At 36.9% G+C, this 144,179-nt stretch overlaps 7 protein-coding genes and 2 long non-coding RNA genes across 9 annotated transcripts; 4 read left to right on the forward strand and 5 right to left on the reverse strand.

Moving 5' to 3' along the window:
• Positions 1 to 19,449: 19,449 nt before the first annotated feature.
• LOC110792131 (polygalacturonase inhibitor-like) lies at positions 19,450 to 20,751 on the reverse strand. Its single transcript, XM_021996942.2, has one exon. The coding sequence runs from the start codon at positions 20,674 to 20,676 to the stop codon at positions 19,660 to 19,662; it is 1,017 nt and encodes a 338-aa protein (XP_021852634.1). The 5' UTR covers positions 20,677 to 20,751; the 3' UTR covers positions 19,450 to 19,659.
• A 22,189-nt stretch (positions 20,752 to 42,940) lies between these two features.
• LOC110792135 (uncharacterized) lies at positions 42,941 to 44,514 on the forward strand. Its single transcript, XR_002534305.2, has 2 exons — positions 42,941 to 43,160; positions 44,267 to 44,514. It is a non-coding gene; the product is annotated as an uncharacterized lncRNA (long non-coding RNA).
• A 3,279-nt stretch (positions 44,515 to 47,793) lies between these two features.
• Positions 47,794 to 50,054, reverse strand: LOC110792134 (polygalacturonase inhibitor 1). The gene is made up of 2 exons (XM_021996945.2): positions 49,352 to 50,054; positions 47,794 to 48,292 (listed from the first exon to the last, which is right to left on the reverse strand). The coding sequence occupies exons 1-2, from the start codon at positions 49,888 to 49,890 to the stop codon at positions 47,815 to 47,817; spliced, it is 1,017 nt and encodes a 338-aa protein (XP_021852637.1). The 5' UTR covers positions 49,891 to 50,054; the 3' UTR covers positions 47,794 to 47,814.
• Positions 50,055 to 53,193: 3,139 nt separating this feature from the next.
• Positions 53,194 to 83,402, forward strand: LOC110792810 (protein FAR1-RELATED SEQUENCE 5-like). Its single transcript, XM_056839034.1, has 7 exons — positions 53,194 to 53,401; positions 53,502 to 53,554; positions 53,663 to 53,702; positions 70,339 to 71,177; positions 71,370 to 71,571; positions 82,267 to 82,955; positions 83,037 to 83,402. The coding sequence occupies exons 1-7, from the start codon at positions 53,194 to 53,196 to the stop codon at positions 83,400 to 83,402; spliced, it is 2,397 nt and encodes a 798-aa protein (XP_056695012.1).
• Positions 83,403 to 85,663: 2,261 nt separating this feature from the next.
• Positions 85,664 to 89,203, reverse strand: LOC130470295 (uncharacterized). Its single transcript, XM_056840164.1, has 3 exons — positions 88,752 to 89,203; positions 88,046 to 88,294; positions 85,664 to 86,586 (listed from the first exon to the last, which is right to left on the reverse strand). Exons 1-3 carry the CDS (start codon positions 89,190 to 89,192, stop codon positions 86,104 to 86,106), a joined length of 1,173 nt encoding a protein of 390 aa, XP_056696142.1. The 5' UTR covers positions 89,193 to 89,203; the 3' UTR covers positions 85,664 to 86,103.
• Positions 89,204 to 89,427: 224 nt separating this feature from the next.
• Positions 89,428 to 94,894, reverse strand: LOC130470296 (uncharacterized). The gene is made up of 7 exons (XM_056840165.1): positions 94,386 to 94,894; positions 94,270 to 94,304; positions 94,134 to 94,181; positions 93,747 to 93,827; positions 90,565 to 90,681; positions 90,149 to 90,264; positions 89,428 to 89,632 (listed from the first exon to the last, which is right to left on the reverse strand). The coding sequence occupies exons 1-7, from the start codon at positions 94,401 to 94,403 to the stop codon at positions 89,565 to 89,567; spliced, it is 483 nt and encodes a 160-aa protein (XP_056696143.1). The 5' UTR covers positions 94,404 to 94,894; the 3' UTR covers positions 89,428 to 89,564.
• On the forward strand, positions 94,758 to 97,023 carry LOC110792817 (polygalacturonase inhibitor 1). Its single transcript, XM_021997638.2, has 2 exons — positions 94,758 to 95,307; positions 96,363 to 97,023. The coding sequence occupies exons 1-2, from the start codon at positions 94,775 to 94,777 to the stop codon at positions 96,817 to 96,819; spliced, it is 990 nt and encodes a 329-aa protein (XP_021853330.1). The 5' UTR covers positions 94,758 to 94,774; the 3' UTR covers positions 96,820 to 97,023.
• A 6,559-nt stretch (positions 97,024 to 103,582) lies between these two features.
• On the reverse strand, positions 103,583 to 104,626 carry LOC110792818 (uncharacterized). Its single transcript, XR_002534514.2, has 2 exons — positions 104,013 to 104,626; positions 103,583 to 103,746 (listed from the first exon to the last, which is right to left on the reverse strand). It is a non-coding gene; the product is annotated as an uncharacterized lncRNA (long non-coding RNA).
• Positions 104,627 to 128,401: 23,775 nt separating this feature from the next.
• On the forward strand, positions 128,402 to 129,512 carry LOC110792816 (polygalacturonase inhibitor-like). The gene has a single exon (XM_021997637.2). It carries the CDS (start codon positions 128,441 to 128,443, stop codon positions 129,437 to 129,439), a length of 999 nt encoding a protein of 332 aa, XP_021853329.1. The 5' UTR covers positions 128,402 to 128,440; the 3' UTR covers positions 129,440 to 129,512.
• The last annotated feature ends 14,667 nt before the right edge of the window (positions 129,513 to 144,179 follow it).

Here is a 144,179-nt window from a genome sequence, read left to right on the forward strand (position 1 = left end):
GTAAATTGGCCTCGTTCCGCTTGGGCGGTGGACTTATCTATACGCAATACCTTACCAATTTTGGAGCCAATTTTATGGAGGAAATTCACGTCGAAATACTCAACTGCGAGGTGTGGGATACGAACCCAAGTGGTGAGTACTTTAATAGGGCTCTCATCAGGGATAAAGTTCGGGATCCATTTACGAATTGTGAGGTAATTGTCATCGATCATCCAAGGCCCTTGGGTGAGGACGTAGTTGTAATCCCCCACATTCGTGAATCTGGCAACAAAGAACTTGCATCCTATATCTGCTAAGGCTAATTCGCCTTTGAGGTTCCATTTTTTCTTAAGTTTTCTCATCAATCCCATGTATCCTACATTGCCACTAAACATCTTTATGATCAGGGAGTTTCTCCAAGGTTGTCGCATACGTTTCTTCTCCTCCTTAGTTAGCAAAATCGCTAGACAATGTTCATCATTTAGAATTTCTGCTGGTGGTTCTTCATCATCAGAGATGCAGTCATCTTCTAGTTCTGCTTCCAGTTGGAGTTGTTCATATGAAGGGGTGGGGCAGCCTTGAACCTGTTAGGTTATGATACATATGACAATTCATAAATCATGCGGAAAAACCATTTAGCCAGGAATACATATTATTTACACATAATCATATAGCATAGTTTAGATGCATACTCTTTGTTGCGTGCCTTCCCTAGCTGCGCCTGAACCGAACAAGAACAAGTCTTTAGGACTCCAAGTGTCGTCCCTCCGTAGATAGTCCACAGCACGTCCGGATCCGCCTTAAGATTGACCAACTAGAATCGCCCTTAAGGTACTAATGATTTTCGGCACTTTTAGGCAAGATATGTGACTGAATTTTTCTCTCAAAAACTCACTTTGAATACTTGAAAACTTCTTATAAATTGTGAACCCAGGCCACATATTTATAGGGGTATGGAAAGAGAATTGGAATCCTATTAGGATACGAATTAATTAAATTAGAATCCTAATGAAACTCTTATTTAATTAATTTATCAAATAGGATTAGGAATTTAATCATTAAACGAATCCTGTACGTTTTAGGTTTCGTATGTGAACACAAACACACACGCACGCACAGCAGCCCACGAGGGGCCCCATGCGCGCGCGCGCACAGCCCTAGCAACGCAGCCCACGACTGCCGCAGCCTTGGGCGCGCGCTGGGCCTGCCTTGCGGTGGGCCTGGCGCAGCCTTGGGCTGGCGTGTTGTGGCGCGCGTTTCCCTTGCTGGACGTGGGCCTGGCTTCGTGCTGGGCCTTCGTCTAGCAAGCTCGTCCGATGCTAATTCGTACGACGCGCTTCCGATTAATTTTCCGATTCCGGAATTCATTTCCGATACGAACAATATTTAACATTTCCGATTCCGGAATTAATTTCCGTTTCGAACAAATATTTAATATTTACGTTTCCGGAATTATTTTCCGATTCCGATAATATTTCCGATTCAGACAATATTTCCGTTTCCGGCAATATTTTCGATTCCGGCAATATTTCTATTTCCAATAATATTTCCCGATATGTACCATGTTTCCGTTTCCGGCAACATCTACGACTTGGATAATATTTATATTTCCGATACGTTCAAATTTCCGTTTCCGGCAATATCATCGTTTCCGGAGTATTCATTTCTTGCCTGTGACGATCTCAGCTCCCACTGAAACCAAGATCCGTCGATTCCGAATATCCATAGATGGAATATTTAATGCCATTAAATACTTGATCCGTTTACGTACTATTTGTGTGACCCTACGGGTTCAGTCAAGAGTAAGCTGTGGATTAATATCATTAATTCCACTTGAACTGAAGCGGCCTCTAGCTAGGCATTCAGCTCACTTGATCTCACTGAATTATTAACTTGTTAATTAATACTGAACCGCATTTATTAGACTTAACATTGAATGCATACTTGGACCAAGGGCATTATTTCCTTCAGTCTCCCACTTGTCCTTAGGGACAAGTGTGCATTTCCTAATTCCTTTGTCGCTCGATGCTTGCTCTTGAACATAAGGTAAGAGTTGTCATCCTTATTATGTCCAGAGGTGTTCCTCGGTTTCAGAGTTCAACTGATCAAATAAACAGATAATCATAGCCTATGATTCATCCGAGCACGGCCATGCATTTCACAGTTTCTAGCTCTCCGAGTGGCCTTGTACAACTTTTAAGCATCTCATCCCGATTTATGGGAGGACAATCCCAATCTTGCGATCTTGAGATTAGACTTCGTTTGATAGGTGATTACCTGAGCGTTGCCCCTATAGCCTCCTTTTACGGTGCGACGGTTGGTCAACGTCAAAGCAACCAGTTCTCAAACAAGTAATCTCAAATCACTCAGGTATTGAGGATTTAGTGTCTAATAATTTTAATCAAATTTACTTATGACAGATTTTCATCTCTTACAGTAAAGTTTCATAGGTCTTTGTCCGATACTAGTCTTCCCAAAGTAAGTATCTATGCAAATGATTATGACATTGCCATGTCCACATAGTTCAAGAAACAGAACTACTAGTCATCTTGCATTCTAGTCGTCTAACATTTTCTATGCGTCCAATTTTATAGAAAACTCCGACTAGGGACCATTTTCAACCTTTGACATTCAAGTTCACTTGATAGACATTTCTTAGTCACAGGACTGGTCTTGACAGTCTATCTTGAATATATCGTCAAATTGAAGGGACTCATCATTTAATAAACCACAAATTAAATGGAAAAATGAATTCCTTTCATTTATTGTGAATGATTAACCAATAATGTTTTACAAAGATTTAAACTCTAAAACTTTAAAACATTAAACAGAGACATCAAAGCCATTCTCCAATATGCTTGATTCCCATTGCTGCAGTGTGCGAGTTGTGCTTCGCCTGCGGCAGAGGTTTAGTCAATGGATCTGATATGTTGTCATCAGTTCCAATTTTGCTTATCTCGACTTCTTTTCTTTCAACGAACTCTCGTAGAAGGTGAAATCTACGAAGTACATGCTTGACTCTCTGGTGGTGTCTAGGCTCCTTTGCCTGTGCAATAGCTCCGTTATTATCACAATACAGGGCTATTGGTCCTTTAATGGAGGGGACTACACCAAGTTCACCTATGAACTTCCTTAGCCATATAGCTTCCTTTGCTGCTTCATGTGCAGCAATGTACTCCGCTTCAGTTGTAGAATCCGCAATGGTGCTTTGCTTAGCACTTTTCCAGCTTACTGCTCCTCCGTTGAGGCAGAAGACAAACCCAGACTGTGATCTGAAATCATCTTTGTCGGTTTGGAAACTTGCGTCCGTATAGCCTTTAACAATTAATTCATCATCTCCACCATAGACCAGGAAATCATCTTTGTGCCTTTTCAGGTACTTCATAATATTCTTGGCAGCAGTCCAATGCGCCTCTCCTGGGTCTGACTGGTATCTGCTCGTAGCACTGAGTGCGTACGCAACATCCGGGCGTGTACATATCATAGCATACATTATTGAACCAATCAATGATGCATATGGAATCCCATTCATTCGTCTACGCTCATCAAGTGTTTTTGGGCACTGAGTCTTGCTTAGAGTCATTCCATGAGACATGGGTAGGTAGCCTCGCTTGGAGTCCGCCATCTTGAACCTATCAAGCACCTTATTGATATAAGTGCTTTGACTAAGTCCAATCATCTTTTTAGATCTATCTCTGTAAATCTTGATGCCCAATATGTACTGTGCTTCTCCTAGATCTTTCATCGAAAAACATTTCCCAAGCCAAATCTTGACAGAGTTCAACATAGGAATGTCATTTCCGATAAGTAATATGTCGTCGACATATAATACTAGGAAAGCAATTTTGCTCCCACTGACCTTCTTGTATACACAAGATTCGTCTGCGTTCTTGATGAAACCAAAGTCACTGACTACTTCATCAAAACGTATATTCCAGCTCCTGGATGCCTGCTTCAATCCGTAGATTGACTTCTTTAGCTTTCATACCTTTTTAGCATTCTTTGGATCCTCAAAACCTTCAGGCTGTGTCATAAACACAGTTTCTGTTAAAATGCCGTTTAAGAAAGCAGTTTTGACATCCATCTGCCATATTTCGTAATCGTAATATGCAGCGATTGCTAACATTATCCGAATAGACTTTAGCATTGCAACTGGTGAAAAGGTTTCATCGTAATCCACACCGTGGACTTGCCTGTAACCTTTTGCAACCAATCTAGCTTTGAAAACTTCAAGTTTCCCATCCTTGTCCTTTTTCAGTTTGAAAACCCATTTGCTTCCAATGGCTTGGTAGCCATCTGGCAAATCGACCAAATCCCATACTTGGTTTTCAGACATGGAGTCTAATTCAGATTGCATGGCTTCTTGCCATTGCTTGGAGCTAGGGCTCGTCATAGCTTGTTTGTAAGTCGCAGGTTCATCACTTTCAAGTAATAGAACGTCATAGCTCTCGTTCGTCAAAATACCTAAGTACCTTTCTGGTTGAGATCTATATCTTTGCGATCTACGCGGGGTAACATTTCTAGTTTGACCATGATTCTCACCAGATTCTTCTAAAGATCTCTGAGTTTCATCCTGAATGTCATCTTGAGCATTCTCTAGAGTTTGTTGTTCGACTCGAATTTCTTCGAGGTCTACTTTTCTCCCACTTGTCATTTTGGAAATGTGATCTCTCTCCAAAAAGACACCATCTCGAGCAACAAACACCTTGTTCTCAGATGTATCGTAGAAGTAATACCCCTTTGTTTCCTTTGGATAGCCCACAAGGATACATTTGTCAGATTTTGGATGAAGTTTGTCTGAAATTAATCGTTTGACGTATACTTCACATCCCCAAATCTTAAGAAAAGACACATTTGGAGGCTTTCCAAACCATAATTCGTATGGAGTCTTTTCGACAGCTTTAGACGGAGCTCTATTTATAGTGAGTGCAGCTGTATTTAGTGCATGTCCCCAAAATTCTAATGGAAGTTTGGCCTGACCCATCATTGACCTGACCATGTCTAGCAAGGTTATGTTCCTCCGTTCTGACACACCGTTCCATTGTGGTGTTCCAGGAGGAGTCAATTCTGATAAAATTCCACATTCTTTCAGATGGTCATCAAATTCATAGCTCAGATATTCACCGCCTCTATCAGACCGCAGTGCCTTAATCTTCTTGCCTAATTGATTCTCTACTTCACTCTGAAATTCCTTGAATTTGTCAAAGGATTCAGACTTATGCTTCATTAGGTAGACATAACCATATCTACTGAAGTCATCAGTGAAAGTGATAAAGTAGCTGAAACCACCTCTAGCATTTGTACTCATTGGTCCACATACATCTGTATGGATTAAACCCAATAGTTCATTTGCTCTTTCTCCAACTTTAGAGAAAGGTTGCTTTGTCATTTTGCCAAGTAAACATGATTCGCATTTACCATAATCCTCTAAGTCAAATGGTTCTAGAATTCCTTCCTTTTGAAGTCTTTCTAAGAGTTTCAAGTTTATATGGCCTAATCGACAATGCCACAGATAGGTGAGATCTGAATCATCCTTTTTGGCCTTTTTGGTATTTATGTTATATACTTGTTTGTCGTGATCTAATAAATAAAGTCCATTGACTAATCTAGCATATCCATAAAACATCTCTTTAAAATAAAACGAACAACTATTTTCTTTTATTAAAAAGGAAAATCCCTTAGCATCTAAGCAAGAAACTGAAATGATGTTTTTAGTAAGACTTGGAACATGGAAACATTCTTCCAGTTCCAAAACTAGCCCGGAGGGCAACGACAAATAGTAAGTTCCTACAGCTAATGCAGCAATCCGTGCTCCATTTCCCACTCGTAGGTCGACTTCACCCTTGCTTAACTTTCTACTTCTTCTTAGTTCCTGTGGATTGGAACATAAGTGTGAGCCACAACCTGTATCTAATACCCAAGAAGTTGAATTAGCAAGTATACAGTCTATAACGAAAATACCTGAAGATAGAACGACTGTTCCGTTCTTCTGATCTTCCTTTAGCTTCAACCAATCTCTCTTCCAATGCCCCTTCTTCTTGCAGTAGAAGCATTCGGATTCAGAAGTGGGTTGACTGACCTTCCTCTTTACAGATTTGGCGCCAGTTTGCTTAGTTGGGCTGGCCTTGTTGCCACCTTTCTTAGCATTCCTCTTCTTTCCAGATTTGTTGAACTTGCCCCCACGCACAATAAGCACATCCTGCTTATCACTTTTGAGCGTCTTTTCAGCGGTCTTCAGCATACCGTGAAGCTCAGTGAGCGTTTTGTCCAGACTATTCATACTGTAGTTCAGTTTGAACTGATCATACCCGCTATGAAGAGAATGGAGGATGGTGTCTATAGCCATTTCCTGAGAAAATTGCTGATCCAGCCGACTCATATTCTCAATGAGTCCAATCATTTTGAGAACATGTGGACTTACGGGCTCGCCTTTCTTAAGCTTGGTCTCAAGAATTTGCCTATGAGTCTCGAATCTTTCGACTCGAGCCAGATCTTGGAACATGTTCTTCAACTCACTGATGATTGTAAAAGCATCTGAGTTGATGAACGTTTTCTGCAGATCCGCACTCATGGTGGCGAGCATTAGACATTTCACATCCTTGTTGGCATCAATCCAACGATTGAGGGCTGCCTGAGTGACCCCGTCGCCTGCGGCTTCGGGCATCGCCTCTTCTAGGACATACTCCTTTTCTTCCTGCATAAGAACTATTTGCAAGTTCCTTTGCCAGTCAAGGAAGTTTTTCCCGTTCAACTTCTCCTTTTCGAGAATTGATCGAATGTTGAATGAATTGTTGTTTGCCATATTAAAAACTACAATTGAAAAGAATAAACAAATAAGTAACCATTCACAGTTTCTCTTAATAAACTCAAATTCTAGCATACATGCATAATTCAATGTTTATTAAGCATTTTATTCAAGTTATGTGTTCCGGCAGGTGTGAATAAAATGATTCCAAGATCCTAAAATCATTGAAGAACTAAGCACAGTTTGTCGACTTAATCCTAAAACATCTTAGGTAAGCAAAAGCCTTTTGCTAATAGTCTAGAAACTATTCTTGGTTGATAGGTACGTCTAAGAACTTATTAGGTAAACCTATCGATTTTGCCACGACATAAAAGGACTCCTTACTTATATCGTTGAGTTTCACCAAAACTAACATGTACTCACAATTATTTGTGTACCTTGCCCCTTTAGGACCAATAAGTAACACCTCGCTGAGCGAAAACTATTACTAGATTGATGTAAAGGATATCCAAGCAAGTGTACATTTTGGCATGGCACCTTATAACTCAATTTTTTAAGTTTGGAACTTAAGGCTCTTACTATGTTGGTTAGATTTTAAGTGAACTAAAATCCTTAATCATGCAACATAATCAAGCTTTTAATCTCATGCATTTTAAGACATATTTAAAAGCAATAAATAACTTAAAACATGCATAAGATAAATGTGATCTAGTATGGCCCGACTTCATCTTGAAGCTTTAACTTCAAAGTCCGTCTTGAAAATCTCCGTGGGAGGCACCATTTTCTTCAAATAGGATAAGCTATAATTAAAACTAATTACAACTATTTGATGGTACGCAGACCATATTTGAATTGAAAAACAACTTTGGTACTTTAGACCAATTACATTCAAATTAATGGTACGCAGACCATATTTTCTATCCTATTTGGGCCATACTAGTCACTTCATAACCTGCAAAACAGTACATATACAATATATACCATTCACCCATTCATTATCATGAATGGCCCACATAGCTGGTTAGTAAAACACATTATGCATCACGTAAACATTTGCAGCAATTAATCAAGGGCACCAATAATCTACCAATTATTCAGTCCTTATTAATTCTAATCAAGTTGTTTTAACCTTAAGGATTTGTAGACCTAATCAAGAGTTTATGACTAAAAAGGGCTCCCACTCAAACCAATAAATTCATATGCTTTACTAATTTTAAACATAAAATGTATTTCTAGTCTAACCGGAAACATACAAATTTAATTAAAATTTAAAGCTCATATAAATTTATAATTGACTCCAAAAGTTTAATTTAATTTAAGTCGTATTTAAATTAATTCATGATTTTAATTTTAGTAAAATAATTAGAATAAATAAAAATTTAATATAATTACAATATTCAAAATTAAAATCCATGAAAATAATTTAAATTATTAATTTTAAAATTAATTAAAATTACGTAAACTGAAAATTTCAAATTAAACATTCAAAACGATCTAATCGCAACGCAAACACCCTACGCATCGCACGCCCATGGGCCACACGCACACAGCCATCGCTGGCCATGTGCGCGCAGCCCATGCGCTGCGTCGCATAGCTGCTGCTTCTACCCTTCGCAAGCCCTCGCGCGAGCTGGTGCTCGCTGCGCGCGCGCCAGCGCTCGATGCACGCGAGCCATCGCTCACTGCGTTCGCTCGCTAGCGCTCGCTGCACGCGGGCCAGCGCTCGCTTCGTGCACTCGCCAGCGCATGCTGTGCGCGCTCGCTAGCGCTCGCTTGGTGCGAGCCAGCACTCGCTGCGCGCGGCATCGACGCTGGGCGCAGCACTCGTGGCACGCGAGCTTACGCTCGCTGCGCGCGCTTGCGCGAGGCAGTGCGCGTTGTGGCGCAGCTCGCTTGCTGCCCACACGCGACTGCCGTGCCTTGCCTTCGCCCATGCCCATTCGTCCATTGCTCATAGCCCACGACACAAGGCAGGGCTGCTGCCTTGTGCTCGTGCACCATGCCCTTGCTCATTGCATTCGTGCCGCATGGGCGACGAGCTCCCTTGCTCGTCGTCATATGCCCGCACTATACAACACCCCTTAAGGGTAACACGTAGCGTCCATTGCTTTGTGCGTGCAAGTTATATGAACGAATCGCATAAAATTTTAAAAAATTTATATTTAAAATTAATGACAAATTAATAAATTAATATTAATTTCAGTAAGATTGTTTTTTGAAACCCTTCTCTCTCTTCTGCGAATGGCGAAGAAGAAAGGGAATGGCAAAAACAGCAAAAACAGCAGGCATGGTACGTCGGTTCAGGAAAGTAACCACCAGCATGAAGGTGTTTCATCGCCATGCACACCGCAGGGGGATCAGCAGCCATCTACGGGGCCGATGAGTGCAATTTCAAAATTCCAACTTGATGATCAAGTCGGCTCTGGTGCCCTACTAACCCCGGTGGACTCGATGAAGGAGATTATACAGGGATCCGCGGCCAAATCTCCAGCCATGAATGTGGATTCAACGTCTAATAATGAGGTAATTTCAGAACCTACCTTGGATGCCGAGGCTAGCAATGTGATAGAGATAACTGATGATGATATTGCTGATGAATTGGATTATTGGTCCTTATCTGTTGTCATGTATGTTTATGGGGCTAACCCTAAAGTTGGGATGATTGATGGATATTGTCGAAGGATTTGGGGGAATCTCAACGTTGACAAAGTCATCCCAGTCAAGAGAAGTATGTTCATGGTGCGTTTTTTGAACAAAGAAACACTGGAAAAAGCTTTAAACATGCATTACCTTATGTTTGATGGTAAACCAGTTTTTTTGAAGCAATGGTATGATGGCATTGACTTTAATCCTATTGATTTTCAAAAGGCTCCTATATGGGTGCAACTACCAGGATTACCTCTCAAATATTGGGGATGTTTGGATAAACTGTTAACCTCATTAGGGCTTCCCATTAAGGCTGATCAAGCCACTACTAATAGAGAAAGGGTTGGGTACCCGAGGTACCTGGTGGAAATGGACATGACTAGTAAGTTTCCTAACACTTTGCAATTCAAAAATGAGAAGGGCATTTTGATGGTCCAACCAATCCAGTATGACTGGATACCAGTCAAATGTTCCAAGTGCCAGATGATAGGGTATGGAGAAGACAAGTGCAGGAAAGAGCAAGGCCAAAAGCCTGTACAAAAAGTATGGAGGCCTAAAGCTGCTGTGCAGCAGCCAGAGAATAAGGAGAAGAAGGATGTACAGGAAGATCAGCAGCAGATGCAGGGTTTTACAGTGCCAAAAAAAGGTGCTAAATCTGCAATTGTCCAGCATGGTAATAAAGTGCCTACATCAAATGTATTTGAATTAATCCAAGTTGAAGATGAAGTTGAGGGTCAGGAACCAGTTGAGATAGATGTTGGCAACATGGTATCTCATGGACAACATCCTCATATGGAATGTCATAGGTCTTAACAGACCTCAGAAGCAAAAGGAAGTGTTCAACTTCCTTTTGCAGCAGAAGGCAGGCCTAGTATGCTTGGTGGAAACAAAACTTAAGCCTGCAGTATTTGATAATTTGTATACCAATGTTTTTCAGGGTTGGTGCATTGTAACCAATTTTCAGAAGCATAAGGGGGGAAGGATTTTGATTGCTTGGCAAGACCAGGATTTTAAAGTCACTCCTCACAAGATTACTGATCAGTGCATCCATTGTTCTGTGTATCATCTGAATTATAAGCTGAGGTTCAGTTTCACTGCTGTTTATGCATTTAATGATAAGGCAGATAGGAAACCATTGTGGAATGATTTGAGTAGCTTTGCTCATGGCACTGATGCCTGGCTGGTTGCTGGGGATTTTAATAGCCCTTTGCACTATGATGACAGGGTGGGCAGAGATGTGGTATTTGCTGAACTCCAGGATTTCCAGGACACTGTGGCTGTTTGCAATCTTCTAGATCTTACATACACAGGGTCTAGGTACACTTGGAATAATAAGCAAAATGGGGAAAGTAGGGTTTTCAGTAAAATTGACAGATGCCTGGTAGATGCTCAGTGGGTGGATCAGTTTCCTAACTCCTATGCTCATTATCACCCTGAGGGCATGTTTGATCATTCACCTGCAACTATCCACTTTGACAACTTTATACAGCAGGGCAGGCACCCCTTCTTGTTCTTTGATATGTGGACTCTTCATCCTGATTTTCTAGGCATGGTGGAGGAAGGGTGGCAGGATGACAGTTATGGTGTGGCAATGTATAAAGTGGTTAAGAAGATGAAGAAGCTCAAATGCAAATTCAGAGAACTTAATAAAAAGCACTACAACCTGATTGAAGACCAATTCTTTGAAGCCAAAAGAAGACTTGAGGATTTGCAGCAGGATTTGCAGCATAACCCTAGAGATAGCCAGACTTCAGAATTGGAGAGGGATGCAGCCAGCCATTTTCAGAGTATCAAGAAGGCTTATACAAGCTTTTTAGCTCAGAAAGCAAAAGTGAAATGGCTAAAAGAGGGTGATGAAAACACCAAGTTCTTCCACAGGGCTTTAAAGGTCAGGAAATTTCAGAAAAGAGTATTGGCAGTCAAGGACATGGAAGGTAATATGGCTGATAATCCTGATAGTGTTCAAAAGGCCTTTGAAGAGTATTATTTGAAGTTACTGGGGTCTGCTGATAATGAGAGGGTTGAAGTGCAGCAATGCATCATTGATCTAGGGGCTGTGGTTAGTTCAGATCAAGCTACAGCTTTGACTCAGACCTTTACTGACAAGGAAATAACAGAGGCCTTATTCTCAATCCCTGGCTCTAAGGCACCAGGCCCTGATGGGTATAATAGTACCTTTTTCAAGGCTTCCTGGCATATAATAGGTGATGAGATATGTAGAGCTGTGAAGGATTTCTTTGCCACTGGTAGATTATTGAAGGAGCTGAATTGCACCAAACTAACTCTCATACCTAAAGTTTCTCATCCTTCTAGTGTTACAGAGTTCAGGCCAATAGCCTGCTGCAACATTCTATACAAGTGTATTACCAAGCTTATTTGCAAGAGGCTCAGGCTGGTGTTGCCCAGCATCATCTCACCTAATCAGTCTGGCTTCCTGGAAGGGAGGCAAATTGTTCACAATGTCAGTATCATTCAGGATTTGGTGAGTCTGTATGGCAGGAAATCATCACCTCCTAGCTGCATGCTGAAGATTGATATAAAAAAGGCTTATGATTCAGTAAATTGGGATTTCATGGTTGAAATGCTGCAAAAGTTACAGTTTCCTGACAAGTTCATTACATGGATCAAAGAATGCATCACCACTCCTTCATTCTCTTTGCAAACTAATGGTACTATGCATGGTTTTTTCAATGGAAAGAAAGGTTTGAGGCAAGGGGACCCCATGTCCCCATTGCTTTTTGTTATTTGTATGGAGTATCTGTCAAGGTTGTTGAAGTATGCTGGGAATCAGACTGGGTATCAATATCATTACAGATGCAAGAGTTTGAAGCTAAATCACTTGGTGTTTGCTGATGATCTAATATTGTTCTGCAAAGGTGAGCCCACTTCTGTCATGCTTAACCTCAGAGCTTTAGCTACTTTTGCAAAAACTTCTGGTTTACTTGCAAATTCAGGAAAGTCAGCCTTGTATGCTTGTAATATGGATATTGTTGTTAAAGAGGAAATTCTGAATATGTCTCAGTTTGCTGAGGAAGCTCTCCCTTTCAGATACTTAGGGGTAAAAATTAATTCTAGGAAGCTTACCAAATCAGACTGTGATTTTATGGTTGATAAAATTGTGGCTAGGTTGAGATCATGGGGCACTAGGACCTTATCATACTCTGGTAGGACCCTTCTTGTGAACTCTATGTTGCTGAATTTGCATTCTTATTGGGCCTCCATGTTCATTATTCCAAATGCAGTCATTGAACAGGTTATGTCAGTTTGTAGGAATTATCTTTGGGCAGGTCAAGCTCACTATACAAAGGCTCCACCTATTGCCTGGGACCTGGTGTGCAGACCAAAGAACGAGGGGGGGCTGGGCCTCAAGAACAGCAAAATCTGGAACTTGGCTATGCTTGGCAAATACACTTGGAGTATTGCAACTAAGGAAGACAACCTTTGGGTAAAGTGGATTAATCAAATCTATTTGAGAGGCAGGGACTGGAGGTCATATGTGCCTCCCCCCCATGCTAGTTGGTATTGGAAGCAACTATGCAAGGTGAAAGACATGCTCAGAGATGGATACAGCAATGGCCAGTGGAACTGCAATAGGAAGAAATACACAGCTGCAGGTGGCTATGCTTGGCTGAGAGGGGAAAAACAAAGAGTACACTGGGCTGAGTGGGTTTGGAATAGGTTTAACATACCTAAATTCAGATTTATTGCTTGGCTTGCAGCTTGGAAAAGGCTCCAGTCAAGGGATAGGCTAAAGAAGTTTGGTGTGGTGGATGATGACCAGTGCCAGCTCTGCAGTGGAGGAGTGGAAAGCAATAATCATTTATTTTTCAGATGCCCTTATGCTAGGACATGTCTGGAAATGCTGGCAAGTCAGTTTCAGCTTGCATTAGGAGCTGTAGATCTGCATAATGTGGTTAGGGAGCTTTGTAATCAGGGCAGGAACAGGTTCAGAGCTAAGGTGATTCAGAGTTGCTTGGTTGGGTTGATATATGGAATTTGGAAGCAAAGGAATGATGCAGTATGGAATAGAGTTGTACTGCACCCAAAGGCCTTGATGAAACATGTATTTAGAACCTGTTATCTTAGAATTGTTAATGTAATCCCTAAGAAATGTAGTAATAATGATAAAGCATGGTTGGATAGACACTTAGGGGGCAGTTTTGTTTAGTTTAGATATGCTGCAAATGATTTCTTCTTCCCTCCTTGAACCCTTCCTAGAAGGTGGCAAGTTGGGAAGATCATGATGCTTTTGCATATCTAATTAGGATGTGTTAGATAGTTTGTTTCTTTGTTGCCTTTTGGCTGTTTGTTGTGTCTACCTATTTGGGTATTAATATAATCTTTTATTACTTTCTCAAAAAAAAAAAAAAAATATTAATTTCATAATTTTAGGGCGAAAAATCGAAAATTTATTATTCAATTGATTTCCGATTAACATGGATTCAAGTCTAGGTCATAAAAATTTAAAATTTATCATAAATTTACAATTTTTATGGTGGTTTTTAATCATAGGTATCTAATTAAATTATAATTAATTATGAAAATCAAATTAATTCTAAATTATTCTATTTTTCAACAAATTAATCATAATTACAAATTAGATTGCATAATTAACAAGGTTAGGCATTCAAACTTGTTAAACATATACAGTAGGTCAATCAAAAATTCAAGATTTATCAACAAGAATCGCAAATATTTAATTTAACATCTTAAATTTACGAAATTTTGCATTCGAAAAACTAAAACCTTCGAAAAGTCATAGTTAGGCTTCGAATTTGAGAATTCTGGGTTCGGCAGAAAAACACTTTTTTTGTCAAAATTTTAGAATGCCTTTTACATGCGGAATTGACACAAAAATCACTCGATTTGGATGAGTAACGAAGAAACTGCCGACAAACTGCGTACGTATAATTAAATAAACGCAATTTGCAATTAATTAACAATTACGAAAATTAATCACCCCTTTTAATTCTTGCAAATTTGTAATATTTAACCATGTTCATGCAATTTAGATTATGAAAATAATAAGAGGCTCTGATACCACTGTTAGGTTATGATACATATGACAATTCATAAATCATGCGGAAAAACCATTTAGCCAGGAATACATATTATTTACACATAATCATATAGCATAGTTTAGATGCATACTCTTTGTTGCGTGCCTTCCCTAGCTGCGCCCGAACCGAACAAGAACAAGTCTTTAGGACTCCAAGTGTCGTCCCTCCGTAGATAGTCCACAGCACGTCCGGATCCGCCTTAAGATTGACCAACTAGAATCGCCCTTAAGGTACTAATGATTTTCGGCACTTTTAGGCAAGATATGTGACTGAATTTTTCTCTCAAAAACTCACTTTGAATACTTGAAAACTTCTTATAAATTGTGAACCCAGGCCACATATTTATAGGGGTATGGAAAGAGAATTGGAATCCTATTAGGATACGAATTAATTAAATTAGAATCCTAATGAAACTCTTATTTAATTAATTTATCAAATAGGATTAGGAATTTAATCATTAAACGAATCCTGTACGTTTTAGGTTTCGTATGTGAACACAAACACACACGCACGCACAGCAGCCCACGAGGGGCCCCATGTGCGCGCGCGCACAGCCCGAGCAACGCAGCCCACGACTGCCGCAGCCTTGGGCGCGCGCTGGGCCTGCCTTGCGGTGGGACTGGCGCAGCCTTGGGCTGGCGTGTTGTGGCGCGCGTTTCCCTTGCTGGGCGTGGGCCTGGCTTCGTGCTGGGGGCCTTCGTCTAGCAAGCTCGTCCGATGCTAATTCGTACGACGCGCTTCCGATTAATTTTCCGATTCCGGAATTCATTTCCGATATGAACAATATTTAACATTTCCGATTCCGGAATTAATTTCCGTTTCGAACAAATATTTAATATTTCCGTTTCCGGAATTATTTTTTGATTCCGATAATATTTCCGATTCAGACAATATTTCCGTTTCCGGCAATAATTCCGATTCCGGCAATATTTCTATTTCCAATAATATTTCCCGATATGTACCATGTTTCCGTTTCCGGCAACATCTACGACTTGGATAATATTTATATTTCCGATACGATCCATATTTCCGTTTCCGGCAATATCATCGTTTCCGGAGTATTCATTTCTTGCATGTGACGATCTCAGCTCCCACTGAAACCAAGATCCGTCGATTCCGAATATCCATAGATGGAGTATTTAATGCCATTAAATACTTGATCCGTTTACGTACTATTTGTGTGACCCTACGGGTTCAGTCAAGAGTAAGCTGTGGATTAATATCATTAATTCCACTTGAACTGAAGCGGCCTCTAGCTAGGCATTCAGCTCACTTGATCTCACTGAATTATTAACTTGTTAATTAATACTGAACCGCATTTATTAGACTTAACATTGAATGCATACTTGGACCAAGGGCATTATTTCCTTCAGAACCATGTCCTTAAAGGAGCGGGGTGGTGCCTGTTGAGCGTTGCTGGTTTCCATTCCTGCCGGAGAATTAGGGTTTTGGGGTACGACTATATCTTCTTCCATCGCACCCTCATCCCTAATTTCTTCTTGCTCTTGTCTATTGAAGATGATGTGAGTAATTTTTCGTTTTGGTTTCTTGTTCGATCGATGCAATTGATCATTTTCTTCCGTGGTGGAATTCTTCGCCAAGGGGGTTTTCTCTAAGGATTCCTTGTTAGAGAGCATTTTTTTTAGCTTAGTTCAAAAGCTTCAAGTTTGTCCAAACACAAATTCTTAAGGTTTCCCATTATTGCTTGTTAGTAATATTTTTATCGAATTCAAATCAACCATGTATGTACGGAGTATTTAGAGTATTTAGTTAGTTGCCACTTGCAGCCACAATTTATGGAATTTTTAGTCCACTAAAGAGTGCTATCTGCACAAAGTGTACTACCTGCATTTCATAATTAAGCATCTTTCATTATAGGATGACTACACCGCTGGTCACCAGCGGTTTTATCATCCATACCCACCCAAAAAAAAAATATATATATATATATTTGAAAAGATGGTTCACTCTTAAATAAATGTGTAAAAGTATTGTTAACTTGTTATATATTGTCAACAATAATATAAGCATTGTCATTGTTGTATATATACGGTCATTGTGTTGTATTAAAATACTGTCACAATTACCCAAAAAAAAAAGAAATGAAATGAAATAGAAAAAGTAAAGGGAGCACTTAAATAAATGGGTAAAAGTGTTGCATATTAAATGAATGGGTAAAAGTGTGCATACAAAGTGTTATATAAGGATTGTCACCGTTTGCATAAATATATTGTCATTGTTGTATTAATTACTGTCATTGTTGCCGATACTTTATACTTTGTTTGACTATTCAACGCCTTTAGTGAAAATACTATTTTACCTTTGGGTATGGAGCAAAAAACCACTGGTGACCAGTGGTGTAGAGTTGTAGACTGACTCCTTTCATTATTTAACTTTTCCGTTCCAATTTTTTTCATAATATATTTGTTACATATTTACAAGGATCTTTTACCAAACTGGCTACTTTTACAATTTTATTTACCAAATTTGCTACTTTATAATTTCATTTACTAAAATGACTATTTTAAATTATATTTTTCACTAGCTACTATTTTGACTTTGAAGGAAAACCAATCAACTGGTTTCAGTTTCTTTTTAGTGAACCGGTTTCAGTTATTAATTTATTAGTAAACCGGTTTGAGTTTTTATTTATTTATTTATGATGAACCGGTTTGGTTTGAGTTTTTTTTTTAATAGTGAACCAATGTGGTTTTTTTAGGGACTTAATTTTATATTTTGGGTTCTTTTTATTTTTTTAAAACCTAAGTAAACGTCATTGAAGTCTGGGGTTCATAAACGCTAACGTTTTCAGATTGAAGATTCAAAGAGGAAAATTGACCATCATTCATGCGCAAACATTATCTCGCGTATCACTTATAATTCAACTCAAGAACAAACTCTAAAGAACATCTGGCACCAACACCTGTGTGTGAGATATTTCTCACGCTCAGGTGTTGTGCGCGAATACATTGTTGCGCCAACTTGCTTTTCAGTGTCCCTGAAATTCTGATAATTTCTATTTTTAAGCAGTACTTATTTCTTATAAATAGAGGCTAAATCAGCCGAGTAAAAGGCACGATATTAATTCTCATACTATCCCCAAGCTACAAGCCTAACCCTAAGCTCTAAAGCCTAAGTTCAAGTACTCAAGACCGTCGGTATTCTTCGTAGTTCCGCCGTAATTAATTCTTGTTAAGCGGAACTCTACTGGTATAAACACTCAAATTAAGCATGGATCCTGCCCAAGAGTCTAGTCAAGTCGAGGAAATTTTGTTGAATTAAAGGAACTAAAGCCAAGTGGTTAGTTTCATGAGAACCGCAATATAGCCAAAACTATATTGTAAAGTGCCTTGATCTGATTTATTGCTTTAATCACCATTATAACTTTGTCAAACTTAATCTGATTATTTATCACGCCTAATAAGATATTCCTTGGACAATATGGATTATTGTTAGGTACCTTAAATTAATCTGTATTACCTTTAGCGATTGTTAGTTAATGTTTGTGCATTAAAAGCAATCCTGATTAGTAATGTAGTTTAACGCATGTCTCGTCTTCGTTACATTGAACTAGTAAGAACCGCTCCATGGGTTAATATGTGACACTCCCCGTATTAGTAAATTTCCCCCGAACCCTCAATCTCTACTCCGATGGATGTATGTTGAGAGATTCCCACACCACGAATCACAAGGGAACCTAAGGTCGTTGTGGTCAAATACCTTGAGCTTGGGTCGTCTCACAAGCTTGTACTCACGTATCACAACAACCGAGTTTTGTCGGTTTTGTAAAATCGAATGGCTACTCCATTAGCTGGTAAAAAGAGACAAGTCGCCCACAGTTAGTCCAATTTTACTTATGCTTTCCACACATCTCTGAGGGAAGAAGTAAGAAAAGGCCCTAAACCCGTCTTCACGACACTAAAGGCAATTTAGGGGCGACTCGCAAAGGTGTTTTTGTAGTAGTTAAACTATGAAAACTTAAACTGTTAAAAGCTCACTATTATATACTTCAAAACGTTATCATGTAAGATCTTGTTAGATTGGTCTCGGTATGTATTTTTAGAATATCAATTTTTTTTAATTATTTCACTTACAGAATCAACTATATTAGTGATCAAATATTGCGCGCATTGGAGTCCGTGCAAATAACTTTAAGGAAAGAAGGTAGTAGTAATTTATACTTTTATATATATATACTCCGTATTAAACATAACTATATTTTGAGATCGTTCTAAGAACGGGTGATTTGTAGTTGTTTAACCGTCTTTTAAAGTTGTAATTTTTTGAGGCATGTGATTTTATTGGAAATATATGATTTAAATAGAAATGAAATTTGAAGGTTGAAAAAATATATATAAAAATAAAATAAAATGGTGCATTAATATTAAGTATTAAATAAAGAGATGAAGTGAAAAAGATTGAATAAATATATGAATTAAATAGTAATTTGATGTTGAATAGAGAAATGAAGTAAAAGAGGCGTCGGAGTTGTAAACTATAGCAAACAACAGAAGGAACAATTGGAAAATTAAATTGACGAATGAAAGAATGGGATACCACATGTCATCTAAATATTTGTGGTTTTACTTTTTAGTTAAATACAACAAGGTATAGATATTGTTTTCCATACCTACATACTATCTCTGTTTCAAAATGATCTTTACACTTTCTGCTTTAATCTGTTTTATAATGTTTTTTATACTTAATTTATTCTATTTTTGGACATGAAAATTTACTACCTTATCCTTTTTGCGCTCAATATTTACAATTTTCACCCATTTTCTCTTATTTTATTAATTTTTTCTTACACTCACCCACCTTTTTACAATTGTCTCTTACTTTACCCATATTTTATTATATTGAACCAACTTTTTCACTTTTGTATTAATATTTGTGCAAATAGTAATCGTAAACATGTTTATCACACGAAAGTAGTACTACGTATTAGGCAATAAAATGGAAGATTAGATAGATTTTAGAGGAGGAAAAACGCAAAGTAGACCAAATCACAATCACCGATGAATACAATATTAATTAAAATTTTCATATAAATTATTAAGAAATACTTTGTAGGTGGTTTGATGGACCCTGAAGAAATGAAGCATCAAGTCCAAAACCATTAGAAAGTTATGCTACATTTAAAAATAAAATAAAAAGACGAGTAATATTCTTGGGCGCCCGTGTAATATTATCTGATGCTTAAAGTAGATTATGAAAGTTGCAAAAGAATTAAATGCAAGGGGGCATCGGAACACCACATAGGCAACGGTTGTGAATGTATGAAGATTGATCAAGCTTGACGAACCCCCCTCCGGTAGGAATTGGACCGCACAAATGGTTGTAACTTACGTTTAATGATTGCAATTGGGGTAACGTTGCCAAAGAGAGCGGAATGCTGCCATAGATATTGTTATGGTTCAAGTTAATAATATTCAACCCAAAACCAAACTCCACATTTGTCATATTGAACTCCAACAAGTTCCTTGCTAAATTAATTCTCGATATGTTATTGTTTCGAAACAAAAAGGACGCATCACCGGTTAGTTTGTTACGTGAGAAGTCGATTATATGTGCGCTTCCTAGCGTGGTTGGGATTGAACCGGACAAGTTGTTGTGTGATAAGTATATAGAAATGTTAGTTAATTTAAAAGACCCAAAACTGTCAGGGATTGAACCGGTGAGTTGGTTTCGGTCCAAATGTAGGGAGTAGAGATCGGGTAGGGTAGAAAGTGAAGGTGGGATAGAACCGGAAAACCTGTTAAAAGACAGGTCCAAGAAATGTAGTTTCTTTAATTGACTCAAAAACGAGGGAACCGGACCGGATAAGTTATTCCAGTCAAAGCGGAGGAATTTAAGATTTTGGAGTTTGACAATAGAATTAGGAATAGTACCAGTAATGTTAGGTTGTTTCCTAATGTGAAGTGTTTTAAGGTAAGGGAGGTCACCAAGGGCAGATGAGATCTCACCAGAAAGTTGACCATTAGAAAGGGAAAGCGTTGTAACACGGTTGGTGTGCCGGTCACATTTAACACCCTCCCAATCCTTACAACAATCAGCATCAGCATCAGCATCAGCATCATCCGATTTCCAATAAGTAGAAATATTGCCAAAGTAATGTTGGCTGAATTGCAAGAGGGCCGCCTTGTCGTCAGGGTTGCATAACTTAGAGGATAAACAAGGGGTGCTGAGTAAGGTGTAAAGGAAGATTGATAAGGAAACTTGAAGGCTGATTTTGCAGGTCCTCATTTTGTCTACTTTTTGATAACAAAATAAGGGAAGGAATAGGATAGATTAAATATATGTTGTATACTTTTTTATTTAATTAAGGTATCATTTTTCTTGTAATTTATAATCAACTAATTTAAGGGATTATGTTTCAAACAAGAAAAAAGAGACAACCAAAGCGCAAGAGTGTGATTAATTTCCTACAATTGTGGTAAGATTTTCTTTGTATGACTAAATCAGGCCGAATGTCATGGACTAGTATTATACTATTATATATGGTCGGACTATCTTTCAGTGACCAAATAAATAATTAAAAAATATTAAGATAAATAAGTGCTAACTAAGACTTAATTAACTTTTCCAGTATCAAATGGGTGGAAAATGAAATTAGGAGGACTAGCAGTACGTGGATTTCATTGTGAAGTTGGGGTTAAGTTTTCGCGGGTGACCCTAACTTAATCACGCACCTTAATTGATTTGTGTATTCCAGTTTGGATTCGGTTTACGTTTATCAAGTTCGAAAGCAGCTATTTAATACTGAGTATGAACTACAGAGTAATTGTTTTTTTTTATATGGAGAATAACAATGTCATTAATAATTAGCATACGACATCAATACGATAAAATATATATGCATACCACAGATTCGAAATTATTAATGTAGCTATTTTGATGTTAGTTTATTCATTTAGGTGTCGTGTGTATTACTAGTCTTGAAACCGAAACTTTGGGCCTAACTTTTTTGAGCTGATATTGTAAAGGGAATGCACGTATGACATTAGTTTTAAAAAAAAATCTATGTGGCTCAAAATATTGCCCATCACTAACATTGAAGGTAACTAATACACCGTACTCAGGCTCAGCCCAACTAATATGGAGGGCATGTGCTACTTATAAAAAAAGGACCCTATCAATTTTTAAATTTTTTTTCCCTATAAACTTTTAAGGCACAATAATGAAGAATTATGATAAAATAACTAGTATGTGTCCCGAGATAACTATATATAAAAGTATAATTAGAAGTAGTTATGTTAAGTTAATATGAAGCATAATACTACCTTCGTTTTATAATGTTCTTTACAGTTATTATTTGCGCAAATATTAAGAAATTTTTTTTGAAAATTGTGTAAAACGGTGGGTGGATGTAATAAAATATGGATAAAGCTAGTAAGGGATGTAGTGTAAAAAGGTGGGTGAGTGTAAGAAACAATGAATTAACTAATAGAAAGTAAGTGAAAAGTGATAAATGTTATGGTGTAAGAGGGATAAAATAGTAAAGTTTTATGTCCGAAAATAGAATAAAGATTACTGTAAAGAATATTATGAAACAGACTAAAACGAAAGTGTAAATATCATTTTCTAACGGAGGTAGTAACAACAATACACACAACTTCAAATATCATTTTTCAATCAATTTTACAACAAAGTTAAAATACCATAAAAAAGGAGAATACATAAGGGCGCAATAATCTATCCCAAAAGGTTTATGTTAAAATTCATGTGGAATATATTGCAAGTTCAACCTTCCCCTGATACCTTAGCCTTTCTATTAAATACAGTTATAAAGCATATGATTTACTTCTAGAATCAAGTGACATGCAACCTAATTCTTTAGTCAAAATATGATTCACAAAACATACATGATACATTTAGCATTTTTAGTATGTCCTCCACTTAAAGATAAAACTAAAAGTTAATCAAACTTGCAAATTATTTGATAAGAATAAGTAATTGCAAATGAAAAAGTATTTTGAACACCTCCATGCATATGCTGCATTTGGTAGTGATTCAATTTATTTTATTTCCTAGAAAATAATCAAATAGTGCTTGAAATTCACAAACATGCTGAACCTAGTACCTCCAATACCTTTTTCTCATATCTTATGATTTCTCGTCTCCTTCTTTAAGTAATTCAGGGGTTTGGGGAGCTTAATTGGTGTATACCACACCAAACTCTTTTAGCTTATTGATTTGGAAAAGAAATCCAAACCTTGTGGTTTGGTTTTTCAAAAATTTGAAACCAAACCAAACCTCGCGCAAACCGTATTAAATCATTTTATTTTTGTGGTTTCGTTTTCAAAAATTTGAAACCAAACCAAACCTCGCGCAAATCGTATTAAATCATTTTATGCATAAAATATTCTTGTATGTTATTTCGAAGAATTATATCCAATATACATCGACTCAAAAGTATTAGTATTGATTTATGTGATTTATTCTTTCGTTTTTTATTATCAGTCCCTTTTGGAATCTTGGCACTATTTACAATTGAAAAGAATCTTCTAATTTCTTTTCAATACATAATTCAAAATGTATTCATATGATATCTTGTTTTGTTAGTATCAACGTCTAGTTTAATAATATCAAATTTTATATTTCTTTAATATACGTATTTGGAGACATTTACGTTTAAATATTGAGTTGAAACAGACTAAAAAGTCAAAAGTGAACTAATATTTAAGAACGAATGGAGTATTAATTTTCTCAAGCATTTTTTTTTATTGTGTTTAGTTAAACATTTATGTTACAAACTACTTTAACAAAAAGAAACAATTGTTGACCAAAAACTAAACAACACCAAACCGTTTAAACGTGGTTTGGTTTGACGTGCATGTAATATAGTTTGATTTGGAAAAATGAAATACCGTATTTTACGGGTTGGTTTATGTTTCATCTCGTACTGCACCAAGCCCAAGTGTGTTCATCCCCTAAATAAAAACACCACTTTTTAATTACGTTTTTATGTTGTTGAATTGTTTTTGTAGAGTATATAAGTGATTCTAATTTCCTTAAATAATACTTCTCTTTAAAAGCTATGAATTTCACTATTCCATGTACTTCATATAAGATTCACTAAAATATTCTTGAACTTTTAACAATTGTCTTATTTTAAAAACATATATATTATTATTATCATTATTATAAGGCTTTTTATTAATTGATATTGGTTGCGATTATTTATTGTTTCCCTTTTAGTTTTCATTTGTTTGTCAATTTAGTAACTTTTCTTGTTTTTTTCTTTTTTTTTTATTTGTTTGTCAATTTAATTACTTTTTTTTTCCTTTTTTCTTTATTGTTTAGTCAATTATTCTCCTTGCCTTTTTCAATTGTTATCAAAATGGGAGAGTAGCTGAGAGAGAAGTATTGGGATTTTGGAGCCCTCACATTAACCACCACTCCGCTTTAATGATATAGATGAAGTAAATGTTATGCAAGAAGAAGAAGAAGTTGGTAGTAGTGTGATTTAGGTCCTAAGAAAAGAGAATAATCTAAAATAAAATATAAGAGATTGGAAATAAAAATAAAGGTAGGTGTTGGGATTAGAACCCATGATCTCCTTGTGTTCAAGGTTCAAAAGTAGTCAAAATCAACCGTCTAAGCTACTACTAAATTTATATATTAACTCTCAACAAAATGTACTTATACAACGTTAGGGGGGCCTTTTTTAAAAAAAATTAAAAAATCTTGGGGCCCTATTAAGTATATCACTTTGAACAAGTTAAGAGTCAGACCTGTCCATTCCATACTATATCGATAGTTCTACAAGAGAAAACATATCACTTTGATTAGACACGATAAGTTTCTCAACCGCTATTAATAATGAATAGCTAGTAAGGATGTGAAGATATTTGTATTAAAAGTTACATCAAATATGTTAAGATGACAACCCAAGTCTCATGTGTAAAGAATAAGGAAGAGTTGCATTCCATATAAATGTCCACCTAACTTCATTAGTATGAGACTATGGAGTTTTTGGGAAGGTATCCAAAAACAAATCCATTCGGACTAAGCCAAAATATAATGTCATGTGGCCCAACAAGTTGGACTTTCCAGGCCCAACAAGATCTTTGCAAAATGTGAAACATAATATCAATAAAAAGTAGAGGGAGTAGTCACTGTAATTAGAGAAGAAATCAAAATGATTAGGCATCAATTATGTTGACCCTTAGTTTTGGTTGATGACTTAACAAACTTCCTTATGGTGTTCGTTTATGTATAAGCAATTGGGCTAGAGTTCCCGAGGAGGAACAACCTTGGCTAAGAGAGTTTCGGAGCTAAATAAAGCGAAAACGTGGGAAGCTTGGTCAAATAAGCCTGTATTTTCTAAACCAATTTTCCTTAGCAATAGGCAGTAAAAAGCAAAGAAAGAAAATTTGTGAAAATAAAATACTTGGGTAAAATATAAGTTTTTTAAAATAGAATCGAAGATATATTTCCAAAACTTCACTCTTTATATTATTTTCTTACGACAAAAACGCAACTTTCTTTTTACAAAATCATTTCATTAGGAAAACAATTAAACAAGAATCTACCTTAGTTAGAAAATTTATTTATGAGAAAATCTATTTTATCTTATTATGGCCACATTCAGTTCCTGCAAGTTCCTTTCAGCACCTTGTTTCATAATCTTTCAAGCTACTATATACTTACATGAATTCTAGAAAACAAACTCTTATTTTTTGTATTTATGTTCCATGCTGCTCCGCGTGTTATTGGTTGTTCCACCTCTGGAACTTCTCGTTGTTGATTCCCACTCAGGAACTGCCCTTCAATTTCAGAGTTCCTCTAACTCGTCTGGAGGTTCCAGTTCCTCCGCAGGAACTCTGTAATTTTCAGCTTGTGTAGAGTTCATCCTTAGGAACTCCTCTGCAATTCCAGCTCTGGGTTTTATGCTTATTGCTATAAGTATCGCACAATCATCAACCTCCAGTAAGCTCTATTATTGATGATGTTAGCACAACCTTTCATTAATGATCCTTGCACACATATAACTTGAAAACTACGTTAGCTGATTACTTTAGTTTGTCATCATCAAAACCTAGCCCAATAATTTTTCCCTTTTTGATGGTGACAACCCAAGGCAATGTAATAACAAAAACTAACAAGAACTTAGAAGCAAGATAATTAGTTACTAGAGAATAAAACACATATAAATACTAATTATCTAATCAAATGCGACGGTTTAGAAAAACCTAATGCGACACCTCACATAGAACCGTTGCATTAGATAGAGCTAATGCAACGGTTTCCTCCATAACACACCTGAAAGTTGGGCTAAAGTAACGGTAGTGATAAACCGTCGCATTAGATTATCTAATGCAACGCCTTGCTAGGCTAATGTAACGGTAAAATAAAATATCTGTAGGCGCAAGACTTTTTACTTTTTTTCCCTCCCATTATTTCCCAAAATTTCAAACCCCATACTTTTAAGCCCAAAATTATTTTCCCCCAAATTTTCAAGCCCTAACTGCTCGAATTGTTACCCGAAAAAAAAATTGACAACAGAAATTAAAAACACAAGAGAGGAGAGAGACTGAGAGGAATTCATGATGTTCGCATCAATTCGAAAATCGCAAACACCAATTCGCAATTCGTAGTTCTAGGGTTTAGAGGGTTTGTCATTCGCAAGTGGAGGGATTAGAGGGTCTGCAATTCATAGTTCGAGGGTTTAGAGGTTCGCAACATCACCACGAAGAAGGTTTAGAGGTTCACAACACCACCACGAAGGAGGTTCGCAACACCACCACGAAGAAGGAAGAGGACGGAGAAGGTTTGCTATAATCCCGTAAAACAGATACATAAACTCTCACAAGGTTTGCTATTTCGATTAAATTTCTGGCCCAATTTCTTGAATTACGTTTAAGGTTTGCCTATTTAGGATTTTGATGATTTTCAATGATGGGTTTAACATGTCCTCTCTTTACAATTTCAATGGGTTTACTTTATTTCAAAGATGAATTTGATTTTCGCATGCCTTTGTGCTTAATTGTTCTCTGATTTTGTACATTGTTTTTCCTGAGCATTTTTTTTTTTTACTCAAATAGCTTAGTTATACTGGAAAACTACTACCCTTATAGGAAGAGTGATAAAACGTATTTTGAGATGGTTTTATGAGTTGCAGAATGGCTTTTGAAGTGTTTTGTGTTTGGTAGGAGTTGCCGTTAGTACGTGAGAGGGAGCTGTAGATGTGTTAGATATTTGCAAGTTTTTAATATATCAGAGTTGAAAACATATGCAGCTTCCGGCACGTAAGTGTTTCTTCTGCAAAATTCACTTCATAATTTTTGTGTACCCCTAAATACGTAATTTCTCTATCCCAGGGGTCGGAACTTTAGGTGGATTAGCTATTGGTGTGAAGTCTATTGGGTTGTATAATCTGGTTTTAGAACAATGAACTTTACAAATTAGTAAGTTGTTATTCTTATCTATATGTGAAGTAAAAAAATCATCAAAGAGTAAGTTTATGCACTTTTTCTTTTTGGTTTTACTAAATTTTGGTCTGCTTTCTTCAGATAATTTTGCAATTAGTATGAAGGATTATAGAGTAGTATTTTATGTGAAGGGTGAAAATTTATGGAGGGCTATAAATTAGTTTCCTAATTAACCTTTCACCTAGTACCTTTAATCCCCGCGATCTCTTACAGGGTCCTGTTTTTCCTCTTGCTTAAGGAATTTTTTTTGGCAATAATTAGTTTATGATGTTCAGAAAAGAGTTGTCACAAATAGTAATGGTTTATGATTGTATTTCCTAAAATGTCAATCTTCAATTGATTTGAGTGGTAGCCTGGTAGAGACTAGGGAGGTGATAAAAGAACATAACTAATTCCATCTTAGAGATTCATAAGTATTATCTGATTGAATGTCAATAAACTTGAGATAGTCTTGGTAATATGATGAGAGACTGTTGGTCAATCAGGCACTAGTTAACTACATCTTCTCCTGCAACTTTGACAAAAATGCCTATAACTATTCAAACTGATACAGCAAAATCGCAACACTATGAACTCCCTACTTCCTTTTTCAAGCTTGTTCTAGGAAAACATCTCAAGTACAAGTAAAAACATTGGTGTGTTCTTTTTTACAATGTAGCATGCTAATAGAACTACAAAAACGTGCATTGTTGAACTGCTGATTATCGGTAATTAACTTTTTTGTTATGCATTCATTTGTTCTGCCTCTTGGTTGCAGTTGCTGTTATTTTTCTCACAAGCTGCCAAATCTAGATGGTGCAGAGAAAAAAAATGTTAGATTCATATTGTGAGAGGTCAGGAATACAAGATGGTAATACCGCTCTTGATGTTGGATGTGGATGGGGGTCACTCTCCTTGTACATTGCACATAAATTCAGTTTCTTGTTGTCCGGTTTGACACTATTCCTCCCATAATATTTTTATTCGAAACCAATAACTATTATATTAAATGAGCACTTAAACATTCAGCCATATCTTACTTTGTTGAAGTCTGAAACAGATCAAAAGACTAGTGATTTTGAACAATCTCCTCTGCATAGGTACTCCGCATAGAATTTAGATAAAAGAACGCAGAACTAATAGGTAGACTACTAAAGATCATTTGTCTTGTAGAGGACTACTATACCTAAAAGTGAAACACGATAAGCAGCTAAATAGTGAAAGGTTGTAACCTAACTATAGACAACTTCTTTCTGTTAAATTCAGTTGGATGGTGGGTGCAGTTGGATGGCTTCTTGCTGTGGAAGTAGTATTCGTTTGCATACTTGTTGCTGCACCGGGTTTATGGTGTGCTGTTGAGTAATATAGAATTTGTTATGGTATTCTTTGGGGTCATTTTGATGTTGCAGGAACTTTTCTAATGTCAGAAGAAAGAAAAGAGTTTGCTGAATTGACTGATAGTAGTGGGCTTGTAGTTGCTAGAAACAGGGATTAATGATAGTGGTTTATACAAAAGAACCGCTAACATCGTTAGCGACTAAACATATAGAACCTGTGAGGGGGTCGAAAAAGCACGAGGCTAATGTGTGACCTCGTCCCTCGTGGGTGTGACGATTCTTTTTATTCAATCAAGTGTAATTGGATTTCCTGTGAGTTTACACCCAATTGACTAGTAATATAGGAGTCTCCATTCAGTTTTTAACGACAATGAGAAAAACTGACGAAACCCGGTTATCGTGACATAAAGGGAGTGCAATTATGTTTGACCACGACGGCCGTAGGTTCCCTTGTGATCCCTGGTGTGGGGATCTCTCAACATACACCCGCAAGGTAGAGATTAAGGGTTCGGGGGACTGTAACTACCGAGAGGAGTACTCGCTCGTCGATAACTCCAGAGGCAGGATATCCTTACTAGCTCAGCATAAATAATTGAAGGGACATGCGTTAACTATTAAACTAATCTGAGTTGATTTTAGCAATATGCAACATATAATACTAGATCGATTGCGATTATCTGATTTAAATAGCATTAAGGGACCTAGCATGATAATCCAATTTCCCAAAAATATTATATTTGTTAGGCGTGGTAGAACAATCAGATTTAGTTAGTTTAACAGTTCATAAAGAGGGCGAGGAAAGCAATTAAATCATAGAAAAGGGACACATTACGACGCACCCTTGAGAGGTGCGTCACGGTTCTCAGAAAGCCTACCACTTTGACTTTGCTATTTCTCCTTTTTATTTAACGAATCTCAAATTATGGGACAGGATACGTTCTGTTCGATTTATGGATCGATTGCGACAGAACGCGTGAACAATTTCGCAGCGTGAGGCTTAGGCTAGGGGTTGGAGTCAATACTCAGAATATGAATTGTGTGTTGTGATTTCATGTCGAACTTGGGCTATATTTATAGAAAAGAGTTTTTGGAAAGATAGAATTGCAGAGCTCTAATCCACAAAGAATTAGGAAAAAACACGTACCCAGGTAATTCCAGCGCCCAGGCCTGGGCGCCGAAGATTTCGGCGCCTAGAGCCAGGCGTTGAAAATAGGGTCTGGGCTGTTTTCTTAGTCAGATTCGGATTCCTGAAATCCGTAGTGTTTGAGACTTAATCGAGTCTTTTAGTGCGTATCAATTTCATGACGGAATGCGTCTGGGCCCGTTACGAACTCTAGGCTCGTTAGGATTTTAATTAATACGTAACTCTTATTTCCGAATCATATTAGGAATAGGATTCTCGCAGTTTTCTATCTCATTTAGGATTTATGTTGGAGTGCAACACCTAATTCTGACAGGTTTCTATCTTTTATGACTTGCCACTTTTAGAAGCTACCCTTTACGGCAGTTACTATTTTAGCAGGTTTCCATAAATAGCAGGTTTCTATAAATAGCAGGTTTCGGGTGAAACGAGAAGGGTGATTGAGATTCGTTATTTCATAGGAGATGCGTTGTCAAGTGGAGATTTATGTTTTCATCATCGAACCTTCCCTTTCTGGAATGGGGACAAAAGTAGGTGTCTACAGTTAGCCCCCACTTTGACTGAGTCTTGGAGTAAGACGATGGTCAAAGTATTAGACGGAGTGCGTCACAGTATTAGACGGAGTGCGTCACAAGCCATGGTGACCTATTTTTTTGCGAGGGTCTCACGAGCCCCCGAGTGATAACATTTGACTTAAGGGTCATCACTTTGAAGTGTCGACATATCCCTCAAGTGTCATTGGGATTTGTCAACTGATAGTATAGAAACTTCCTCACTTTGTCATTGGAAGGATCTAAAGGTGCGTAGAAACTCCCTCACTTTGTCATTGGGAGTAGCTACAGATGTTTTCGAAATCAAAGCTGTAAAGTGTAATTGGGCCTGGCCAAGCCCAATCACGAGGTAAAAATGTTTTTAAAGATTCTCATTTTTAGGGTTAGCTAAACGAGAAAACCCCCTTGCTTTTATGAGACGTAAAACGAAGGAAAATCCAGCACATTGTTCTTTTTTTGGAAAAAACGGAAAACCAATCTTTGAATTTTTTGTGGAAGAAGGAAAGCTACTCACATCGTTCTTTTTTTTTTGGAAAAACGGAAAACCAAAAACTACTCACATCGTTTTTGGGAAAAACGGAAAACCAAAAGCTACTCACATCGTTTTTGGGAAAAACGGAAAACCAAAAAGAGTTATCGCTGCAGCGACTAAGGACCTGCGCGGTTAGTGACGCAGACTCCGTCGGCTAAAGATGGCGAGCCTGTCCGCTAAGGGTGGACACCCCGTCCGATAGAAGTGGACGAATCTGTTTCGAAATTTGTTTGTGTTTATTTTTTTGAAAATAAGGACCTACGTGGTTTGTGCCATAGACCCCGCCGGCTGAAGATGGCGAGCCTATTTCATTTTGTTTTTGAAGATTCTATTTTTCGAAAACTGAGGACCTGCGCGGCTAGTGACGCAGACCCCACCCGCTGCGGGTGGGCGAGCCCTGTCCGCTGAGGGTGGACGCCCCTGAATTCGTTTTTCAATTTGGGACTCGCGTGGTTCGTGACGCGATCCTGCCCACTAAGATGGGCAAGTTTCCTATTTTTTTCATCGTGATTTCTTTTTTTTTGAGAATTTCTTTTATTCATTCTTGCAAGAGCGAATTCTTTCGAGGGATACTCGGATTTAGTTGTAACCTGAACGTGGGTTGACAACGGGTTTAGACGGACCTTTGTCTTGCGACCGTCTGCTTTCGTGGTTTTGAGCTAGTCTTTACGGCTCGATTTTTGCCACTACTTGGTCTTTGATCAGAGGACCATGCACAAGTGTCAATGACGACCTTTCTCTGAGGTCGAACCTGTTTTTTTTTTTTTGAGATATCCAAACATGAGATGGTGTATGGCGTAGTCCGGGAATGTGATTTTGATTGTGCTCTCCTTGTTGGAGTATATTTTTTCGCGAGCCCCCAAGCACTTGGGCTCGTTGGTCGTTTTTCGCGCCTTGTAATCATGTTTGGGGTCATGCTCGTATGCGCGAGCGACCTTTTATAGTAGTGTGCTATTTTAGCGAAGCCGTGGAGTGCGACTTCAGTTTTCAGGCGACATCCGGTTTTAGCTTGGCCCGGATTAATCCTTTGACAGACAAACATTTTTTATTTGGGAAACCAACGACTTAACGACACACATTTTTTGGTGTTTCGAAGAATGACCATGATATTTATTTTGATTTGAAAAGTGTACATAAGCATTTTCTGAGACAAGTCTAAGTTTCGACCAAGTTTTAATGTTTATTTTTGCTTATTTGGGAGCTAAAGGTGCTTTTGGGCTTGATCCTATTTGCAATAGGGCCTCGTGTTTAGCAACACGATTTTAAGTCCTTTCCTGTTCCGCGTTTTGTGAAATCTGGGCCTTGGGCTGCATTTCCGGCGCCCAAGGCTAGGCGTTAAAGCCATGGGCGCTGGAAGTCTTTTCCTGGTGATATTTGACTTTCGGATTTCCTAACACGTTTTCGAATGGGATCAGGATGTCACTGGGTGCGTTCAGCTATATATAGGGGCTATATACGTCCCTATTTTCCACCACTCTCAATTTCCTTCTCTCTTTTTTTGCCGTGTTTTAATTACTCATTGCTTTTGCCATGTCGATCCCTACTTTCTCACTCCAACAGACTGTTAGGCGTTGGCTACGGGCCCTTACTCCTACAGAAAAGGCTTTGTTAAAAGAATACCGCTTAGAGGCACTTTTAGGCTTACAACAAATTAACATTGATTATAACTTTCTGCATGCTGCCCTAAGCTTTTGGGACTCCGATCATCATGTTTTTGCCTTTCGAGGCAACAAAATATGTCCTTTGCCAGATGAATTTCCTGCGATCGTTGGTTATCCTACTAATGCTACTCCTGCTACCCCTGGCACTATTGAAGAGGGTAAAACAACCATAGGGGCTTTCCTAGGACTAGATGATAACATGTTTGCTGAAATTGTTATAGGTGACAAGGTTAACTTGGCAAAACTTGTAAAACATCACTTTAGGCCTAGTAAGAATATGACCGAACATAAATTGAATATTCGAGCCCTTGTATTTTGCTTGTTGAATCACTATTTGCTGTCGAATAACAATGGCGCGTTCGGTGACATAAGGTTGATCCCCTTGATTAGCCAGATGGAAAGTTGTTATTCTATTATGCCGTTGGTTGTTGCCGAGACTTTGCTGAGTGCGGATGAGCTGAAGAAGGATGCCAAATCTGAACATTTTAAGGGAAGCCCCCTATTACTGCAGGTAATCGATTTTCTTCTTTGCGCACGCATACGCCCCTTTTGCATATATTTCTTTTGCGTGGGGCTGAGTTTCAGCACCCAGGGCTGGGCGCTGGAGCTATCGGCGCCTGGTCCTGGGCGTTGAAACTGCGCCCCAGGGACCGTTTTTTTTCATTCTTTTGATTCGATCGTACCCTGTTTTTGCAGATTTGGCTTGCGGAACGGCTTAGGCTCTTAGAAACTCCTGCCGATCCTAAACATTATCGCCCTATAGCCTTGGGTAATCGAAAATATCTGCACCGAGGCCAGGACGAGGCCGAATGGGCCTTTTTTTTACTCATGGTATCTGTTATATTAAGTGGGTGGTACCATGGTGGGGTTTGACTACTATGACGGGGGTTCTGATGTATCGGTTTATGTTTCCTTGTTGGGGCTATCTCGGCCCATTTACATTTTCCCTTACCGAGTCATGCGTCAATATGGCTTAAGGCAAACTATCCCCTTTTTTGATACGGTACCACCTACAGTAGCGGCCCTTTCACAAGCACGGGTTCAAGCATGGGCTAAGTATTATGATGGTCTCCCGCGTTGGGCCGTGGCTACAAATGGTTTTGTGGGTCTTTCTGAAAACTACAAGTTGTGGATGAGTTCCGATGATAAGGCTGTGAGGACCGAGGCTCGAAATGGGGAGCCGGCTGAGCTTTTGATACCTCGCATTCGGGTTAGATATGAGGGCCGTGATTCTGCCAATCCTCGCACCCATAGTTTTAAGACTGTGAAAGCTCGCCCTGATCGAAAGCGAAAGGAAGTTCCTCCCTGTTCCAGTTCTAGGCCTAAGAAGATGCCTAACATGAAGGGGCCTGCTGTTGTTAAAAGAAGTGCAGGCTCTCGCGGAGATCGTCGCCGGAACAATGTATGGGTCAGGAAGGCTCAACCGCCTGTAGAAACAGTGACTAATCCAGTTGATATTAATAACCTTTCCCCTACCATTGTCTGTGCCCTTGAGGCTGAGCGGGCTATAACTGAGAATGTTTCTGAAGCCTTGGCATCTTTGGAGGTTAGTGTCCAGGAGCCGGTTCTTATGGAGATTGATATGGGGGCAGCGCAGAAGACTGTGGGGGTGGATCCTGCGAACATTGCCCTCTATAAGACTTTATTTGATGATCCGGAAGAACTAGAGTAGTGTAGTTCTTGCTAGGGTGTAGGTACCCTTTATTTATTTCAGTTGTGTTTGTTTTTATTCTTGGCACTTTGTTTTCCTTCTTATTATTTTTTCAATAAAGGCGTATTTTTATTTTTCATTTTCATTTATTTTTGTTTCTCCTCTTTTTTATGTTTTTATATGTCTTAACACTTTTTGCACAAAGAATATGTGTTTTTTTTATTGGACCGAATCCTCGGTAAGGATCGCCTACGTATCTTGTCAGAATCAGGTCGCGCGTAATTCTAGCTTAGAATAAGTTCTAGTATGCCGGATTTCGGTAGATATGCCCTGAGGTGGAAGCATATTACTTAATCGGTCAAATAAGTGAAGTATTATCATTATTTTCATCTGCCTTTTTTTTGCCATAAGTCGCGTAAAAATGAAATTCGACTAATTTGTATGGCTATATTTTTAGTAAGCCTATTTGGATACGTACTGTACCCCCCAAGTGTTCGTTATTTTTCTGTTGTGTGCGGATAAAATGACGAGCACTTCTGAAAAGAAAATTTTTGGCAGGCAGAGAGTTTCAACGCCCAGGCTGGGGCGTCAGAAATTTTGGCGCCTAGACCTGGGTGCTGAAAATGATTTCTGGCGGTCGTTTTTGACGCTTTGCTTCACATGTTCTTGCATTTATTTCTTTTTTGTGCCTTGATTTTTTTGCTCGTATTTAAAGTCAATTTTGAGGCTATTTTGGAGGCTTTTTTGACTGTTAGCGTGAAATGCATTTTTGTCCGGATTAATTTTTCTATTCGTGACTCGAAACAGTTTTTGAAAATGGAGTTAGGGTGCGGAAGTTATGAAGATCTTTGTGTAGGCTTTTGAGGTGGGTTGAGGTGCGTGTCGTTTTTGAAGGATATGGTGGGGTTATATTTTATTAATTCCCCTTTTAAGCAACATTTGCTTTCGTTTTGGATTTTGATTTCCTTTGACTTCTTTGGGTTGTATGGGTTGACTTTTATGGTTACACTGGTTGACTTTTATGTTTTGGGGATATGAATGGGATGGTGCGGTTTATTTTGTGGGTTTCGTGAATTGGATCCCATGGCACTATTTCAAAACCGAGTGGGCTTTGTTTGTTGGGCCTAGAGTGGGCCGCCTCTTTATTTTTGTATTTTGCAAGTACATTTGGTGCTTATTTATTGTTAGAATAAAAAATTTAGGAGAAATATTACGCCTTTATTGATTCGGAAAGTAAGGAAAACACACTGAAATAAAACTGACCTATATTCTAAGGGGCCTTAGGACCATCTAAAGTCTCTATTTTTTTTTTCTACCAATCTAAAGAACTACTAGGCGCTTTTTACTAATGGTGCTCTATGTGGCTCAAGCCTGGGGTTTAGTCTCATAAAACTTCGGTCCTTCACCGGTACTCATCTTGAATTCTATTCCTTTTGCATTGACCCACTGATATGTCTTCACCCATCCGTTCTCGATCTCTTCTAGTGTTGATGCAGGAGAGATTAACCGGGTTGGATCGAAACCTTCATCTTGTAAAGCCAGGGTAGTCATCACAGTCTCGTCCTCCATAGGCCTCGATTCGTTAAACAATGTCCATAGAGCCTGGTTGTCCAATATTTCAGCTGTTTTAGTCTTGGTGAGGTGGGGTGCCTCATCCAAGGTGTGGCAGTCATGGAAAATTTCAAATCCGGGTTTTAGCAAGCCATCCTGAACGAAGGGTTTAGGGAAATCGCAGCATGGGTGTTCTTCTCCTTCCCGAACGAACATCCCGTTAAGGGTTCTTTGATACGGGGGAAGGAGGGTGGTTTGTTTGGCTTTGTTAAGGCGTAGCCCAGACAGGCGGTCAGCAATATCTTCCTTCGTTGGTTCATAGCCTAAGCCAAAGGATGGAATGCGCATTCCTTCTTCCTTATGACCAATGGGGTTCCTGGGAAATAACCTTGAGCTAGCAGCATTCTAGGGATGACCCGGGATGCATGCGGGTCTAGGAATGCTGGATCATAGTCTTCAATGAACTGGATTGCTTCTTCCATTTGAAACCCATAAAGGTCGTCTACAGTTTCGGCCGTTCCAACCATAGTACAACTGATGTCGAGAGGAGGGGCGCGGATTTCTAGTATTACCCCGTTATGGTTAAGTTTAACCATTTGGTGCAGGGTAGAAGCCACACCTCCTAAGTCATGGAGCCAAGGTCGCCCCAATAGGAGGTTGAAAGTGTGCTTGATGTCGATTATTTGAAACTCCGTGGTGCGTGCCACAGTCCCGGTTTGTATGGTAAGGTTGATTTTTCCCAACATAGGCCTTCGAGAGTTATCATAGGCTCGTACCCCTTGTGTGGAGGTTTGGAAGTCATCGCTTCTTAGTCCCAAGCAATGGGCGGTTCGCAACGGGCAAACGTTAACCGCCGAACCGTTATCTACGAGCGCTAGGGGGATGTTTTGCCCTTTGCATCCAACTACTAGATAGAGGGCTTTGTTATGGGCACCCCCCTCTTTGGGTAAATCTTTGTCAGTGAAAACTATGGCCTTTTCTCCAGCATCTCTCGTGACGTGGTTAACCAATGAGTCAGGTGTGATATCTGTAGGCACTGAGATGAGGTCAAGTGAGCGAATAAGCTTTTCGCGATGTTCTTTTGAGGTACACATGAGATCCCAGATGGTAATTTCGGCCTTGGTTCTTTTCAATTGTTTCAGAAGAGGATTTTCAATGACTTCTGCGACGGTGGTGTGCCGTCCATTCTCAGGAGCTTGTCTGACTGGGATATCGTCCATAGAAGGTGGGCGAATGTCAGGTTGGTATATTCTTCCTGATCTGGTGAGGTTGTCGACTTCGGGTTCTTGAGTGGTGGTGTCGATGAGAGCATACCCGGGCCAAGTTTCAGTAAAGAGGTCCTGGCCCGACACTTGAGATAGGTAGATATCTTCAGCATCATCATCCCACACACCGCACACTTCTCTCTCGATTCGATCCATAGGGACCACAGCGAGTGGTGCACCTTGAGGTGTAATGTACACCGTAGGGTCGAAGTTCTCATTTTCTGGTTGGTCGAGAGAGATGTGACAAGAGCCGAGTGGGATCTTGTTGTTGTTGGGTTTTCCAACGTTAGGGAGAGGTATCACTTCATCCTCTATCATGTCCTAGATGGTATTCTTTAGGTTCCGGCAGTTTTCAGTGTCATGCCCATTTCCTTGATGGAATTTGCAGTAAGTACCTTCGACCCAATATTTGCTTTTGACAGGAGGGTCACGGGTGGGGCCTATAGGTCTCAACTTTCCTTGATTGGTTAATCTTTCAAAGGCTTGTACCAAGGTCGACCCGAGTGGGGCAAACTTTCGGTCTCGGACCCATCTTCCAGGGCTTCTTCGAGCGGGAGTCTCTTCTACAGCATGGACTTCTTGGGCTTGGGATGTGTTACCCCGATTATAGGTGTTGTTTTTATATGTGGGTTTGCTTTGTATGGTTTTGGCGAGGTCGTCCTCGATCTTTATTCCCACATCATAAACTCTTTTGAAAGTGTCAAGTCCCAGGTACCTAAGGTGTTGTCTGTAAGCCGGGTCCAGGTTGTCAATGAATTTTTGGACCAATTCTGTTTCGGGAGGCCTATTGATTAGCTGGGCCGCCTGGTCCCTCCATCTAGCAAAGTAGGTTGTGAAACCCTCATTTTTCTTTTGGAAGAGAACTTCCAGCTCGCGCATGGTGACTTGGAAATCCATGTTCGACGAGTATTGCTTGATGAAGACATTGACAAAGTCTTCCCAAGTGGGGAAGAGCTTAGGGTCCTGGTGATAGTACCATTTGAGCGGCACAGGTTCCAAGGACAAAGGAAAGGCAGGTAAATACATGGACTTGTCCACGCCTTTCAAGTTCATGGCATTCACAAAGCTCAGTAGATGATCACGGGGATTGTCCGTGGCCTTGAACTTTGGTAAGTCAGATGAACTGAACTTTTCTGGTAGTTTGCCAGGAAAAGGTTCAGAATCAAGGGAGAAGTATTTGCTCCCCATGGTTTGCTGTAGGACCATTTTTTCAATCCTCTTCTCGTTATCGAGGTCACTTTTGGCTTGTGCAGCCGCTAAAGCTTCATTTTCCATTTTCAATTGGCCCATAAGTTGGGTCATTTGGACCATCTGGTCTCGCAAATCTTCGATGGACATGTTTGAAGGTGCGAATCGAGGTTGGGGAAGCAGAGATCCTTGAAATGAGGGATGACAGACGGAGCTTGGAGTCACTAAACCTGATGTTGGCGATGTATCTTCGAGACGCACTAACCGTTGATTCCCTGATCGGCACCAAGTGGCAGGACCAGTCCTAGGCATAAGATAAGCTAAAGTTTAGGTTCCCAAAGTTTCAAGCATTACTTAGTCTAGACTTCGACTCTCTCTATTGGTTTTTTTTGGCTCTTTCTTTTACTGGTACACTTTTTGGTTTTTTTTTTTTTGTCATTCTTTGAATTTTCGAAACACTTGCCCGTGTGACATTCATAGTTATTAGCGTGTTCGGTTTTGGTGCCGAACATTGTCGTCGTAGGAGGCCTATCAACGACACAAAGAGTTATTTATTATTTGTTTTTTTTGTCGCCTCTAGAATCGAGTGCTTTTTCTTACGCCTTCGTAGCAATTCTTTTTTTTTTACGAACGTTTTTTGGTGCTACGTGTTTTTTCTTTTGCGCGGGCACCGAGGCTGATGCGCCTGACCAGAAGGCCAAGCAGCAACTTCAGCGCCCAGCGTCGGGCGTGAGAAGTTCCGGCGCCCAGCCAGGGGCGTTGAAAATGCGTCCCTGGCTGGTTGTCGTTTTCTGTTTGCGTCTACTTTTGTTTATGCGACTTCGATTTGTGTGCTTGCCTAATAACGTCCTTTACGCGTTGTGCAGCGTTCGTGGGATTCGTTACAGGCCATCCCGAGCGTCGCTTATTTTTGTGGCGATCATTCGGGTTTGCGGAACACGTATTTCGGTGTAACTCTTTGGGAAATTAGTCTATGAATGTTTGGGCAATTTTTAAGGTCGTTGGTTTTCTAGGATAGTTTGTCACATACAATCACATATTTCGCTACACATAACTAACATTCATCATGAGGCGATAATAACATGTCATGTAGTTTATGATAGGCTTCTATGGGTAGTTATTTGCGCCTGGTTTGGTACCGCTTCTATCGTAGATCCAACACATGCCCCGGTCGAGGTAGTGTCTTCAACAGACGAATTTCGCCCAAGAGGCCAACCCGCAAGTGCAAGCCAAGGGGGCATGCAGGCGAGAGGGACCTAGTGGGCGAGCGATTGGGTTTGGGACGGGTGTACTACTAGCGAAAGTGCCGAGTGGACAACATTCGAAGCGTATGCACCCCCCGATTGGCGATGGGTATCCTTAGTCCAAACTCCCCGAGGGAGCCAAGATTCATTATGCGGTTCTGCCCGTTCACATTAATATGTTGATTTTCAGGTCGTCCCAACTTGATGGGGAAATAAACGCGGGGTAGGATCGTTTCACCCTTCGGCTATTTTGATTACCTACAAGCACGAGTATTTCCTTCACTATCCCCAGTGGAGTCGCCACTGTGAGGGGGTCGAAAAAGCACGAGGCTAATGCGTGACCTCGTCCCTCGTGGGTGTGACGATTCTTTTTATTCAATAGTGTAATTGGATTTCCTGTGAGTTTACACCCAATTGACTAGTAATATAGGAGTCGCCATTCAGTTTTTAACGACAATGAGAAAAACTGACAAAACCCGGTTATCGTGACATAAAGGGAGTGCAATTATGTTTGACCACGACGGCCGTAGGTTCCCTTGTGATCCCTGGTGTGGGGATCTCTCAACATACACCCGCAAGGTAGAGATTGAGGGTTCGGGGGACTATAACTACCGAGAGGAGTACTCGCTCGTCGATAACTCCAGAGGCAGGATATCCTTACTAGCTCAGCATAAATAATTGAAGGGACATGCGTTAACTATTAAACTAATCTGAGTTGATTTTAGCAATATGCAACATATAATACTAGATCGATCGCGATTATCTGATTTAAATAGCATTAAGGTACCTAGCATGATAATCCAATTTCCCAAAAATATTATATTTGTTAGGCGTGGTAGAACAATCAGATTTAGTTAGTTTAACAGTTCATAAAAAGGGCGAGGAAAGCAATTAAATCATAGAAAAGGGACACATTACGACGCACCCTTGAGAGGTGCGTCACGGTTCTCAGAAAGCCTACCACTTTGACTTTGCTATTTCTCCTTTTTATTTAACGAATCTCAAATTATGGGACAGGATACGTTTTGTTCGATTTATGGATCGATTGCGACAGAACGCGTGAACAATTTCGCAGCGTGAGGCTTAGGCTAGGGGTTGGAGTCAATACTCAGAATATGAATTGTGTGTTGTGATTTCACGTCGTACTTGGGCTATATTTATAGAAAAGAGTTTTTGGAAAGATAGAATTGCAGAGCTCTAATCCACAAAGAATTAGGAAAAAACACGTACCCTGTTAATTCCAGCGCCCAGGCCTGGGCGCCGAAGATTTCGGCGCCCAGAGCCAGGCGTTGAAAATAGGGTCTGGGCTGTTTTCTTAGTCAGATTCGGATTCCTGAAATCCGTAGTGTTTGAGACTTAATCGAGTCTTTTAGTGCGTATCAATTTTATGACGGAATGCGTCTGGGCCCGTTACGAACTCTAGGCTCGTTAGGATTTTAATTAATACGTAACTCTTATTTCCGAATCATATTAGGAATAGGATTCTCGCAGTTTTCTATCTCATTTAGGATTTATGTTGGAGTGCAACACCTAATTCTGACAGGTTTCTATCTTTTATGACTTGCCACTTTTAGAAGCTACCCTTTACGGCAGTTACTATTTTTAGCAGGTTTCCATAAATAGCAGGTTTCTATAAATAGCAGGTTTCGGGTGAAACGAGAAGGGTGATTGAGATTCGTTATTTCATAGGAGATGCGTTAGTGGAGATTTATGTTTTCATCATCGAACCTTCCCTTTCGGGAATGGGGACAAAAGTAGGTGTCTACAGAACCGCTACTGATGTTGGTGACAAAATGAGCATATTTTTTCCATATTAATTAGATCTTGTCATAATGTATTTTGAATCAATTAGTTATGCGGTGTCCTGTAGTAATTCTGGTTGAATTGTTACTGTTCTTATTCGGTTTATGTTATCTTATGCTCTAGGTAGGTGCAATAAGCGAGGAACTTGGACCAAAAATGAAGGATCTCCTGAAAATGGGAAGATCGGGGGTTGTAGCATCTTTGAATGCTGCAAGTCAAAAGCTCCATGCTAATAAACATAAGGTACACACATCTAGGAATTATAAAATCTTATGTATGACGATCTTATTTGTAAGACCGGTTACTTACCATATAGTTATATATTGTGATCAAATAGTTGCACATTGTGATCAAATAGTTATGTTCAATAATTACAATCAATCAAATAGTTACAATTTGTCATTGTACTTGACAATTACTTATTCTCCAAGGATAAAGCCAACTGGAGCTGGACAAGTGGCTATAGAGTACATCTCATGGGCTCTCTAATTTTGCAATCACTATTCAAGTATCCAAGCGTATGTAACTTTCTTCTGTGTCTTTTACTCATACCATCATTTACGTATTTCATTCACTATGCATTGGTTTGCTCCAAGGTTTTCAGTGCCAGTATTGGCTATTAAGTATTTATCGCTCGCCGTTAATGGGCTATATATGGTGCAGTCTCTCACTCTCCCTAAAGTTAGTTCTTTCAACTGAAGCTACCCTGGTCTAGCAACACAATGTTTTAATTTTTAAGACCATCTTACACAAGTTTTGCTGATAATACTATGCTGCCCTGGGTTGATAGCTTGGATACAGAGGATTGGTGAGCTAGTGGGTGGTACAAATTCCTGTCTCACGGACTCAGCTGTGTTGGATAGCTGGGAAAAGAGGCTTGACGACATCTTTGATGAAAAAATTCAACGGCTAATGCAATGGCATTGCTGAAACCGTTGCAATAGCTAAGTCTGATGCAACGCTACATAAGCCAATGCGACTCTGTTGTAATTAGTAGGACAAATGCAATGGGTTCCATTTAGACCTGTCAAACGGGTCGGTCGGGTCGGGTTGTAAAAATTTACTTTCGGGTTCGGGTTGAATCGGGTCGGTCACTTTCGGGTTCGGGTTTACAAATGCTTGTTCAAGACCCAGAACTTTCGGGTTCGGGTCGACCCAACGGGTTGAGATATTTTCAAACCTCGCATTATATTTTCATTAATTTAGGTGAAAAATATACAAAATATTGGCACAAGTTAACAAATTTTCCTACGAAAGTTTATATTTTGTCAAATTCAATCATAAAATGGCGTATAATTCAAATTAAAATCATATTACACAGAACAATAGTAAAAACAACGTGTCTTTTATGCTTAAATTTTCTCATAATCTCATTTATTACTATAAATACAATGATTTTCAATCGGTCGGGTCTAAAACGGGTTCGGTCGGGTTTTGACCCATTCCTTTTCGGGTTGTTCGGGTTCGGATAAAATCGGGTTACGGGTCACAAAATCTTGTTCAGGACCCAGTATTTTCGGGTCGGGTTCGGGTCGGTTTTCGGGTCGGGTCGATTTTTGACAGCTCTAGTTCCATTACACCTAGGGATGGCAACGGGTAGGATCTGGACCGGATCCTCTAGGATCCAGATCCAGACCCGTTTTTTAGGCAAGGATCCAGATCCTACCCGGATCCGCTGGGTAATTAAATTGAGGATCCAGATCCAGATCCGACGGATCCTACGGATCCGGGTCCAAAACGGATCCAAAACGGATCCTAACTTATTTTTTCATCAAACGAAACTAATTTTCATTTTAACCTTAAAACATAGTTTAATAAAACTTCAATAACAAAGCTATTTTTCCATACAAGCATTTACTAAAATAAAATTTAACAAATCCAACATAAATAATACTAAAAGTTCAAAAACTTCAATAATACTACAAGTCTTAAGTCTTTACTTTTATATTTTTATATATTTTTTTTATAAAAACGGGTAAACGGATCTGGATCCGGGTAATGACTTAGGACCCGATCCAGATCCGTTTTTAAAACCAAGGATCCATATCCTACCCGGATCCGTCGGGTCCAAAAATTGAGGATCCAGATCCGTTGAAAACGGATCTGAATCCACGGATCCGGGTCGGGTCCATTACCCACTGCCATCCCTAATTACACCACCACATTAGAAACCACAGGTAAACTTATTTCCTTTTATTTTGTCATTTTCTTCCGTTCTTATATCCTACCTCCCTCCCTCTTTCACTCTGTAACTCAGGGTTCTGGGAAATCGACTTCGAAATTAGATAGAAGATTTCTCACTGTAATCATTGTCGAATTGCTAATTTTACAAAGATTCGTCACTGTAATCCTCATATTTTCCTCTATTTTTAGGTCCACTGAAACAGAAGGTATGGCTATTTCGTTCTTTTCTCACGATTTTGTTTCATCTTCCAATTGAACAATTGGCTTCACATTCTTTATATAATTGAATTTATAGCTAATCAATTGCAGATGTTTCCTTCTTTTTTGCAATCTAGGGTTCGGATCGGTTTTTTAAAGATCCTAATATTATTTTAATTACAAATTTATGCATTCTGCGTTTTTCCGAACTCACACGGCTGGTGTAAGAGATATGTTTTGGTTTCTTTGAGCTAGAGTGTTGTTGGAATTTACAAATTTAATTCATATCATATGGAATTAACTAATTTGTGATTGTTTGGTGTCTGGATTTGATTGGATTAGGACATTCTACTGTTTTGATTTTCGATTCTGAATTGATCTCAGGTTTAATCTCTTTTGGTTTATCTTTATCAGCAAGTTCTCACTTTTTCGATCAGCCTTGCCCAAGCTCCCCCTGAATATTTCTCTGTAAAGTTCCTTAGTTCCTTCTGCACTGCCAATTAAGTGACTGCTTGACCTATGAACAAATACAAGAAGTAAAAATAAGTGACCAACTTGCTGCTTTTTTCTCAAAATAAGTGATAGTAATAAATCCCCAAAAAAATTCGTCCTAATTAAGAGATATTCACATGCTTTGGTAATACAATCTGTGAGTTTTATGCCTACATTTTAGGTCTTGTTTCTTTCTCTTCTGAATATTTAGCCTTTGATAACATGATTACTCCTTTAGAGGATGACAATCTAAATTAATGTATAGCTCCTTCAAATATGTGCTTTCTGTATCTAAAAACTGCATTTCCAGGTTTGATATACTTGTAAAAATTCATTTTTTGAACAGATAACCTGAGAGGACATAGCTGCAAGAATCTGCTTGTCACAAGATCACATAAATTTTCTAGATAGTAAATTTATAAAGTTTTGACGTCTCTGCTTATGCTTTAAGGCTCCCACTACTGTAGTCTGTAGAGTAGATATTATGTTTGGTGATGGATTGAAGTTGTGGTCTTTTGCAGGCTATTTCTATTTCAGAGTGCATATTTAAGTTCACATTATTTATTGTGTTTTAGCTAGTGTACCATTTTAACTGGTGCCCATTCGTGATTTAAACTTGCAGGAGCATGGTGAGCTAAATGGAGGAGAAATGTAGATTAGCAAATGAGACGGTGGAGGCTCTTGTTTGTTTTGGGTCATTTTGTGATTTCTAGTAATATTGAATCTGTGTCTATGGATTTTAATTTTATGTATTTGTGTCATTAAAAACACTAAATTAATTAGTGAACAACTATTTGTAATGCATGTGTCCTATGGGCACTAATATTGTAATATTACTCTTTTAAGTCAATGAAAATCTTTTGTTATTGACATCCTTTCTAAAATTATAATTATAATTATTATTATGATCAACAAATGAACCTGTCGCATTAGGTGTCCAACATATTTTTTGACAATAAATTACTGTTGCATTAGGGAAAAAGGCGTTGCATTATTAATTAAGCCATTATAGATACCCGTCGCATTAGCTAAAACTTCCGTCGCATTAGCTAAATTACCCGTCGCATTAGCTAAAATACCCATCGCATTAGCTAAAGAACTAATGCGACACCCCATCTAAGGACCGTCGCATTAGATGTCCACCTAATGCAACGGTATTAATTTACCGTCGCATCAGGTCACTGATCGTTGCATTAGACCTAATGCAACGCCACCGGATGCAAGGGTCATTTGTCGTCGCATTAGGTCTAATGCAACGGATTTTCATGCCTATTGCAACGATTTTAGGCGTTGCATCTGATTAGAAATGTAGTAGTGTTATAAAAGTAGGAAATAAGTGTCTTCGCATTTTCTCTATATACCAACTGTTATTCGAATGGAACACTACAGGATGGAACACTACAGGAGGAGAGGGGTGAATTGTAATATAGAGCTTGCTAGCCACTTTTGCTGAAAAAAAGAGGATATTAAAGCAAGTAGAGAAACAATGCAAGAGATTTTACGCGTAAACTTTCTAGGCCCAACTAGAAAGAAAACCTCGATTCACTAGTGATTTCAACTCAAACTCTTTTCACCATAGAGAAACAACTTTGTTTCAATCCTATAAGAAACTCGGCCATTACTTGAGTTTCTCTACGAACTCAAGTTCCCAATAGCTGTTCCCTAAAACAACTACGCTCTCACTGATTTCCCTAGAAGTGTCTCTCAGCTATTTGGCTTCACTCAAAGTCTCTCTGCTTCTCTCTCATAGGCTTCACTCAAAGCTTACCCAAATATTACAGGAACTCACTCAAGTTCCTACCCCGTACACATCAAGAACTCACTCAAGTTCCTACTCCTCACTTGATACAAGAATTCACTCAAACCCTTTACCAATTCCTCGTTACAAGTGCTCACTCAAACCCTTTACCAATTTCTCATTACAAGTGCTCACTCAAACCCTTTACCAATTTCTCATTACAAGTGCTCACTCAAACCCTTGCCCAACTCTCAAAACAAACTCTTAACCATTGGTAACCCTCTAATATGTAGCACATAAAAGAACAATGAGGAACACGAAACTGGAATGAACTTGGAACAGAGGAACTGACTTAGTAACGTGGAAGGAAAAAATACATTTCTTTTATGCGTGATATTTTCCACCTAAACCAGACCTATTGGAATGACTACTAGAGTCAGATACTTTGGAATGAATGAGGATGCATCCTTTTATAGCATCAAGATCCAAACCACTTCCTCCACATTCTCATCAACTAACTGTCATGTTCCCTCAACTTGAGGAGGTGAACCCATAACTTAGGCCCTATTTAGTTCACCTTATTTCAGGACCTTATTACTTATTTCAGATTTAATCAGATCAGACCAGATCAGATCAGATCAGAAAAAATAAGTTCAGATCAGATCAGAAAAAATAAGTTCAGACCAGATCAGATCAGATCAAACCAGATCAAATCAGATCAGATCAGATCAGACCAGATCATATCAGATCAGACCAGATTAGATCAGACCAAATTATTATTATTATTATTATTATTATTATTTTATTATTATTATTATTGTTATTATTATTATTATTAATATTATTATTATTATTATTATTATTATTATTATTATTTATTATTATTATTTTTGGTATATGTTTATATCATTGTTATTATTTTTAATATTTTATTACTGTTATTGCTTTAATAAAAAATAGTGTTGTTGTCGGTGCAATTAAAATATATAATTTAAGGCATAAAAGAACAATTACAAAACATTCAAATTCATCATGTCCAAATTAAAACCATAGAAACGATATGATCAGGTCATGTCCATATCAGAACTGATTTTTATAGATCAGAACCATTATATATCTAGACCAGAACTGATAGGATAAGATAAAATCCAGATCATAACTGATCTGTACAGATCATGTCCAGCTCATGTTCAAATCTGCAATGATCTTGTCTACATCAGAACCGATCCTTGCAGAACCAATATGTTCAGATCAAAATCGATTTGTACAGATCATGTCCAGATCATAATCGATATGTCCAAATTATAACTGGTCTAGATATCGACTCTATACAGATTATGTTCAGATCAGAATTGATCTGTACAGATCATGTCCAGATCAGAACTGATCTGTACAGATCATGTCCAGATCATAACTGATATGTAGAGATCATGTCCAGCTCAGAACTGATCTGTACAGATCATGTCCAGATCAGAATTGATCTGTACAGATCATGTCCAGATCAGAACTGAATTGTACAGATCATGTCCAGATCAGAACTGGACTGTATAAATCATGTCCAGATCAGAACTGATCTGTACATATCATATACAGATCATGTCCAGATCAGAACTGATATGTACAAATCATGTCTAGATCAGAACCGATCTGTACAGATCATATCCAGATCAGAACTTTTATGTCTATATCATAACCGATCCATCTAGATCATGTATAGGTCTATCTAATATAAGGAATAGTTAAATCATGAGCAAAGTCAAATAAATAATAACAATATTGTAAATTTGTGTAACATTTATTTTACAGTTAAGTCGTTTAATATTAATAAATGTAGATTTACCTTAATTTTGAAGAATCAGATCAGATCAGATCAGATCAGAGCAGATCAGACCAGATCAGACCAGGTCAGACCAGACCAGATCAGATCAGATCAGACCAGATCAGATTAGAAAAAATAAGTTCAGATCAGAAAAAATAAGTTCAGATCAGATCAGACCAGATCAGATCAGACCAGACCAGATCAGATCAGATCAGATCAGGAGAAATAAGGTGAACTAAACAGGGCCTTAGTCAGTTGAGGAAAACGTGGGAAGCTTGGTCAAATAAGACGTATTGCCTAAACCAAATTTCCTTAAATAATAGGCAGTAAAAAGCAAAGAAAGAAAACTTGTAAAAAGAAAATAATTGGAGAAAAAGATAAGTTTTGTAAAACAGAATCCAAGATATATTTTCTAAAACTTGAAGAAGAAGATAAGTTTTGTAAAATAGAATCTAAGATATATTTTCCAAAACTTGAATAATACTTCGTATATAGTACGGATGTGAAGATATTTGTACTTAAACGTTACATCGGATATTTGCAAAATGTGAAACATAATATCAATTAAAAACAGAGGGAGTAGTCATTGTAATTAGTGAAGAAATCAAAATGATTACGCATCAATAATTTCCTTACAAGGCGGTAATGTAACGTCACATAGGCGCTTGTTATAGGTGAAATAATAAAGTTGGAACTGCAGCCGGCTGGCAGGGACGTGACCACAAAGGTTGTTGTAGCTCACATCGATGGAATCCAACGACAACTGGTCGAGTCCTTTAGGAAGGGATCCATATATTTCATTGTTAGCAATGTCAATAGACCTTAGTCCCAGGGGCAAGTCCACTTTGGTAAAATCGAACTTAAACTTGTTTTGTCTCAGTGAGATCCTTTGAATAGGTTTATCCTTCCCGAACAAAAATGAAGCATCCCCAGTGAGCTGGTTGTTGGACAAATCTATGTCTGTGAAATTCACCTCGCCCAACGACCTTGGGATAGTCCCAGATAATTTGTTGTTGAATAATGTGAGTGAATGAATGGTCTTACTCTTGAATGATCCAAAACTCTCTGGGATTGAACCACTTAGCGAGTTGCTACATGTAAATGTTGTTATGTACAAAATGTTAATTAGCAAAACGAAAACCTTATTTTAACACTTTTGATGGATCAACGTTGGTTAATTTTTGTTGGTATCATGGTATGTATTTGTTTTTTCATTCATTTGTACAAATGTTTTTTGTTACATAAACTGATAAACCCCACATTTGTAGTACTTTAATTATATCTCGTTTTTATTACTTGTTATACTTTTGTTCGTTTTTTTTTTTCTTTTCTTGCATATGCCCTATTTTATGCCCTGTTTACACTCTTCTTGGATTATGTTCCTATGACACCATATAGCTATCTATCGTTTAAGAGTGCAGTCGTTGGCTATGGGCCTAGCCTAGACCGTTTTTTGTGTGGAAAAAGTACAAGTCACAATACCACATGATAACTAACGCTAAATTTAGTAAAATTATGTTTAGACACGACCGTTACATGGGTAATGGCCGCATTTTATAAATTGCAGGTCTGACCTAACATGCTATAACGGTCTTGACGTGGGTTGGGTTCATTCAAGTAAACAACCCATGAACTCTACCCAAAAAAACCCATCTACGACACATCTCTTCGATCAAGAACAACCAACCTACCACCCCCGCGTCCTCACACTTTTACTATCAAGGTGTTATTATATCTGGAATTTTGTGTGGAAAGGAAGTAGCAACATATTGTTAAAGGAGTACAGTCCATTATAAAATTAGGCTTTTGCAAATACTTTTGGTAACAAATTCTCTTTGGTAGCATTATATTTTTGGTCAACTCTAATTAGATTAATTAAGTCAAAATTATTGATATAATGTTATATTAGAGAAAACTTAGATTACTAAGGCTATTTTAGAGAAAATGACAAAATATTTGTTACCAATGAGAATTTGCAAAAGTATAATGCTACTAAAGAAAATTTTCCTAAAAAAATATGTTGTAAGATAATACCTATTTTCGAATTATGAATGCTTGACTCAAATTTTGGAATTGACTTTACCATGTGCATCTAGTAGTTGTTTGCAAAAGTTCAAATTAAGTAGTTGTCGACTCGTTGGGCTACTAACCTGAACAATCCGAGCCTGGTAATGTTTGGAAGGAGCGACAAGGAGGAAGGGATACTGCCAGAGAAGTAATTCAAATGGAGACCAATGAGGTTGAGGCTCTTGAACTCGCTCCAGAAATCGGGGATAGTCCCGTTGAGGTTGTTGCAGCAGAGGTGAAGGATTTCAAGCTTGGTTAGCTTGCTCAAACTTAAGGGGATTGTTCCTGTCAAATTATCTTGAAAGTTGATTATTAGTTTCCTAAGCAAGGGAAGATCACCTAAGATCGGAGGGATTTGACCAGTAAGGTTGTTGACAGCGTTTGCCCCGATCTTGAACACAGTTACGCGACCCGGGTTAGCATCATTTTCGTCGCATTTGATGCCGGACCAGGAACAACAGTCGGTTTCAGGGATCCATGTCGAGAAACAAGAGGCGTTATGGAAGTGATTCTTCACTTGTAATAGGACGTTTTGATCATTTTGGTCACATATCGAAGCTGATTGTAAGACGAGAAAAACACAAACGCATAGAAATGAGATTCTTGATAGAATTAAATTCATGTTTTATCTAATTATTTTGATTTTGAAATTACCCAATTATAGAGCTTCTAGTGCTGATTCATTATTTGCAAGTGGAATTGGTTAAAGGAGGAAATTATAAAAAAAGGAACATGTTGTTGATAATCACATGTTTTGAAATAATACCTTTATGTTTGTTTGGGGGGCTTGGTTTGACTGATTAAACTAGACTAAAGAAACTACATAAATCCCTTAAAGATCCCATCTTATCATAACAATGTGTTAAGCAATGCCCCGAAATTTATAGTATCTGTTATTCTGGATTAGGGGTATATGTTTTGAGCCTATTTTCTGGGTTTGTACTCCTCAAGATCAATAAAACTTTCCTCCCCTATGTCCGTGGACGTATCTAAGACATTGTTAGTGAACCACGTTAAATCTCTGCATTCTTTATTAAATTATTTAATCTTTCTTTGCATCCGTTACAACAAAGTCATACTTCCTTCGCTAATTTCTTACAACCAAATAACACCTAAAAATTACAAATTCAGCTATACTGACGTCGAGGAAGTATTTTCGGAAATTTGATATGTGCTTGTAAATGCATATCATAGCAAAAGACAAAATAGGAAAAAAGACAAAAAAGAAATTGAATATACTCCGTACTTTTTTAAACAAAAATGGTATTTTTTTTAAAGAATAGTACTTTTTAACATGAATTGCACTTACTTTTTTATCTTTAGCTATTGTCTTTTAGCTGATATGTGATATCTGAAAAAACGACCTACTGACGTCTACCTAAAGTTACTACACTAATACTAGCTACTAGGTACTCAATTTAAAGAATTGAAAGCGGCGGCTTTAGGCATACTAAATTCAACCAAAACCGACTGACCATGTCAAATGTGAGTCGAGTAAATACAATTCGATTTTATGACTCGAACATGAGCTTTACCTAACCCAAACTCGCCACTAATATTAACCAAGGATTCTAGGGGAGGAGTGCGTATTTATTATATATATATATATATATATATGTATATATAGAGGAAGGCTCATGTGAGAACACCTCCTTTATGTGAGAACACTCTCCTATGTGAGAATAAATCTTGACATTTGGATCGTTTCTAATCTAACAGCCAAAAATCAAGGGATTACTAATGGCATTTTTGTAAATTTGTTCAAGATATACCCAGCCCATATCCTTCACTTTTCACGTTTATTTCGTTCTCTCTCTAACTTATGTTTTCTCAATCTCCATGTTTTCTCTCCTCTCTCTTTTCTTTTGCCGCCATTACTGGACCTTAATCAAGGTCAAATTCATCTACAATTTGCTTCAGAATTCAATTATATTCTCGAATACATTCATCAAATTGCTTATTCCAAGGTATTTTATCAATTTTCGTTCATTTTTGCAATTCTTGTTTGTGTATTTTGCTTGATAATTTTTCGATTTCTGACCTAGTTTTGGTTGTCGATTTTGATTTCATTATTATCGAATTGCAATTATCTAATTGTTGATTACCGAATTACTTATTCTTGATTTGTTGAATTTGTGACCTGCTTTTTTATTTTCAATTTCGCGAGTTGTTTTTGATTACTGGATTGTTGATTTCATAATTGATTTGTTTTGTTTTTGATATTCTGATTTGTTTTCTATTTTGATTTTTGATTTTTGTTTTGGATTTGTTTTTGTTATAGATTTTTGATTATCGAGGTTCATGAAAATTCGTTTTCTAAATTTATGTGTTCAAATTCGCATTTAATCATGTGTGTGTTTCATGCTTTTTGATTTACAGATCAGTACTCTTTCTCTGTGAGCAATGTCATCGGAAGTTCATCATAGTTCATCCTCATCATGGACGGAATCAAGTGATTTTTCTTATTAATGTGTCTGATGTTTAACGTTCTGAATAATCGCTTTAAATGTTCTGCATTTGTAACCCAATGTTCTATGTACACATTATACATGTTCTGGATTGTTTTATTTATTTATTTGTTATTTCTCGATTTTGTTGTGAATAATGAACAATATGCAAGTTGTAAATTGTTTTGATGTTCTGAATTATTGCATTACATCTTATGCATAATCGTTTAAAATGTTATGAGTAATATACTCATGTTTTTTAATAGTTGCTTCTAGTGTTCTGTATACTTGTCTCTATTTTCCTGTGATACTGTTTCTTCTGTTCTGAATTATTGCTTTACATGTTCTGCATTTTTAACCCAATGTTCTATGGAAACATTATATATGTTTTGAATTGTTTTTTGTTATTCTTTTCTAGATTTTGTTGTGAATAATGAACGATATGCAAGTTGTTCTAATTCAAATGTAGTTGTTACTCCTGAAGTAATTCCTATATTAAGTCCCGGAGGAACGAGAGAATGAATTTCGTGTTGAAATAACAAGAATTAGTGATTGTGTTGTAGAAATGAGCTAGCGAACACACAAACTCAATATGAGGCCATAGTTAATGGCGTACTCCCGACTGCATTTATTAGTCCTACCTATATTTCTATCTAGTTCGAAAAACCTAAATCTCAGCTTCGCAGTGGTCCTTCGTTACATTCCAATTGTAAGGTGTATACTTCTAACTTCCATGTCGAGATTGTGTGTGTGTCTGTGTGTGCGCCCGCGCGCGTGTGTGTGCGCGTGGTTGTGTGTGTGTGCATGCTATTGACTCTCCCATCTTTGAGCTAGTAATTTTTGGGTTTGGTTGTATGGGAAGACCTATATTAGTTGGTTTAGTAGCTAGACAACACCTCCTCCAGTCGTCATGCTTGGTTGAGGCCAACAAGGTCCAACAGAAGGTCTACTCATGAGTGCCCTTCGATGGTAGATTATAGTGGAAGCAACATATGAGATTTGAGTCCCCCTTCAATCTTACTTGGAGAGAAGCGTGTGTTTGATGGGGGTCTTATATAGACGTGTAGAGTTTCCCACCCTCAAGCTAGCTTTTGTGATTGCAATGCCCAAGATACCTATATTGTTCTCTATATAGAATTTACTGGATAATTGATGAAAATTTCTTGCAAATATTAGAGGTTAAAAATAGCATAACTTTTTTAGAACATAATGGCTTTTTTTAGAACACAAGGAACAATATTAGACCATAAGTAAAAAGGATTAGACTATTAGAGTTTTCTCTTTTTGACCTTAGGTGCTATTGATATCGTATATGAGGGAACTGTTCTTGGTGCTATTGATCTTGTAACGCATTTCTAAACTAGTACCTCCCTATTTTGGATTTTATATTCTACTTAGAAGAAGGATTAGTTTATTACATTGCTCATTGTGATAACTAAAATCATGCAGGTCCCTTGGTGGTAACCTATGCTGTAAACATGGGGCCTCGCTTGAGTCCACAACTATCACCAACAGATTTCAGAAACCTGGTTTTACAAGGTATAGCTCAGTATGATCATGAGGGTAGCTGCAGGAACGACAATGCGGCAACAACTAAAATAGCACCCGAACTGTCGGAACAGGTGGCAGAAGTTGGGAGAATGTTATCAGAGTTTAAGAATGTCGAGTTCTTAAGCAAGTTACAAGGTGAAAAAAGGGACTGAAATATTCTGGAAATACAAGCATGAATTAGATGACATAAAGACAGATCCAAACATAAACATATACCAGACTTGGTTTGGTTTAGATCCCGATTTCGAGTTAGGACTGCCAATTTGGAGCGGATATGGTGGAGGTAGGGTGAGTTCTTCATTCAGGAATTTGGTTATCTTGATGTTATTAAGCCCTACGCATGAGAATATTCAAGTTATGTTAATATTGGATGAAAATGAGATGAATTGTTTGCAGGTTGGTCCGAAGCTTCTTAAGTTTTCTTCCCTTGTTGCTGGTAGATCGTCCAATTGATGCTCGGTCGCAATCGAATGTATTAAATACAACTCTATTACGAGTGTTTATTTTGTTTATTAAGATTATTATAGATACAATTGAAAGTTATCATACAACTTTTGGGTTTGGGGGATCATCTATGTTTCATCTTGTGTCCGATCTTCCTTTAATCCTTACACATCACTCCTCATATTACTCCTATTCATATTTTCTGAAATAATCTTCTTCAAAAAAATAGCTACGTACACAAATTAGAACATGACGTATCATAAGTTAGAACATGATGTACATCTTTTCAGAACATGAAAGACATCATACAATATTTATTTTTCTAAAACGTTATAATCTCATGATCAAAAAACATAAGCGTATGTCCTAAAAATGAGTTAACTTTAGAAATTAAAAATAAGTGAGAGTAATATTTATTTATAATGCTTTAAAGTTCAGAACATATGCTACATTATGTAGAACAAATGTGCAACTTTTTAGAACATGGACTAAGAAGGACATTAAAATATTTTTGACTCATTAAGTAAGCTAGTGAGCCTTTGACTTTCAATTAACTACATGTTTGACTTTTTAAGCTCGATTAGCTGAATAAGCTAAAATTAATTTACTCGTGGTAGAAACATCGTAAACAAGTTGAATTAAGAAATAAAAAGTGAAAATACTCTTTATTTATATCTAAAGGTTATGTTTAACGTTTAGAACATATGTCACACTATTTAGAACAAAAGTTCAATTTCTCAGAACATGGGCGAAAGAATTTAAAATATTTTTAAAGTGAGAATATTCACGGCCAGAACTCATTAGTTATGTCAATAATAAACCTACGAAAAATATATTCGTCAAATAATTAAGCAAAGCTCGATTAACTACATGTTGGACTCGTTAAGCTCAAATCAGGTTTAAGAACAAATTACTCCTATGTGGTAGAAACATCATAACTTAGTTAAATTTAGAAATTAAAAAGTGAAATCATTCTATATTTACATCTCAACATTATAATTTAAAGTTTAGAACATACGTGACAATATTTAGAACAAAAGTTCAACTTTTTAGAACATGGACTAAGAATTACTTACCTTTGTTGTAAACAAACAACCATAAAAAGAATAATTTAATACACTTCTGAAATTTAATATCATAGAAAGAAAAAACTATAGTTTAGATGACAATAAAATCAATTATGCAAGACCTGTGCTTTCTTATCAGACTCCACCAATGAAGAATTATGTTGGTCATACATCTTGGCCATCTCATTCATGCTTCCCTGCCCCCTGGCTAGTTTCTCTACAAACAACTGCCTTCAGTTCAAGTGTTAGATATTATGTTCTAAAAACCAAGGCTAATGTTCTAAAAATTTATACATATGTTCTAAAGTAAGTAGAACAAATCCAAAACTAAATATAAGTGATTCAAAAGTAAAGAATCATCAAATAGAAGAAATAATTAATATCATAAACGGAATACAAAGAGTTGCCTATGTAGGATTCGAACCTACATCATTGTGCAATCGCACAAAGCTCTACCAGTTGAGCTAATAGGCATTGTCCCAAAACATCAAGCATTGACGACCGTTACTTGCAACAACACCACGCACAAAACTGCTAGCAGTAGCCAAACATAGCAGAACAGTTGCCCAATATATAGTCAATAAAAGGAATCATACCACCCCAGACTGACCCAAAACATTAAAATAAATAGCATGCACCAGCAGCTATACAACCACTTAAGAACAACACCAATCTATGCAACTATATTAGCCCATGATTTTGCACATGAAAACACAGCATAGCTAACATGACCTGGATTGTGATAGAAACAAGCTAAAAATCAGACCCAAAGCACATTCAGGAATATATTAGATACAAGAAGAGAACATTGGAACATACTTTTCTAGTTTTAGAACATATTGTTATGAATTTTAGAACATAAAATATCCATAAATAATAGCTTCTCTACATGTAGAGAACAATATAAAATTATGTTCTAAAAGGTGAAACTTAATGTTTTTAAAAGTGAGCCTTCATATTCTAAAGAATTGAGAAGATGAAATATTGCCTAATATTTGAAAGGATGTCAGCTAAGAGTGTTTTTTCGATAATTGGACTACAAATGGACTCCGACAATAGTGTTTTATCACTTTATAAACTAGTGATACATAGTAAAAAATAATGTTCTAAAAGGTGAAACTTAATGTTATAAAAAGAGAAGGTATATGTTCTAACAATTGAAATTATATGTTCTAACAAGTGAAGCTATATGTTCTATACATTATTCCTATATGTTCTAATCAGTTAACCTACATGTTCTAAGCAGTTAAGATATATGTTCTACAAAGCAGTGTACACATCAGTAAGAAAGGCAATGGACAAAAAAAGTTATCCTTCCACTCTACCCAAACATGAGCCACAACTAGTATTAACCATTGTCAATATCCAAAAGATTGACACTATGAGCCACTAAATATATTTGTTCTAAACCGTGAACTTTCATTTTCTTAATTTAACCTTCATGTTCTAAAGTCATTATGCAATATAATGTTAAGTGTAGTCCAGTCACTCCAGCTCAAACCTCCCCTACTCTAGTAAATGGTAAGTGTAGTCAAATAACATCTATATCTACCAATATTACTTATGTTCTAATCGTTAAACAATTTTGTTCTAAATAGTAAGCTTTCATGTTCTACATTCTTAACCTTCGTGTTCTAAAGTATTGAGAGTATAAAATTTTACCAAACATTGCGCATGATGTCCTTTATAAGTGATGGCAGGACAATTTTCTTCGTTGTTTTGTGTATTTATTCTCATTTCCTCTGTTTAAGACTTCAGAACATATAACTATTACTCTTAGAACATCATAAAATATCGAAAATTAGAAGAAGAAAAAAAGAGTAAAATTCTCAATTCTCAAATTAATTCAAAAATTCAGAAATTAAATTCTTATAAAAAATACTTATCCTAATACACTAAAAAGTAGAGAATAGCCAACTTATCAGCTAGTTAACAACATCATAATATAGCATAAGCCTTTTCCAATTTCCCTTATTAGGCTTAGAAGCATACTGTGAAAATCTATAAATCCCGACAAGTGTGGGCAGCTAACTATGAAAGTCCATACCATATACTTCGTATAAACCTTTAAAACATATGCAATAATGATAAGAACATCTGCAATAATAACTAGAACATATTCAATAATAATTAGAACATATGCTATTGTAATTAGAACATATACAATAATGATTAGAACATATGTAATGATACTTTAGTACATAAGCAAGATTAGGACTAGACCCTAAAACTTTAATATCTACCGAGTCTAGAACCAACCTATGGCATGAACCAACTGATTATGAATTTGTCCATTAATTTCCAGACTTGAACTACCTCGGCTTAGAGGTTAACTGGAAACCGCCCTAACCGGGCTTATCCCTGTCCCATGGCAACCTCTAAAATCAACATATTATGACAAGCATTTCCTAACATAGAGTAGTAAAAATATTCGGCCATAATATCTCTTGTTCTGAAAAAATGAGTTAGTTGTTCAAAGCTGGAAAGTTTTGTTCAAAGCTTATAAAAAACACTTTCAAAACAGAGAAACAGGCCAACAACTACATTTTCAATTCAACTATATGACACATTCCTAAACCGAGCTCTTGAAGCGCCTTCTAGTATACTGAATATTAGATGCAGGTCATGAAAGAACTTCTCTTATTCCATTTTACTCTATATGTGTCCCTGAGGTAATCAATGCACTGTTATAAATCAAAGTAGGAGTTATACAGAAACCTAAAGCTAAACTACACAACTACATCCCCAAGGGAGCCTTTTGTGTCTCCAAATTCAATGTAACAAATGGAGAGGAACAAAAGTGAAATCTCCGAACCAACAATTACACTCAAAGCTCACAATAAGATAAGTTACGAAGCCACTTGTTACTAAACTATTCAATGAATGTGTAAAATTATAGTTCAGAACACATGCACTTATTGTTCAGAACATATGCAAATATAGTTCAGAACATATGCAATTACAGTGAACATTAAAATTCAGAGCATATAACTACTAGTTTTAGAGCATCATAAGATATCGAAAAAATATCTTAAAATTCTCAAATTAATTCAGAAAATCAGAAATTAAATTCTTATCAAAATACTAAAAATTCATATCGTAACATCCACAATTACAACAACGATCAAATATAAGGAACATAAAAATTAGCAAAATCGCTAGAAACATCCACAAATTTGCAGAACAAATAATTACAAAAATAAATTTTGAAAAATTCCGAAAATAATTACAAAAACTTCGCTAAAATTAAAGCATTGAATACTTACTCTCATGGATCTTCTAGATATTTTGGTGGTTTTTTAGTATTTCTTTTTGGCTGAAAATCAAAATTTAACAAAGATAACTTCAATTAATGTATAAAAACAAAGAAAGTAGTTCGAATTAGGTTAAAATTTTGTGTATTCTGCTTACCTTTGTCATTCGTATTGTTTTTCTGCTCTAGTTAGGTTAAAATTAGGGAAAATTGTAGAAGGAGATAATTAGGTTAAAAATTAGGGAAAATTGTAGAAGGAGAGAAGAAATATAGAATTAGGGAAAATTGTAGAAGGAGAGAAGAAATATAGAACAATTGATGTCGAATTTACCTTACACCGACGACGAGGAGATTGATCGACTGTTGTTGGAGATTTGATGGCGGTTTTGTCGAGAGGAGAGAGAAATGTCGAGAGAGAAAATGGCGAGTCGCGAGTTGTGAGAGAGAGAAAGTGAAGAGGGAGGTTTTAGAGAGAGAAAGTGAGTGGGGATTAATGAAAGAAACGTGGTTTTAATTGGGAGGGTGGATAGTTTTCTCATCCTTTAATCCTAGCCATTAGATTGAATCTAATCCTACGGATTAGATTCATTCTTATATATAATAATATACTCACATAAGGACCTATTTTCACAGGATCTTATACTCACATAAGGACCTATAATAATATACTCACATAAGGACCCATATAATAATATACTCACATAAGGACCTTATATATAATAATATATGTATATATATATATGAAGGAAATAATGCCCTTGGTCCAAGTATGCATTCTATGTTAAGTCTAATAAATGCGGTTCAGTATTAATTAACAAGTTAATAATTCAGTGAGATCAAGTGAGCTGAATGCCTAGCTAGAGGCCGCTTCAGTTCAAGTGGAATTAATGATATTAATCCACAGCTTACTCTTGACTGAACCCGTAGGGTCACACAAATAGTACGTAAACGGATCAAGTATTTAATGGCATTAAATACTCCATCTATGAATATTCGGAACCGACGGATCTTGGTTTCAGTGGGAGCTAAGATCGTCACAGGCAAGAAATGAATACTCCGGAAACGATGATATTGCCGGAAACGGAAATATGGATCGTATCGGAAATATGAATATTATCCAAGTCGTAGATGTTGCCGGAAACGGAAACATGGTACGTATCGGAAAATATTATTGGAAATGGAAATATTACCAGAATTGGAAATATTGCCGGAAACGGAAATATTGTCAGAATCGGAAATATTACCGGAATCGGAAAATAATTCCGGAAACGGAAATATTAAATATTTGTTCGAAACGGAAATTAATTCCGGAATCGGAAATATTAAATATTGTTCGTATCGGAAATAGATTCCGGAAATGGAAATTTAATCGGTAGCGTATCGTACGAATTAGCATCGGACGAGGCCTGCCGGACGAAGGCCCAGCACGAAGCCAGGCCATCGCCCAGCAAGCACGCACGCCACAGCCCAGCGCGCACAAGGCCGCGCATGCGTGGGCCGTGCTGCACGGGCTGCTGCTCGCACGCGCATGGGCAGCCCTTGTGGCTGCCGTGTGTGTGTGAGTTTCAGCTCATGCGAGATTCCTGAATCTGCAAGAGTCAGTGTATGATTAAATGTCTATTCCTATTGGATAAATTGATTAAGTAGAATTCATGTAGAATTCTAATTCCAATTAATTCGCATCCTACTAGGATTACGATTCCTTTTCCATAACTCTATAAATAAAGGCCTAGGGCTCATAATTTATATACAAGTTTTCAAGTATTCAAAAAGTGAGTTTTTGAGAGAAAATCAAACACACATCTTGCTCAAAAGTGCCGAATTTTCTGAGTACCTTAAGGGCGATTCTGGTTGGTCAATCTTAAGGCGGATCCGGACGTGCTGTGGACTATCTACGGAGGGACGACACTTGGAGTCCTAAAAGACTTGTTCTTGTTCGGTTCGGGCGCAGCTAGGGAAGGCACGCAACAAAGAGTATGCATCTAATTATGCTATATGATTATGTGTAAATAATATGTTTCCTGGGTTAATGGTTGTTTCCGCATGATCTATGTAATGTCATATGTATCATAACCTAACAGTGGTATCACGAGCCCCTTATTATTTTCATAATCTAAATTGCATGAACATGGTTAAATATTACAAATTTGCAAGAATTAAAAGGGGTGATTAATTTCGTAATTGTTAATTAATTGCAAATTGCGTTTATTTAATTATATGTACGCAGTTTTTCGGCAGTTTCTTCATTACTCATCCGAATTGAGTGATTTTTGTGTCAATTCCGTATGTAAAAGGCATTCTAAAATTTTGACAAAAATAGTATTTTTCTGCCGAACCCAGAATTCTCAAATTCGAAGCCTAACTATGACTTTTCGAAGGTTTTAGTTTTTCGGATGCAAAATTTCGTAAATTTAAGATGTTAAATTAAATATTTGCGATTCCTGTTGATAAATCTTGAATTTTTGATTGACCTACTGCATATGTTTAACAAGTTTGAATGCCTAGTCTTGTTAATTATGCAATCTAATTTGTAATTATGATTAATTTGTTGAAAATTAGAATAATTTAGAATTAATTTGATTTTCATAATTAATTATAATTTAATTAGAAACCTATGATTAAAAACCACCATAAAAATTGTAAATTTACGATAAATTTTAAATTTTTATGACCTAGACTTGAATCCATATCAATCGGAAATCAATTGGATAATAAATTTTCGATTTTTTCGCCCTAAAATTATGAAATTAATATTATTTATTAATTTGTCATTAATTTTAAATATAAATTTTAAATTTTTATGCGATTCGTTCAAATAACTTGCACGCACGAAGCAATGGACGCTTCGTGTTACCCTTAAGGGGTGTTGTATAATGCGGGCATGCGACGACGAGCAAGGGAGCTCGTCGCCCGTGCGGCACGAATGCAATGAGCAAGGCCGTAGTGCACGAGCACAAGGCAGCAGCCCTGCCTTGTGTCGTGTGCCACGAGCAATGAACGGATGGGCATGGGCGAGGGGCGAGCCAAGGCAGTCGCGTGTGGGCAGCAAGCGAGCTGCGCCACAGCGCGCGCTGCCTCGCATAACAGCGCGCAGCCTCGTGCGCAGCGAGCGGAAGCTCGCGTGCCACGAGCGCTGCGCACAGCATTGCTCGCGCGCACCAGCGAGCGATGGCTCGCGCGCACCAGCGCGCGATCTCGCGCGCCAGCGAGCGATGGCTCGCGCGCACCAGCGAGCGATGCAGCGCCCCAGCGAGCGATGGCTCGCGCGCACCAGCGAGCGATCTCGCGCACCAGCGAGCGCGGTAACGCGCGCGCGCTGCGAGCGATAGCTCGCGTGCGGTGGGCGCTGTGCGGAGGCTTGCGTATGGGACAGCAGCAGCTATGCAACGAGCGCATGGGCTGCGCGCACATGGCCAGCAATGGCTGTGTGCGTACAGCCCATGGGCGTGCAACGCGTAGGGTGTTTGCGTTACGATTAGATCGTTTTGAATGTTTAATTTGAAAATTTCAGTTCACGTAATTTTAATTAATTTTAAAATTAATAATTTAAATTAATTTCTTGGATTTTAATTTTGAATATTATAATTATAATAAATGGAATTTATTCTAATTATTTTACTAAAATTAAAATCATGAATTAATTTAAATGCGACTGAAATTAAATTAAATTTTGGATTCAATTATAGATTCATATGAGCTTTAAATTTTAATTAAATTTGTATGTTTCCGGTTAGACTAGAAATACAATTTTATGTTTAAAATTAGTAAAGCATATGAATTTATTGGTTTGAGTGGGAGTGCTTTTAGTCATAAACTCTTGATTAGGTCTACAAATCCTTAAGGTTAAAACAACTCGATTAGAATTAATAAGGACTGAATAATTGGTAGATTATTGGTGCCCTTGATTAATTGCTGCAAATATTTACGTGATGCATAATGTGTTTAACTAACCAGCTATGTGGGCCATTCATGATAATGAATGGGTGAATGGTATATATTGTATATGTACTGTTTTGCAGGTTATGAAGTGACTAGTATGGCCCAAATAGGATAGAAAATATGGTCTGCGTACCATTAATTTGAATGTAATTGGTCTAAAGTACCAAAATTGTTTTTCAATTCAAATATGGTCTGCGTACCATCAAATAGTTGTAATTAGTTATAACTTATCCTATTTGAAGAAAATGGTGCCTCCCACGGAGATTTTCAAGACGGACTTTGAAGTCAAAGCTTCAAGATGAAGTCGGGCCATACTAGATCACAAATATCTTATGCATGTTTTAAGTTATTTATTGCTTTAAATATGTCTTAAAATGCATGAGATCAAAAGCTTGATTATGTTGCATGATTAAGGATTTTAGTTCACTTAAAATCTAACCAACATAGTAAGAGCCTTAAGTTCCAAACTTAAAAATTGAGTTAAAAGGTGCCATGCCAAAATATACACTTGCTTGGATATCCTTTACATCAATCTAGTAATAGTTTTCGCTCAGCGAGGTGTTACTTATTGGTCCTAAAGGGGCAAGGTACACAAATAATTGTGAGTACATGTTAGTTTTGGTGAAACTCAACGATATAAGTAAGGAGTCCTTTTATGTCGTGGCAAATTCGATAGGTTTACCTAATAAGTTCTTAGACGTACCTATCAACCAAGAATAGTTTCTAGACTATTAGCAAAAGGTTTTTGCTTACCTAAGATGTTCTAGGATTAAGTCGACAAACTGTGCTTAGTTCTTCAATGATTTTAGGATCTTGGAATCATTTTATTCACACCTGCCGGAACACATAACTTGAATAAAATGCTTAATAAACATTGAATTATGCATGTATGCTAGAATTTAAGTTTATTAAGAGAAACTGTGAATGGTTATTTATTTGTTTATTCTTTTCAATTGTAGTTTTTAATATGGCAAACAACAATTCATTCAACATTCGATCAATTCTCGAAAAGGAGAAGTTGAACGGGAAAAACTTCCTTGACTGGCAAAGGAACTTGCAAATAGTTCTTATGCAGGAAGAAAAGGAGTATGTCCTAGATGAGGCGATGCCCGAAGCTCCAGGCGACGGGATCACTCAGGCAGCCCTCAATCGTTGGATTGATGCCAACAAGGATGTGAAATGTCTAATGCTCGCCACTATGAGTGCGGATCTGCAGAAAACGTTCATCAACTCAGATGCTTTCACAATCATCAGTGAGTTAAAGAACATGTTCCAAGATCTGGCTCGAGTCGAAAGATTCGAGACTCATAGGCAAATTCTTGAGACCAAGCTTAAGAAAGGCGAGCCCGTAAGTCCACATGTTCTCAAAATGATTGGACTCATTGAGAATATGAGTCGGCTGGATCAGCAATTTTCTCAGGAAATGGCTATAGACACCATCCTCCATTCTCTTCATAGCGGGTATGATCAGTTCAAACTGAACTACAGTATGAATAGTCTGGACAAAACGCTCACTGAGCTTCACGGTATGCTGAAGACCGCTGAAAAGACGCTCAAAAGTGATAAGCAGGATGTGCTTATGGTGCGTGGGGGCAAGTTCAAGAAATCTGGAAAGAAGAGGAATGCTAAGAAAGGTGGCAACAAAGCCAGCCCAACTAAGCAAACTGGCGCCAAATCTGCAAAGAGGAAGGTCAGTCAACCCACTTCTGAATCCGAATGCTTCTACTGCAAGAAGAAGGGGCATTGGAAGAGAGATTGCTTGAAGCTAAAGGAAGATCAGAAGAACGGAACAGTCGTTCCATCTTCAGGTATTTTCGTTATAGACTGTATACTTGCTAATTCAACTTCTTGGGTATTAGATACAGGTTGTGGCTCACACTTATGTTCCAATCCACAGGGACTAAGAAGAAGTAGAAAGTTAAGCAAGGGTGAAGTCGACCTACGAGTGGGAAATGGAGCACGGATTGCTGCATTAGCTGTAGGAACATACTATTTGTCGTTGCCCTCCGGGCTAGTTTTGGAACTGGAAGAATGTTTCCATGTTCCAAGTCTTACTAAAAACATCATTTCAGTTTCTTGCTTAGATGCTAAGGGATTTTCCTTTATAATAAAAGACAATAGTTGTTCGTTTTATTTTAAAGAGATGTTTTATGGATCTGCTAGATTAGTCAATGGACTTTATTTATTAGATCACGACAAACAAGTATATAACATAAATACCAAAAAGGCCAAAAAGGATGATTCAGATCTCACCTATCTGTGGCATTGTCGATTAGGCCATATAAACTTGAAACGCTTAGAAAGACTTCAAAGGGAAGGAATTCTAGAACCATTTGACTTAGAGGATTATGGTAAATGCGAATCATGTTTACTTGGCAAAATGACAAAGCAACCTTTCTCTAAAGTTGGAGAAAGAGCAAATGAACTATTGGGTTTAATCCATACAGATGTATGTGGACCAATGAGTACAAATGCTAGAGGTGGTTTCAGCTACTTTATCACTTTCACTGATGACTTCAGTAGGTATGGTTATGTCTACCTAATGAAGCATAAGTCTGAATCCTTTGACAAATTCAAGGAATTTCAGAGTGAAGTAGAGAATCAATTAGGCAAGAAGATTAAGGCACTGCGGTCTGATAGAGGCGGTGAATATCTGAGCTATGAATTTGATGACCATCTGAAAGAATGTGGAATTCTATCAGAATTGACTCCTCCTGGAACACCACAATGGAACGGTGTGTCAGAACGGAGGAACAGAACCTTGCTAGACATGGTCAGGTCAATGATGGGTCAGGCCGAACTTCCATTAGAATTTTGGGGACATGCACTAAATACAGCTGCACTCACTATAAATAGAGCTCCGTCTAAAGCTGTCGAAAAGACTCCATACGAATTATGGTTTGGAAAACCTCCAAATGTGTCTTTTCTTAAGATTTGGGGATGTGAAGTTTACGTCAAACGATCAATTTCAGACAAACTTCATCCAAAATCTGACAAATGTATCCTTGTGGGCTATCCAAAGGAAACAAAGGGGTATTACTTCTACAATACATCTGAGAACAAAGTGTTTGTTGCTCGAGATGGTGTCTTTTTGGAGAAAGATCACATTTCCAAAATGACAAGTGGGAGAAAAGTAGACCTCGAAGAAATTCGAGTCGAACAACAAACTCTAGAGAATGCTCAAGATGACATTCAGGATGAAACTCAGAGATCTTTAGAAGAATCTGGTGAGAATCATGGTCAATCTAGAAATGTTACCCCGCGTAGATCGCAAAGATATAGATCTCAACCGGAAAGGTACTTAGGTATTTTGACGAACGAGAGCTATGACGTTCTATTACTTGAAAGTGATGAACCTGCGACTTACAAGCAAGCTATGACGAGCCCTAGCTCCAAGCAGTGGCAAGAAGCCATGCAATCTGAATTAGACTCCATGTCTGAAAACCAAGTATGGGATTTGGTCGATTTGCCAGATGGCTACCAAGCCATTGGAAGCAAATGGGTTTTCAAACTGAAAAAGGACAAGGATGGGAAACTTGAAGTTTTCAAAGCTAGATTGGTTGCGAAAGGTTACAGGCAAGTCCACGGTGTGGATTACGATGAAACCTTTTCACCAGTTGCAATGCTAAAGTCTATTCGAATAATGTTAGCAATCGCTGCATATTACGATTACGAAATATGGCAGATGGATGTCAAAACTGCTTTCTTAAACGGCGTTTTAACAGAAACTGTGTTTATGACACAGCCTGAAGGTTTTGAGGATCCAAAGAATGCTAAAAAGGTATGCAAGCTAAAGAAGTCAATCTACGGATTGAAGCAGGCATCCAGGAGCTGGAATATACGTTTTGATGAAGCAGTCAGTGACTTTGGTTTCATCAAGAACGCGGACGAATCTTGTGTATACAAGAAGGTCAGTGGGAGCAAAATTGCTTTCCTAGTGTTATATGTCGACGACATATTGCTTATCGGAAATGACATTCCTATGTTGAACTCTGTCAAGATTTGGCTTGGGAAATGTTTTTCGATGAAGGATCTAGGAGAAGCACAGTACATATTGGGCATCAAGATTTACAGAGATAGATCTAAAAAGATGATTGGACTTAGTCAAAGCACTTATATCAATAAGGTGCTTGATAGGTTCAAGATGGCAGACTCCAAGCGAGGCTACCTACCCATGTCTCATGGAATGACTCTAAGCAAGACTCAGTGCCCAAAAACACTTGATGAGCGTAGACGAATGAATGGGATTCCATATGCATCATTGATTGGTTCAATAATGTATGCTATGATATGTACACGCCCGGATGTTGCGTACGCACTCAGTGCTACGAGCAGATACCAGTCAGACCCAGGAGAGGCACATTGGACTGCTGCCAAGAATATTCTGAAGTACCTGAAAAGGCACAAAGATGACTTCCTGGTCTATGGTGGAGATGATGAATTAATTGTTAAAGGCTATACGGACGCAAGTTTCCAAACCGACAAAGATGATTTCAGATCACAGTCTGGGTTTGTCTTCTGCCTCAACGGAGGAGCAGTAAGCTGGAAAAGTGCTAAGCAAAGCACCATTGCGGATTCTACAACTGAAGCGGAGTACATTGCTGCACATGAAGCAGCAAAGGAAGCTATATGGCTAAGGAAGTTCATAGGAGAACTTGGTGTAGTCCCCTCCATTAAAGGACCAATAGCCCTGTATTGTGATAATAACGGAGCTATTGCACAGGCAAAAGAGCCTAGACACCACCAGAGAGTCAAGCATGTACTTCGTAGATTTCACCTTCTACGAGAGTTCGTTGAAAGAAAAGAAGTCGAGATAAGCAAAATTGGAACTGATGACAACATATCAGATCCATTAACTAAACCTCTGCCGCAAGCGAAGCACAACTCGCACACTGCAGCTATGGGAATCAAGCATATTGGAGAATGGCTATGATGTCTCTGTTTAATGTTTTAAAGTTTTAGAGTTTAAATCTTTGTAAAACATTATTGGTTAATCATTCACAATAAATGAAAGGAATTCATTTTTCCATTTAATTTGTGGTTTATTAAATGATGAGTCCCTTCAACTTGACGATATATTCAAGATAGACTGTCAGGACCAGTCCTGTGACTAAGAAATGTCTATCAAGTGAACTTGAATGTCAAAGGTTGAAAATGGTCCCTAGTCGGAGTTTTCTATAAAATTGGACGCATAGAAAACGTTAGACGATTAGAATGCAAGATGACTAGTAGTTCTGTTTCTTGAACTATGTGGACATGGCAATGTCATAATCATTTGCATAGATACTTACTTTGGGAAGACTAGTATCGGACAAGACCTATGAAACTTTACTGTAAGAGATGAAAGTCTGTCATAAGTAAATTTCATTAAATTATTAGACACTAAATCCTCAATACCTGAGTGATTTGAGATTACTTGTTTGAGAACTGGTTGCTTTGACGTTGACCAACCGTCGCACCGTAAAAGGAGGCTATAAAGGCAACGCTCAGGTAATCACCTATCAAACGAAGTCTAATCTCAAGATCGCAAGATTGGGATTGTCCTCCCATAAATCGGGATGAGATGCTTAAAAGTTGTACAAGGCCACTCGGAGAGCTAGAAACTGTGAAATGCATGGCCGTGCTCGGATGAATCATAGGCTATGATTATCTGTTTATTTGATCAGTTGAACTCTGAAACCGAGGAACACCTCTGGACATAATAAGGATGACAACTCTTACCTTATGTTCAAGAGCAAGCATCGAGCGACAAAGGAATTAGGAAATGCACACTTGTCCCTAAGGACAAGTGGGAGACTGAAGGAAATAATGCCCTTGGTCCAAGTATGCATTCTATGTTAAGTCTAATAAATGCGGTTCAGTATTAATTAACAAGTTAATAATTCAGTGAGATCAAGTGAGCTGAATGCCTAGCTAGAGGCCGCTTCAGTTCAAGTGGAATTAATGATATTAATCCACAGCTTACTCTTGACTGAACCCGTAGGGTCACACAAATAGTACGTAAACGGATCAAGTATTTAATGGCATTAAATACTCCATCTATGAATATTCGGAACCGACGGATCTTGGTTTCAGTGGGAGCTAAGATCGTCACAGGCAAGAAATGAATACTCCGGAAACGATGATATTGCCGGAAACGGAAATATGGATCGTATCGGAAATATGAATATTATCCAAGTCGTAGATGTTGCCGGAAACGGAAACATGGTACGTATCGGAAAATATTATTGGAAATGGAAATATTACCAGAATTGGAAATATTGCCGGAAACGGAAATATTGTCAGAATCGGAAATATTACCGGAATCGGAAAATAATTCCGGAAACGGAAATATTAAATATTTGTTCGAAACGGAAATTAATTCCGGAATCGGAAATATTAAATATTGTTCGTATCGGAAATAGATTCCGGAAATGGAAATTTAATCGGTAGCGTATCGTACGAATTAGCATCGGACGAGGCCTGCCGGACGAAGGCCCAGCACGAAGCCAGGCCATCGCCCAGCAAGCACGCACGCCACAGCCCAGCGCGCACAAGGCCGCGCATGCGTGGGCCGTGCTGCACGGGCTGCTGCTCGCACGCGCATGGGCAGCCCTTGTGGCTGCCGTGTGTGTGTGAGTTTCAGCTCATGCGAGATTCCTGAATCTGCAAGAGTCAGTGTATGATTAAATGTCTATTCCTATTGGATAAATTGATTAAGTAGAATTCATGTAGAATTCTAATTCCAATTAATTCGCATCCTACTAGGATTACGATTCCTTTTCCATAACTCTATAAATAAAGGCCTAGGGCTCATAATTTATATACAAGTTTTCAAGTATTCAAAAAGTGAGTTTTTGAGAGAAAATCAAACACACATCTTGCTCAAAAGTGCCGAATTTTCTGAGTACCTTAAGGGCGATTCTGGTTGGTCAATCTTAAGGCGGATCCGGACGTGCTGTGGACTATCTACGGAGGGACGACACTTGGAGTCCTAAAAGACTTGTTCTTGTTCGGTTCGGGCGCAGCTAGGGAAGGCACGCAACAAAGAGTATGCATCTAATTATGCTATATGATTATGTGTAAATAATATGTTTCCTGGGTTAATGGTTGTTTCCGCATGATCTATGTAATGTCATATGTATCATAACCTAACAATATATATATATATATATATATATAGAGAGAGAGAGAGAGAGAGAGAGGAGGGCTCATGTGAGAACACCTCCTTTATGTGAGAACACAATCCTATGTGAGAATAGACCTTGACCCTTGGATCATCTCTAATCTAACAGCCTGAAATGAAGGATTATTAATGGCAATTTGGTAAATTCTTTTAAGATATATTCAGCCCATAAAATTCAGTTTTCATGTAATTAGTTTCTCTCTCTAATCTCTGCTTTCTCTCTCTGTTTTCTCGCCTCTCTCTTTTATGCTGCCGCCATTACAACACTTTAATCACGGTCCAATTCATCTCCAAATTCGCTTCAGAATTCAATTCAATTCTCGAATACATTCATCTACTTGATTATTTCAAGGTATTTTTTTATCAATTTTCGCAATTTTGATTTGTGTATTTTGCTTGATAATTTCCCAATTTCTGACCTAGTTTTGATTATTGATTCCAATTCCATTAGTATTGAATTGAAATTATTAATTGTTGATTATCGAATTCTTTATTTGCTGAATTTCGTGAGCTGCTTTTATAATTTGAATTTGTGAGTTGTTTTTTATTACCGAATTGCACTCATATTTGGTGAGTTGTTTTTGTTTTGTGTTTGATATTCTGATTTGTTTTTTATTTTGATTTTTGATTTGTATTTGTTATATATTTTAGATTTTTGATTATCTATTTGTTCCTTTCAATTTGTGTTTTTAATTTATGTGTTCAAATTTGTATTCAATCATGTAGTTTTTGATTTACAGATCAGTATTCTTTCGAGCAATGGCATCAGAATTTCATCATAGTTCGTCCTCATCATTGGCGGAATCAAGTGAGTTTTCTTATTATTGTGTCTGATTTGTTAACGTTCTGAATAATCGCTATAAATGTTCTGCATTTGTAATCCAATGTTCTATGTACATATTATACATCTTCTAAATTGTTTTTTAATTCTTTTTTTGATCATGTTGTGAATAATGTTCACCTCTAATGAACTGCAAGTTGTAAATTGTTTTTGATGATGTGAATGATTGCATTATATCTTCTGCATAGTCGTTTAAAATGTTTTGAGTAATACTTTCTTCTAGGGTTTTGTATAGTTCTCTATTTTCCTGTCACATTCTTTCTGATGTTCTGAATTATTCTTACATTTTTCTCCACTTTTAACCCAATGTTCCATGTAAACTTTATACATGTTCTGAATTATTTTTTGTTATTTTTTTTCTAGATTCTGTTGTGGATAATGAACAATATGCAAGTTGTTCTAATTCAAATGTGGCTGTTACTCCTGAAGTAATTCCCATATTAAGTCCAGGAGGAACGAGAGAATGGATTCCATGTTGTTCTGATGAGTTAAAACCTGTTGTAGGGATGAAATTTATGAGTGTCGAAGAGGGTATTTCATTTTATAAAGCATATTCAAAAGCTGCTGGTTTTGTGATGAGGAAATCTACTGCTACAAAAAGGAAGGCACTAGACGTTATTGCTTTTCAGTATTGTTTATGCAACAAGGCTGGTTTCAAAGAAAAAGCAATAGTTAAGGTTGGAGGCATGCCAAATGTTAAAAAAGGGGAAGGTAATGAAGATAAAGTACCTATACCTCGAAGTAGGCTAGTTACTCGTGTTGGTTGCAAGGCTCGGATGGTTATGAAGTATAAAAATGAAGGTTTTTATGTGGTGACTGAATTCCGAGAGCCACATGTTCATCCTCTTTACACCCCGGGTTGTCTAAAATTTCAGAAAGCGGGTAGGAAAATGAATATTCTTCATAAGAAGATGTTTATTGATAATTCGAAGGTGAACATTGGTCCGGTTAAGACTTTTAGATTGATGAAGGAGTTAGTTGGATCATATGATAACGTTGGTGCATCCAAGCAAGATTTCAAAAAATTTCATAGAGATTTGAAGGCTTACATTGAAGGATCGGATGCCCAAATGTTTGTGAATAACTTTCAGAACAAGAAGTTGTTATGGAGTGCATTTTTCTTTGACTTTGAGGTGGATGAAGACGGAGCTTTTTGGGCAGATCCTATATGTAGAAAGAATTATGCACTCTTTGGTGATATGGTTTCTTTTGACACCACATTTCAAACAAATAGTTAATTTCTTGTCATGTTCTGAATTCATCTAAATTTTGTTCTACATAATATTCATGATGTTCTAAGTTAAAATCTGCATGTTTTAAACATTACTCATCAAGTTCTGAATGCATGGTTATCTTGTTCTAATAACTGTACATATGTTCTAAATATTATTCAGCATGTTCTATATAACTATTCATATGTTCTGAACATTATACTGAATGTTCTGAAATTTGTTTTTAGGTATAATATGATATTTGGCCCATTTACTGGAGTTGATCACCACAAGAAGTGTGTTACTTTTGGTGCTGCTTTAATAGCCCATGAGGACATCGTGTCTTTTGAATGGGTTTTTAGAACTTTTCTCAAGGCAATGGGAGGTAATTGAAGGAAATAATGCCCTTGGTCCAAGTATGCATTCTATGTTAAGTCTAATAAATGCGGTTCAGTGTTAATTAACAAGTTAATAATTCAGTGAGATCAAGTGAGCTGAATGCCTAGCTAGAGGCCGCTTTAGTTCAAGTGGAATTAATGATATTAATCCACAGCTTACTCTTGACTGAACCCGTAGGGTCACACAAATAGTACGTAAACGGATCAAGTATTTAATAGCATTAAATACTCCATCTATGAATATTCGGAACCGACGGATCTTGGTTTCAGTGGGAGCTAAGATCGTCACAGGCAAGGAATGAATACTCCGGAAACGATGATATTGCCGGAAACGGAAATATGGATCGTATCGGAAATATAAATATTATCCAAGTCGTAGATGTTGCCGGAAACGGAAACATGGTACGTGTCGGAAAATATTATCGGAAATGGAAATATTGCCAGAATCGGAAATATTGCCGGAAACGGAAATATTGTCAGAATCGGAAATATTACCGGAATCGGAAAATAATTCCGGAAACGGAAATATTAAATATTTGTTCGAAACGGAAATTAATTCCGGAATCGAAAATATTAAATATTGTTCGTATCGGAAATGAATTCCGGAATCGGAAAATTTAATCGGAAGCGCATCGTACGAATAAACATCGGACGAGGCCTGCCGGACGAGGCCCAGCACGAAGCCAGGCCATCGCCCAGCAAGCCAAGCGCGCCGCACAAACAGCCACGCCAGGCCCAGCGCAAGGCCAGGCCCAGCAGGCTGCGCGCAGCGCGCAGCGCGCACAGCGCGCACAGCACGCGCAGCGCGCAGCGCGCGCGGGCGCTGAGTGGGCTGCTGCTCGCGCGCACGCATGGGGCCCATCGTGGCTGCCGTGCGTGTGTGTGCAAGTGTTTGTGTTCGTGCACGTTTCCTAAAACATGCAGAGTTCGGTTAATGATTAAATTCCTAATTCTATTTGATAAATTAATTAAATTAGAGTTCTTGTAGGATTCTAGGTTTAATTAATTTGTATCTGAATAGGATTTCGATTCCCTTTCCATACCGCTATAAATATGAGGCTAGGGCTCACAATTTATAACACAAGTTTCAAAGTATTCAAAGTGAGTTTTTGAGAGAAAAATTCAGTCACACATTTGCCTATAAAGTGCCGAAAATAATAGTACCTTAAGGGCGATTCTAGTTGGTCAATCTTAAGGCGGATCCGGACGTGCTGTGGACTATCTACGGAGGGACGACACTTGGAGTCCTAAAGACTTGTTCTTGTTCGGTTCGGGCGCAGCTAGGGAAGGCACGCAACAAAGAGTATGCATCTAATCTATGCTAAATGATTATGTGTAAATAATATGTTTTCCTGGGTTTATGGTTTTTCCGCATGATTTATGAATTGTCATATGTATCATAACCTAACAGTGGTATCACGAGCCCCTTATTATTTTCATAATCTAAATTGCATGAACATGGTTAAATATTACAAATTTGCAAGAACTAAAAGGGGTGATTAATTTTCGTAATTGTTAATTAATTGCAAATTGCGTTTATTTAGTTATACGTACGCAGTTTTTCGGCAGTTTCTTCGTTACTCATCCGAATTGAGTGACTTTTGTGTCAATTCCGCATGTAAAAGGCATTCTAAAATTTTCTGCCGAACCCAGAATTCTCAAATTCGAAGCCTAACTATGACTTTTCGAAGGTTTTAGTTTTTCGAATGCAAAATTTCGTAAATTTAAGATGTTAAATTAAATATTTGCGATTCTTGTTGATAAATCTTGAATTTTTGATTGACCTACTGCATATGTTTAACAAGTTTGAATGCCTAGTCTTGTTAATTATGCAATCTAATTATTAATTATGATTAATTTGTTGAAAATTAGAATAATTTAGAATTAATTTGATTTTCATAATTAATTGTAATTTAATTAGAAACCTATGATTAAAAACCACCATAAAAATTGTAAATTTACGATAAATTTTAAATTTTTATGACCTAGACTTGAATCCATAACAATCGGAAATCAATTGGATAATAAATTTTCGATTTTTTCGCCCTAAAATTATGAAATTAATATTATTTATTAATTTGTCATTAATTTTAAATATAAATTTTAAATTTTTATGCGATTCGTTCATAAAACTTGCACGCACGAAGCAATGGACGCTTCGTGTTACCCTTAAGGGGTGTTGTATAATGCGGGCATGCGACGACAAGCAAGGGAGCTCGTCGCCCGTGCGGCACGAATGCAATGAGCAAGGGCGTAGTGCACGAGCACAAGGCAGCAGCCCTGCCTTGTGTCGTGTGCCACGAGCAATGGACGAATGGGCATGGGCGAAGGGCGAGCCAAGGCAGTCGCGTGTGGGCAGCAAGCGAGCTGCGCCACAACGCGCGCTGCCTCGCACAAGAGCGCGCAGCCTCGCGCGCAGCGAGCGCAAGCTCGCGTGCCACGAGCGCTGCGCCTAGCATTGCTCGCGCGCACAGCGAGCGATGTCGCCCGCCCAGCGAGCGATGTCGCGCGCCCAGCGAGCGATGGCTCGCGCGCCCAGCGAGCGATGTCGCGCGCCCAGCGAGCGATGTCGCGCGCGCACTGCGAGCGATAGCCCGCGTGCGATGAGCGCTGGCGCGCGCAGCGAGCACCAATGCGTGCGGAGGCTTGCGATAGGGATGCAGCAGCTATGCGACGAGCGCATGGGCTGCGCGCGCATGGCCAGCGATGGCTGTGTGCGTGCGGCCCATGGGCGTGCTACGCGTAGGGTGTTTGCGTTACGATTAGATCGTTTTGAATGTTTAATTTGAAAATTTCAGTTCACGTAATTTTAATTAATTTTAAAATTAATAATTTAAATTATTTTCTTGGATTTTAATTTTGAATATTATAATTATAATAAATGTTATTTATTCTAATTATTTTACTAAAATTAAAATCATGAATTAATTTAAATGCGACTGAAATTAAATTAAACTTTTTGGATTCAATTATAAATTTATATGAGCTTTAAATTTTAATTAAATTTGTATGTTTCCGGTTAGACTAGAAATACATTTTTATGTTTAAAATTGGTAAAGCATATGAATTTATTGGTTTAAGTGGGAGCGCTTTTTAGTCATAAACTCTTGATTAGGTCTACAAATCCTTAAGGTTAAAACAACTTGATTAGAATTAATAAGGACTGAATAATTGGTAGATTATTGGTGCCCTTGATTAATTGCTGCAAATGTTTACGTGATGCATAATGTGTTTTACTAACCAGCTATGTGGGCCATTCATGATAATGAATGGGTGAATGGTATATATTGTATATGTACTGTTTTGCAGGTTATGAAGTGACTAGTATGGCCAAATAGGATAGAAAATATGGTCTGCGTACCATTAATTTGAATGTAATTGGTCTAAAGTACCAAAGTTATTTTTCAATTCAAATATGGTCTGCGAACCATCAAATAGTTGTAATTAGTTATAGCTTATCCTATTTGAAGAAAATGGTGCCTCCCACGGAGATTTTCAAGACGGACTTTGAAGTCAAAGCTTCAAGATGAAGTCGGGCCATACTAGATCACAAATATCTTATGCATGTTTTAAGTTATTTATTGTTTTAAATATGTCTTAAAATGCATGAGATCAAAAGCTTGATTATGTTGCATGATTAAGGATTTTAGTTCACTTAAAATCTAACCAACATAGTAAGAGCCTTAAGTTCCAAACTTAAAAATTGAGTTAAAAGGTGCCATGCCAAAATATACACTTGCTTGGATATCCTTTACATCAATCTAGTAATAGTTTTCGCTCAGCGAGGTGTTACTTATTGGTCCTAAAGGGGCAAGGTACACAAATAATTGTGAGTACATGTTAGTTTTGGTGAAACTCAACGATATAAGTAAGGAGTCCTTTTATGTCGTGGCAAATTCGATAGGTTTACCTAATAAGTTCTTAGACGTACCTATCAACCAAGAATAGTTTCTAGACTATTGGCAAAAGGCTTTTGCTTACCTAAGATGTTCTAGGATTAAGTCGACAAACTGTGCTTAGTTCTTCAATGATTTTAGGATCTTGGAATCATTTTATTCACACCTGCCGGAACACATAATTTGAATAAAATGCTTAATAAACATTGAATTTTGCATGTATGCTAGAATTTAAAGTTTATTAAGAGAAACTGTGAATGGTTATTTATTTGTTTATTCTTTTCACTTGTAGTTTTAATATGGCAAACAACAATCAAAACATCATCATGGGTTCTGAGCTAATGGTCAAGCTGAACCTGACAAATTTTCTTGAATGGGAAGCTAAGCTAGTTGAAATAGTCAAACTCAATGGGCTTGAGTATGTACTGTCACATCCCATGCCAAGCTACTATGCCAGAGACATGACCCCTGAGAGATTTTACGCCTGGGATGCGGATCTCAAAAAGGTTATGAGTCTCATGCTGAACAATATCCCTGATGATTGGGCTAGAAGGTTTGTAGCCTATGAACCTTTTACGCTCATCAAAAATCTGAGGGATATCTGTCGTGGAAGTACGGAGGACAGGGACCTGAACGTCCATGAGTTGATTGAATCAATGTCTGGTCTAAAGGTTAGTTCTCCCAACAGGTGTTATAGGATGGAGGTCCAAGAAACACATGTTCAGCTCCTTCGCACTAAACAAAGGGTAGGCGTCCCACTGAGGTTCCATGTGGATCTTATGTGTTCATATTTTGATCGCCTAAGTCTACTAGGAACACCAATAAGCGAAAGGATGGCAGTCTCTGTCTTGCTCAATTCACTACACAGTGGGTTTGGTCGCTTCAAGCAACTATACCTAAGTGAACCAAGAGAAGAAACAGTTGCAGAATTTATTCACCTTGTCAGAAAGGCTGAAATAGTACTGGACTGTGAAGCCAAAGATTTACTCAAGGCTAGAAAGAGACCATTCAAGAAAGGTGGAAAGTCCAAGGGCAATGCTAAATCAAAGCAGGACAAGTCCACATCAAGCTGTCTTTATTGTGATGGAATAGGCCATTACAAAAGAGAATGTCCAAAGCTAAAGGAAGATCAGAAGAACAGAACAGTCGTTCCATCTTCAGGTATTTTCGTTATAGACTGTATACTTGCTAATTCAACTTCTTGGGTATTAGATACAGGTTGTGGCTCACACTTATGTTCCAATCCACAGGGACTAAGAAGAAGTAGAAAGTTAAGCAAGGGTGAAGTCGACCTACGAGTGGGAAATGGAGCACGGATTGCTGCATTAGCTGTAGGAACTTACTATTTGTCGTTGCCCTCCGGGCTAGTTTTGGAACTGGAAGAATGTTTCCATGTTCCAAGTCTTACTAAAAACATCATTTCAGTTTCTTGCTTAGATGCTAAGGGATTTTCCTTTATAATAAAAGACAATAGTTGTTCGTTTTATTTTAAAGAGATGTTTTATGGATCTGCTAGATTAGTCAATGGACTTTATTTATTAGATCACGACAAACAAGTATATAACATAAATACCAAAAAGGCCAAAAAGGATGATTCAGATCTCACCTATCTGTGGCATTGTCGATTAGGCCATATAAACTTGAAACGCTTAGAAAGACTTCAAAGAGAAGGAATTCTAGAACCATTTGACTTAGAGGATTATGGTAAATGCGAATCATGTTTACTTGGCAAAATGACAAAGCAACCTTTCTCTAAAGTTGGAGAAAGAGCAAATGAACTATTGGGTTTAATCCATACAGATGTATGTGGACCAATGAGTACAAATGCTAGAGGTGGTTTCAGCTACTTTATCACTTTCACTGATGACTTCAGTAGGTATGGTTATGTCTACCTAATGAAGCATAAGTCTGAATCCTTTGACAAATTCAAGGAATTTCAGAGTGAAGTAGAGAATCAATTAGGCAAGAAGATTAAGGCACTGCGGTCTGATAGAGGCGGTGAATATCTGAGCTATGAATTTGATGACCATCTGAAAGAATGTGGAATTCTATCAGAATTGACTCCTCCTGGAACACCACAATGGAACGGTGTGTCAGAACGGAGGAACAGAACCTTGCTAGACATGGTCAGGTCAATGATGGGTCAGGCCGAACTTCCATTAGAATTTTGGGGACATGCACTAAATACAGCTGCACTCACTATAAATAGAGCTCCGTCTAAAGCTGTCGAAAAGACTCCATACGAATTATGGTTTGGAAAGCCTCCAAATGTGTCTTTTCTTAAGATTTGGGGATGTGAAGTATACGTCAAACGATTAATTTCAGACAAACTTCATCCAAAATCTGACAAATGTATCCTTGTGGGCTATCCAAAGGAAACAAAGGGGTATTACTTCTACAATACATCTGAGAACAAAGTGTTTGTTGCTCGAGATGGTGTCTTTTTGGAGAAGGATCACAATTCCAAAATGACAAGTGGGAGAAAAGTAGACCTCGAAGAAATTCGAGTCGAACAACAAACTCTAGAGAATGCTCAAGATGACATTCAGGATGAAACTCAGAGATCTTTAGAAGAATCTGGTGAGAATCATGGTCAATCTAGAAATGTTACCCCGCGTAGATCGCAAAGATATAGATCTCAACCGGAAAGGTACTTAGGTATTTTGACGAACGAGAGCTATGACGTTCTATTACTTGAAAGTGATGAACCTGCGACTTACAAACAAGCTATGACGAGCCCTAGCTCCAAGCAGTGGCAAGAAGCCATGCAATCTGAATTAGACTCCATGTCTGAAAACCAAGTATGGGATTTGGTCGATTTGCCAGATGGCTACCAAGCCATTGGAAGCAAATGGGTTTTCAAACTGAAAAAGGACAAGGATGGGAAACTTGAAGTTTTCAAAGCTAGATTGGTCGCAAAAGGTTACAGGCAAGTCCACGGTGTGGATTACGATGAAACCTTTTCACCAGTTGCAATGCTAAAGTCTATTCGAATAATGTTAGCAATCGCTGCATATTACGATTACGAAATATGGCAGATGGATGTCAAAACTGCTTTCTTAAACGGCGTTTTAACAGAAACTGTGTTTATGACACAGCCTGAAGGTTTTGAGGATCCAAAGAATGCTAAAAAGGTATGCAAGCTAAAGAAGTCAATCTACGGATTGAAGCAGGCATCCAGGAGATGGAATATACGTTTTGATGAAGCAGTCAGTGACTTTGGTTTCATCAAGAACGCAGACGAATCTTGTGTATACAAGAAGGTCAGTGGGAGCAAAATTGCTTTCCTAGTATTATATGTCGACGACATATTGCTTATCGGAAATGACATTCCTATGTTGAACTCTGTCAAGATTTGGCTTGGGAAATGTTTTTCGATGAAGGATCTAGGAGAAGCACAGTACATATTGGGCATCAAGATTTACAGAGATAGATCTAAAAAGATGATTGGACTTAGTCAAAGCACTTATATCAATAAGGTGCTTGATAGGTTCAAGATGGCGGACTCCAAGCGAGGCTACCTACCCATGTCTCATGGAATGACTCTAAGCAAGACTCAGTGCCCAAAAACACTTGATGAGCGTAGACGAATGAATGGGATTCCATATGCATCATTGATTGGTTCAATAATGTATGCTATGATATGTACACGCCCGGATGTTGCGTACGCACTCAGTGCTACGAGCAGATACCAGTCAGACCCAGGAGAGGCGCATTGGACTGCTGCCAAGAATATTCTGAAGTACCTGAAAAGGCGCAAAGATGACTTCCTGGTCTATGGTGGAGATGATGAATTAATTGTTAAAGGCTATACGGACGCAAGTTTCCAAACCGACAAAGATGATTTCAGATCACAGTCTGGGTTTGTCTTCTGCCTCAACGGAGGAGCAGTAAGCTGGAAAAGTGCTAAGCAAAGCACCATTGCAGATTCTACAACTGAAGCGGAGTACATTGCTGCACATGAAGCAGCAAAGGAAGCTATATGGCTAAGGAAGTTCATAGGAGAACTTGGTGTAGTCCCCTCCATTAAAGGACCAATAGCCCTGTATTGTGATAATAACGGAGCTATTGCACAGGCAAAAGAGCCTAGACACCACCAGAGAGTCAAGCATGTACTTCGTAGATTTCACCTTCTACGAGAGTTCGTTGAAAGAAAAGAAGTCGAGATAAGCAAAATTGGAACTGATGACAACATATCAGATCCATTAACTAAACCTCTGCCGCAGGCGAAGCACAACTCGCACACTGCAGCTATGGGAATCAAGCATATTGGAGAATGGCTTTGATGTCTCTGTTTAATGTTTTAAAGTTTTAGAGTTTAAATCTTTGTAAAACATTATTGGTTAATCATTCACAATAAATGAAAAGAATTCATTTTTCCATTTAATTTGTGGTTTATTAAATGATGAGTCCCTTCAATTTGACGATATATTCAAGATAGACTGTCAGGACCAGTCCTGTGACTAAGAAATGTCTATCAAGTGAACTTGAATGTCAAAGGTTGAAAATGGTCCCTAATCGGAGTTTTCTATAAAATTGGACGCATAGAAAACGTTAGACGATTAGAATGCAAGATGACTAGTAGTTCTGTTTCTTGAACTATGTGGACATGGCAATGTCATAATCATTTGCATAGATACTTACTTTGGGAAGACTAGTATCGGACGAGACCTATGAAACTTTACTGTAAGAGATGAAAGTCTGTCATAAGTAAATTTCATTAAATTATTAGACACTAAATCCTCAATACCTGAGTGATTTGAAGATTACTTGTTTGAGAACTGGTTGCTTTGACGTTGACCAACCGTCGCACCGTAAAAGGAGGCTATAAAGGCAACGCTCAGGTAATCACCTATCAAACGAAGTCTAATCTCAAGATCGCAAGATTGGGATTGTCCTCCCATAAATCGGGATGAGATGCTTAAAAGTTGTACAAGGCCACTCGGAGAGCTAGAAACTGTGAAATGCATGGCCGTGCTCGGATGAATCATAGGCTATGATTATCTGTTTATTTGATCAGTTGAACTCTGAAACCGAGGAACACCTCTGGACATAATAAGGATGACAACTCTTACCTTATGTTCAAGAGCAAGCATCGAGCGACAAAGGAATTAGGAAATGCACACTTGTCCCTAAGGACAAGTGGGAGACTGAAGGAAATAATGCCCTTGGTCCAAGTATGCATTCTATGTTAAGTCTAATAAATGCGGTTCAGTGTTAATTAACAAGTTAATAATTCAGTGAGATCAAGTGAGCTGAATGCCTAGCTAGAGGCCGCTTTAGTTCAAGTGGAATTAATGATATTAATCCACAGCTTACTCTTGACTGAACCCGTAGGGTCACACAAATAGTACGTAAACGGATCAAGTATTTAATAGCATTAAATACTCCATCTATGAATATTCGGAACCGACGGATCTTGGTTTCAGTGGGAGCTAAGATCGTCACAGGCAAGGAATGAATACTCCGGAAACGATGATATTGCCGGAAACAGAAATATGGATCGTATCGGAAATATAAATATTATCCAAGTCGTAGATGTTGCCGGAAACGGAAACATGGTACGTGTCGGAAAATATTATCGGAAATGGAAATATTGCCAGAATCGGAAATATTGCCGGAAACGGAAATATTGTCAGAATCGGAAATATTACCGGAATCGGAAAATAATTCCGGAAACGGAAATATTAAATATTTGTTCGAAACGGAAATTAATTCCGGAATCGGAAATATTAAATATTGTTCGTATCGGAAATGAATTCCAGAATCGGAAAATTTAATCGGAAGCGCATCGTACGAATAAGCATCGGACGAGGCCTGCCGGACGAGGCCCAGCACGAAGCCAGGCCATCGCCCAGCAAGCCAAGCGCGCCGCACAAACAGCCACGCCAGGCCCAGCGCAAGGCCAGGCCCAGCAGGCTGCGCGCAGCGCGCAGCGCGCACAGCGCGCACAGCACGCGCAGCGCACAGCGCGCACAGCACGCGCAGCGCGCAGCGCGCGCGGGCGCTGAGTGGGCTGCTGCTCGCGCGCACGCATGGGGCCCATCGTGGCTGCCGTGCATGTGTGTGCAAGTGTTTGTGTTCGTGCACGTTTCCTAAAACATGCAGAGTTCGGTTAATGATTAAATTCCTAATTCTATTTGATAAATTAATTAAATTAGAGTTCTTGTAGGATTCTAGGTTTAATTAATTTGTATCTGAATAGGATTTCGATTCCCTTTCCATACCGCTATAAATATGAGGCTAGGGCTCACAATTTATAACACAAGTTTCAAAGTATTCAAAGTGAGTTTTTGAGAGAAAAATTCAGTCACACATTTGCCTATAAAGTGCCGAAAATAATAGTACCTTAAGGGCGATTCTAGTTGGTCAATCTTAAGGCGGATCCGGACGTGCTGTGGACTATCTACGGAGGGACGACACTTGGAGTCCTAAAGACTTGTTCTTGTTCGGTTCGGGCGCAGCTAGGGAAGGCACGCAACAAAGAGTATGCATCTAATCTATGCTAAATGATTATGTGTAAATAATATGTTTTCCTGGGTTTATGGTTTTTCCGCATGATTTATGAATTGTCATATGTATCATAACCTAACAGTAATGAGCCAGCTTGTTTGATTACGGATGAAGATCCAGCAATGAAAATAGCTATTCCTAAAGTGTTTCAGACCGCTGAACATAGGTTTTGTATGTGGCATATAATGAAAAAAATGCCTGAGAAAGTCGGCCGTCATATTACGTAAGAGACTGAGTTTCTTAATAAAATTTGCAAATGTGTTTGGAGTGAAGAGATTGAGCCAACAGAATTTGAAGAGAAATGGGGAAAGGTTCTTGCTGAGTTCAAGCTTCAAGACCATGAGTGGTTGAAGCAGTTGTATGAGAAGCGTCAAATGTGGATCCCAGCATACTTTAGAGATTCGTTTCTATGTGGTATCATGAGGACTACATCAAGGTCAGAGAGTGAGAACAATTTTTATACAAAGTTTACCAATCCCCATCTCACTCTAGTAGAGTTTTACATGAGATTTGAGAGTGCATTGGATTCTCAAAGACATACTCAAGGTCAATTTGACAATGATTCTAAACACAAGCATCCAGAATGTAAGACTTCCTTTGCATTAGAGAAACATGCTTCTAAAATCTACACTGTTTCAGTCTTTTATGATTTTCAAGAGGAGCTCGAGATTGGTTGCTTTCAATGTGGACTTGAGGAGTACAAGAAAGAAAATGGGTTTGAAATCTTTACCATTAGAGAAGGATGTAGAATAAGAAAGTTCGGTGTTAGTTTTAACCCGGCTAACCTAGATAGTAAGTGTATGTGCAAGATGTTTGAGAGGTTAGGGATTCCTTGTAGGCACATGGTTTGGGTGTGGAAGGCAAAGATGATTGAGTATATTCCTGATGCTTATGTGCTAAATAGGTGGACTAGTTTGGCAACTAAAACGCTAATTTTTGATTTAGAAGGAAATATCTTAGAGGCATGTGTTACCTTTGTTGATTGTAAAAGAATGTTAAATGAGTTATGGTAAGAAATTCACACATGTGTGAGTTTGCCTCAGGGTAATGAAGAAGATCTTACTGATCTTGTGAAGAATTTAAAAGGTTTAAGGTTAAACTTGGAAGCTAAGAAGAGTTCTAACAATCATGAAAACAATGGTTCTCCTAGCAAAGCAACAGACATCGAGCTACTGATTGGAGCTACCCTTCCTACTGAAATTGTGGTTAAGCCGCCTAAAATTTCAAAGAACAAAGGCACGGGGGTTCATATTCCAGGTACAGGTAGTGACAAACGATTGAAAGGTAACAAGGAAAAGGCAATTGAGCAAAGCCAAAAGAAGAAAAAGTTATGTAGAGGTTGTGGAGAGCTTGGTTACCATGATATCCGGAATTGCCCACATAAAGTGAAAGAAAATTGTAAGTTATAAGTTTTTATAACATGGTTTGGATGTAAAAAATTCTATTACCTTGATGTTCTGAATAAATTATCATATGTTCTAATTAATATACATGATGTTCTAAACTTATCAGTATATGTTTTAGGGAATTCTGCATTCTGTTCTACACAATATTCATATTGTTCTAACCAATCTATATCATGTACTACACTTAAAACTGCATGTTCCAGGAAACTGTGCACTATGTTCTACACAATATACATAATGTTCTAAACTATAGAATTATAATGTTTTAATTTCAATTATTCTTTTTATTCATTATTTAGTTCCCTTGACACAATTTGTTTTTTTTTTTTTCCAGAATTGTCATTAAAAGCTTCTCGCCAAAGAATACACAATTTCATCATTCACCATCGCCACATAGATCCTCTCACTTTTTGAAGTGTTATTTTTTTATAGTTTTTTTTTTTTTTTTTGTGTTACGTTTTTGGACATTGTCATATTTTCCATGAACAATGTATATCTATATAGTTTTTTCATGGCTCTGAAAAATATACTTTATGTTCCTTTTGCTCAACTATTGTTTTCAACAATTAAAAGGTATCCCCATGCATCAGCGATATTGTTGATCTTATGATTTTCGCCCGCAAGACTTCTCATTTTAGCTTATCGTTGTACAAAAGTTCACTTCATTCATCTACAATACAAACACTAAACCAAATTTTAAGAAATAAAGTTAAAAGTTCGATGTTATGAGTAAGTAAAGTAATTGTTCTAATTCAACTAAGTAAATGTTCTGAATTCAAAAAGACAAAGTTCTTAATTTAAAAAGTTCTTAGTTCTTAAAAAAAGTTAAAAGTTACTTTAGCATGTGCTAGTTCTTACGTCAACACTGTCACACATAATAAGAATCATACCAATTGAACTCTTTGCAAGCTTGTTACTTTAGCATGTGCTAGTTCTTCATCCATTCTTTTAAACAAAGCAGGATATCTTTCACTGAACTTGATACTCGAACGAAAGTACTTATCTTTGCATAAGATGAGCTGAAAATGTTAAAATATTTGTCAAAAAAAAGTGCTACTCGAATTTTAATTTAGACATCATTTTATATGTATTAACTTACATACGGCTCGATGCTGAAGAAAAATCTACTTTCTGTTCCTACACCTCGCCTTCTGTTTTCAACATTTAAAAGGTATGCCCATGCATCAGCTATATTGTTGAGCATATGATTTTCGCCCGCAAGACTTTTCATTTCTTCTCTTGTGATTTTGTTTAGCTTATCGTTGTACAAAAGCTCACTTCATTCAACAAAAACACAAATATTATATCAATTTTTGAGAAATAAAATTAAAAGTTAGATGTTCTGAATCAGGAAAGTAATTGTTCTAATTCAACTAGGTAAATGTTTTGAATTCACAAAGATAAAGTTCTGAATTCAAAAACTATGGAATGCACAAAATGTGAATGTTCTGACTTAACTTAGTAATTGTTCTAATTCAACTAGGTAAATGTTCTGAATTCACAAAGATAAAGTTCTGAATTCACAAAGATAAAGTTCTGAATTCAAAAACTATGGAATGCACAAAATGTGAATGTTCTGACTTAACTTAGTAATTGTTCTAATTCAACTAGGTAAATGTTCTGAATTCACAAAGATAAAGTTCTGACTTAACTTAGTAATTGTTCTAATTCAACTAGGTAAATGTTCTGAATTCACAAAGATAAAGTTCTGACTTAACATAGTAATTGTTCTAATTCAACTAGGTAAATGTTCTGAATTCACAAAGATAAAGTTCTGACTTAACATAGTAATTGTTCTAATTCAACTAGGTAAATGTTCTGAATTCACAAAGATAAAGTTCTGGCTTCACACATATAAAGTTCTGAATTCACAAAGATAAACTTCTGAATTCAAATAATATATAAAATCTTAATAATGAAAGTGAAAATTTATAACTTACTCAATTGGTCCTTCAGCAAATGCATAATCAGCCATCCTTCTTTTAGCAACATCTACTCTCTTGAATGCTGCATCATGTTTGACCATGAAAGGTGATCTTAAATATTGCGGGAGCTTTTCAATGCATCTTTGACTCTTTCTACTTTCATCATTTCCCCTGTACAAATTATCACACAAATATATAATAAAATTAAAGTTAGTGTTCTAAATCATAACACTTTGTGTTCTAAAAAACATTAAGCATTCGAATCTTATAGAAATTACAATAATAATTGTTTTAATCCATCAAAATACCAAAATACAATTATTTCATTGTTTCACGGTTTTTCCAAAATAGGAATTACAATAAATTATGTGTAATTACCCCTCCTGCTCATCTATTTTCTGTTTTGGCTCCTCATATTTTGGCGAACCAGCTTGCTTTCCATCAATATCTAAACCAGTTGGTGTTTTAGTAGTTTCTGTTCCCATTTGCTGATCATTGTTACCCAAAGTAGCCTCTGTTGGAACAACATCAGACGCTCTTTCCTTAAGGTCATCATCTTTACCCGAACTTGGCTTGTTTGTTGCATTTTCTGTGTCTGTTGGTTCTTGGCTTTTGACATTGTTTGCTGTATTTTCCAAGGATTTTTGAACTCCAAGTGCCAGATCCAAGTCCAAATCCAAATCCATATTTTCAAACGATTCAGCACTGTCGAGAGAAATCACTTCTGTTGGTTTTAATGCAGATGAAGATGGAATATCACTAAGGATCACTGGTGATTCTTATTCTGGAACAAAGATGTGTGTCGTTGTTGTAGCAAATGGGACGGGTTGCTCTTCTTCTTCATCGGTTTGGCTTTGGGTCAACAATTTGAAGCCTAGTATATCAGATTCATCTCTTGCCTTCTTTTTCTTTTTTGTTGGACGTGGCTTGACAAATTTCTTACTCATACCTATTCTTTCTTGGTAACCTTCCCATACCTTAGCCATTACCACGTCCGATTCCTCAATGAATCCAGGTTCATCAAACATTTGTTTGTCCTGGCTAAGAATTGAAGGACTCTTGACTTTTTCTTGTGCTTCCGGCAGAATTGGCTCAGTTGGCTTATTTGTGTACTTGCTCCAAATATTATCGACCAGCCTTTTCAGTTCCTCTGCTGTATCGCCTTCTTCGAAAAGGTCAGATGCTTTATCTACCATAACATACTTCTCGTTGATATTTGAAGCCAGTGCCTTAGCCAAATCCCCAAATTTGTCCAGAAAGCCCTTTATTCAAGTAAAACAGATTCATTAATTAGATATATGTTCTAAGAATTAAGTCTATTTGTTCTAAATATTCTATAATATGTTCTAAGGAATGTATTCAATGTTCGGAACTGTGCTAAAACTATTTTTTGAATTCATTTAATATAAGTTCCAACAACCAATACACTTTGTTCTAAGTATTTCATCTAATTGTTCTAATAATTAAACCTACATGTTCTAACCTGTTATTGTATATGTTCTAACAAATACAATAATATGTTCTAACTAGTTAGGTAATATGGTCTAAGTATTGAATCCAAATGTTCTATTAATTACTCCTATATGTTCTAACATGTTACTGTATATGTTCTAAATTACCAATTACCATCAATCAAGGGTGAGAAAAATGGAAAATACAAAATCTCATAGACGGCAATGCATTCTAGAATCATAACCAGAGACTATCTTTTTCTATGGTAAAAGAATTATGTTGGAATCACCAAACAAGAATGCCTGGGAAAAAAGAACAATTAAGAAACAACAGATTTCCAACCTACAGATTCAAACCAGCGACCTAAGGATCGTCTGTTTGACCGATTATAGTCCTCTGCTCTACCAACTGAACTAAGGTTGGTTCTCTTCTGGCATCTTAGATGAAATATATAACATTGTCACATAATTTTATTTTGTTGGGTCATATTATCACAATCTTCACAGTGGTCAATAATAAGTAATGACACTTGTCAAAGGTTACAACTTACAAGTGACAGGCTAGAGAAAAAATATGTCTAGGAAAACAAAATAAGAGCAACAAAATTCTGACCTGAGGGACTCAAACCAGTAACCGAAGGATCATCGGTTTGACTAACTACAGTCCTCCACTCTATCAACTGAACTAAGGCCAGATATTGCACCAAATGCAGATAACCTATGACATTTTAACATACTTTATTTGGCTGGGTAGCCTAGGTCATAAAGTCAAAATATTCCAATGCTGCTTCACAGTGGTCATACATGAATACTCAATGGCATATTACAATAATTGATAAAGATCTACACTGTCGAATTTGAACAATTGACCTAGAATTATTTATTGGGATTTTGGACAACTATAATTACCCTCTTTACAAACTAAGCTAAGTTCAATTATGTACCATTGTTGCCAAAGTTCCACTATTTACCAGCAAACTTCCATTTGTCTAGGAGAGGGAAATCCAGAGTTCGTTTATATTTTTCGACAATACACTAAGCTAAAAATGGATTCTGCCTGATTAGAAAACAATCATGCCCAAGCACATAAGACAAAAAAGACTGACGACCAACATCAGCTTAGCCAGTTCAAATCACGGACCAAAGGATAATCTGTTTGACCAAATACAACAATATGTTCTAACTAGTTAAGTAATATGTTCTGAATATTCTAACCATGTGTACTAACTTGCATGGTAAGTATTTAAATTCTATGTTTCTAGTTACTTACCATAATGTTGTAGGATGAAGTTGATGAGCCTGATTGCAAGTGAGGATCTTTCTGGTATATGTGTTCTTCAACTTGTTCTTCTGGTAATCCTTCATAAGTTATTCTTTTGAGCACAACCCCCTTTCCAAAGCCCCTCTTGTTTTCAATCTTCATTCTTTCTTCTATCCTCTCACTGTTCCAGACTGAAAGGAGAGGGAACTCTCTTGGTTGCACAATCTTCTCCCTTTGCAACCGGTCAAAATATGTAATCTGTATAGAGTTTGAATATTTATAAATATTTTGCTTCAAGTAATTAAGACATACGCAATGACAAAACTCTTTGCTAAAAGCAGAGCGACTTTCAAAACAGAGAAGGGCAACTTTTAATCCTAATCTGTAATAATCAAGCAAGTTTAAGACTTTAAGATCAAACTAGCAAATTCATAGGCTATTTCAATTAAGTAAATGTTTCATTGTAGATTGATATTCTACCAATTAAAATTATATGTTCTAACAACTTTATCAATATGTTCTAACAACTTAATCAATATGTTCTAACAAATTATTTAACATACATGTTCTAACCTATTGAGGAATATGTTCTGCAACTTAAGATATATATTCTAAGCAGAAAAAGAATATGTTCTAAACATTTAACTATGTGTTCTAACCAGTTAACATAATTGTTCTATACTTTTAAACTATATGTTATGGGCAGTGTACATACCAGTAAGAAAGGCAATGGTCCAGTGAAATAAGAATTTCCTCCTTTCCATTTTTCAGCAGCTATCTTCATATTTACAAAAGTGTAATGGCACCGGTCTAATTCAGGAATTTTCTGTATGTCCATGCTGCTATACAGAAACTTGTATGCCACTTCCGGTCTTGATGTTGAGCATATACAAGTATTCACTACACACACCATGAAATGCCATAAAAATTCATCACACAAGTCTTTTTCACATAACTCATTCAACCTATCTAATACTTTTGACAGGTATGGACTTCCACTTTCCATGTTAAAGAATCCCCTCCATGTTCTCAGAAATGAAACCCATTCTTCATCTTCTTCCTTCTTCGGTTCCACTATTTTCCTTCCTCCTATTGGAAGCCCGTACACAAGGTGTATGTCTTTCAACTGAATATCTATTTCTTCTTTATTATCCATCACCAAATTAACTCTGTTGGCGTCTAAGCTTGTTACAAGTTCAGCAGAAAACGCAGACTTATGGGCACCAATATCTAAATCAAGGAAGGCACCAAAGCCTATCTTCCTAATGGCAGCTCTATGTTGTCTCGGAATTTTAGGAATAAGTGAACCAATTTGGTGGTATTCTTTGGACCAAAATTCTAGCCTTTTTCCTCTCCACCGGTTTTGATTTGTTATCCACTTCTACACAGTCTTTTGATCCCGAGTGCACAACAACTGCAGACTTGTGCTTCTTGACATCTCTAACAACAATTTCATTCCCTTGTTTCCTTTTTGCAATATGTTTCCTTCTTTTGTCATTCTTCTGATTCACTTCCTCTTGTTCTTTGTTTACATTGGCATTGGTTTCTTCATTGATGATAGGTTCAGTTTCTGCATTGGTTTGAGTTTCGGTTTCCCTGCAACACATGAAACAAATTAACTTAATGTTATAAATATGTTTATATGTTCTAACAATTGAATTTATATGTTCTAACAAGTGAATCTATATGTTCTGTACGTTATTTTTATATGTTCTAATCAGTTAAGCTAAATGTTCTAAGCAGTTAAGCTATATGTTCTAGCACAGTGAGAGGTGATGTTTAGAGAGATAAGAAAGAATTTATTTTGGATTAAACCTTGAAAACTACTTAAGTCATAGAACTACAAAACAAAACAACAATATAGGAACATCGCAACAGGGACACAGATTATAACTATTATTAGAATCTTAAAAACCATTTTGGGAATGGGTATGGTACAAATTATATATAAAAAACATAGAAAATTTTAGTAGGTCCCAGCTTATTGCATATTGATACACATGAATACCAATCTTTGGACAAACATCAGATACATTCAGCATACATGTTATTGATTTCAAGTCTAATTAATCTACTGGTTTTCTATTTGAGAGATTATGTTTTGTCTTAAACCTGACAGTCTCTTTCCGTCCTTTAGTGAGATCAGACTCTTGTTCTTGGTTTCCATTATCATTGCTTTTTCATTGGTGTTAACTTCAGTTTCTTGATTGGTGTGATCTTCGGGATCCCTGCAACATATGAAACAAAATTAGTTCTTTTTTAAATAGGTATAAATATTTTAACAATTGAATTTATATGTTCTAATAAGTGAACCTATATGTTCTGTAAATTGTTTCATATGTTCTAATCAATTAAGCTAGGTGTTCTAATAAGTCTTTCAACCTAGTAAGGGATTGTCATTTTGTTGTCATGTCACATGAATACCAATCTTTGGACAAAAATCAGATACATTCAACATACATGTTATTGATTTCAAGTCTAATTAATCTACTAGTTTTCTATTTGAGAGATAATGTTTTGTCTTAAACCTGACAATCTCTTTCCGTCCTTGAGTGAGATCAGACTCTTGTTCTTGGTTTCCATTATCATTGCTTTTTTCATTGGTGTTAACTTCAGTTTCTTGATTGGTGTGATGTTCGGGATCCCTGCAACATATGAAACAAAATTAGTTCTTTTTTAAATAGGTATAAATATTTTAACAATTGAATTTATATGTTCTAATAAGTGAACCTATATGTTCTGTAAATTGTTCCATATGTTCTAATCAATTAAGCTAGGTGTTCTAATAAGTCTTTCAACCTGGTAAGCGATTGTCATTTTGTTGTCATGTTTTGGTTGTTACCGGTGAATGGTGTCTGGTATAAGAGTAATGTAGGATAAACTTAAAAGCACAAGGTATATCAGAGTTTTATGAATATCAAGAACATGCAAAGGAGGCTTCTAAGGCTGGGTTTCTGAAGGCATAAAATGCTGCCAATTCTGTGATTTATGTTTATCAGATAGGATTCAAATTGCAGATAATTTATGCATAAAATGCTGCCAATTCTGGCCATGTATTGTCCTCTAAACATGATGCTATCATTCTACCACTAACATCACCAACTGAATTCCATATTTAAGAATATTTCGATTCTTTCTGCACATGGTGCTCAATGTACAAGGAATCGGAACTTTAGCAATAAAACTAAAACGTAGTCAAGACGTAAAAATGGATCAAATTCAAGAACCTGCTTCTGGCCATATATGATTTAAAAGTTTACATTTCAAAAAAGGTAAAACCATATAGGACATGGATCAAAGAATAATAATCATTAGGACATTAATGAAATCAATTACAAGCTCCATACAGAGCTGCCTAGATCCGCTTTCTACCTCTATCTCTTATCAGCTCAGCTTGCATAACTGATAGTGGAAAGTGCAGATAACAACAATTTCCCACAACCATAAGTAATCCTACCTTGGCTGGCCCTCAACAGATTAATCAGTACAATATCAGTCACGTATTACAAAAAAAAAAATAGAGACTGTTGAAACTGATTCAATATACATGGACATTCGATATTCTGGCAATCAAGCCAAATGACACAAAATAAAGAGATAATCTGTAATAAACAATACCATTTTATTAAAGGAAAACTAAAACTCTAATTAAGGTAATAAAATATAATTATCGTTCAATTAAGATCTGCTTAAAATTGATCATAAAGCCCAAAAATTCTATTTCAATCATCCACTGCATATATAATATATTTGCCTCAAGTATTCTTACTAATCAACCCTAACTGACAAATAAACAGAGGAATACAAATCACAGTTTCACATCGCTATTAGTCTAGAACACAAAAACAATCTCAAAATTAAAGCTAAAAGTTAACAAATTTGACGATGGAGAAGAGATCATAAGCAGCAAAAGAGCAAGGATTCATACACATGTCTACATCCAATCTAATCCAATCAAGATAATTCGAACACGTTGAACAATTCAGAATATTGTTTGTTGTAGTGATGTATTAACTAGTATGATTACACTAGTTAGCTTTCAAATTCAGAACATTTGCACTCATACTTAGAACATATGCAATTATGATTACACTAGCTAGCTTTCAAATTACACAATGATCTATGATGTTCTACATTCTTAACCTAGAATGCTCATAACTAGGAAATTGGATGAAAAACAAGAAGCAGTGTATCTTAAATTATATTAAGCTGAGAATTGGAACTAATGCAGTCTTCGATCATGCATTCTTTTTCCCTCAATCAAACTCTATCAAATTATCCACTTGGCTTTCTTATGCTCTATGTATGATTAACAGCTGATGATTATTGCAAACACAATCTCCATCCAGTTATAATCCAGTTATATTTAGCCACTGGTCCTCTTTATGTGTTTGATAAACTAGACATAGCACTCTACCTTAGAAACTCATATTGCACCTTCTGTTACTGAATATAAGAAAGTACAAAAAAAAAAGTTGTTTATAGGGTATAAACATAATAACTAGGCAGAATCTTGTCACGGACATCTATGGGGTTAAGTAGGAGTGTGTGCCTTCTAGCATCAAGAGTCAAGACCTTGATTTAAAACTTTGAGACCATATCTCAGTGATCTAACTGTTGAGGAGCTATTGCACGATGGGTAGCAAGGGCATGTTTTTATCCCTTGAGCTTTAACCCTTAGCAGGCCCTATCTACAGTAGGGAGAAATAATAATAGATATTTTGGTTCAGTATTCATTCTACACATTCTTTGAAATTGGATAATGAGAATGTAACATGAGGGAGTGTCGATCCTGCAGATATCAACTCCTGAATTTTGTCTATCTGCATCTGAGTATTCTAAAACCAGCTATGCAAACCAACAAAGGCCTAGCTCAGAATCAAACATGATCATGACAGAGACCAAAATCTAGGAGCAATCAATAGATCGGACTGTTCGCTCAATCAAATTACCACGTATAGCACTACCTTTACAGAAACTATCACTCATGCAAGATTAGAACTATGACAAGTTAGATGTGGAAGACTAACACTACTATAACATGACATTGAAACAACATCAAAAAGTCCAGGATATCTTGCAGTACCTGAATCACACACTGAGAAAGCATTTGGAAACATTATGTAGATGAAAACATATAAATCAAGAAGTAAAACTTATAAAATTGAAGAAAGCTTAGTCAGACAATCATATGAAGGCCACAACTACACTAATATCAGAAATAGAAACTGCTAACGTTTCTTCACATCACCACAATTGAAATAGAGTTTAAAGTTGATTAGTTGGGTTATCTTACACAATACATGTCATTAGTCCCATCCCTAAGGCAGAGTACAACCCAAATCTTGTTCATTGTATTGAATAGAAAGAAAACTACATGGTAGTAGATTAGGGATGATTGAATTGCATAATACTTGTAGTTAAGAGCAAACAAAAAGTTGAAAGTGGTCAAGTTATTTGTCTGATGCTTGATATTTTAGAACTGAAAATATTAGTGAAGCTTTCATTGTGCCTAAAATGGTCAGCAAGCCCCATGAGACAACAACATATATAGAATAACAGTATTACTAAATATTATCATCAAACAAACATGATATAGCTTCAACTAGAACAAGAAGCACCCAATTTCTATGATGTTCTACACAATGATCTATGATGTTCTACATTCTTAACCTTCATGTTCTAAAGTATTGAGAGTATAAAGTATTACTCTAAATTGTTCATGATGTCGTTCAGAAGTGATTGCGGGACAACTGGCTCCGTTTCTTTGGCGCGTTCATTCTTATTCCTTCTGTTTAAAATTTCAAATCAAAAATATCAAAAAATGTTGAAAATATCTTAAAATTCTCAATTCTCAAAATAATTCAAAAAATTACAAATTAATTTCTTTTAAAAAATACTGAAAATTCATTAAAAAATTTCAGAATAATATAGGATGATGTTAATAAAAATTAATAAAAAATATCAACATCGCTAGAAACATACAAAAATTCGCAGACTAAAAATTACAAAAATAATTCCGAAAATTACGAAAAAATTACAAAAATTACGGAATTAATAAATAAAATTCGCTACAATTAAAGCACTGAATTCTTACTCTTCAGTATCGACTGGATTTGTTCCTTGTTTGTCGTGTTTGTGTTTGCTGAAAATCGAAATTTAACAAAAATTATCTTCAATTAATGTATATATACTACGAACGAAGTTCAAAATTAGGTTACAAATTCGCTTACCTTCGTCGTTCGTATTGGTTTCGTACTCCAGTCATCTTCAATTGAAAAATTAGGTTAAAATTAGAAAAAATTGTAGAAGGAGAGAAGAAATGTAGAACAATTGAACTCGAATTTACCTTAAATCTGCAATACATCGGCGGCGAAGGACGTTGATCGGCCGTTTTTGGAGCTGCGATGGCGATTTTCGCGAGAGGAGAGAGAAAATCGTGAGGGAGAACAGAGAGAGTCTCGAACGGGAGAGAGAAAGAAGAGGAAAGGTTTTAGAGAGAGAAAGTGGGTGGGGTTTAGTGATAGAGACGTGGCTTTTAATGGGGAAGGTGGATGGGTTTGGTCACATTTAATCCTACCCATTAGATTGAATCTAATCTTACGGATTAGATTCATTCTCATATAAAGTAGTATACTCACATAGGGACCTATTTTCACAGGATCTTATTTATATATATATATATATATATGTTGAATCTTGAATACTAGAGGGGAAAAAATAAGCCTCTGTTGAACCATGAAAATATCACTTGTATATTATTTTGTACTCTTTTTCTCCTTACTGAAACCTTTACAATCTGCTACTATATGCAATCCAAATGACAAGAAAGTCCTCTTACAAATAAAAAACTACTACTCCCGCAACGCCACAACCTTCTCCACTTGGAACCCTAAAACCGACTGCTGCAAATGGAGCAATACTGGATGCAACGACGCAGCTTATCCGGGCCGCATTACGTATCTCTTTGTTACTTATGATAATGACATTTCCGGTACCATTTCACCGATGGTTGGTGATCTCCCCTTCTTAAAGACTCTAGGATTCTATCATCTGCCTAACGTGACCGGCCTTATTCCTTCAACGATTACTAAACTCTCAAAGCTTGAGATACTTACTCTTACTGCCAACAAGCTTACCGGGCCGATCCCAGATTTCTTGAGGCAGATCAAGACCCTTCAGCATCTGGATCTATCTAATAATCGCTTCTTCGGTACTGTTCCCTCCTTTTTATCCTCCCTTCCAAACATTTTCAAGCTCGAACTCTTCAGGTTTGTCTATATATTAATTTTACAAATTCTTAAATGAAATACATTATGAGTTATTTTTCCTTTTGATAGGCCCTTTTGGTCCTTTTTTTTTTTTTTTAATGCTTCGGTTTCAAACTGATAAATACAACTGACTGCATATAATAAGATAAGGATAAAGTAAAATATAGATTTGTGAAAAGACAGATATAAAAGAGAAAAATGAATTAAAAATTTTGTAGAAAATCCTAAATATTGTGGATAAATGGCAAGATAATAAATTGTTATATTTCAAATAGAATAAAGCACAAAGTAATATATAAATATTACTACCTCCGTTTCATAAAGTTATTTACAGTTACTATTTGCACAGACTTCAATGCAATATTTAACTACTAATATATTCAATTTCATATGTGAAAAAATTATAAAAAGTTGATATTCTGAAAATGAATAACAAGATCACTCTAACAAGATGTTATATGTAACATTTTGATGTATATAATAGTGGGAATTTACGGTTAAAGTTTTCATACTTTAAACACATTTTCCAAAGCGTAAAGAACTTTCTGAAACGGAGGTAGTATGAAATAACTAAAACGAAAATGCAAGATTATTGTGAAACGGATGTACTAAGAAACACAACTAAATTATTTCCCTATCATAATTTTTTTTGTCACGCGTAAGTTAATTCATATCAGTGTGACAAGCTTTACAATTCAATGTTCCACATCCTGTCTATGTCATCACACAATTGTTAATTATTATCCGGATAATAAACCGGGACATGACATAGGTCCTACTATAATTTTTTTTTTTATTTTACTAGATTAGGTCTGATACATATACCGACTTTCACGAAACGAGTAAAAAGAAAAGTAAAAAGATTATGTTAGAAATTACTCACAAATTAAATTCAGAAAGTGAAGATGAGGGTATGATAAATGTAAAAAGAAAAAATAAATAGTTTGATTAACTTTAATACGTACATACTTAAAAAAAACATTAATACGTAGGAGAAAGTAAAATTTTCTATAAATAACATGTTACTAATTCTTGGTATCTAATGTTGTTTGTAGCAACAAGCTAACGGGTACAATTCCAGAGAGCTTTGGATCATTCAAGAATATAAGTCTGGACTTGTCCGACAACCATTTATCAGGTGCCGTACCGAGGTCATTAGGCCACGCCAATTTGACCTACTTATCTGTGGGCCGAAATAAGTTGACGGGGGACGTCTCGTTTTTGTTTGCAAGGGACAAGCCTCTTAAAACGATCAACCTAAGTCGAAACAAGTTTAAGTTTGATTTTACAAATGTGGACTTACCCCATGGATTAGAATTGATTTACATTTCTCAAAACATGATATATGGATCACTTCCAAAACGATTAGGTAAGGTGCCCCTATATTCAATTGATGTTAGTCGCAACCAGCTTTGTGGCCCCATTCCTACTGGCTTGCAGGCTTTCAGCCCTTCTAAATTCGCCCACAACAAGTGTCTTTGTGGTGTTCCGTTACCCCCTTGCAAGAAGTAATGTCAATGATTTTATTTTAACTTGTGAGCCGCGCTAAAGGTATAGTACGAGGATAATTTAAAGGCTTTATTCCTTATAGAGAACGAGTCTGGAATTTTATGTACCTTGGCACCTTGCTAGCCATATAATGGCAAATAATGTGAAAGAAGATCGATCTTATAATGGTTTCCTATTAAGATTGAAATGGTATTTCTTTGAACTACTGCAGTCTATTTATGATGGAGTGATAAGTGATTTCCGTTGCATATTAGCACAATATAATAATAACGTTGTTACAAAAAGTAGATAAAATATACTTATTCGGAAGATGCGAACAATCGGAAGAACATATAACGAACAATTGTTGTGTCGTGGGATACCACTGTCCTAAAAGACAATTTCGCACTACCTCCTGCTGGAGTAGAACAAAAGCGATCACTCTCAAGGATTAACACAACTCCGAAAAAATAACTTAATGCAAATGTTCGTGAAATTATTTTTTTAATTAGTTGGTCCGTAGGAACGAACCAAAGGCACGAACACAAGGGTGGGGTGGACGTGTGGCTCATCGAGCCATGCAGGTTGCCACGCCTGTGCCGAGTCGCAACGACGCGGGCAGCCGCAAGCGTGCTGCGTGTCGTGCGCGCTGGGCGAGGAAAGGGGCAAGCAAGGCAGGCACGCCTTGGCTTGCGAGCTGCGAGCAAGCAAGGGCTGCCTTGCCTTGCGCAGCGTTGAGCACAACAAGCAGCACGGGGCAGCGACATCTGCGGTACGTGGGGCTCGTTGGCTGCGGGGGCATGGGCAGCTGCCTCGTGTGCCTCGTAGGCCACACAGTAGCGTGCATTGTTGGGCTGGGTGCAAGCCTAGCCCGCATTGCACTCGAACAAATTTGTTTTGTTTTGTTGGGCTTGAAATTTATGTTTGCATTAAAATTGGCTAACGGGATAATTAATAATTATTTTATTTAACTTGGGCCGGGCCGTGAGTTTAATTTAATATTTAAATAATTAATTATCCGGAATAATTATTGGTTTGAGTGGGAGCCGCTAAATGAAATTAAAAATGAAATAATTATTTTAATTATTTTCGTTGGTCGCATTATTTTAATTTTTAATTAGAATAAATTCTAAGGATTAATAATTTGGAAATTGATTAATCTTTTAGGACGCGTTTATGTGAACGTGAATTTTAAATAATTCACGTAAATACTTGCATAAGTAACATGGGCCATTCGTTTTAGCATACGAATGGGTGAATGCATAGAATATACATTTTATGTAATGCAGGTACTCCAAGTGACTAGTATGTCCATTCTAGGATAGTTAAATAAGGTTTGCGAACCGTTTTATCTTTGAATGTAAAGTTTTAAACATGGTCTGCGTACCATTGAAATTTTAATGTAATTTTATTATTTCAAGTATTTCTAGTTTAGAACTTTAAGTTAGCATTGAATGAAGATTCAAGACGATGCCAAGCTAACAAGATGGTGAAGAAGATTGGATGCTTCAAGACAAGAGTTTTGGGCCATACTAGTTCACCAATTTTATTTATGCTTATATATATTGAATGAATGTATGTTATGCATGAATGCGTTGTTTGTATGCTAGATTAGATTTAGTTCACTAAATAATCGAACCAACATAGAAACAACTAGGTCCAAAGTAATATTGAGTTCAAAAGTTGCCTCCAAATCAAGCACTTACAAAAATCTAAGGATCTAACGTAGTAGGTTTACGCCAAAGCGAGGTGCTATATTAGTTGACTTAGATGGTAAGGCGTCCCAAAGGAGCACGTTGTTTGTGGTTTCAACTCAAACAACAATGGCATTATGTTGTGGCAATGGGATAAACTATAGTATTAATTTATTAACCAAGATAATTTGGAGATTACTAGCACTACTACAAATCGCGTCATATATCGACGCTATAACCTCGACGATTTCATTAACCGCTGCTGTGGAAATATGCTCCGCGTGATTTCTCAACGCGTTTCATCGTCCAACTACACTCTCGACTAACAATAGCGTCGAAAAAGTAGTAAAATGTCACATGCCCCGCACGTGCTTAACTTAATAGCAAACCGCGCCCACGAACTTCAAACTTTTGGGAAAAGGAAAACCGCCTCCTCCTCTAAACCTAATCCTCAATTCAGTTCTCACTCGCCGCTTTCTAGCTCTAATCCCTTCGCATGGAACTTCAAAGATCTAGTTTCGTTGAATTCGTCTTCTAACTTCTTGTAATCTTTGTGTTGTTTAGGTGTTTTTGTGTAATGGAATCTAGCATCGTCAGTTGGTGAAGATGAGAGGCGGCGTTGGTCGGCCCTTTCCTAATTGAAGCTCTTCAAAATTCAAAACCCTCGTCATCGTCTAACCAGTTCAGTTTCTCACTTCTTTATTTTTGGATCAATTTCGGTTCAATTTTGCTATAAATAGTTCAATTTCGTGTTATGGGTAAATTTGGATAAAGTTTTGTAGAGGCAAATTTGGGGTTTGTTGGGTATATTTGTTTTAATTGGACATTTTCGCTGTGATTTTAAGGTGTTTTAATCTAGAATTATGATTATTTTAGGGTGGGTTGTTTAACATTACCTTATATCTGGTTGTTTACAATTCATGGTCGATTAATTAGGCTATCTCTTCTAATCTTCCTGCAAAGCCAGCGACAATCAATCAGCAATTCAGCAAACATCCTAAAGAGAGAGAAAACGAGAGCAAGACGAACTCGAGGAGAAGACTTGGAAATCTCCATTTGAACAGCAGAAGGCGGAGAGCTGAAGTTCTTGACAAGCCCCGATCTAGTACCAGTGACAGAGCTGGAAGTTGAATGAGGAGAGAGAAAGCGGAAGTCCAGAGATTTTGAGGTAGTAGATGAAGAAGAGTGAGAAAGAGAAGATACAACCTAAGCTGCAAGCAGAGTAGTGGCTGCTATGGCCGTTGTTGTTGTGAATATTGACCTCAGAATCATCATTTCTTTCTGGTTCTTTTTAAGGTATTTTCTAAATATTCAATTCAAGTGTCAAATATTACCATATGACTCTAAAGGTACCTTATGTGATTTTTATATGGATGGTTTTTTGCTTGGAGTTAGGCGTATCCATATTTTTTTTATATTCATTTGCTTGACCAGAGTCGGATTTTGATGTTCTTCTCTTTTTCGTTTAAGTTCTATTTTTTTGGTATACTAATTTGATGATTATTCCATCAGCAAAGCTTTCTCATGCTTTATTTGAATTGGTATTACCCAATGTTTTATTGGTGCTTAATTTGAGTTACTGGTTTGATTTAGTTTTCATTAGCATCCTTTCAATTGATTATCGTTCTACCGATTTAAAATTTCAGAGTGCAGTCTTCCTATATGTGCCATTTTTTTTGTTTGTTTACAATATAGTTTTGTTGGCTTTTCCAGTAGGGGTGTTAGGTACTGTGTTTTTGAATTGGCTTGCCATAAAACTTTAATGTATTATTGATTGTGAGAATTAATCTTGAGTTCCACGAAAGTGTATGTTCTAGTAGTGCCTCCTATGTTTGACCAATAAAGAAACGATCTTGTGTCATATCTTTGCACTATTTTGGCACTTAAATTTTCTCCATGTTTGATGTTTCCGTTCATAGTTAATAAGTCCCTGAATAGTATTTTATTTGCACCTTGCGTGTAGATAATATATTGATGTATAAGCTCTTGTTGTTACTCCTGAGTATCCTAGGTGGAATATTCATCTTCAGGGTAATGGCTAGGTTGGTAAACTGACGTCGATTTCAGATTGAATGAGTATGACGCTGCAGAAATGTGATCTGTTGTGCTCTATTTGCGTTTATTTTGGTAGTTAATTGTTTTAGGCCTTGTTATAATCAACTATTTAGGTTGAGTATTGAGTATTCTGACTACTTAATAGAAAACAAAAAAGGTAAGGACACTAGGCTGCTAAAGTTTGAAGGTGTTCTCTTCCAAGAAAATTGCAAAAGCAAGTGAGACATTCCTGGGTTATTATATATAGCAATAGGTTTTGCTTACCTAGAATCTTAAAATACTTAAGACATGCCAAAGCTGCTTAAGGATTTAGGACTTTTAGGGTCTTGGAATCGTTTCATTCATTTTTGGACCATGTTTCTCTTTTGCATGAATGAAATGTTTAATAGCTTTGATGATTGCATGAATGCTTTTATTTCAAGTTATTAATGTATGATAAATGTTTTCTTTGCTAGGTCATTTTGTAGAATCGTAAATAATCTTCAACTTTATTGCGTTCGGACAATAGAACTGCGATATTTCCTCGATCGATTGACAACTAATTTTGAGAGTGATTCTCAAAGAAAAGGAGAATGAGAGCGTATCTTGAATGCTATTTTGTTATAGTGATCTTCATGGTTGTTTTCAAACTAAAATTTGAATGGTAGACCAATTGGACCTCATATATTCAGAATACTGGGTAGTTTTGGAATAATGAAGTATTGAGTTAAAGACTCATGTATAACCAATGGTTAACAACCAATTTTCTTTTGATTCGATAATGAATTAGACTCATTGGATGTTTTCATTCAAAGTGAATAAAAGAAAGGGACTTTGCAAGCATAACAAAGTAAGATCGAAGATCAAGCAAAGAGTAAAATCTTTTGGATTATTAGAAAACGTGCTAGAAAGGATAGGAAAGGGGAACAAAAGAAATGAATTTAGATATTCTATTTCTACCTTAAGGTTTATGTTAAAGAGAAACGACTTAGAAAATAAACGCCCATGGTATTAGATTACCGCTTGAGGTTCTAACTCTTGTTAAGAACTCAAATTCCGGGAGCTAAGTCTGGTTATTGACCTACAAGTGGGAAATGAAGAAAACTTGTGCTACATTAATTGTAGGGTCATCATGTTTGTTTTAAAGTCCTTCTAAAGGCTGGAACTTAATGGTATTACGTTCCATTAATCATCATAATCAATTTCTGTTTGGACAACGGAAAGACTCACATTCAAAGTAAACAAAAACATTCGTTGAGTGTTTATTTGAATGAAATGGTCATTTAAGGGTTGAGTAATATGATTGATTAGTAAACAAACGAATCTCTTCACACTCAAACTTCAGAAGGTTCAAATCAAACATTTTGATTTGTGTTCCACATACCTTTGGCAATGTCATACGACCATATCAACAAGACAACATTCTAAGATTCCATGGCATGAATTTCTGAAAGTTGGTTAGTTTAAGACACGTGGGTCTTACTTGTTGAACATGACATAGAAATGGACTGTTATTAGAAGTTTCTAGACAATAAAGTTCATGGGCCAAAGATGGATTTTATGACTTAACTATTTCACAAGAATTTGAGAAAATATGGCTATATTTACTCAACGTGAAATATGTGAAATGCTTCAATGAAATTCACAAAAGGGTATAAAATCAACTTGGCAAGAATTTTGGAACATCTAGGCTGGGTTAAGGTGAGGTTTGCATGAGCCAAGAAAGATTATCTAGATTGTTTATATGGCATTATAACAATCGAAGCTCTATAAGAATATGGTATGTCCAAATGGAGAAATCGGAATCTATTCGATTAACGATAATCACGACTATTTTCCTATATAGTTTCTAAATGATACTCTCAAGTGACTATCACACTAAACAAAGTTGTCAAAGCTAAGGATAAGATGTCATAAGGATTGAACTTCGGTTCAGTACATCTTTTCAGTACATATATATCTAGGGTTGTCAAACCCAGTGGGAGTTAGTGTTTACATCAAACAAACTAAAGAATATATATATATGTTTCTTTATGGGCGACTCATAGAAACAAAGGTATTGATTCTACCACAAATCTGAGAACATATGGTTGTTTCTTAAGATAATGTCTTTTAGGAAACCATCATATTTCCAAAAAGGAAAGTGGGAGAAAAATGACCTCGAATGAACTTCGAGTCAAGCAACAAACACATGTAGGATACTAAGGAGTCTTTGGAAAAGCTCTGTACTTAGAAGCCTTTGGAAGAGCTTCAGGAAGACTTTAGAATTGCTTCAAGAGAATCCTAATACTCAAAGGACTTGAGTAATGTCTCTATAGACACTAACGTTTGATGTTCAATACCTAGGTAAATCGTATAAGGAATAGAATTCAACCAAGATAGATACATAGATATTTTGAGGAATGAAAACTATGAAGACTTTAGAAAGTGCTTCAAGAACATACGACTTACAGGTTAGCTACGACGAATTAAAAATTCCCAAGTATGGTTTGAGGCCATCAAAAACATAAGTATTGTTGGAGGCCATATAAAATGGTTTGAGGCCATTTTATCCAAAGTATCTTCATCTTACACTACAAGAAAACGGCAAAATTCCGACTGTAAAAAACAGTCGGAAAAACACTGATTTTGGTTGGTAAAATGATTAACGACTACTCTTAGTCGGTAAAGGGTAGTCGGAGTTAACCTGGTCGGTGTTTAGATAAATTACGACTAAAAAGTAGTCGGAAAAATTACCGACTAGTTTACGACCACTTTCAGTCGGTATTTTTCGACTAACATGGTAGTCGGTATTTACCGACCGAAATGGTAGTCGTCAAAATACCGACCACAATAGCAGTCGTATTTTTCCGACTACCGTAATAGTCGATATTTGACCGACTACTATATTAGTCGGTACTTTACCAACCATCATAACAGTCGGTGTTTTTAATAAAAAAAACAAAAAAAATACAAAACCATCAACTGGAAAGCCGTGGTTTTTATTTCTTCGACATTAAGAAATTCATATTTTCAAATCAAACATATAATTCGATTCACAAAATGCATTGAAACAAAACTCACAAATAATCAAAAAAATTATATTCAATAAAAAGTGTTAATACAAGTACAGATCTCTAACAATTCCTAACACCGATTGTTAATTTTTAATAAAAAAAATTCCTAACAAATTAAATCTCCTTCAATTATATCTCCTTTTTGCACTTCTATGTTCTTCTTTGAGCTGCATCCAAAATAAATAGAACAAACAAAATACAAATGTCAAACAACAGAATTCGCACAAATTTAAACAAAAAAACACCAAATGAACAAAACAGATCTCAAAAAAGCAAAAAAAAAAAAAAAAAAAAAAACCCAATCAAATACAAAATAAAGTTACATCGATCTGGCTGGGAGGAGAGAGATGGAAGAGGGAGGCGAGAGAAGGCAGAGGGGAGACTGGGAGGAGAGAGAGGAGTGTTAAGATCAAAAGAATCAGTGGATGAATACCTTCGTCGTTGATGATAATCAGACGGTTGCAAAGATCAGACCACTCCGTGTTCATTTTCGATTATCAGACCTTGTTTAGAGAATTAGAGCTGCTCTATTCCTAAAAAATCAGGTAGTTTAATTGTTTTAAGCTAATTTTCAATCGATTTTGGTTGATCAATGTCGTTGTGGTTTAGGATTTCTGAACGGCTGGGAGGAGAGGGAAGGAAGAGGGAGGTGAGAGAAGAAAGAGGAGTGTTTAGGTTTCTGAACGGCTGGAAGGAGAGAGAGAAGTGTTTAGGTTTTCTCCTTTATATGGGCTAGGTTTAATGGGAGAGACAGCCCAAAGTGGTCTGAGTTTCTTATAATTTCGAAAATAAAAAACACCAAAATGGTCGGTAAAGGTACAACTGAGTTTCTTATTTTTTTCGAAAATAAAAAACACCAAAGTGGTCGGTAAATGTAGAAATATGGTCGGTAAATTATCGACTATCCAAAAATGGTCGGTAATTTACCGACTAACATAAAAACGGTCGGTAATTACCGACTACTTTTAAAATGGTCGGTAAATAACTTATTTACGACTACTTTTTTAGTGGTCGGTAATTTCAGTCGCCAAAATCCCGAATTCTTGTAGTGTTGAAGAATCAAATCTATGATTTGGTTGATTTTCATAAAGGGTTTACTCCCATTAGTTGCATGTTAGGTTATGATACATATGACAATTCATAAATCATGCGGAAAAACCATAAAGCCAGGAAAGCATATTATTTACACATAATCATTTAGCATAGTTTAGATGCATACACTTTGTTGCGTGCCTTCCCTAGCTGCGCCCGAACCGAACAAGAACAAGTCTTTAGGACTCCAAGTGTCGTCCCTCCGTAGATAGTCCACAGCACGTCCGGATCCGCCTTAAGCTTGACCAACTAGGATCGCCCTTAAGGTACTTAGAATTTTCGGCACATATAGGCAATTGTATGACTGAATTTTTGCTCTCAAAAATCACTTTGAATACTTGAATACTCGATATAAATTGTGAGCATTGATCACCTATTTATAGGGCATGGGTATCGGATATTAGAATCCTACTAGGAAACGATTTAGTGAATCTGAATTAATCTAAAATTCAATCACTTAATTTATCTAGTAGACTTAGGAAATCAATCTTATACGAATCCTAACCGATCAAGGTTTCGTACGCAAGCACAAACACACACGCAGGCGCAGCAGCCCACGAGGGGCGCCATGCGCGCGCGCGCGCTGAGCCCAGGCCCAGCAAGTGCTCGCAGCCCACGAGGGGCGCGCGCCTGCTGGCCTTGCTCTCGCGTTTGGGCTTTTCTTGCTTTGGTCGCGCGCGGGCTTTGCTAGGCGTTGGGCCTAGCTTCGTGCTAGGCCTTGCGTCTAGCAAGCTCGTCCGATGTTTATTCGTACGATACGCTTCCGATTAAATTCCCGGTTCCGGAATTCATTTCCGATACGAACAATATTTAATATTTCCGATTCCGGAATCAATTTCCGTTTCGAACAAATATTTAATATTTCCGTTTCCGGAATTATTTTCCGATTCCGATAATATTTTTGATTCTGACAATATTTCCGTTTCCGGCAATATTTCCGATTCCGGCAATATTTCCATTTCCGATAATATTTTCCGATACGTACCATGTTTCCGTTTCCGGCAACATCTACGACTTGGATAATATTTATATTTCCGATACGATCCATATTTCCGTTTCCGGCAATATCATCGTTTCCGGAGTATTCATTTCTTGCCTGTGACGATCTCAGCTCCCATTGAAACCAAGATCCGCCGATTCCGAATATCCATAGATGGAGTATTTAATGCCATTAAATACTTGATCCGTTTACGTACTATTTGTGTGACCCTACGGGTTCAGTCAAGAGTAAGCTGTGGATTAATATAATTAATTCCACTTGAACTGAAGCGGCCTCTAGTCAGGCATTCAGCTCACTTGATCTCACTGAATTATTAACTTGTTAATTAATACTGAACCGCATTTATTAGACTTAACATTGAATGCATACTTGGACCAAGGGCATTATTTCCTTCAGTCTCCCACTTGTCCTTAGGGACAAGTGTGCATTTCCTAATTCCTTTGTCGCTCGATGCTTGCTCTTGAACATAAGGTAAGAGTTGTCATCCTTATTATGTCCAGAGGTGTTCCTCGGTTTCAGAGTTCAACTGATCAAATAGACAGATAATCATAGCCTATGATTCATCCGAGCACGGCCATGCATTTCACAGTTTCTAGCTCTCCGAGTGGCCTTGTACAACTTTTAAGCATCTCATCCCGATTTATGGGAGGACAATCCCAATCTTGCGATCTTGAGATTAGACTTCGTTTGATAGGTGATTACCTGAGCGTTGCCTTTATAGCCTCCTTTTACGGTGCGACGGTTGGTCAACGTCAAAGTAACCAGTTCTCAAACAAGTAATCTCAAATCACTCAGGTATTGAGGATTTAGTGTCTAATAATTTTAATGAAATTTACTTATGACAGATTTTCATCTCTTACAGTAAAGTTTCATAGGTCTTGTCCGATACTAGTCTTCCCAAAGTAAGTATCTATGAAAATGATTATGACATTGCCATGTCCACATAGTTCAAGAAACAGAACTACTAGTCATCTTGCATTCTAGTCGTCTAACGTTTTCTATGCGTCCATCTTTATAGAAAACTCCGACCAGGGACCATTTTCAACTTTTGACATTCAAGTTCACTTGATAGACATTTCTTAGTCACAGGACTGGTCCTGACAGTCTATCTTGAATATATCGTCAAATTTGAAGGGACTCATCATTTAATACTAAACCAAGATTAAATGGAATATGAAAATACATTTCATATATGATAAACGTTCAACCCCAATGTTTTATAACCGTGGGCCTCAAACCCATCTTTAAAACAGTTCATGGAATTCAAAGCTATGCTTGATTTCCAGTGCCACAATGTGAGTGTTGTTTCTCACTTGTTGCATAGGTTTAGTTATCATGCTTTGCCAATCTTAATATCCTTTTCATCGAATGTTCTTCGAGATAGATGATAAGATCTTTTGAGTATGTTTATTTTGTGATCTAGTCTTTCTTGCTACAATAGTGGTTCTACGCATTTTGCAATGAAGAACTATTAAGTCAACAGACATGTGATCTACCCAAGTTCAGTGAAGAACTCTTTAACTTAAACAACCCTGTTTCATTGCTTCTTAGGCAATAATTACTTTTACTTCAACTGTATAGGTTGCTAGTGATGCTTTGTTTGGATTTGCTTATCCAAGCAGTTCACAAATATGTGGAAGACTTTCCAGCTGTATCTTAGAACATAGAAATTAATATTTAATTTCCCACGCAACAACTCATGGTCTCCAATCCATGTTGTCATTTCAAAACACGATGCTCTATAGCTCGTCCTTATCAATGGTTAACTCCAAAGGGTCTTGCTTGATCCTTTGCCAGTGTTTATGCGTGTAGCATCAATATTTAGCATATCTTTATTTCCTTGAATCAAGAACTATTCCTATGTACCTTTTTAAGTACCATAAGTATTCTTGATTTCAATCTAGTTGATCTTCACTTAGATCAATAGAGATTGGTATATGTTCGTCATGCCTAAAGTCATACGATACATTTTTGGCGATCCTCATATTATATCATACATGATAAATTCTTTTGCAGAATAATTCCCAATTGAATTCTATTCATGTAAGTTTAGCTCATCTAGTTTCAGTAGATACTAAATCCAGCTAAATTATTTGACATATAATATAGGTTAAGAATCTTACTTAGATCCTTTGATGTTTAACTTAGTAAATGCTAATACATAGTTCAAACATACTTTACTTAGATTTATTCACATGGGTCGAATATCTCCAATGGAGTCTTTCGTGTTTGATTTAGTAAATGCCATTACTTAATCTAAAACATTAATATAAGATCTTTGTAAATAGATCTTAATACCCAGTATGTACTAAGTTTCGCCTTGGTCCATCATTGATGAATAATTTCAAATCTAAGTCATTAGCATTTGAATGTTATTTCACAATAGAGAGATATGTGTGTGATACACATAGGACCAATTACGTTTTATGTACTCCCACTAAACTTCTTATATATCTATAAGAATCATGTACATTTTATGAAACTAAAATACTTATTAGCTTCACTAAAATACATTTCTAATTCCCAATTGCTTGCTTAAATCTGTACTTAGATTTTATAAACTAGCTTTTCTTTTCAAGCATTTATTTGGATCCACAAATCCTATGACACACCATGTACATAGTTTCTTCCAACATTTGACTGAGGAAGATGTTTTGTCATCCAATTGCCATATGTACCAATATGCAATCATTGCTTGAATTATAGACTTAAGCATTACGATTTTACATGAGGTTTCAACACAATCCACATCGTGAATTTGCTTGTAACCTTTAGCAACTAATCTAGCTTTGTGTGTGAACACAATTTCATGTTTGATGGTTTTTATCCTTAAAACAAACTTTGCAACCAGTAGGTGTGAAACTATTCTTGCAAATCAACAAAATTTCAATTTTGTCATCAAAACATTGAGTATGTTTTATGGCCTCTAACCATTTAAAACATTTGAGTCTATATATGGCCTCTAACCATTTTAGGGAATCTGGGTTTCGTCATAGCTTTCTTACAAGTCACAAACTCATTAATCTACATGATAATAGTTTGACTGCAAGTTGTAGGTTTCTTCACTATCTAATAGAAGAATTGCATAGTTTCAGTGACCTGAACTCCATGTTTCTTCACTATCTAATAGAAGAATCTCATAGTTTCAGTGACTTGAACTCTATGCCTACAAGGGTATAGAACATCAAACAACAGAATATCAATAGCCACTTAAAAGTCCTTTGAATATCCTGTTCTCCTTGAAGCACTTGTAAAGTCTTCTAAGAGATGTCTATTCTTTAAAGCCACTTCTAAAGTCCTTAAAGAATACGTGTTCGGATTTTCTAAAGAACTTCGAAAAGCCTCCGGAATGTCCGTTTATGTTTGTTGTTCGCCTCGAAAACTTTCGAGGTCTATTTTCTCCCACTTGTCATTTTGGAAACGAATCTCCAAAAGGACATTATTTCGAGCAAACAAACATTATGTTCTCAAAAATTCGTGGTAGAAACAATACCCTTGTGTCTCATTTGAATAAATCATAATGAAACATATATCTATACTTGGGCTTTAGTTTGTCGAATGACAAACACTAAGCTCCCACTGAGTTTTGCAACTCTCTAGATATATTTTATGAAAAGTTATTCTGAAATTACTTTTCAATAGCTTTGACGAATTTGGTTTAGTTTGGTGGTAGTTGAACATTTTGTTTTAGAAATTATAGGAAAAGTCTTTATGATTCATCATTAATCGAATCAAGTACTAATTGACTTCGATTATTCCAACTAAGATATGCCATATCTTATGGACCTAGATTGTGAAATTACAACACACAATCATTGATGATCATATTTGGTCTCAAGTAATCGTCAACATGATCTAACCTAGATCTTTATGATTTCTTGCCAAGTGGATTTTATACTTCTGAATCTTTGAACTAGCCAAACAGATTCAACTTATATCACATTTGAGTAAATAAACCTATATTCACTCAAATCCATGTGAAATAATAAAGTCATAAAATCTTTCTTTAGCTTTGAACTCTATTGTCTAGGCGTTCTAACAATAGTTCATATCTTTTGTTACTTTCAACAAGTAAGACTAGTTGTCTTAAAATGATCTAGAAATCAATCAAATTTCAAAAGTCATCAAAATAGAGCTTTTGAATGTTAACTTGTTGATATGGTCTCAAGCAACAATGCCAAAGATTAGTGGAACTCAAATCAAGGGGTTGATTTGAACCTAGTAAAGTTCTTTAAAGAGTTGTTTGTTTTAATCAAGCATATTGACTCAACCTGTAATTGACCATTTCATTCAAATAAACAAACAAACATTGTTTTTGTTTTTCTTGAATGTGAGTCTTTCTGTGTTTGAAAACAGAAATTTAGGTATGTTGATTATGGAACAAAATAGCCATTAAGTTCCAGCCTTTGAAAGGACTTAAAACAAACTAGATGACCCTACAACTAATGTAGCATTGCCATGCTTCATTTCCCACTTGTAGGTCATTAGTGTATCCTAGCTTCCATTGTTTGAGTTATTACCGAAGTAAGAACCTCAAGCGGTATATGATACCAAGGAAGTTTGATTGCTAGGTCACTTCTCTTTAAACATAAACTTATAGGTAGAAACGGAATCGTAAATTCCTTTCATTTGTTCCTCGTTTTCCTATTTCTTGTACCCTTTCTTATAGTCTTAAGAATTGAATTCTTTAGTGTTGACTTTTATACTTTGTTAGACATGTCCAATGTCACCCCAACAAGGTTCTTACCATTTAATTCATGTTGAATATTAAGTTTCAACTAGATGATCTTACCAGAAGCTTCTAAAGTTCTCTAAGCATCGATCTATTCGAATGTCTAGGGACTAGACTCATTCGAGAATTAAATGGACAAAGATATTAGGTTGTTAACCATTGGTAAAGCTGAGCGTATTAAACTCAATGCTTTATGATCTCAAAACTACAGTGTATTTTGAATTCACAAGCACCAATTGGTTTGCCATTCGACTTTGATGTTCGAAAACAACCATAAAAGTCGCTATAAGAAACGTACATTTTAAATTTCTCACTTTCTCTCATTTCCGTGAATCGTTCTTGGATTCACTACCAATCGAGGAAATTTACTGTTACCTTTCTAAAAGGATTTATTGCAGTGCAAGATATTTAATTATAAACAATAATTAAAACATACATTGAAGCATGCAAAGTCTAAACATTTATCATGAATAATAACTTGAAAATTAAAGCAATTTAAACAAGTCATTAGCATTTTATTCGAGTTTATTGTTCCGGCAGGTGTGAATAAAATGATTCCAAGATCCTAAAATCATTGAAGAACTAAGCACAGTTTGTCGACTTAATCCTAAAACATCTTAGGTAAGCAAAAACCTTTTGCTAATAGTCTAGAAACTATTCTTGGTTGATAGGTACGTCTAAGAACTTATTAGGTAAACCTATCGATTTTGCCACGACATAAAAGGACTCCTTACTTATATCGTTGAGTTTCACCAAAACTAACATGTACTCACAATTATTTGTGTACCTTGCCCCTTTAGGACCAATAAGTAACACCTCGCTGAGCGAAAACTATTACTAGATTGATGTAAAGGATATCCAAGCAAGTGTATATTTTGGCATGGCACCTTTTAACTCAATTTTTAAGTTTGGAACTTAAGGCTCTTACTATGTTGGTTAGATTTTAAGTGAACTAAAATCCTTAATCATGCAACATAATCAAGCTTTTGATCTCATGCATTTTAAGACATATTTAAAAGCAATAAATAACTTAAAACATGCATAAGATAAATGTGATCTAGTATGGCCCGACTTCATCTTGAAGCTTTAACTTCAAAGTCCGTCTTGAAAATCTCCGTGGGAGGCACCATTTTCTTCAAATAGGATAAGCTATAATTAAAACTAATTACAACTATTTGATGGTACGCAGACCATATTTGAATTGAAAAACAACTTTGGTACTTTAGACCAATTACATTCAAATTAATGGTACGCAGACCATATTTTCTATCCTATTTGGGCCATACTAGTCACTTCATAACCTGCAAAACAGTACATATACAATATATACCATTCACCCATTTATTATCATGAATGGCCCACATAGCTGGTTAGTAAAACACATTATGCATCACATAAACATTTGCAGCAATTAATCAAGGGCACCAATAATCTACAAATTATTCAGTCCTTATTAATTCTAATCAAGTTGTTAACCTTAAGGATTTGTAGACCTAATCAAGAGTTTATGACTAAAAGGGGCTCCCACTTAAACCAATAAATTCATATGCTTTACTAATTTTAAACATAAAAATGTATTTCTAGTCTAACCGGAAACATACAAATTTAATTAAAATTTAAAGCTCATATAAATTTATAATTGAATCCAAAAGTTTAATTTAATTTCAGTCGTATTTAAATTAATTCATGATTTTAATTTTAGTAAAATAATTAGAATAAATAAAATTTATTATAATTACAATATTCAAAATTAAAATCCAAGAAAATAATTTAAATTATTAATTTTAAAATTAATTAAAATTACGTAAACTGAAAATTTCAAATTAAAATTTCAAAACGATCTAATCGCAACGCAACAATCCCACGCATCGCACGCCCATGGGCCACACGCACACAGCCATCGCTGGCCATGTGCGCGCAGCCCATGCGCTGCGTCGCATCGCTGATGCTCACCATCGCAAGGCGCCAATCGAACACGCGAGCCAGTGCTCGCTGCGCGCGCCAGCGCTCGATGCACGCGAGCCATCGCTCGCTGCGCTCGCTCGCCAGCGCTCGATCCATGCGAGCCATCGCTCGCTGCGCGCCTGCCTTTCCCGCACGCGAGCTTGCGCTCATCGCACGAGGCAGCAGTATGCGAGCTAGTGCTCGCTGCGCGCGAGCCATCGACGTTGTGCGTAGCGCTCGTGGCACGCGAGCTTGCGCTCGCTGCGCGCGAGGCTCCGCATGCTTGCGCGAGGCAGTGCGCGCTGTGGCGCAGCACGCTTGCTGCCCACACGCGACTGCTCGTGCCTTGCTCTCGTCCCTGCCCACACGCCCATTGCTCACAGAGTCACAGCCCACGACACAAGGCAGGGCTGCTGCCTTGTGCTCGTGCACCATGCCCTTGCTCGCTGCATTCGTACCGCATGGGCGACGAGCTCCCTTGCTCGTCGTCGCATGCCCGCACTATACAACACCCCTTAAGGGTAACACGTAGCGTCCATTGCTTTGTGCGTGCAAGTTATATGAGCGAGTCGCATAAAATTAAAAAATTATATTCAAAATTAATGACAAATTAATAAATAATATTAATTTCATAATTTTAGGGCGAAAAATCGAATATTTATTATTTAATTGATTTCCGATTAACATGGATTCAAGTCTAGGTCATAAAAATTTAAAATTTAACATAAATTTACAATTTTTATGGTGGTTTTTAATCATAGGTATCTAATTAAATTATAACTAATTATGAAAATCAAATTAATTCTAAATTATTCCAATTTTCAACAAATTAATCATAATTACAAATTAGATTGCATAATTAACAAGGCTAGGCATTCAAACTTGTTAAACATATACAGTAGGTCAATCAAAAATTCAAGATTTATCAACAAGAATCGCAAATATTTAATTTAACATCTTAAATTTACGAAATTTTGCATTCGAAAAACTAAAACCTCCGAAAAGTCATAGTTAGGCTTCGAATTTGAGAATTCTGGGTTCGGCTGAAAAATATTGTTTTTGTCAAAATTTTAGAATGCCTTTTACATGCGGAATTGACACAAAAATCACTCGATTTGGATGAGTAACGAAGAAACTGCCGAAAAACTGCGTACGTATAATTAAATAAACGCAATTTGCAATTAATTAACAATTACGAAAATTAATCACCCCTTTTAATTCTTGCAAATTTGTAATATTTAACCATGTTCATGCAATTTAGATTATGAAAATAATAAGAGGCTCGTGATACCACTGTTAGGTTATGATACATATGACAATTCATAAATCATGCGGAAAAACCATAAAGCTAGGAAAGCATATTATTTACACATAATCATTTAGCATAGTTTAGATGCATACACTTTGTTGCGTGCCTTCCCTAGCTGCGCCCGAACCGAACAAGAATAAGTCTTTAGGACTCCAAGTGTCGTCCCTCCGTAGATAGTCCACAGCACGTCCGGATCCGCCTTAAGCTTGACCAACTAGGATCGCCCTTAAGGTACTTAGAATTTTCGGCACATATAGGCAATTGTATGACTGAATTTTTGCTCTCAAAAATCACTTTGAATACTTGAATACTCGATATAAATTGTGAGCATTGATCACCTATTTATAGGGCATGGGTATCGGATATTAGAATCCTACTAGGAAACGATTTAGTGAATCTGAATTAATCTAAAATTCAATCACTTAATTTATCTAGTAGACTTAGGAAATCAATCTTATACGAATCCTAACCGATCAAGGTTTCGTACGCAAGCACAAACACACACGCAGGCGCAGCAGCCCACGAGGGGCGCCATGCGCGCCCGCGCTGAGCCCAGGCCCAGCAAGTGCTCGCAGCCCACGAGGGGCGCGCGCCTGCTGGCCTTGCTCTCGCGTTTGGGCTTTGCTTGCTTTGGTCGCGCGCGGGCTTTGCTAGGCGTTGGGCCTAGCTTCGTGCTAGGCCTTGCGTCTAGCAAGCTCGTCCGATGTTTATTCGTACGATACGCTTCCGATTAAATTCCCGGTTCCGGAATTCATTTCCGATACGAACAATATTTAATATTTCCGATTCCGGAATCAATTTCCGTTTCGAACAAATATTTAATATTTCCGTTTCCGGAATTATTTTCCGATTCCGATAATATTTCCGATTCTGACAATATTTCCGTTTCCGGCAATATTTCCGATTCCGGCAATATTTCCATTTCCGATAATATTTTCCGATACGTACCATGTTTCCGTTTCCGGCAACATCTACGACTTGGATAATATTTATATTTCCGATACGATCCATATTTCCATTTTCGGCAATATCATCGTTTCCGGAGTATTCATTTCTTGCCTGTGACGATCTCAGCTCCCACTGAAACCAAGATCCGTCGATTCCGAATATCCATAGATGGAGTATTTAATGCCATTAAATACTTGATCCGTTTACGTACTATTTGTGTGACCCTACGGGTTCAGTCAAGAGTAAGCTGTGGATTAATATAATTAATTCCACTTGAACTGAAGCGGCCTCTAGTCAGGCATTCAGCTCACTTGATCTCACTGAATTATTAACTTGTTAATTAATACTGAACCGCATTTATTAGACTTAACAGTGAATGCATACTTGGACCAAGGGCATTATTTCCTTCATTGCAAACATGTTTGGTAATGATAGAACGTTGATTTGCATAAAGGGTTACTCCCATTTGTTGCAAACATGTTTTCCAAACATACAACGTTGATTTGCATAAAAGGTTCACTCCCATTGGTTGCAAACATGTTTTCAAAACATACAAAGATGATATTATATACACATATAAAGGAAAAACTAGATTGGTGGTTAAAGATTATAAACAACTTCACGACGTTGATAATGTTGAAATCTTTTTCACCAAGTCGGAATGCTTGAACTATTTTGGATAAATATATCTATCATTGCATATGGCAATATGGCAATTAGAAAACAAAACACCTTCTTCAATTGGGCTTGTAGAAAGGAATTGTGTACATCACACAATGTAAAAGTTTTAGATGCTAGATAAAAGAGCAAGCTTTAGAAATCTATTCGTAGATTAAAGCATGCAAGTGGGAATTGGAACATATTTTTCAACATGGCTATTGAGCAATCATGGCTCTATGAAAATATGGATTATCTTGTAGATGAGGAGTTTAGTGGGAGCTAATTCATGTTTATTGGTTCTATATATGAGATACATAGCTCTCTATTGAAAATGACATTAAAATTTTAAATGGTTAGATTTGAAAGTATTTGTCAATATTAGAACCATGGCGAAACTTAGAACATATTGGGTTAAAGATCTATTGGATAAGATTTAAAGCGTTGTTTGGATTCTGTAAAAGTAATTACTAAATCAAACACAATGGAGAGACTCAAAAGAGACTCTCAACCCATATGAGTAAGTCTAAGTAATGAAGGCTTTAACTTAAGTATAAAGCTAGGCTGTTATCACTAAAGTTAAACATGAAGGACCTTGAAGAGGTGCCTTCACCTTATATCACATGGCAAGGCCAAGATTTTAGCAAGATTCAGTATCTCTTGAAACAGAATAAAGCTAAAAGTCACATAGATGGGTTTTAAAATGCGAATGGTTTTTGCATTACAATCAATCATGTATAATGTGATATATAGATCGCCAAGATAACTCGTGAACATTGGATCGTGACGAGTTTATACCAATCTCTATTGATCTAGATCAAAGATCATTTGGATATGTAGGATGAGCACTTGATGAGAGGAAGTGAAGATGAACTAAAGTTTTGATGCTACATGCATTTGCCTAAGAAAAAGTTGAATCTTGTTGTTAGGCAAACCACAAACATACACGGGCAACTTGGAATCATGATTAAAAGGTGGTAACATAGGTTCTAAACCATATGTGATGCATGGAAAACTGAATCAATGATTAGTTTCCAAGTTCTCAGTTGAAAGATGTATCTCCCACATCTCTGTGAACTGGTTGGGGTATTCCAAAAGGATGGCATCATTTACAATTCTACATAATTGAAATAAATTCATTATTGCCTAAGAAGCAATGAAAGGGAATTGTTTCTAGTGAGTTCTTCAATGAACTCAGGTTGGTCACAAGTCTTCTATCTGGATAATTTTCTATTTGAATATGACAATCATTCTAACAGCAATGAAAAACTAGATCATTCTATAAACATATTCAAAGATCTTTTCATCTTACATCGAAAGGCTTTCGAGAGAAAGGATGCTAACAATATCAAAGTATGATAAACTACACCTCTGCATTGAATGAGACACAACATTCATATGCAGAAATGGAATCAAGTTTGAGTTCCATGAATGTTTTAAGTATTGGGTGAAAGGCCTATAACTGTAAAACATTAAATGCTTGATTTTGGGTTAGAGGCCCTCAAATTGGTAAGCATTTAGTTTAAACATTTATCATTTATGAAATTACATTTCATAGATTATTTAATCTTGGTTTAGTATTAAATGATGAAGTCCAAGTAATTCAAAACATTCAAATGGGATGTCAAGATGGATTCTTCGACAAAGAAACACCCATAAGTGAACTTGAATATTGAAGTCACAACGGATCCCTAATCCAGGTCATTGAAAGGTGGACGACCAATGACTAATGAAGATTAGATTGCAAGTAGATTTGTAGTTTGGTTTCTTGAACTAGATTGACTGGATGTCATAATCTTTTGCATAGGTACTTATTGGACCTTGTATCGGATTGACCATGAGAACACTTTAAGAGATTAAAGTCATGTCATAAGTAGTTCTCATTAATGGTGATTAGAACCATTCCTCGGAACATAGTGATTATGTCTGCTCGTTTGAGAATTAGTTCTCTTTGATACTAGCTAAACGTAAAAGGAGGCTATAAAAGAAGTTATTGGGCGTACTATGAATCAAAGTGAGTATTCATAGATTGCAAGAATGGATTGTCCTCCTATCTTTGATACAATATGGTGTTGTTGTGTAACAAGGCCTCTCGGAGAGTTAGATAATGTGAAAATGCATGGCCTTGCTCATAATGGTTAAGGCTTAACCTTCTGTAAAAGTTTTACAGTTGATCTCTGTAATCCGAGAAACACTTCTGGACCTAATAAGGATGGCTTGGATCTTACCTTATGTTCAGCAAGTAACACTAAGCGGCAAAGGAATGTGAATGCACACTTGTCTAAATGACAAGTGGGAGACTGAAGGAAATATGTCCTTCACCCAAGGTGCATTAAGTCTAATACCAAGGTTCGGATTAATTGCGAACAATTAATTCAGTAAGATCAAGTGATCAGAACAGCTATCTGGAGCAATGCTTCCGATCAGTGAGTTCTAATCTATATTAGGCTCACAACTTACTCTTGACTGAACCTATAAGGTCACACCAATGGCATGTAACAGATCCCCGGATTAAATGAATCGAAAATTCATTTAAGCTTTTCGGGAATTAGTTTGGAAAACGCATTATACTATACGACCTTGCGTCGGAATCGTATGTGGCATCTCAAATATTCGTAAGTTGGGCGAAACGAATAATTGTATCGTACGACGGTGATTCGTCGTATACGATACGATAAATAATAGCCGTAAGGCGTTCGTCGCGAATACGAGCCGCATCGGAGCTGCCGGGTCGTCGAGCCAAGCGCAAGCGCGCAAGGCCCATCGAGCCAGCGAGCTCGCAACGCAGCAAGCAATCCAGCCCGGGGCGTGGCAGCGAGCATCACCGCACATCAACACAGCAGCGAGCACGCAAGGCCCACGACCCATGCTGCTCGGCTGCGTGCGCTGTGGGCTTCGGCCTGCAGTGTGTTGGCTGGGCGCGGGTTATTGCTCGCGTGTGGGATGTGGACGGTCAAGGCCTTTTGGTCTTTGCCGGTTACATTAATAATATAATTAGGTTATTCTATTTAACCCACACACACACAATCAGTTTTCCAAGTTAACCTAAACCTAATTCCTAAATTACGTTCTTCAGTTTTTCTCTCTGCAAAAAACTGTTCATCCCGAAAAGCAAAAATCTTGTGCGTTGTCTAAGCTACAATAATCAAGACGGATCAGAACGTGTCGGTGAACCAAATAGAGGAACGACAAGTGGAGTTCTTTGTTCGTGTTCATTGATACAATACTCGGGAAAACACGCTTCAAATGTAAGTATGCTTAAACTGTGCTTTATAATGTTTCCTGGCTTTGGAGATGTTCCGCACATGTTATGTATATTTAACTGTATTCCCCTACAATAATTTGTTAAAAACATAAAAGGAAGACCACCAATTAGCCATAAATTTATGAAGAGCAAACAAGGAAAACAAATAAATGTCTCTGATTGAGTTTCTGCGGGAAGATGACAAGAGATTTTCACAATTGGGGTCTAGGGGTTCTAGAGAGAAGGGAGAACCCCTTTCTCTAGACATCATCGGTCAACATTCTCATATCTTCAATTAAACAAGTTTAACATAATCTAATAGTATCCATACATATTAATTATTACGCTTCCAAGATAATCCAAGATCTATCCTACTATTGATACCATGATAAAGTATTATTAAAGGAGAAATATATTGTTGTATTGTGTGTTGTGGGCATAGGCGTCTATTTATAATACAAACTAGATATCCTATTCTTTGTAGGCTTCCAAAGTCATAGTCCATATAAACTTCAAACTTATATCATATGGTTGAGATGTAACACAACTCTACCACATACAATATTCTATTATTTAGTACGTTATCCTCAGTATATGTGTAAAGATTTGTCCAAAACACTTTTTAACGGATCGAGTTGGATCAATATTTAACAACAAAAATTATATATTAAAGAACAGGAAAGAAGACGTCTATTGCTACAGGTCCATGGTAGAGCGGTCCAAACAGGTCATCGGGTCGAGTTTGGGTCGGGTCATCCCGGGTCTCGGGTCTCATCAGGTCGGGTCGGGCAAATATTCCATCCGGGTGAGTTCGGGTTCGGTCGGGTCGATTTCTGGTCGAGTCATGTCGGGTTTTTCCCTATCCCAGGTTCAGGTCGGGTTCGGGTCGGGTCACATTTCCGTCAGGTTTGATTTCGGGTTCGGGTCTTATCAGGTCGGGTTTAAGTCGGTTTGTAGCAGGTAATTTCGGGTTCGGGTCTTATCGAGTCGGGTTTAAGTCGGTTTGCAACACAGTTATTTTCGGGTTTGGATCTTGGTTTAGATCGGATAATAATCGGATCAGATAGAATTCAGGTCGGATCACTCTCCAGAACGGGTCAAACTCGGGTCTGATAATTAACCTATACATATTAATTATTTTATATTTTAAAAAATATTGTTTAACTTATTTTACGGTTAAAATTTTTAGTATCTACTATCTAGTAATAAATAATTAAAATAAGATTTATCGTTGAAGTTAATATTTGGTCGTGTCAATGACAAGTCGGGTTATCAACAGGTCGGATAAATCGGGTAGCGGGTTGTCACAGGTCGGGTCGATAGCAAGTTTCATCTAGTTACAATCGGTTTCGGGTTGATATCGGGTCGGGTATCAAATCAGGTTCGGGTCATTGTTCGGTCGGGTCAGTTCGATTATCAGTTATCTTCGGGCCGGGTATCGGGTTCGGGTGTTATAACATCGGGTTAAAATCGGTTATCGATTTTTTTGAGTCGGGTACAGGTCGGGTTTTGGGTTACCTGTTTTACTGTAATTTCGTGTCATGGTCGTTACGAGTTCGGTCGGTTTAGGTCGGGTTTTCAGGTCGGGTCAGTTTTTGACAGCTCTAGTCCATAGAGGATAATTATATGTCTGGCATCGGCAATCTGTGGCCTGTGGTGCATGGCTTCAACGTTTTCTACTGCTGATTTGGATTAATTGCGAAGATCACAAATATTATTCATTGGATTCTCTTTTCATTTCGGTTGTACTTTGTCTATCTTACACTATTGTCTACCTTTTTTGCTTTCTTTTTTTCCAAGAAAAAAATCTAACACCATTGACTTTTTGAAAATAAACCACGTTTATGCAATTATAGCCTATAGGGAAAGATTGATTTTTTATAAATGAAATTATACAAATTTGTAATTTTATAAAGTTGATTTTGACACTTGATTCACAAATCACATTGATTACAACGATCAAAGGACAATTGTCCACCACTACTTTAACTTGACATCGATCAAGTGGAAAAGATCTTTAAGTTGGTGAATGTATTTCATCGAAAGCATACGGGTTCGTTTTTTCGCATATCTGATATGTGTGGAAACACACATATCAACTAAAAGATAAATTGTTAAAAGATAAAAAAGAAAGTACCATTCACGTAAAAAAAGTACCATTTTGTAAAAAAAAGGTACCATTTGTGTTTAGAAAAGTACCATTTAATTATTTTTTTGTCCTTTTTCCTATTTTGTCTTATGTTCTGATATGTATTTTCCCATACATATCTGATATGTATTTGTACTTCCTCAAAGCATACACCGTCAAAAAAATAAAATATAAATTCTTTTTGCACAAGGGTGTTACTTTTTGTGGCTTAGAGATTTTTGAGAAACTTTTGTGTGAGACCGTCTCAGAGGAAAGACCGCCTTGTTGGCAGTCTTGTTGACTATGTTGGCACATGTGTTGACGTCATGCTGACGTCAACATTTAATTTTTTTAAAAAAATATTTTTTTTGAATAACTCAATTTTTTTTTCGGGCTTAATTAATTGGACTTCAAGCTTAACTAATTAGATTTCAGACTTAACTAATTTGATTTCAGGCTTAAATTTTTTTTCCGATTCGAATTTTTTTCGAAATTAAAATTTTCAATTTCTTTTGGTACTAACTAAACTAGTGTAAAACATAACTAAAAGTAATAAAATCATAACTAATTGACTAACAAAGTAGTTAAGGTATAAAAACAAATAGTTAAACTTATGAGTCAAATAGTTATTAATTTTAAACAAACTTATTATTAACTAAAACTCATAAAATCTTAACTAATTAGTTGCAATGCTTAACTAGCTAATTGATTTCATTGCTTAACTAATTGGTTTCATCAGTACTTAACTAATTGGTTCATTGATTAACTAATTGGTTACGTTGCATAACTAATTAGTTTCGTTGCTTAACTAATTGAATATCAAACTTAACTAATTAGTTCTGGTGGTTAACTTAATTAAAGCCAGTGCATAACTAATTGCTTCAAGTGCTTCACTAATTGGTTTCAGTGCTTCACTAATTGGGTGCATGATTTAAATAATATGTTACATTACTTAACTAATTTATTACATTATTTAACTAGTTGGTTCCGAAGCTTAACTTATTAGTTTCATTTTTTAACTAATTGATTCAATTGCTTAACTAATTGATTTCAATGCTTAAATTTTTTTTACCTTAAGTAAAACTCTGAAATTCGTTATCTGAAACTCAAAACTACACAACTCAAAACCAAGAAAATTGTAACTAAAACCAAGAAAATTGTAACTAAAACTAAATAAATCTTAACTAAAACTTAAAAAACCTAGAGAATAATTCTTAAGTAAAATAAATGAACCTTAACTAAAACCAATATGTTCTTAACTAAAACAAAATCATTCTTAACTAAAACATCACTATCCTCAACTAAAACAAATTAACCTTAACTAAAAGGTAATTATTGTTAACTAAAACATATTTATTATCAACTAAAGAAACTTTAACCAGATCGAAATTTAAAAAAATGAAATTAATCAACATCAACAAAGCAACAACGTAGAGTCAGGAGGCGACGACAACAGGAGCAACGCCAATGACAACCACCAGCAACACCGAAGGAACAACCGCATAAGCGCTAGCAGAGCGGATCGGAGGAGCAGAGTACTTTAGAAGAAACCATCACCACATTTAATTTCTCGCGTGGAACAACTTGATCTGCCAACATCGATCGGAAGTTGATGGCAATTCCAACGACGGCGGCGACGAGGAGTCGACGACTTCTTCCTCTCTTTCTTTCGCCGCTCCGCTCCCTGATTCTGTATGTTCCGGCCTTGACACCGACTTTCCTCTCCATCACCACCGCCGTCACCTCTTCTACTGTTACAAATAATCACAAATTAGGGTTCTAAAATTCAAAATTGGGGAAATTAAAGATTTTCAGATGAGGGAGAAAAGAGATAGCTAGATGAAGGAGAGTGATGGAAAATTTACCTCAACAAGCCACCATCTATATCTTTTCCGCGCTCTTATTCGTCATCTCCGGCCGCGATTCAAGCGGAGGGAGAAGCGCGATTAAAGAGAGTTATGCAGAGAGTATTTGAGGAGAGAGAAATGAATAAGGCTTCCTAGGTCGTTGTTCGCCGGCTGTTGTAGATGTAACCACGTCCGTCGCGAAACCCTAATATTGTTCACCGCTTCTTCTGTATTCTTCCTCCATTCCTGCAGCTCTTCAACTCTGGCATAAATCATTCTCAAATACGATGACCACCGCTGCTGCCACCACTTTTTCTGTTACAAAATCCTCAGCAACTTAGGTTTTCGGAAATAAAAATGGACAACACGAAGATTTTCAGAGGAGAGAGAGTACCAGAGGAGATCAACAACGGCGGTGAAAAGTTGCTGGCGGCGAATGATCAACGACGTCGGCGAGAAGTTGCTCGCTTCTTCATCCAAATCTGATGCAAAACCCTAATCTAATGAAAGGAGGAAGAGAGAGAAAATTTCTGAAGGAAATGAAAATAAAAATGAAAAATAAATCACAAAATGTTATATATGTTTTTGATTTGTGATGCTGACGTCAGCAGTTTACATGGCAGCTTATGTGGCAGCTTAGATGACAACAACGCGGTCTTTCCAGTAAGATTGCCTTTTACAAAAGTTTGAAGAGATTTTTATTGGACTTTATTTTTGTTTCATTTATTAATTTATTAATTTATTACGGTTAAATTCAGTTTAATTAAGTTCATCTAAAATAAAAAATGACATTGTGTTCATTTTTGTTTATATATATTTTTATTTTACTATTTTGTTTATTATAATATCAAAATTTTCATATCTACTCACATTTTCTCCTTATATGTGCGGAGAAAATGAGATGGGGATCACCAACGGACATAAAATTATCCTTAGGTGCACCGTGCACCCGGGTTTACCTAATAATTTTTACAATTTAATATTCGTATTTTGTTTTTTCAAAAGATATTGCACACACTAGGTGTATAATAAATATATTGTACATTGAGGTAACGTTTACCCAATTTTTTGTAGTTTTTAACATGTTTTTATTAACATTATATTGTAATAAGTTTTTGATGAGTAAACATTTCAAAGGGTTACACAATTAATTTTATACATTATTAGTGATTTTGAAATGGTGATTTTTATTAATGTAGAAAATTTATCACAAACAAAGGATGAATTATATCAGGAACTTTTAAACATTTTGACATAACTTTTACCGCAATGTATAATAATTATTGTACACCACTTTAATTAAGAATTTGTGGTCTTTTTGGCCCGTCCTAACTTAATTGTCATACTTTTTTATTTGAAGGATTCAATTGCCATACTTCCTTTAATGGTATAGACTCGGTAATATTTTATTACCTCTCTTTTTCCTCTACCATAAGTTATGGATCCACATCATCTCACATCCAATTAAAAATTCTTCCACTATCTCCCAACATACCAAGATTTTTTTTTAACTAAACGAAAGTATTACCTAAATAAGCTTATAATAACTTCTCGCCTAAAGCTTCGTAAAATGTCTAATTCCACGATTAAAATGGGACAGAAGGAGTATTATTGTATCATATTATTCATCATTATTTATCATTATTACTATTATATAATATCATTGTTCATATTATTCGGAGCATTATCATTATTATTATTGCTCCCTTCGTTTTTTTTAATGCATCACTTGCCTTTTATGGGTGATTTTATTTTAAATGCATCACTTTTACGTTTTGTAATTCTTTTATCATATTTAGTAATTTCTCTCTCTTTCATTAATGTATATTCAAAACATCTTATTCTTTCTCCCTCTTATGGTCCCCACTTAGGTAATGAAAAATCCAACATATCTTACTTGCTATCACTATCATGGTTCTTATTGTTGGTTTTCTTTAATAAATAAATTATCTACTAGTATGGACCAAGTGCTAATGCATGGGATTTCTATAAAATCATGAAGTAAATAAAATAGTGCATTAGATTTAAAGCATTTACTCTGTAAATTATAATAACATAAAAACACCAAGAGAGTGTAGTTATGAAGTTAATAAATCAATGATATGTCTAATTTTATATGAGATTTTTTTTTTAAATGAAGTTAGACAATTGAAATGTTGGTAGATGCCTAAGAAAAAATGTTATATTCTAATAACGTAGCGTAAGTTACAAATTGTATGGTTTAACCATTTGACTAATGTACATATTCCTTTTTTATTAAATTGATTAAGTATACATCAAATGTAGAATTAAAAAATGACGTTCTCTATATTTTTTAGATTGATTCGAATTATTTTTCAATTTAATTCATAATTTTGGAAGATTTGTCTCGAAATAGTCCGTCACTATATTTATATTATTCGAATTTCCATTATGAAGATATAAACCCTAATTTTTGTTTTTTGTTTTTTCTTATTTACTTGTATTTATATTTCAATCATTTAATACAAATTTTTCTATTTGTGTTTTTTTTAATGGTTATATTTACTTTTATTGCTAGTTCAAATTCTCCAATTTTTTTTCTTGCTTTATTGAAATTGTGAATTGATTACTTGCTTTATGAGTAGATATGATGCGGCAATTGTCGTGGTATAGGTGAGAATGGAGTATTGGGGGTTTTCTCACTTCTCATTAACCATCATTTTGCTTTAATTATATAGATTTGTCCACTTACACCATTTAATAATAATTTTTTACATGCCTTCTAAAATTAAGTGACCAGGCAAGTGATGCCTTTAAAAATGATAAATGGAGTATTAATATTTATTACTTCCTCTATTATTTATTATTTACTCCATACTTCGTACTATTTAGATATTATTAATTAAGAGTGTTGATTATTATTTTTATTTGTTCATTTTCAGTTTCAGTTTCAGTTCCATTCAATTCCGCTTTGTTCAATTCATTTGAGTTCAGTTTCAATTTATTTCAGTTTATTTGAGTTCGGTTCAATGCAATGTAGTTCAGGCAAATATGGCTCAAAGAAACATGCCTTAATATGGAGGATGCATGCCGATTACATATTGTCAATTCCAAGCAGGCCCTTGTCTAGGAAGACAAGTTCATGAGAGAATTTTACCATAAAAGGCCTATCCGGTATGAGTTGGAGCGACATATACCAAGAATTGACCCAAAAGGAAAACGATATGGTTACGGATTTGTGGACTAGAACGAAAAGTGCCAAACGGACAACATCAGAGGCTTATTCACCCGCATGGCGATTATGTGTCCTTACTCTAACCTTCCGAGATGATTTATACCAAAGAAGCCAAGATTACATGCGGTTATGTCCCGATCGATACATTGCATTAAGATTTCTGGTCGTCCTAACTTAATAAGGAAATAACTCGGCGCAGCATCTGATTTCTGCCCTAGGGCTTTGTCGGCGCACTACTTGCACACTTATTTCATTGATTCCCCAATGGAGTCGTCACTCTGAGGTGGGTCAAAAAAGAGTGTTTCCAAATACATGGCTCAACTACTTCCCTCGCAGACGTGGCAATCAATATTATGTAAAAGGAACCTACTGGATCGTAGCCTCCTATTTATTAGATTTTGGAGTCGTCATTCTGTTCTCAACGAAATTGATGAAAACTGACAAAATCTGGTTATTGTGATACCCGAGTAACAGCCGAAATCGAGGCTCACGTATTTGACCACAACGGCCTAAGGTTCCATTGTGATCCCTGATTTGGAGATCGCACATTGTACATCCGCAGAGTAGGGATTGAGGGTTCGGGGGACATTTACTAATACGAGGAGTGCCCAATATTAGCTCATGTGACGGTCCTTACTAGTTTAATGAATCAACGAAAGGGACATGCGTTAGACTACATACTAATCTAAGTTGGTTTTAATGCACAAGTATTTACTAACAACGTCAAAATGTTATTTATATCAATTTAAGGAACTTAACAATACTTTATTTGTCCAGAATATCTAATTAGGCGTGATTAATAAATAGATTATTTAAACAATTTATATGGCGAAGAAAGCAATAAAAGTTAATCCACGTTACAATATAGCTTAGGCTAGCTATATATATTGCGATTCTTAGGAACACATTCTACTTTTCCTTGCTGGGTTTCCTTTTGTGCTTAGAACCTCCTGGCAAAAGATAGAACGTACGTTACCAAATCTTGATGTGATTCTTCTAGAGCTTCCCCTTGAATTCCCTTAGTTTAGCGTGAGAATCCAGCTATAACTTGGGCTAGAAATGGGATTATTTGGGTGTTTATGCGGACAGAGGCTCGATAACATGAGTTAATCAGCGCGAGGCTATTACGAAAGTAGGGACGGTTTAAAGCTTCGGTTAATACTCAAGCTTAGGGTTATGAATTGATGGGAATTGTTTATTAGTCGGTACTTATTTCAGGAGTTTTTAGGCCCCTATTTATAGTGAAAATGGCTGAGTAAAGATAGAAATGTGAAGAGTAAGAAGTTCGTAGAAATGAAATGCCAGCTCAAGAAATTTCTTATGCCTGCCTGACCAAAGATGAAATTCAATAGCGTCGGCTTGGCAGCGCAAGATCTGTCAGAATCTGCGTTAGTGATAGCACATTCTGGAACTTGGTCCGTTAAATACTACCAGAGGTCAAAATGTAGGCGTCTATAACGTAGCATTTTAGATTAATTGTAAAAAGAGGTACAAACGTAAAAAAAAAATTAAAAAAAATGATCGTAGCATTTAAGATATTATAGTATATGGAGAAAACATATCATCAATCAATATGGAGTTGAGTGGTTAATTCGGAAATTAAGATAAGAGAATATAATTAAGGAGTAATTTTAGTAATGAAGTCAAATATGTTAAGATTTGATTGAAATTTTAATTCCATAATTAATGCTTCTTTGTGAATTAAATGTTGTGATCGATATGTCTTAGAAAAAATCTAATTGATGAATTTCTGTCAAGCGAGATCAATGGTCCAAAATGCCTAATGCATGAGATTACTTAGACGACCCTTTGCTTAATTTTTATTTCTTCACTACTTTGTTTTAATAATATACTCCCTACGTTTCGAAATAATGGGGATAGTTTACCTTTTCACGCTTGGCAATGTAAATGTTTGGACATTAATATTTTGTATTCGTATAAATTGTAAGAAGTTGATATTTCGAAAATACATATCGAGACGAATCAAACAAGACCCAACACGACTATGTTTTTCATTATCCATAAATAAAAAATGATAGTCAAATTGAAATTTGTGAATAATGTCAAAAGTCAACGTGTCCCTACTATTTTGAAACGGAGGGAGTAGATTAGAAATTTAGGCTTTATTTGGTTAGGAGGAATTGGAAGGAAAAGAAAAGAAAGCAAAGAAAAAATAATGTCTCTTGTGTTTGGTTCCAGAAAATATATGGGAAGTGGAAGGAAAGGAAGTGAATTGGAAGGAAAACTACCTTATAAAATTTTCACTTTCTTTTTCTCCCAAAATTGAAGGAATTTGGGAGAAACAAAAATTAAAATTTGTCAAACAAAATATTAATCTTAAACCCATGTTTTCCCTTCCCTTCCTTTACTAATGTTATACTTCACCAAATATGGGAATTCTGTCATTTCCTTTCATCATATCAAAAATGGAAAAATATATTTATTTCCTTTCCTTCCCGTTCCCTTCTCTCCACTTCCTTTCTCATCTCTTCCTTTTTTTTACTAATATTGAACCAAATGAGACCTAATGATAAAATTATGGATTAACAAATTTGTTGTTAGTGATACAAGTACATTTATTAATACTTTTGTTAAATAATTTGAATTTGATAAAATAACTTGATACAATCACAAAGATGAAAAGCCAATTATTTGTTTTCAACAATTCTACTCACAACGCTCCTATATAAGTATATAACCCTCCAGTCTCCACAATGTTGGTTAACCAAAGCATCACCCCCACTGGTATACAAACCGAACTAGGATGAGTAACCACAACAAAATCTCAATCTTGTCAATTTCTCTCCTCCTCCTCTCCTCCACAATCTCGGCCGAGAAATGCCATCCGGACGATAAGAAAACCCTCTTCAAAATCAAACAAGCCTTCCACAATGCCTATCTGTTTGCCTCATGGACTCACGACACAGATTGCTGTGAGTGGTACTTGGTCAAATGTGATGAAGTTACCAATCGCATTATCTCCCTTTCGGTAAGAGACGACGATGAGGTTGCAGGCTCAATCCCTAACACCGTTGGTGATCTCCCATACCTAGAGTACCTCGGCTTTACTAACTTACCTAAGCTAACCGGTTCAATCCCTCAATCCATTTCCAAGCTTAAAAACCTTAAATCCCTATGGATTAGCCACACCAACCTCACCGGTTCAATCCCGGATTTTGTAGGAAGACTAAAAACCTTAACCTACATTAATCTCTCTGTAAACAAACTCACCGGTCCAATCCCGCCTTCTCTATCCTCACTCCACAAACTCAGCGCCCTCTTTTTGGAGAATAACCAACTCAAAGGAACCATCCCCAACAGTTTTGGAGGGTTTAAGAATAACCCGGATTTCTACCTTAAGTTAGCAAAGAACCAACTTTCAGGACCGCTCCCAAAATATCTTGGAGCGGTTCACTTTTCTGTTTTGGATCTATCGCGAAACATGTTTACCGGCGATGCTTCCATCTTGTTCGGGGTGAACAAGGGGTTGCAAACTCTCGACATTTCTAGGAACAAATTTTCGTTTGACCTCACAAAAGTTGGGTTGCCAAACAACTTAAATAGTCTTGAATTGAGCCATAATATGATATACGGGAGTATACCACCTACAATTGCGAAAGTGTCATACTTGCAACAGTTTAATGTGAGTTACAACCGATTGTGCGGTAAAATTCCTACTGGAGGAGACTTGAAACGGTTCGATAAGTACACTTATGCTCATAACAAGTGTTTGTGTGGCTCTCCTTTGCCTCTTTGCAAGTAAAATCATCAATAATTCTATCATGTTCCGATTTTAGAATGTTCAAATTGTCAATGCAAAAGGACATTGCTTACTATGGACTATCTATATATCTATCTATCTATATCTATATATTATACTAAAAGAGAGGAAATCAATGTGGTGATGACAAATGTCACTCATTGATTCGCCTCTCTTTTAATATAATAAATAATTAAATATATAATATAAATAATCAATTAATAGAATATATGTAAATATAGAGAATATATGTAAATATTCTAGCAAATCAATTATTAATCCTTATAAATTATTTGTTTACATTAAATAATTATTCTTTCTATTTACACATTAGTTAATCAAATCAATGTGATCTCATGAATCTATATGCTATAATAATACTCTTACAAGATACGTAGTATATAACTTATCCAAAAACAAAATGATATAATTATGTTAAGTTCAACGATTATTTATATTTCTTATCCTAATATAAGAACTATGGTTTTGGATCCTCTATAGTTTTAAAATAACTCTACGAGGTAGAGTTTGAGCATATCTACCACTGAATAAAAAATCAATGTTTCATATATTATCTTTCCAAAATTCCCCCTATTTTTTCTCATCAATATGAGCCATTGATTTTAAAATGTATTGTTTATATACAACTTTACATCGTAGAGTTTTATTAAAACTCTAGAGGATCCAGACTCAAGAACTATATACTTGAACTATTATGTTAGTAAAGAACTATTATACTATACTAAAGTTAAGATAAGTATATGGAGTTTAAGATCGTTTATACATTATAGATATAAAACATGAAAGAATCTATTTGATATATGGGTAAGTAACTTATTATAGGAAGGTTGTAAAACAAATAAGTATAAGATGTATAACAAATAAATATACAATGTGGATGTCTTATAAAAATGTAGAATACACTTTTAATTTTACAAATAAAATCTCGATACGGAGTATTTATTTTGTTTGAGTCAATATGTAAAAATTATTATGCACCTAATTTATGTCGTTATTTTTTTATCTCTCTATTGCATGGTATGGAATATTTATTTTATTTGAGACAATTTGGTCAAATTATTATGCACCAGTTTTGTCATTATTGTTTATGTACAACTGATATATGATATTAATATTACTATAATAGGTCGTTACTAAATTCGACTCAATATCACGTACAATATTCACAACCATACGACAATGATTTGTCCAACATATTAATAAAAGTTCGTAAACATCTTTTAGCATGTATTAAAATAATTTACCTTTTTTTTTTACTAATGACTAACTGTATGTACTATTAGTTTTTATTTAGAATTTGTGTCATTGAGGATATGTATAATGAATGTTTACCTTTTGCTTCAATAAACAAAGTAGTCTTTAACAAGTTTGTCTAAAACATGATTATTTAAAAGAAATTGTTTAATTACTTAGCATCTTTTCTCTCTCACATTTATAATTTTCTCCTTATCGTTTCATTAATAGTTTCTTAATCTTTTAAATGATTGAGAGTCTACTTCAATATAAAAATATTCACAACCATATGAAAATGATTGTCTAAAATATTCAAAAGTTAACTGAAAGGCAAAATTATTTACCGAATATAGATTGTCAGTGGGGCTGGATTTTTGGGAGAAACCCCGCTCATCCGCTTGAAGTGGGCGGGGATGGAGGAAAATTTGGTGGGTGATAGGGTTACAAAACGTATTCGTCACGGGTGACGGACCGAATTGAAGATGAATTTTAGATTGGACTAGAGTTGATCATGGGCGGGAATACCCGCTAGACCCAACCCGCTCGGCCCGTTAAAGTAGCGGGCTTGGACAATGTTTTTTTTAAAAAAATCGAAAGTTGGGAGGGCCAGGTCCGGCCCGTTAATAAAAATGGACGGGTTACGGCACACAAAATTTATTAACAGGCAGGCCCGCCCAGCCCGCTAAATTTAAATAAACTTACTTCTTGTAATTCTGATAATCTGATTGTAGAACATTTTGGTCTTCTAGAGTATGTATCTAATTAATTAATTAATAATCATCTATTGCCTAAAAGAAAGTAGGAAACCCTAGAGCCAACCTAACACTTCCATTTCACAAAAGAGTCGCCACCCACCCTTAGTCTCCTACTCTCTTACGTTCTTCACTACATCTTCATTCTTCTCCATTCCTTCTCCATCTACGAAGTAACTTACCAGTAGGTACAACAGGATTAATTTATGTTTTATTCTATGACAACTTTTCCTTGAAAAAATTATATTACGCGTAAGCCCATTAGCCCGTTAGCAGCCCGCATTTTATGTACAGGGCGGGTGAGAGAAATAAATATATTATTTAGCGGACGGGTAAGGGCTGCATTTTTAAGCCTGTTGGACAGATTTTTGGAAGGTTGCCCGTCCATTACCCGTCCAAACCCGCAAACGATCAGCTCTAGATTGGACATGCCTGCCTCGCTTATCGTTCATCTAATTGATTATGAACTTATCAACATTTCATTTACTGCTAACCTACACATTACTATGTTTTGTTAATTCACACAATTACTCTAATTAATCAAACAACCGAATTATTGATGACTCTATACTAAAATTCAAAACTCTGTTACCAAAAGAAAATGTTTAGCCTAGAAGTGAGTTAATTTGAGGTGGATTTGGAACACGAATGGGTGATGGAGCGGAGATGAATTTGTTTTTTACCCCATGAGAAGGGGATTGGGAGGAGTGGGGGTGTTTTTATAATTGTGGGTGGCGGGGATAAAAATGAGCATTTTAGGCGGTACGAGTTTGGAGGCCACGCCCCGCCTCAAACTCATATATAACTGAATAACGTAAATGGTTGGAGTAAGTGTTAGGTGGTCGGGTAATGAAATATAAGGGCAAGTATTAAGTGAGTATTACTATAGAAGTTAAGGTTGGATAATAATAACTTTATGCTTGCCACAAGTCATGAATGGGGATGAAATAGTTTCGTTTAGGTGCCCTTTTTTGTTTTTTAAAAAATAAATAAATAAGACATCGAGTGAAGCAATAACACATATATCCATCATTAATTTTAATTAGGAGAATACACATATATAAGCTCTATTTTGATAATAATGGTCTATCATAACAATTTAGATTTCATATAAATTTATATTTAGATTATAAATCGTGCATCGCACGGGTATCATACTAGTTTTGTACTATTTTATTGCTCCAATAATCTTGTTACTCTTTATTATATTGTTGCCTACAATTGTCTACTTTTATTATTTTTCGTATAAATAAAAGCTTTAGACTAAGTTTTCTATCAAACCATCTTGTACTCATCACATTATAACAATTAACACAAAAATCATAATTGTTAACACCAAATCTACAACTATTAACACAAAATCATAACTTAATTTGACAATAAGAGTTTTCCCTCTCAACTTATAGAGTATAATTATTTGATTAAAAAGTGTAATGGTGTTCTTATATACTAATAAGACATTATTATTAACTTGTTCATATATAGTATAACTAAAACAAATTTTTTGCTTATATAGTTGGTGTAATTAATTAATAATCTCCTTCTGTTTTTTTAGTCGACCAACTTCTATTATCATATACTTCCTCTATTCTTATTTATATGACACAATTGAGATTTTGACACTATTCATACAAGTTCCTTTGATTTCAATTTGTGATTTATACTAACCGACCAAGCCATAAGGCAAGGCCGGCTAGCAAGCCCGCGCAGCATCACACGCACACGCACAGCGAGCTGGGCCGTGGGCCGCGCTGCTGCTGCTGTGTCATGGTCTTGGCCCGCGCGCGCACACAGCTGCTCGGCCATGGGCCAGCGCTGTTGTGTCGCCTTGCTTGCTTGCCTAGCGCGCGCCCATGGGCCTTGAGTGCTTCGTGCACTCGGCTCGTGGGCCGCTCCTCGTATCCGCGTTTAATATATTTCCGATATATTATTTATCGTTTCGTATACGACGAATCACCGTCGTACGATACGATTTATTCGTTTCGCCTAGCTTACGAATATTCGCGATACGATATACGATTCCGATGCAAGGTCGTATCGTATAATACGTTTCCAACTTAAATCCCGAAAAGCTATTAAATGAATTTCCGATTCATTTAATCCGGTGATCTGTTACGTGTCATTGGTGTGACCTTGTAGGTTCAGTCAAGAGTAAGTTGTGAGTTCAATATCCATTAAAACTCACTGATCGGAAGCATTGCTCCAGCTAGCTGTTTCGATCACTTGATCTCACTGAATTAATTGTTCGCAATTAATCTGAACCTTGGTATTAGACTTAATGCACCTTGGGTGAAGGACATATTTCCTTCAATCTCCCACTTGTCATTCAGACAAGTGTGCATCCACATTCCTTTGTCGCTTAGTGTTACTTACTGAACATAAGGTAAGATCCAAGCCATCCTTATTAGGTCCAGAAGTGTTTCTCGGATTACAGAGTTCAACTGTCAAACTTTTGTAGAAGGTTAAGCCTAACCATTCTGAGCACGACCATGCATTTTACAGTATCTAACTCTCCGAGAGGCCTTGTTACATAACAACACCATATCCTATCAAAGATAGGAGGACAATCCATTCTTGCAATCTATGAACACTCACTTTGATTCATAGTACGCCCAATAACTGCTTTTATAGCCTCCTTTTACGGTGCGACGTTTAGCTAGTATCAAAGCGAACTAATTCTCAAATGAGCAGACATAATCGCTCATGTTCTGTGGAACGGTTTCTAATCACCATTAATGAGAACTACCTATGACATGACTTTAATCTCTTAAAGCGTTCTCATGGTCAATCCGATACAAGATCCATTAAGTATCTATGCAAAAGATTCTGACATCCAGTCACTCTAGTTCAAGAACTAGAACTAAGTAATCTACTTGCAATCTAATCTTCATTAGTCATTGGTCGTCCACCTTTCAATGACCTGGATTAGGGATCCTTTGTGACTTCAATATTCAAGTTCACTTATGGGTGTTTCTTTGCCAAAGAATCCATCTTGACATCCCATTTGAATGATTTGAATCACATGGACTTATCATTTAATTCTAAACCACAATTAAATGAATATGAAATAATAAATTTCATAAATATGAAATGGTTAAACCAATTGTTTTAAACATAGATCTAACAGATGTTCTAAAACAATACTTAGAAAATCAAAGCCATTCTCCAACATGCTTGATTCCCATGGTTGCTACATGTGCGTTGTGTTTCACTTGTGGCAACGGTTTAGTCAATGGATCCGTGACGTTGTCGTCAGTTCCAACCTTGCAAATCTCGATTTCCTTTCTTTCAACGATCTCTCGAAGTATATGAAATCGCCGCAGTACGTGCTTGGACTTCTGGTGGCTCCTAGGCTCCTTTGCCTGAGCAATGGCTCCGCTATTGTCACAATACAAAGCCACTGGTCCTTTAATGGAGGGGACAACACCAAGTTCTTCGATGAACTTCCGAATCCAAACAGCTTCCTTTGCTGCTTCTGAGGCAGCAATGTACTCGGCTTCAGTTGTAGAATCCGCAATAGTGCTTTGCTTAGCACTTTTCCAGCTTACTACTCCGCCGTTGAGGCAGAACACAAACCCAGACTGTGATCTGAAATCATCTCTGTCGGTTTGAAAGCTTGCGTCCGTATAGCCCTTAACAATCAACTCATCTGTACCACCATAAACCAGAAACTGATCCTTAGTCCTTTTCAGGTACTTTAGGATGTTCTTGGCAGCAGTCCAATGCGCCTCACCTGGTTCTGACTGGTACCTGCTCGTTGCACTGAGTGCAAACGAAACATCCGGCCTTGTACAAATCATAGCATACATGATGGATCCAATAGCCGAAGCGTATGGAATTCCACTCATCTTTCTACGCTCATCAGATGTTTTGGGACACTGATTCTTGCTTAGATATACGCCATGTGACATGGGTAGATGGCCCCTCTTGGCTTCCATCATATTGAACCTAGCTAGCACTTTGTCAATGTAAGTGCTTTGGCTTAGTCCAATCATCCTTTTAGATCTATCCCTATAGATCTTGATGCCCAATATGTACTGTGCCTCTCCTAAGTCCTTCATTGAGAAACACTTCCCGAGCCAAGTCTTTACAGACTCCAACATAGGAATGTCGTTTCCAATAAGCAGTATGTCGTCAACATACAAGACTAGGAATGCAATTTTACTCCAACTGACCTTCTTGTATACACAAGATTCGTCCTGATTCTTGATGAAGCCAAACTTATTGACTGCTTCATCAAATCGTTTATTCCAACTCCTTGATGCCTGCTTTAGTCCGTAGATGGACTTCTTAAGCTTGCATACCTTTCCTTGGTTCTTTTGATCGACAAAACCCTCCGGCTGTGTCATGAACACAGTCTCTTCAAGAACACCGTTCAAGAAGGAAGTTTTGACATCCATTTGCCATATTTCATAGTCATGAAAAGCGGCAATCGCAAGGATTATCCGAATAGACTTAAGCATCGCAACTGGAGAAAAGGTTTCATCGTAGTCAACGCCGTGAACTTGCCTGTAACCTTTTGTTACCAATCTAGCCTTGTATATGTATACAATTCCATCTTTGTCTTTCTTCAATTTGAAGACCCATTTGCATCCGATAGGTGTGAACCCATCCGGCAAATCAACCAAACCCCAGACTTGATTTTCAGACATGGAGTCTATTTCAGATTGCATGGCCTCTAACCATTTAATGGAGCTTGGGCTCGTCATAGCTTGCTTGTAAGTCAAAGGTTCATCACTATCCAATATGAGAACGTCTAAGTTTTCAGTCAAGAGGACGCCTGTCCATCTGTCCGGCTGAAAAATAGTTCTATTTGACCTACGAGGGGCAACAACGTTTTGAGGAACTACTCCCACTAGCTCTTCTAAAGACCTTGGAGGTTCATCAACTTGAACTGCTTCTAAAGAGTTCGTTGTTCGTTGTTCGTCTCGAATCTCTTCGAGGTCTATTATTCTCCCACTTGTCAATTTGGAAATATGATTTCTTTCCAAAAAGACACCGTCACGAGCAACGAATACCTTGTTGTCTGACTTGTTGTAGAAGTAATACCCCATAGTTTCTCTTGGATACCCAACGAAGAAACATTTGTCAGATTTAGGTTGTAGCTTGTCCGAAATTAGTCGCTTGACATATGCTTCGCAACCCCAAATCTTCAGAAAAGACAACTTTGGAAGTTTCCCAGTCCATAATTCGTATGGAGTCTTTTCAACAGCTTTTGACGGAGCACGATTCAGTGTGAGTGCTGCAGTTTGCAACGCATGTCCCCAGAACTGTAAAGGAAGTTCGGCTTGACCCATCATTGACCTGACCATATCGAGTAAGGTCCTGTTTCTCCGTTCTGACACTCCATTCCATTGAGGTGTCCCCGGAGCAGTCAATTCAGAAAGAATACCGCATTCTTTTAGATGGTCATCAAACTCGTGGCTAAGATATTCACCTCCTCGATCCGATCTTAGAGCTTTGATTTTCTTGCCATGTTGATTCTCTACTTCATTTTGAAATTCTCGGAATTTCTCAAACGATTCAGACTTGTGCTTCATTAAGTAAATATAGCCATACCTACTGAACTCGTCCGTAAACGTTATGAAATAGATGAACTCACCTCTAGCTTTCGTACTCATAGGCCCACATACGTCCGTATGTATTAGCCCTAGTAGTTCGCTTGCTCTTTCTCCCACCTTTGAGAAAGGTTGCTTTGTCATTTTGCCAAGTAAACAAGATTCGCATTGATCAATCTTCTCTAAGTCGAATGATTCTAGAATTCCTTTCCGTTGAAGTAATTCCATGCGCTTTATGTTTATATGGCCTAATCGACAATGCCACAGAAATGTGAGATTCGAATCACCAGTTTTAGCCTTTTTGGTATTTATGTTATAAATGTGTTTGCTCGTATCTAGCACGTAAAGACCGTTTTCTTGTTGTGCTGAACCATAAAACATTCCATTCAAAGCAAAAGAACAACTATTGTCTTTAAATTGAAAACTAAAACCTTTAGAATCCAAACTTGAAACGGGAATGATGTTTCTGGTGATACTAGGAACATAGTAACAGTTTTCTAGTTCCAAAACAAACCCATTAGGCAAAGAAATAAAATAAGATCCTACGGCTAATGCAGCAATCCGTGCTCCATTTCCCACGCGTAGATCCATCTCGCCTTTATCAAGCTTTCTACTTCTCCTTAGTCCCTGTGGATTGGAACATAAGTGTGAGCCACAACCAGTATCTAATACCTAAGAAGTAGAATTAGCTAGATTACAATGTATAACATACATACCTGAAGGAGAAGCAACGTTTCCGTCCTTCTTCTCTTCCTTTAGTTTGGGGCAATCTCGCTTGTAATGACCAATTTCATTACAATTGAAGCATTGCGATGTGGAAGGAGAAGCATTCCTCTTCATCTTGCTCTTAGAAGGCGCCAGATGCCCTCCGGGAGTGGACGAAGATGCAGCCTTGCTTTTCTTCCCCTTGCCTATTTTCCTGAATTTAGTGCACCTCACATTCAAAGGGTCTTGATTGAACTTAAGGATTTTCTCGCATTTCATGAGTAATTCCACAAGTTCAGAGAATGTGCTCTCTTTCTGATGAAAGAGATAGTGCATCTTAAAACCCTCATAATCCTTATAAAGAGAATTCATTACTAGTGCAATAGCTACCGACTCTTTGATGGAACCAACAAGTCTCTCAATTGTGAAAAATAATCCAGACATCATATCCACATGAGACCGAATTGATGTGTTTTTGTCCATCTTGACAGAGTAGATGCGCCTTTGTGCCTCCAGAAGTTCGACTTCTAGGCACGACTTGCGTGGGTTTATGAGTTTGAGATTGCTCATCGAATTAGCCAATTCGTCAACCCCATTGCCACCAGTTTGGCACAAGGTTCGAAAACCCGCACACTTATCCTCGAGGCTACTTAGGAGAGCTTGAGGTTCAAAAGTAATGAACCTCCCTCTCCAACTCTCAGGGATAGACTTAAGGATGAATTCCGTGACAAGGTACTTGTGAAGTGCCCAACTTCTGTACCTTTCAGGAGTCATGCCTCGCGCATCATAGCTAGGGAAAGGTTGTTCAATGACATAATGTATGCCATTAACTTTCAAAACTTCGACAAGTTTCCCTTTCCATTCAAGAAAATTAGTCAAGTCTAACTCGACATCCAGAATTTCAGATGATATGATTGTTGTTATGTTTGCGACCATTTTGATTACTACAATCGAAAAGAATTTGCAATAAATAACCATTCATACAATTCAATAACTTTGAAATAAAAGAAAAACATGCAATCATTAAAGCTATTAAAACATTTCATTCATGCAAAAAGCAAAAACATGGTCCGAAATGAATGAAACGATTCCAAGACCCCAAAAGTCCTAAATCCTTAAGCAGCTTTATCATGTCTTAAGTATTTTAAGATTTTAGGTAAGCAAAACCTATTGCTAGTAATCTCCAAATTACTCTTGGTTAATAAATTAATGCCATAATTTATCCCATTGCCACAACTTAATGCCATTGTTGTTTGAGTTGTAACCACAATCAACGTGCTCCTTTAGGACGCCTTACCATCTAAGTCAACTAAAATAGCACCTCGCTTTAGCGTAAACCTACTATCTTAGATCCCTAGATTTTTGTAAGTGTTGATTTGGAAGGCAATTTTTAAAACTCAATATTACTTGGACCTAGTTGTTTCTATGTTGGTTCGATTATTTAGTGAACTTAAAACTAATCGATTCATAGGAAACAACATGTTCATGCAAAGCATACATACATTCATACATTCACGCATAATATATATATATATATATATATATATATATATATATATATATATATATATATATATATATATATATATATATATATATATATATATATATATATATATATATATATATATATATATATATATATATATATATTAAATTGCATAAATAATTGGTGATCTAGTATGGCCCAAAACTTCTTGTCTTGAAGCATCCAATCTTCATCACCTCCTTGTTAGCTTGGCATCGTCTTGAATCTTCGTTCAAATGCTAACTTAAAGTTCTAAACTAGAAATACTTGAAAATAATAAATTACATCAAAATTTCCATGGTACGCATACCATATTTTAAAACTTTACATTCAAAGATAGAACGGTGCGCAGGCCGTATTTAACTATCCTAAATTTGGCCATACTAGTCACTTGGAGTACCTGCATTGCATAAAATATATATTCTACGCATTCACCCATTCGTATGCTAAAACGAATGGCCCATGTTAATATGCAAGTATTTACGTGAATTAATTAAAATTCACGTTCACATAAACGCGTCCTAAAAGATTAATCAATTTCCAAATTATTAATCCTTAGACTTTATTCTAATTAAAATTGAATTTAATTAAAATAATGCGACCTACGAAATAATTAAAATAATTATTTCATTTTAATTTCATTTAGTGGCTCCCACTCAAACCAATAATTATTCCGGATAATTAATTATGAAATATTAAATTAAAACTCGCGGCCCGGCCCAAGCAAATAAAATATTAAATTAAATATCCCGTTATCCCAAATTAATGCAAATACACGAAGCACAACTAATTAAACGATTAAAAAAAAAAGTTCAATCAAGCGGCCTAGGCTTGCGCCCAGCCCGTCGTGCGAAAGGCCCAAGAGCACACGAGCATTGCCCGCGCGCGCCCAGCCCATCGCATCGCATAGCATGCCATCGCTCGCCCATCGCTCGCGCGCCATGCCTCGCCCACACGCGTCGCGCGCCATGCCTTGCGCATGCGCATCACGTACCCGCAGCCTAGCTGCCCTGCGTTGCGTGTGTGTTGTGCATCGTGGGCGCTCGACGTCGCAAGCATCGCGCTTTGCTTCGTCGCAGCCCTGCAGGCATCGCCCGCCCCTGCCTTGCCTAGCGCGCACGAGGCACGCAGCTCGTGCTGCTGCCCGTGTCGCATGGCACGGCTCGCATAACGGCCTCGTATGGCTCGACGAGCCATACTTCCATCATGCCCATGTTCGTGTTTTTGGTTCGTAAAACGGACCAACCTAATTAAAATTAAATTTTAATTCACGAACTTGCATTAATTTTATTTTTCAAAAAAGTTACGATTTAATTTTTCGAAAAACAACGATTTTTAACGATTTAATAAACTTTAACGACAATCCAATTTCGTAAAATTAATAAATCAAGGGCTAACAATATTCAAACTTTTAAGAAAGATCGAATCAACTTTAAAATTTGAACCTTTAATTAATAAAATCCGAAATTTTACATCGTTCATAAACAATTAAATTTCAGATTATTAATAAATTGGTTTAAGTGCGATTAAAATTAACGAAACCATTCAAAATTTTAATCAAATAATTTTTAAAATTATCCACTGACCCATGAAATTATACCCCTTTTCCCAATTAACCGAATTATTAATCCATAATTAATTAAAATCAATTAGGGTTGTAAATTTTACGAATTGGGGAAAGGCAAAATTAGGGTTTATACTTATCGGGAAAATCTGAACGTTTTACCATAGATCAAGCATGTACCCAGAAACATTGTAACAAAATTTCAAGCAATTCCGAGTAGTTTAGGTTGACCTATTAATTGAATTACTGTCTGACACATTTAATTTTTAATGAAAAATTAACAAAAACGCCCAAAAACTGATGCTTCGAGGCCTAATTTCGCAATTCTATTCTCATGAGTTGATCTTAGAAAATCGTTTTCCATCAGATTAGGGTTTTAAAAATCGAAAAAGCGAATATTTTTGATTTCGGAACTGCCAATTTTGCAATTAATCCAATAATTCGAAAAAATTCCGAAAAATCAACAAAAATTCCAAGAATTTCGACAATGCAAAAACAATAATAATCATTCTAATTCATGCTTTGAATACATAAGGCTCATGATACCACTGTAGGGGAATACAATTAAACATAATAACATGTGCGGAACAATCCCCAAAGGCAGGAAACATGTATAAAGCACAGATTAAGCAAACTTACATTCAAAGCGTGTTTTCCACAATAATCTGTCAACGAACACGAACAAAGAACTCCAATTGTCGTTCCTCTACTTGGTTCACCGACACGATCAGATCCGTCTTGATTATCGTAGCTTAGACAATCGATCAAGAGATTTGCTTTTTGGGATTAACACACTATGGAGGCACAGAGAGAATTAGGGTTCTCTGTTTTCTCCTAGGGTTGTGTGTAATCTGAATTGTGATTGCCTTAGTTGGAAATTAGGTCATAAGGTTATTTACATAAACTTACTAACCGACCAAGCCATAAGGCAAGGCCGGCTAGCAAGCCCGCGCAGCATCACACGCACACGCACAGCGAGCTGGGCCGTGGGCCGCGCTGCTGCTGCTGTGTCGTGGTCTTGGCCCGCGCGCGCACACAGCTGTTCGGCCATGGGCCAGCGCTGTTGTGTCGCCTTGCTTGCTTGCCTAGCGCGCGCGCCCATGGGCCTTGAGTGCTTCGTGCACTCGGCTCGTGGGCCGCTCCTCGTATCCGCGTTTAATATATTTCCGATATATTATTTATCGTTTCGTATACGACGAATCACCGTCGTACGATACGATTTATTCGTTTCGCCTAGCTTACGAATATTCGCGATACGATATACGATTCCGATGCAAGGTCGTATCGTATAATACGTTTCCAACTTAAATCCTGAAAAGCTATTAAATGAATTTCCGATTCATTTAATCCGGTGATCTGTTACGTGTCATTGGTGTGACCTTGTAGGTTCAGTCAAGAGTAAGTTGTGAGTTCAATATCCATTAGAACTCACTGATCGGAAGCATTGCTCCAGCTAGCTGTTCCGATCACTTGATCTCACTGAATTAATTGTTCGCAATTAATCTGAACCTTGGTATTAGACTTAATGCACCTTGGGTGAAGGACATATTTCCTTCATGTATTAGCAGTCGTAAATTAACGAGCGTTTAAGCATTCGTTAATTTAACGACCGCTTTTGCAGTCGCTGATTTATCGACCGCTTAAACGGTCGTTATATTAACGACTGCTTCTGCGGTCGCTGATTTAACGACCGTTGCAGCAGTCGTTAAGTTAACGACCGCTTATGAAGCCGTTAATTCAACGACTGCTACAACGGTCGTTAAATCAGCAACAGTTAAAACAGCCGTTAATTTCACGACTGTTGTAACGGTCGGTAAAATACGTATTTAGTCGCTAATTTAGATTTTATAATTTTTGCTGAAATTTGTTTTGTGGTCGTTAACCTGCCTGTAGTGGTCGGTAAATTAGTATGCAAATGTTGTTTTGCAGGAACTATTGTTGTATATATACGAATAAATATATAACCTGTAAAATCGTATAACAACCCTGTTCAAACTCAGCCAACAAAATTCATAATAAACTTGATGTTCAAACCTGTTAAACATGTTGCAATTAGTTCAAACTCATACATACATAAATACTAAGTACCTAGCACAATTAGTTCAAACTCATACATAAATACTAACTACCTAGCACAAAGGTTTCCCGCCGCCACTGGGATCTCGAGGGTCCTGCGACTGCGAGAAAGGTAAACCAGTACACTGACTGAACATCCTCTCATAGGACTCCATTGTCCTTTTCAACTCGGCGAGGTCCCTTTGCCGCTCAAGTCGCTCTTGTTCTCTCTCCTTTCGCTCTTGTTCTCTCTCCCTTTGCCTCAGGAGTGTCTCATCATCCATAGCTTTTATTATCTCAGCTTTTGTTGTATCAAGCTCAATGGATTTTTGAGATAGCTGTTGTTGAGTTTCTTCCAAACGGGCTGAGAGTTGAGAATAAATAGATGGAGTGTATGAGCTAGAAGAACTACCACCCCTTCTAGAAGATGGTTCATAATATAGAGCTGCCCCACTCCCTAGACCAAGAACTTTTCCTTTTTTTTTCTCCCACCTACTGTCTCAAAGTAGATTTGATTGGGACCTTTATTAATGCCTTTTTCACGGCATTCAACAACATTCTTTTCGTATGCTTCCTACAAAAGTTGAAATATATTAACCCAACTTGCATAACAAATAAGGAACTTATGTCAAGGAACAAATATATCATTTTTTAGCCCAACTTTGAACGGCATTTTTGCTCCCAATTTGGAACTAAAGAAATCTAAGGGAAGAATTTAAACTTTTACATATTTTATGAGCTTAGTATTAACTTTCTAAGACATATTCCAATCTATTTATTCACATATAAAGCATATTTAATCGTTATAGGTCATATTTTGCCTAAAATGGCATTTTCTCGCCCAACTTTGAACAAATAAACCTAACTTATCATTTTAAACCGTTTACATTTTTATACGACGCACTAAAGGTTTCTAAGTCTCATTACAATCTATTTATGCAAATTTTAGGCTTATTTGGTCGATATAGGTCATATATAGGCTAAATAAGGCATTTTCGCTCCCATTTTTTAACTAAAGGATCTAAGGGCTGATTTTAAAGTTACAACATGTTTTATGATCTTAGTATTAACTTTCTAAGACATATTCCAATCTATTTATTCACATTTAAAGCATAGTTAGTCGTTATAGGTCATATTTTGCCTAAAATGTCATTTTCTCGCCCAACTTTGAACAAATAAACCTAACTTATCATTTTAAACCGTTTACATGTTTTATATGGCACACTAAAGGTTTCTAAGTGTCCTTACAATCTATTTAAGCACATTAAAGTCTTATTTGGTCGATATAGGTCATATATAGGCTAAATAAGGCATTTTCGCTCCCATT

Source organism: Spinacia oleracea, chromosome 3 (genome assembly GCF_020520425.1).
Source record: "Spinacia oleracea cultivar Varoflay chromosome 3, BTI_SOV_V1, whole genome shotgun sequence".
NCBI lineage: Eukaryota > Viridiplantae > Streptophyta > Magnoliopsida > Caryophyllales > Amaranthaceae > Spinacia > Spinacia oleracea.

What these genes read in the sequence shown, in the direction of transcription:
- LOC110792131 (XM_021996942.2), bottom strand. Translation starts at nt 20,676, where the DNA reads ATGAGGACCTGCAAAATCAGCCTTCAAGTTTCCTTATCAATCTTCCTT.
- LOC110792134 (XM_021996945.2), bottom strand. Translation starts at nt 49,890, where the DNA reads ATGAATTTAATTCTATCAAGAATCTCATTTCTATGCGTTTGTGTTTTT. An exon ending in ACCAGGCTCGGATTGTTCAG is followed by an intron (nt 48,293 to 49,351) that starts GTTAGTAGCCCA and finishes ATTTACATGTAG; the next exon opens with CAACTCGCTAAGTGGTTCAA.
- LOC110792810 (XM_056839034.1), top strand. Translation starts at nt 53,194, where the DNA reads ATGGGGCCTCGCTTGAGTCCACAACTATCACCAACAGATTTCAGAAAC. An exon ending in ATGCACTCTTTGGTGATATG is followed by an intron (nt 71,178 to 71,369) that starts GTTTCTTTTGAC and finishes AATATTATTCAG; the next exon opens with CATGTTCTATATAACTATTC. An exon ending in TTTTCTCAAGGCAATGGGAG is followed by an intron (nt 71,572 to 82,266) that starts GTAATTGAAGGA and finishes TTTGGAGTGAAG; the next exon opens with AGATTGAGCCAACAGAATTT.
- LOC130470295 (XM_056840164.1), bottom strand. Translation starts at nt 89,192, where the DNA reads ATGGATAATAAAGAAGAAATAGATATTCAGTTGAAAGACATACACCTT. An exon ending in GACCATTGCCTTTCTTACTG is followed by an intron (nt 88,295 to 88,751) that starts GTATGTACACTG and finishes AACTCTATACAG; the next exon opens with ATTACATATTTTGACCGGTT. An exon ending in CTTCATCCTACAACATTATG is followed by an intron (nt 86,587 to 88,045) that starts GTAAGTAACTAG and finishes ACTTGAATAAAG; the next exon opens with GGCTTTCTGGACAAATTTGG.
- LOC130470296 (XM_056840165.1), bottom strand. An exon ending in AACCAATACGAACGACGAAG is followed by an intron (nt 94,182 to 94,269) that starts GTAAGCGAATTT and finishes TTCGATTTTCAG; the next exon opens with CAAACACAAACACGACAAAC. An exon ending in AATCCAGTCGATACTGAAGA is followed by an intron (nt 93,828 to 94,133) that starts GTAAGAATTCAG and finishes AATTTTAAACAG; the next exon opens with AAGGAATAAGAATGAACGCG.
- LOC110792817 (XM_021997638.2), top strand. Translation starts at nt 94,775, where the DNA reads ATGAAAATATCACTTGTATATTATTTTGTACTCTTTTTCTCCTTACTG. An exon ending in TTCAAGCTCGAACTCTTCAG is followed by an intron (nt 95,308 to 96,362) that starts GTTTGTCTATAT and finishes TGTTGTTTGTAG; the next exon opens with CAACAAGCTAACGGGTACAA.
- LOC110792816 (XM_021997637.2), top strand. Translation starts at nt 128,441, where the DNA reads ATGAGTAACCACAACAAAATCTCAATCTTGTCAATTTCTCTCCTCCTC.